General features: G+C 45.5%; 5 protein-coding genes, 2 long non-coding RNA genes, 1 other non-coding gene and 2 pseudogenes across 9 annotated transcripts in view; 3 read left to right on the forward strand and 7 right to left on the reverse strand.

Moving 5' to 3' along the window:
* Positions 1–2,158: 2,158 nt before the first annotated feature.
* F11 (coagulation factor XI) lies at positions 2,159–20,025 on the reverse strand. The gene is made up of 15 exons (XM_028526926.2): positions 20,001–20,025; positions 18,905–18,960; positions 16,407–16,569; positions 15,030–15,136; positions 14,203–14,362; positions 12,727–12,836; positions 11,640–11,799; positions 9,256–9,365; positions 8,985–9,147; positions 8,790–8,896; positions 5,580–5,748; positions 4,011–4,186; positions 3,335–3,430; positions 2,644–2,783; positions 2,159–2,429 (listed from the first exon to the last, which is right to left on the reverse strand). The coding sequence occupies exons 2-15, from the start codon at positions 18,957–18,959 to the stop codon at positions 2,268–2,270; spliced, it is 1,878 nt and encodes a 625-aa protein (XP_028382727.2). The 5' UTR covers position 18,960; positions 20,001–20,025; the 3' UTR covers positions 2,159–2,267.
* A 4,507-nt stretch (positions 20,026–24,532) lies between these two features.
* On the reverse strand, positions 24,533–46,674 carry KLKB1 (kallikrein B1). The gene is made up of 15 exons (XM_028526312.2): positions 46,489–46,674; positions 45,838–45,896; positions 41,786–41,948; positions 40,150–40,256; positions 38,755–38,914; positions 38,211–38,320; positions 33,707–33,866; positions 32,796–32,905; positions 32,476–32,638; positions 32,056–32,168; positions 31,736–31,904; positions 29,116–29,291; positions 28,039–28,134; positions 26,258–26,397; positions 24,533–25,556 (listed from the first exon to the last, which is right to left on the reverse strand). Exons 2-15 carry the CDS (start codon positions 45,893–45,895, stop codon positions 25,383–25,385), a joined length of 1,899 nt encoding a protein of 632 aa, XP_028382113.1. The 5' UTR covers position 45,896; positions 46,489–46,674; the 3' UTR covers positions 24,533–25,382.
* LOC114509046 lies at positions 37,061–37,174 on the reverse strand (annotated as a pseudogene).
* Positions 46,675–49,522: 2,848 nt separating the features above from the next.
* On the reverse strand, positions 49,523–72,890 carry LOC114508725 (cytochrome P450 4V2). The gene is made up of 11 exons (XM_028526759.2): positions 72,189–72,890; positions 67,022–67,134; positions 65,541–65,626; positions 64,386–64,576; positions 63,905–63,974; positions 62,420–62,546; positions 60,288–60,473; positions 57,844–57,946; positions 53,374–53,508; positions 53,100–53,279; positions 49,523–51,661 (listed from the first exon to the last, which is right to left on the reverse strand). The coding sequence occupies exons 1-11, from the start codon at positions 72,406–72,408 to the stop codon at positions 51,489–51,491; spliced, it is 1,584 nt and encodes a 527-aa protein (XP_028382560.1). The 5' UTR covers positions 72,409–72,890; the 3' UTR covers positions 49,523–51,488.
* On the forward strand, positions 54,221–54,878 carry LOC114508782 (annotated as a pseudogene).
* Positions 54,896–56,633, reverse strand: LOC118497453. The gene is made up of 2 exons (XR_004899980.1): positions 55,531–56,633; positions 54,896–55,327 (listed from the first exon to the last, which is right to left on the reverse strand). It is a non-coding gene; the product is annotated as an uncharacterized LOC118497453 (long non-coding RNA).
* Positions 64,526–65,036, forward strand: LOC118497452. The gene is made up of 2 exons (XR_004899979.1): positions 64,526–64,788; positions 64,995–65,036. It is a non-coding gene; the product is annotated as an uncharacterized LOC118497452 (long non-coding RNA).
* Positions 72,891–77,866: 4,976 nt separating the features above from the next.
* FAM149A (family with sequence similarity 149 member A) lies at positions 77,867–117,531 on the reverse strand. 2 transcript variants are annotated; one of them, XM_028527004.2, is made up of 14 exons: positions 116,431–117,531; positions 98,973–99,083; positions 98,442–98,586; positions 95,818–95,960; positions 93,804–93,926; positions 92,966–93,136; positions 92,181–92,371; positions 91,176–91,330; positions 87,577–87,677; positions 86,911–87,120; positions 84,857–84,977; positions 83,548–83,673; positions 82,774–82,852; positions 77,867–80,550 (listed from the first exon to the last, which is right to left on the reverse strand). In XM_028527004.2, the coding sequence occupies exons 1-14, from the start codon at positions 117,054–117,056 to the stop codon at positions 80,477–80,479; spliced, it is 2,376 nt and encodes a 791-aa protein (XP_028382805.1). In that variant the 5' UTR covers positions 117,057–117,531; the 3' UTR covers positions 77,867–80,476. The 2 variants fall into 2 exon arrangements, with proteins under 2 accessions (XP_028382805.1, XP_035867623.1); XM_036011730.1 differs by lacking the exon at positions 116,431–117,531 and adding an exon at positions 103,348–103,773.
* On the forward strand, positions 100,424–100,474 carry LOC114509001. Its single transcript, XR_003685573.1, has one exon. It is a non-coding gene; the product is annotated as a small nucleolar RNA SNORD22 (small nucleolar RNA).
* A 12,882-nt stretch (positions 117,532–130,413) lies between the features above and the next one.
* TLR3 (toll like receptor 3) overlaps positions 130,414–142,518 on the reverse strand; it is a 14,068-nt gene continuing 1,963 nt past the window's right edge. Inside the window, exons 2-5 of the mRNA XM_036011732.1 lie at positions 139,357–139,809; positions 136,865–137,056; positions 132,321–134,167; positions 130,414–132,092 (exon numbers count right to left, since the gene is read on the reverse strand). Coding sequence (XP_035867625.1) covers positions 131,864–132,092; positions 132,321–134,167; positions 136,865–137,056; positions 139,357–139,800 — 2,712 coding nt within the window. The 5' untranslated portion in view covers positions 139,801–139,809 and the 3' untranslated portion in view covers positions 130,414–131,863. The remainder of the gene's footprint in view (positions 132,093–132,320; positions 134,168–136,864; positions 137,057–139,356; positions 139,810–142,518) is intronic.

Raw genomic sequence — 142,518 nt, forward strand, 5'->3', positions numbered from 1 at the left:
GGATGAAGATGGGTAGCATCCGCCCCTTCCTGGTATCCCACCGCACCCGAGTCTGTCTGCCTAGCGGGGCTGAATTGTAATTTTGCCATGGGGAGCTCAAGCTGAGACTGGACTCCAGTAAAATTGGAAAACAGGAGGGCTAAAAGTGGGAGGAAGCATAAGGATTGAGAAGGGAATGACACTTAAAAGGTTCAAGCAGTTTCTGTTTCTCCAAACTCTGCGGAGTCTAGAGTTGGCATTCAGTTCGTGGGACAGCTGCGCCCTCTAGTGGGCGGGCTTGGAAGCTATGACGATTTTGCATCACCCTCTGAAGTCTTGTACCCACATTCGCCTTCCCCAGAGTTTCCCTCCGGCCAGCATCATTTCATTTTTGTCCCCCAGGTCCCTAGCTCGGTGGCCAGCTCATTCAACGCTGTCCACCAGTCAGGACAAACTCGTACCTCAGTCCTTTTCTCTGACCACGTGAAGGGACAAACCAAGTAAACTGATCAAGGTTTTGCCTCTAAGAGGCTTTCTGTGTCGAGGTCACAGAGTAGTACAAGTTTTGGCCCCATCAAACCTGACTTTGCCCCTGTGGAGCCTGTGGTTGGAGAATGCTCTAGCTGGTCCCTGCAAGCCATGGGCCAGGGGGTCACATGGCCAGCGAGGGACCCACTACAGAGGAACTTGATCCTGATGTGTCCCAGTGAGTGTATCCAAATCCACCTATGCATGTGTTTGTGTGTGTGTGTGTGTGTGTGCGCGTGTGTGTGTATAGAGTGGGACTGTATTTTTTTCTGTTATCACAAGCCTTCGGTATTCAACAAACAAGCTTTCAAATATGCCACATGATCTTAACAACATTCTGAAGGATGAAGAGAGAGGGTTCTGTTCACATGCCCAGCTGGGCAGGCGTGGGGCCGGGAAGAGACCAGGGGGGTGGGGGTGGCGAACAGGTGGGGAGGGCTGCAGCAGCTTAGGGGAAACCACAGAGACATGGCAAGGAGTAGCCCTGTGCCACGGGACTCAGCGAGGTGGCAAGTGGCCACAGGGATGGGCCAGTGGCACACAGGTAAGCCCTCCCCCTGCAGTCCTACAGGTGTTTGGGGAGGTCGCCTTGGCACACACCACCCACTGTGCACCCACTCCTGCGGGCTCTCAATGGTTAGTCACCAAAGGGAAGTGACGCCCCAAAGCCGGGCGCTCTGGAGCACAGGGTTTGAAGGAGGAGCAACACGCTTGGGACTAGATACCGACAACAGTCACGCTTGAAAAGTAAAGCAACTTGGAATGGAAGCCGTGGAGTTGATGTCACGTTTACAGATGCTATACACACTCGAATTTGTTTAAACACATGATAAATTAAGTGCATCCCAGCCAGATGCTATAGTATAAAATGTAGCAAAAAGAGGTTAAAAGTGCCATCTTGTGGGGAAATGGAGAACTGAGTTGAAAATATGTACAAACGAATGTTTCTTTCTCCTCTAAAAAATCAGCATTCTGTTGTTATAATGGGGGAGATGGTACCTTATCTTACATGGTGTAACCAGGGGGTGAGAGGCGTAAGAAGGAGCAAAGCGCACAGTAGGGCGGGCAGCAACAGCAGGCCTGCAATAAGGGATCGATGTTGTGACCTTCTTACTTGTGTTCTTTTTCTTCTTCTTGTTAATCAAAATGATGTGACTGCTATTATTAATAATACTAATCACTGATGGCTGGGCTTGCAGAACTTTAGGTCTATAATATCCTTGTAACAAGCTGTTCCCTTGGTTCTGGAATGTCCACGTCAACTCTCATTGCATAGAATTAAATGATAATGACGTAAAACGATTATCTCTAGGGTCACACCCCGCATGGAAATGCTTCAGAAGTGGCTCACGGAACACCTACTTCATTTCAACAGACATGCTGTCCAGACTCTGCATTAGAAGCTGTCATCCTTCGGTGCCGCTACTCGATTCCTTGCGGGTCTATCTGGCTATATTTTTAATCTTCACAACTGCCGCCTTATGCTATTCCTTTGTCTCGGCAGAAGGCTGATCAAACAGGAAGAGGCTGAAAACAGACCGTGATCGCCACGGGGCAGGGGCTTTTGAACAGGACTGTTTGTTTCCTTTTGTGTGTGTGTTCTTACAAGCGCCAAGCCTCTTCCCTTTGTTACTGGCACAGGACGGTCCCCTGTGCAGGAAAATGGGGATCCCGCATCTTCTTGGGGGAAAGCGAAACCGTCTTCCGGGGGAGCGGCCTGGCTTGCCCTCCACGGAGCCAAGCGGCGCCTGGGAACGCGTTCACGCTGCCTGAGTTTTGTCCAAAATCCAGTCCACGTGCTCGACCACGTTGGTGTAGACACCGGGGCGCCCCCTCTGAGCGCAGCCGTCGCCCCAACTCGTGATGCCCACCAGCTGCCAGACCTCGTTGTGTTTGCAGGACAGGGGGCCTCCCGAGTCTCCCTGGGACAAGGGACAGAAAAGGGCAGGCGCGCAGGTCAGTGCAGACACTTGTCATTTCAACCATGGTTCGCTCAGAGTGATCTCACCTCAGATGCTGTCCTGGCCCTCTGATAAGTTTCAGTGTGGGTAAAACGGATACATCGTATCCCCTGCTCTTGCAAACGCTTTGGACGTTCTAACTGGACAGTATTCAGCGGGCGGAGAACAGGGTTACCTTGCAAGCGTCCTTCCCCCCGTCGCGGTGGCCTGCGCAAATCATCTTGTTGGTTATTCTGTGTCCTGCGTAGTGCGCCTGGCATTCTTCGTTGGTCACCAAGGGGATTTTGACTTTCTGGAGAGTATTTTGTATTTTGTCTGTAAAAAAAAAAGTGCTGGTTTATTAGTGGAATAACTGTATATATTTAAATATAAATAAGTGTATTTAAAATTAAAATTCCACCTTTATAAAAATCATGAAAGAAAAAATACGGGGTTTACCACATAGGTCTTTTATAATTACAGAGTGTAAAAAAGACACCATTCTCACTACTGTACCACCTTGTTAAAGCTAATTAAGTTAGAAAATTAATTAAGGCTCTAGCTGAAATCACTGCCAGGAGAAAATAATGGGATAACAGGCTAGAGCCTTTACTGAAAAGTGCTAGGTTTCGCGTTTAAATTTCATCGGAAAGAATTAGTGTCTACAAAGATTGTCATATTTCAAATTTCCAGTCAAACGGGCGGGGCATCTGCTCACTTGGGGGATGCTGCCTTTCCATCGTTATCAGTGTGCTTTCTGTAATAAATAACATTGTTTTATTTGCATTCTAGCTGTATGGTGGCCTGATACAGCGGAAAGGGTTAGGGGTGACTTGTGTTTGTTATTGGTAAAACGGATCACACAGAGAAACGCCATTTTTTTTTACCTCTGAATTTCCTGTAGCCCCATCCGGTCGCCCAGCAGTCAGTGTACATGACGTCCCTGTCTCCTTTGGACGGTAGGCATATGGGTCGTTGAAAATCTAAATTTTAAAAATCATGATCTAGTTATCAGATATGCAATGTATCTTCTTTCCCAGGAGACTTCTATTTCTGTTTGCATTGGTTAGTGTGCTCTCTGTTTATTCGTTTTTGCTTGATCGTCCTACATTTTCATCCCTCCTGTTCACACAGTGCAGGACAAGGAAGGAGGGACAAGCCACAGCCCCTCCCCCCACGACCCCCCCCGCACTGTCCGTCACCCTAACGAGGCCTGTAACGCTGGGCGAGTTGTCTATTGCTCTGACCTGCCATCCTTTGTCCCCACGAGGAAGCTACAGATCATCTGTAACATCCCAACTGACGCATGATTAAAATTGTCACCCCGGGCATCTGAAGAAGCCTAGAGAAAATGCACCCTTCCACCCAAATACGATGCAACAATCAGGAAAGAGTGTCGGTCCTCACAGGCTGACAGGGTAGCTTTGCAGGTCCCTTCCCTGCCGTAACACTAGCCCGTGGGGAGACCCATAGCCAGGGTCGGGCTATGGATCTGGAGGTGCCAACTGTGATTCTCTACCAGGCCATCCTTGCAGACAACTCGCCGTTCAGAGTTCCACATACCCGTGTAGTTCATTGCTGTGTGCAGTCTCAGCAAGCCAATGTCATACCCCCTCTCTGCCGTTTCGTACTGGTCATGAATGATTATTTCTTGAACCCCCAAGAAAGTGGTATCCTCTTTGATTTCCGACTGATTTAAAATGCCACCATAGACACGCAACATTTTAGGCGACTCTATCCTATGGAGCAAATGACAGAGGAGAAAAATTTCCTTTACCAGATAACTCCCAAACCTTTGAGTTATTTTGCTATTTAACTGGCTATTAACTATCTAACTTTAATTTTTTTACCAGTGATGAGCTTCTGAAGAAGTGATGAGCTGTGGGAAGAAGTGATTTCATGCTAAGATTTTTTGGTTATGTATTTATCACGATTTATTTATCAACAATTTATCATGACTTCCCAGTCACCCTATTTAGAAGGCCCTGGGTGAGCAGGTATCTTATATTAAACATGCAAAAGTGAATGAATTTTCTTTCCACCCACCAACACACACACACACACGCTCACCCCACAAAGAGTTTTGGGTTTTGGTCTCAACCCTGCCATTGATTAGCGGGGACCCTGAGAAATTCACTAGGACTTTCTCATACGCCATTTTTCCATACCTAAGAAGTAAAGAAGACCGCAGGCCTAACCGTATCCTGGAGTTAAAAATGTGAGTGTGCTGTGTACTGATACAACAAACAGACACACAAAAGCACACAGCCATGTCTGGAAACCACTCAGGGGATACCAAAGTGCAAAGAAGTTTGGCCAACTAGAATTCCCTGCATACACGGACTCCCCCAAGGGAGACTTTACATTTGGCTAATAGGGAAATGGACCAAAGTAGGGAATGCAAAGCAGGGAATTTGATAAACCCTTCCTTCTGCATCTGGAAATGAGAGAGAGAGAGAGAGAGGGAGGGAGGGAGAGAGAGAGAGGGAGAGGGTGACAGGGAGAGAGAGAGGGAGAAAGAGAGAGGGAGAGGGGGAGAGGGAGAGAGAGAGAGAGAGAGGGAGAGAGAGAGAGGGAGAGGGGGAGAGGGAGAGAGAGAGGGAGGGAGGGAGAGAGAGAGAGGGAGAGGGTGAGAGGGAGAGAGAGAGGGAGAGAGAGAGGGAGAGAGGAGGGGGAGAGAGAGGGAGAGAGGGAGAGGGAGGAGAGAGGGAGGAGAGAGAGAGGGAGAGAGAGAGGGGGAGCGAGAGGGAGAGGGAGAGAGAGGGAGAGAGAGGGAGGGAGAATGTGAATGAGAATGGGAACGAGAAACTGAGTTTAGTCCTGGACCCAATTCCAGAACAATGCACAGAAGGCGGCACGTTCTTCTGGGAAACTGCAAAAACGCCCGGGGGGTGTGTGTACATCCCAACGGGAACGTGGAATAGTCTGCAGCCAAAGAACGACATTCCAACATCTGCTCTCGTGCTGGCAGACCATGAGGGGCTCTTCCTTGTCCTTTTTTTCCCCACTAAAGGGAGAGAATTAATTGAGCAAATAGGATCATTTACATCTTGGAAATGCACTAACATGCCAGGGATCGAGTCAGCGGATGTGTGAGCCTGGCGAACAGGTCAAGCCAGGCCGGGTACTGACCCGCTGAGACAATGAGCCGCTGTCAATATCCACCGGTTTCCGATGATGGAGCCCCCACACAGGTGTCTCTGGACGGGGGAGGTGATGTGCAGCGTGACCTGCCACGGCCACTCGCCGCGGAGAGACGCCGATCCTCCCACAATTCTGGGCTTGATTTTGGTTGTGCACGCTGCAACGGAAGGGTGGAGATGAGGAGCTTCCGACACCTTCGTTTCTCCATCAGGAGTCATATTCGGGCACAAAGGGAAGACACCTTCCCTCCATTCAACAATCTATCATGACTTTGAAGGAACTTGACCATCAAGTTGGCAAAGCAAAACATGAACAGTGAACAAGTCGCCTTGTAATCTCATGGTCCCCAAAGCCTGCGTCATCCGGTGCTACGAGGCCATCTCATCCTCCCTCAAACGACATCCCTGACTGTGCTGTTACATCTGTGGTTGTCAAGTGTGACCCCCAGCTCAAGCACAGCACCTGGGAATTTGTCAGAAAGGCACATTCTTGAGCCCCACCTGAGACCCCGTGAATCAGAGCCACTAATCTGAGTTGTAACCAGCTCCACTGAAGTTTGAGAATCGCTGCTATTTAAAAAAAAAAAAGTTGAGCGCCTTTCACTCTGTTTGACGCCCACGTCCGGTTCCTCCCCGTCCCCTTCCGTCTGGGCCGGCCTTTGGTCCATCTCCCGGGTTCCGCCCGCGTCCAAACCCAGGCTGCTCCGCTGTGCGCCAGCTGCCTCTGCTCTTCGGTCTTGTTGGCAGGAGGGGGTCTTGGATGCAAACTCCGATACCTCCCCGGGGCCCCGACTCACAGTCACCTCCCGTCTTCCTTTCCCGCGTGGCTGCCCTGAGCGGGATAGTGCATTCCCAGTCTGCTTCCTGGGATGGTTCTGAGCCCCAGAACCCGCCCTCCCGGCTCGGGCCTCGGCCAAACCCGCCCCAGCGACCCAGAGGGACAGCGTGCGAGGTGCTCCTAGACAACACCGTTCCAACGCTCAGTGTGCACACAGGTATTGCTCGGTGGCCTTTTCACCGGCAGATTCTGATTCTGTGTCTCGCACTGAACTTTGGGTTAAGAAATATTTCTTTTGATGGCGATTGCTCTGTGTTTTCAGAAAGTTTCGTTGTGTTCTAGACCAATGACATTAAAAGACATAAACGTCTTGATTAGATATTTCCTCTCATGTTAATGGGATACTATTTCATCTAATAGAGTGCAGCGAAACCTAATTATCTCGCTGCGCTTCGCTCAGAAGGCGCATTAAAAAGGCATTTAAGATTTGATCTTCCCTTACCTTATGTTTTCTGTTCTAGCTGTCAATTACACCTGACACCTCCTGTAACCTTGACGGGCCAGAGTCCTTGAGTTCTACAGAGAAGCACGTAAGGAAGGGGGGTGGAGAATGGATTTTAAGGTGTAAGCCCCGGTTGCTATTTTGTAAACTATGTTGAGATCCCTACCAACAAAATTTGCTAAGTGTCTCTTAATATTGAGTGGAACTAAGATAACGAAATTATTATAAATATACTTTCTTGTGTTAGGTAAACTTATTGTGAAGAAAAGAAAGAACGTGGGAGATATAACTTATGTGACTGACTTTGTTAAGAAGTGGGAGGCGAGCCCTGGCTGACGTAGCTCAGTGGATTGAGCGCGGGCTGCGAACCAAAGTGTCGTAGGTTCGATTCCCAGCCAGGGCACATTCCTGGGTTGCAGGCCACGGCCCCCAGCAACCACACATTGATGTTTCTCTCTCTCTCTCTCTCTCTCTCTCCCTCTCTCTTTCTCTCTCTCCCTCCCTTCCCTCTCTAAAAATAAATAATAATAAATAAAATCTAAAAAAAAGACATTGTAATTTAAAGAAAAAAATGGGAAGCATCCAAAGATTTCCATCAGAGCCTCTAGACATTAAGTAATAAAAGTCTGAAAACAGACTTTACTCCGTGAAAACCAATAATCACTAGAGGTGTTGCAGGGGGCTACGGTATTTGAAGGAGGAGTGTGTGGTATGTTTTTTCCTGTTGGGGAGCCTATTGTAATTAGATCAGTAATTTCCAAACATTGTGCTGCAAGAATTTTTAAAACATGCACTACCTGACTGTTTCACCAGGAGCACTGACCCATTTTCCCTTAGACTGTCAAATAAAAAAATGACAACAGCCAACAAACAATAGCCATCTGGTGTGACAGAGTCAAAATTATACCCTTTTTTTTGGTCATATTGGAAAAATATATATTTCTTAGTGTGCTTCAGAACTTTAGTAATTAGTTTATGTGTGCCATGAGATGAAAAGGTTGAAAATCACTGGTTTAGTGGATTGTTTGCTTGCAAACCACACTTTGCTTCTATTCGCAGAATTTGCTACTGGGCTGGACACACTGCTGATCTGGTCTAATTTTCCATGCTGTGGGTCTTGTGTAATCTAGACCATCTTTTTCCTTCTGCTCTACCATACACACTGCACAGATTAATACATTTTTACTGTAATTTTTGCCAGTACTCATAAGCACACAGACCTGGAAGAATGAAGTCCCCCACGAGAGAGCTACTAGGACAAGGGTGTCAAACTCATTTCCACTGGGGCCACATCAGCCTTGCAGTTGCCTGCAAAGAGCCGAAATAACTCTAGGACTGTATAAATGTTAACTGTTAAGGACTTGAAATTATATTTGGCCCTTTGAAGGCAACCACAAGGCTGATGTGGCCCCCAGTGGAAATGAGTTTGACAGCCCTGTACTAGGGGATTTCTTGAATAGATCCATTATTTTTTGAACATGTGATGATTATTTATGTTTCAGTTAAAGATCAAGCAATGGCCAATGGACAGAAAATTAATAATGTGGTTAACCAAGAAGCTGGTTGATACTCTAATTACAAAGGATAATAAGAAATAGAGTTGGCCTCAGTAACAAAGGTCAGGCATGAAAGTGTTGGTTGGCCCTGGATGCCACCACGAAATGCCAGTCACAGAAATATGTCAAATTAAAACATGTAGTCAACAAAGCTGGGCAACCCAGTTCAGTCAGGCCCCTTGCTTACCTTTGAAACATGGTCAGCCTGCGTGATAGAAGTGAAAATAACAAAAAATGGCAAATTTGCCTCTTTTTTTTTTTACTATTTTTTAATCCCTCTGTGGCTATTATTGACTCTTCATCGTGAAGTTAAGTATAAAATGGCTCCTTTAGGTGTACTTTGTCAAGTGGTGTCAAACTCACCATTATCCATCTTACATAACCGCAAGGTATATCCAGAGATGCCTCCTCTCCCGTGCAGTATTCTAGTTGGAGACCCGTTGGAAGAAAGTTTTAAGTAACAGCGCCCCCTGCAGGGTGGAAACAAAATGTTACAAACAGACGCACCTCTCGGAGAGATGGGCCGGGAGGGGACTCGGTACCGTTCTTGCGTCTTACAGGCCTCCGTGGCAAGACTCGTGAGATGGAGAATAGGTAAAGAATTGGCAGCGGATGGTGTTGGTGCACGCGTTCTGGCAGGCCTCGTGCCCTTTCACACCCACAATGTCCAGTTCTTCTCCCAAGAAGTCGGTGTTTTGGTAAAACGAAGTATGGCACAGCACTGCACGGCAAATCGCGCCTCGGTTACAAGACCCTACACCTTGGCGCCCAGCGGTCTCCCCAGCGCGGAGTGGGCGCCCCCGGAGGGAGGGGCCTCCCTGCGTTTTACCTGGGACGCTGTGTCTGCAGGTTTGCAGACTGAAGCCCGACAGAGCGTCGTTCTTTTTAAAGCGAGTACTCGGTATACCGCTTTTCGACGTTTTCAGGAGACACAGGTTTCTAACAGGATAAAAGGCAAAGAGCAACATATCATATAAAGCATAGCAAAGAAAATTAACATTCTTATAGCCCGTAGGTATGTCAGTTCCCGTTGGCGTTTAATAACAAAACTTTCCCACACTGAAAGTACTCTTTCCAAGTCACTGAGTCAGCCCCTGGGGGCCATAGGTTACAGGCAAATTTTCCCAAAGGAACCAGCTGCCTCCATACACGTTTATGGAGCTCGCTCTGTCGTCAGTGTTCCTAACGTCTCCCTTCTTCATTTCCTTCCTCTCAACGCTCCCAGCCTGTCTGAAAGGCTCTGGGATGTTCATGCTTCCTAGAAATCGGCCACCCTGAGCTGCCGCAACTCGGGCGTGGATGGATGAGGGAGACCATCGCAGGCCTCTCAGCCCAGCGGCACCTCCCTGGCAGGGACCGCCTGCCCCAATTAGTGCAAAATCACAGTCCAGCACAGTGCTGTCCGAGAGAATTTTCTTCACTGATGCCATCCGACACAGTGGCCACCAGCCACATGTGGCTCCTGAGCATTGGAAATGTGGCTGGGGCAGCTAAGAAAAGGAATATTTAGTTTTCTTTAATTTGAATTATTTTAAATGCAAGAAAGTCCAGTCTTAGCTGGTAGCACCCAAGTTCCTCTGTCACCCTGTTTTGAGGGTAAACTGTGCTACTTCTCTCATAGGGATTGATTGGGGATTTTATAAAAGGAATGAATAAAGAACAGGGGTCACACAAAATAACACATCACAAAGGCATCTTTTTCTGAAACTAATTATGTCTCAAGGCTTGCGCTCTGAACCTCTCCAACTGCATTCAATCCTGCGACGAGCTCCCAGTTTCACGTTTTAATCGCCAGCTGTATACTGGCGACACCCAAACACAGACCCCTCACGTAAACGTCTCTTCTTAATTCCAGATTTGTCTTTCTGACTGCAAGTCCAACACTTCTCTTTGAACATCTAATGGGAACCTCTCTGCTCTCTGGAAATCAGCAACTCATGACAACCTCCACGTCTCAGCCACTGGCATTTCCGTCCCTCCAATTCCTGGGGCCAGAAATCTTGATGCTATCATGGACTCTCTGTGCCCTTCCCCGAGGCATCTAATCCATCAGCAAGTCTTACTGGCTCTCCGTTGACCAGATACCCCAACGGGACTACGCCTCTATCTTTCCCACACCGGTCGGAGGAGGGCGGGGTTTTTACCTCTTTAGTTCAGTAACAGTTGCCCCAGTATCTAGAATGGTGCCTGGTATCTAGTAGGCACCACATAAATTATATTAAACTTGTTAAGTAAATGAAAGGCACAGACATATTTTCATGTGATAGACCTAGCACTTCTGAAATGACGGCCTCACTCCACGGAAGCCCGGGCTTGCTTGACGGGCAAGGCGCTCAAGGGCTGACCTTGGCTGGACCGCTCTCCCCAGAAAGGAGTGCCCAGTTGAGCGAACATGAAGAGCTCTGAGAAGTCCGACTTTAATTATACACAGAGTCCAGATTTCGAAGCAGACTTGATTGTCTGGTTATTTTTTAGTGACTCTTGTTCATGAGGATCAACTGCCCCAGCAAGCACCCCTTTAATGATCAAAGAAGTTTCTCGTCCCCTGGCTGGCGTAGCTCAGTAGATTGAGCGTGGGCTGCAAACCAAAATGTCGCAGGTTCGATTCCCAGTCAGGGCACATGCCTGGGTTGCAGGCCATGACCCCCAGCAACCACATGCTGATGCTTCTCTCTCTCTCTCTCTTTCTCCCTCCCTTCCCTCTCTAAAAATAGATAAAATTAAATAATAAAAAAAGAAGTTTCTCGTGTTTCATTATGGTTTACCATGGCCATCAGCAGGGGAGAAAGTCTCAAACCTCCCTCCACCCCAGCCCCACTCCCCCTGATATAAGCCATCACTTCCGTCTCTCTTCACTTTGGATTTGACACTTCACTGATGTTTCCAGCTCTTCCTGCTACAGGTTTCATCAGAGAACATTACCCTAGGGGCCATCCCTATCTTCCTCTTTCCACTCAAAACTAGGCTACTCTCCCTCTGCCAGAGGCAGAGCCCCCCGCCAGCTCAAGAAAACCAGGAATGCTTGGTAACCCTGCATGTGTGGGCGGTAGGCAGGCAGTGGGAAGGGAGGGGCGTGAGGGATCCTCCTGTGCAGCTTTTGTCGGCCTTAATGGACCTGTCGATCGAACGGATGCTTACTCAGGACTTTTAATGGTGGATTTTGACCAGCTGTTCTTAAAAGGTCACCCATCCCTTTCACTCGTAACTCCTTACCTTTCGGATTCCTTCGGCCACGCCTGGGAAAGGAAGGTAAAAAACAAACAATTGGGATGGTGAGTGCAAATGTTGCGACAGACAAAGGCGTCGGGAGCCCGGACGCTGTCGACGTTGTCATCAGCAAAGGCGGTGCTGGGGAACACGTCGCGCACGCAGGCTGCACGGCAGGAGAAACTGCGTTCAGGGAAACCAGTCCACCCAGAGCACCTGTAAAACCTCAGCCCTGGCGTTGGTAAATTCCACGTAAAGCAGTTTGTCGGGGAAGGGGGCGGGGAAGAGAAGACTAGGTGAAACATGAAGGGGTTTTAGGGCAATGACACGTTCTGTGTGGTATTGTAATGAGAATGCATGTCCTCACACACCTGTCCAAGCCCAGGGAACGTACAACCCCAAGGGTGAGTCGTAATGTAAACTACGGTGGCTGTAATGCGCAGGGGGCAAACACAAGGCCCGTGGGCTGAATCCAGCCCTCCACCTGGTTTTATCCGGCCCAGCACCTTGTTTCTACCTGGCAGCAGGGCTGAGCTCCTTGCCCCTAGTTGAGGAGTAGTTACATTTATACAGTCCTGAAATTATATTCGGCCCTTTGAAGGCAACCACGAGGCTGATGTGGCCCCCGGTGAAAATGAGTTCAACACCCCTGCTATAATGAGTCAATGGAGGTTGATCAGTTATAACAAATGTGCTGCTCTGGTGGGCGGTGTTGATCATGGGGAGGCCATGGGTATGTGGGGGTAGAGAATCAATGGGAAATCTCTATACCTTCCCCCCGATTTTGCTGTGACCCTAAAATGACTCTAAAGAAATAATGTCTTAATGATAATTTTTAAAAAGTTCATTTAGCTTAAAACCCTTGAAACTGTTCTAATTAGGAAAACTAGAGTGATTCTGCCAAACTTAAATTTCAATATAAACTCTAACCACATGAGACATCGTGAAATTCTTCACACGAAGACGGCAAAATGCCATTGGCCCCGTTTCCTCAGCGAACATAAACGGGATCCTAAGCGAGGCCCATCACACACACATATATCACCATCGTAGTTAAGGGTCAGGCCACCCGGCTACGGAAACGCGAGTTTACCCAGTTTAGAGAGCGCGCAGGGTTTCAGGGAAAATCCAGACACCACGTCCTTGAGCTTCGCTATCCCGGTTGGCGTCCCCGTGTGCGTGTGCTTCAACAGACAAATGTTACTGAATAAAAACAAAAATGGAAAAACGTTTTGTTCTTCCCGATGCAAGTCAGAGAAACCACCGGTGATGAGAAATTCCCGCGTAGAGACCGCCTGAGCTGGGCCGCTGGGGAAGGTCTCTGCAGAGCATGGGTCTGCGGTCCGGGCAGCTGGGCTTGAGCCCCCGCCCCACCGAGTGAGACCCGGCCGTGGCCCCATGAATTTGGCCAACTCTGATTTTCATCGGCACATTGATGAACAAGGAGGAGTGGTGACGAGGACAGGAGAGACGCAGGAATGAATGACTTCTCGGGTCCTTCTCAACCTCAGCATCGTAGCTTTTTAAAAAATGCCTCTAACGCCCAGTATCCTGGCTTATTCACATTGTGTTAAGTCTTGGGGGTAAAATATGTAAAAGTATGTAGTTTGAGGTGAGCTAAAGGCAAAAAGGGCTCAAAAATTAAGCATGAAAGTTTAATGGTAAATTTGGTGGGTTGTTTTGTTTTGTTTTATTGTTGTTGTTGTTGTTGTTGTTGAAATAAATCTTGGGCACTCTACTTGCTTTCTGTTCGTCATCTTTCATGAATGGAGAAAGCAGATTGCTCACATCCAAATGCGAGTCATTTGAACTTATTTCTGTTTTCACTGAATTCCAGGTAACTATACTTTACTATGCACATTGAGAACATCTGAATTATTTCTAAGGATAAGAGTTATGGCCCTCGGCTGTGTGGCTCGGTGGATGGAGTGCTGGCCTGTGAACCAAAAGGTTGCCGGCAGGCACGTGCCTGGGTTGGGGCCAGGTCCCCGGTTGGGGGTTGGAGGCATGCGAGATGCAAACGATCAATGCTTCCCTCATACATCAATGTCTTCTCTCCCTCCCCTCCCCTCTCTCTAAAAATAAATAAATAAAATCTTAAAAAATGTATTTAAAAGTTATGATATTTTCCCCTAAATTTGTTTAAAAGGGAATACAGATGAATCATTAGATATCAGAGCATTTTATATTCCTATACAACAGACTTATCCCTGGAATATTCCGAAATCCAGTATGGGGCAGGTTAAAACATTTCACGTGAGCTTCAGCTATGTTGTCTTAGGTAAGAAACTGCCATTTGGAGAGCTACAAGTAGGTTTTTGCTTTGTGCTGTTTTTGTTATTTTATAGGGTCAGCCTGCAGCATCCTTCAGGCTGGGCATGGACTAGTCAGGCGACCAATTTTAATGGTTTCAAAATCGCCAATTTAAACATGTAGCATTTTCCATGAAGAACTGTCTCTCAGAAGTAAAAAAGTAAAATTTTGGCATTGCGTGGAGGAAAGGGACTTCCGGGAGGCCCCGTGTTGCGTCCCGTGGGTCACGTCACCTGATTTCCCCGGGCCGGCTCACCGATGCTCTGCGCTGGGGAACCGCCACGTGGCGTAGGTGAAAAAGTGACAGTGCACGTCATTCGTGCACCGCTCCTGGCACTCCTGCGCGCCCTGGGCGGCGGAGCTGTTGTAGTTCATGCCCTTCAGGTCCAGGCCCTCGTAAACTTCTTTGTTGCAAGCTGGAAATAAAGCGGAAAAGAGGGTGATCTTCCAGACCCCAGGGGTCCCTGGGAGAGTTTTACCCTTACAACCACCCCTCCAGCGGTCCGCTGTCAACGCGCTCACCCACTTCCCTCGGAGGTCCTTTGTTTTTACTGGAATCTACTTAATGCCAGCTCTCACGTGGAAACAGCAGAAGAATTCCCACGTCCTTCTTATATCCTGACACAGTATTAGGGTTGTAAATTCTTGTTTCTATTTTCTGGTGGGACCTCTCTTGTCTTTCTAGCTCCAGCGGATTGGCTGATCCACTAATAAGCCTATTCAGGTGTCTCTACCAGCATCAAAGCAAGTACCATCTCACCACTCATTCTCTTTGCTTTAAATTAATATGTGGGGTGAGGACTTTCCTATCAAACTTGAAGCTGGGGAGGAGGGAAAAATGGATGATGAATACTGATGGAATAAGATATGTCCTATGAAGTCAGTTTCAGTAAACTATAGCAAGGCTTAGGGACATCCATACATGCATGCTAATTTTTATTCTACACTGAAAAAGTTCATTAGGAGACTTTATTTCTGTGTAGCAGGGTTTTCTTTTACAGCCATAAGGCCAAACCTGATGTAACTACATATATATATATCTCACAATAACTAGTGTTGTTGAATTCTCCTAAGACACCTTACCACTTATGTGGTGTGAGCATTGCTTGAAAGAGTATCCGGAAACCGCTCCCGTCATATTTACTCTTGGCAGTGTTTCTGTAACACTGTCTTTCAGGATGCAAGTAAACCTGTTTTTTAAAAAAGAAATCAATTTAAAAAAATAAGTGGGTGGAAATTTATGTTTTCAAATAAGGGGTCTTAAAGGTCAGAATGTAGAAATTCAAAGAGAAGGAAAGAGGCTACTCTATGTCATGCCAAAATAAGTATTTTCTTAGCAAGACTGCAAGTTTGGTTTTCTCAGTCCAACATCCTCACTTTTAAAAGATCACATCTGATAATGCTCCTTCCCAACAGGAAAAGGGCATGGGTGGACCGTGGCCTGGAGTTCCAGTGCGGCTCTCTGCCTGTTTTGTACCGTCCGTGAGCTAAGAATGGTTTCCATATTACAGTGGTTATATTTTAAATGATGATATGAGCACGTATATAATATCCATGATTTTGTCTCTGGGCAATTTTACTTTATTCTCTCTCTTGTCAAAAACGAAAGATTGTCAGCTCCTCCTGGAGAGTTTAGAACAGTCAATTTTATAACTCCAGGTGCCGTGTAAATACCTATGAATGCGGCAATAATGCACAAAGATGCTGAGAACTGAATTTGGGAGTAAAGCTTTATTTTTAATTGTCAAGTTCAACATGGAAACCAAAGTGGTGAGTGGCATATTCTCAAATTTTGAAATCTATGACTATAGAGACAAAACCATCAAATGCAATTTGTGAATCTTGATAAGATTTTGTTTAATAGCAATTAATTACTGATGGGGGCAATTCAGATAATATAAAAGGATTCTTTTACAACGTTTAATGTATTTTGTATAAGATAATGAATGTTGAAATATTTAAGGGTGAAGTGTTCTGACGTTTTCCAATCATTTCCGAATGTTAAACTCCACACAGTATAGCTAAGTGAGACACAAATGTTAGTCTTGCTGGAGACAAGGGATCATTGTATTCTTTCACTGTCTTATAAAATTTAATTTTTTTCTAATAAAATTGTTGAGGGGAAAATGTCAGTTTACATAATACCAAATATCAATAATCATTCGAAAAGCAAAGGGCAAAATGGCTAAGAAGCAGGAAGGTGAAGGGAAATGAGAAAGTGCACCGCGAATACTGGACCTCAAGGGAGGTTGGAAAACACCCCCCCCCCACCCCAAGAGTTCCGTCTGCTCTTCCCCAATCTGCCTGAGCACCCTATTTTTCGTAATATTTGATATTTCACTCGAAGGACAACATATATTTTGATTAACATAAAATTTCACCAAACAACCGAGGGGACTTTATTAGCGTGTCGTTGCTGCGTACCATCTATTTCCTCGACAGAGAAAGGCACACACTCACCATTTAGCAGGGTCCTGAGATGCCGATTCAGCCACAAAAGTGAAGAGCAAGCACCTCGGGTGATGGGTGCAGACCACCTGGCAGTGCTCGGCGCTGGGCGTGAACACAGCGGCCACGTCGCCTCCCTGGAAGCCGGTGTCTGTGAACAGCTGAGTCACACAGTCTGCGATGCAACGTGTGGGGTTTAGTGGGCACGTACCTACTCAGGTAACCATCTCACAGAGCCAAGCAAAGGGGACTTACTTAGCAGGAAATCTGCCTGAACTCGGGAGTCAGGGCAATCAGACTTATACGTGAGTTTATGGGAAGAGCCGCCTTGGGTGGAGAAATGGAGATGGGAATGGGGGTGGGGGTGGGGGACACGGGCAGCAGCGGTCAGCGGGGAGCAATGGAGAAAAATGTGGGAAAACTGTAACTGAACAAAAATTAAAAATAATAATAAAATAAATATATATTGCTGGGTTAAGTTTGGGAACATTTTACTTATGATATTTGCATCTGGGTTCACAAGTTCAGAAGCCTGTGATTTATCCTGGTGCCCCTGTTGGGTTTTAGTGTTAAGATTACACTGACCCCTGGCTGGCGTAGCTCAGTGGATTGAGCACGGGCTGCAAACCAAAGCATCGCAGATTCAATTCCCAGTTAGGGCACATGCCTGGGTTGCAGGCCATGACCCCCAGCAACCGCACATTGATGTTTCTCTCTATCTCCCTCCCTTCCCTCTCTAAAAATAAATAAATAAAATCTTTAAAAAAAAAGAAATAAAGCAATTTAAAAAAAGATTACACGGACCTTACAAAACGGCTGGAGAGTGTGACCATGTCGACCTCCTCTAATATGTATGTTTAACATTTAACTGGCTCCTGCAAGCGTCTTTATTTTCTCTTCCTCCTGGCTTCTTCGTGCGTAAGTAGCTAACCTCTTACTACCTCCTTGAGCTGGGATCTTACATCATTACGTTTTCCCTTTTCCCTATTCTAACAAATGCCTGTAGGTCCACACATCTGCTCCCAGTGCTGGTTCAGCCGCACCCCCAAACTTTGAGATGCCGTATTTTCATTGCGATTCAATTCGATTCAATTCGATTCAATTCAACCTATGTTCTAATTTCTACTGGGATGTCTTCTTTGACCCATATTTATTTAAAAGCCTACTGCTTAATATTTAAACATTTGGGGATTTTTCTAGTTTTCTTTTATTTTTCAGATCAATTCTGTTGTGACCAGATAACACATTCTGCATAATTTTAACTCTTTCAGGTTTGCTGAGACTTGCCGGAGGGCCTTGAACGTGGTCGGCGTTTGTGGGGGTTCTACATGCGTGTAAAGAACATACGTGCGTTTCGGTGCAGGTGCCGGGGCCGTTGTTCAAAACACGCCCACTTAGTAGTTATCACTGACGTATTCATCAGTGAAATAACAGTACTATTTTACAGTGACTATGATGAAGAACTATAATAACCTGGATAAAAATCTTGTCACACGGAAAAATGATATTACCAACTATAGTAGAATTTATTTTATTTTAAATCTCTTAACTCAGATTTGCCACTTTTCACATAGGCCAAAAAAAGTTTACTCTGCATGAAATGCTAGCAACAGCAGCAGAAATTAACTGTCATATACATTATTCTTATAATAAATGCTTAAGTTTTCATCCTAAATAAAGAATAAACAGCCCTGGCTGGCGTAGCTCAGTGGATTCAGCGTGGGCTGCAAACCAAAGTGTCGCAGGTTTGATTCCCAGTCAGGGCACATGCCTGGGTTGCAGGCCACGGTCCCCAGCAACCACACATTGATGTTTCTCTCCCTCTCTCTTTCTCCCTCCCTTCCCTCTCTAAAAAAAATTAATAAATAAATAAAATCTTTTAAAAATGCTTTAAAAAACAAGAATAAACAGAGGGGCTAAAAATCCCTGTATTGATCTGTCCTCCTGAACATTGGTTAAGTAGTTTGTGAACGAATGTAGTGGATGCTTTGTAAACTGGAGTATTAACAGCAGTCATTAAATTATCAAAATGTATAAATTCTAATTTTATGAATATTAGCAAAATCTCTTTCAGTCCTAAATTGTGCGGATGTGTGTATCTGTATGTGTTGCATTAAACTGACTGCTTTGTGGGAAATGGACTAACCAATGAGGCAAACTGAGACTTCTGTTTTTTAATACTGTTCTTAAATATCACTTAAATATGTGATGTAAATTTGGATGTCAATAGAGGTATAGATGCGGATAGAAATATAGAGGTAGACATTACTTCCTACTCTTATGCACTCCCTCACCTCACTTTCCTCCCTGCTTTGAAAGCCCCTGGAGCCTTTGGAGGGAAATAAGATGATGTTATCCCCTGGAGGGGGTCAAGTGGGATATCTCCCCCCGCCACGGTCTGGGAACCATGCTGTGCTGTCTGTCTCCGGGCTCATGCCCTCTTGTTTTCTAACCTGTAAGTCAGGAAAGACGCTATTTCCAGTCCATACTTAAGGTAAACCTTTACTTACCACCAGAAACCGAGGCAGATAAAACAAAAGGTATCACTTGGTATAACAAAATCATCCTACAAAAAGAAAAATGTGCACAGTTTTAGAACATGAAATGTGCATTTCCAGTGAGTTCGCTGGCGTGGGGGTTTCCGTGGGTAGAGAGGGAAAGGAGCACGTGACCCAACAGTGCGCACAGGGCTCCCACCGGAATTGGGAGTTTTCTCCTCCCCTAATGCTAGAACATTCCTCAGCAGGCCTGTGTGTTCCAGCGTTCGGCACTGTCGTGCTTCTGAAGAACCCAGGCCTGGGGGGGGGGGGGGGGCGGGAGGGTGTTCCCCTGCCCTCCCTCCCCTTCCCTTCTCCCCCACCCACAGCTTGCTAGTCTTCCAATATTTCTCATTGTCATCCCTGGAACCCTCCCCCACCACCACAACTTTTCCATTTTCATCTTCTCTTCCAGTTTATTCCCTTTCTCTCCATCTTTGAAGTCTCTCTGTATATCTAGCTAAGTAGATGATATTCTACTTGTTTTCTATTTTTAAAATTCTGTTGCAAGATTACCACGTTTTCCTGGGCACCTAGGAATGTGCTTATCCCTACGAAGCACTGAACTAGGAAAAACTATCAGTGAGATAAATGAAGACTTCTGATTTTTTAATATTGCCCTTGACTATCTTTTTAATTTGGGACATACGTGTTATTGAGTATTATTACTTTTCTTTCATGTTGCATCTCCTCTCAAATTGGTTCTAGATATTAACTAAAAACCAATAAAATATCCCTGGCCCCACGTAGCTCAGTGGATGCAGCGCGGGCTGCGAACCAAAGTGTTGCAAGTTCTATTCCCAATCAGGGTACATGCCTGGGTTGTGGGCCATGACCCCCAGCAACCGCACATTGATGTTTCCCTCTCTCTTTCTCCCTCTCTTCCCTCTCTGGGGATAAATAAATAAAATCTTTAAAAAACCCCAACAATAAAATGTTAAACCAGACAAATTTTTAAAATCAATCATTTTCCATTGCAAATTTTTTTAAAAATTCCTGTGGTAGAAAGGGGCACTTCAAGGAATAGTTGCTTGATAGACAACATGAGTAATAATTTTTGAAACCATACCTGGGAAACCGTTGTTTGATGAAATTCTTAATAAAACTGGTTTTCTTTTTCCAGAATGGTCTTCATCCTCTGAAGGAACGCGTGTTCAGGCAATGGTCACGTAACTTTAATATTTACTTTTAGTGGTTCCCAAGGTTATGTAATGTTGTCTCTTTGCACAGCATGTCTGTGGAAGCTGTTAGAATCTATGTGTGTCCCAAATGCACCTTGGTAAAGTTGCCTGCTGTTTCAATACCTTCATTTTTTCTCTTATTTTACTGTGGATTCAAACAAGCGGCACACAGAGACAGCCGGGGAGCTGGAGTTCACCTTTTTACCTCCGCAGTCGGGCAAACTCACACTCAGTATGCCTGTACTTGCGCTCACTGCGGAACATCCACGGTTAATCATTAATCCGAGGCTAACTGGAGCCTCCCAGTCTAAAAAGAAAACCAGGGCAGTTCATGGATGAAACTCCGGCTGTTGGGGGTTGAGGCGGGGCGCCCCACTGTCCTGCATGCGGTCTCCCTGGGCAAGCGGTACCTCCTCAGAGGCCTATGTGGATACCGGTAGCTCTGAGGGGGCAGGCTCTTTAACTCACTTGCAAACACTAAAAGTCTAAATTAAATTAAAAAAAAACAACAACACAACACAAAATATGGGATGTTCATAGCTTTCTTTAGATCTCAGTTCACTGAAATACAAATGGAGCTCTCAGGAATGACAGGCTTAGCCTTGCAGGACAAGCTGTCAAAAAAATAAAATAACAGGTCAATCCCCTTTGTCCTGGAGGGCGCCTCCTAGTGGTGGACGCATGGCAGGCCCTGGAGAGGAAAGCTTGCAAAATGCTTATCTGGGTTTCATCTATTAATTCCACTCCTGTTAAGAGCCTCCCTGTTGCCTTTGAAAAAGGGCTAACAGCTCTCTCCACCGCACATGCCAATGCGTGTGCCCTATTGCCAGGATCTGTTCGCTAGTTGGCCGGCCATGCCGGGGAGCAGCAGCCCCTCTACCACTGTGAGTCTGGGGGTCCGTGGCCAAGTGGCTTTATCTGCCTGGGCTTCGGTTTCCCCATTGACAACATTAGACGTGAACTAGCCTGAAGGGTTTGTATGTGGTCCCTGCCACCTAAAAGAAATAATTTTTTTAAATTGTAAATATGTTTGATTTAAATATATTTTAGAGAAAGAAATGTTTATGGTGCAGAGAAGGCCTCTGATTTCCTACAGAAAAACAAAATAAGCTCTGGGGTGTTTATAAATGGAGTCATGAGCTTTAAAAAATATTCTAAAGACGAGGGGGTTCACAAAATGACAAGTCGGCCCTTGTTGGGTTGGAGACCTCACCGAAGTTCCAGGTACCAGGAGACATAGTGAACTGTGTTCACGAACGATACCCTAATATGGGTGCGATCTTCTGAAAATGTCACCAGTGTCCTTTGAGCACTGCAGTATTTGGAAACAGAGAGACACAATCCCATTTTATCCCGATTGTAATGATGCCATTATCTAAATGGCTTCCGAAGGTACACAATCCCCACACTTTGGTGGCCAAATGCCTACATAAAAAAAGATGACCCCAGATTAGGACTGCCTTCAAAACTCTTACCCGAAGGGTGATATGAGGGCTGGGGGAGAGACTTTACTGAAGGGGGTGGGGACAGACCAGTTGGTAAAGGTAAATTGGAAGCCGAGCCCCATATGAACTCATCCGAGACTCTGAGAAGAAGAGAGAAGCCCGTGTTTTGTTCCATAGGGCAGAAAGTTTGGGGGAGTTTGAGCCTCGAAGAGGTCTCTATGGAAAATACCGAGGCACATATTGTGACATTCTATCTGGAAGAGAGTTATTCAGATATTTTTATGTGATCTGTTGCCAAGGCTTTACAGCCTACGTGGGCATAAAGGATCCTTAGTTGCTTTCTTGAGTTTCCCATTTAAAATTAAGTACATTCCATCCACACACACAAAAAAGCACATATTTATGATGCTCTGCTTGTTACAAAGCTCAACATGAACTGGCAAATTTGTGCCAAGATAGGTTTTCAGGGAAAACTGATACGTGAAATTATATCAGGTCCTTATATCCTGGTATTGTTTATCCATGAAACCCCGTATCGACCTTAAACACCCAATAAGAAGACTATAATGGTAACTCTCCAACCCTGGGAGATAAACAGAAAGACTCTCCTGAGAGCAAGACTTCACTGGGGAACCAAATAATATCCTCCTCAATGTGGCTTAGCAAGTTAGTTAAATCTCCAAACCCTTTCAAATAATACAAGGATTCCAAAAATAGTTTTCCCTATTCAGATAAAGGTGAAATAAGAGTCTTAATTGCATAGAAATTCTTTGAGATTAAATAGATCTTCCTTTCAAACTGACAGTTGTTTTTTCAATTGATGCCTTTGCAGTTGAGAATTCTGATGCTGATTACTCTTATCTGAAGGTAAAGGTGTGAAGGGCTCAAAACCAAAGGGGGGCGGGATCAAGGCTGGGAGGTGGGGATGGCTGGGGTGGGGGGGAGTGGTGGGGGGAAATGGAGACAACTGTCCTTGAACAATGATAAAAAATGTGAAAAAATACATGACAACCAAAAAGAATGAAATGAAATAAAGGTCAAGGTTTCCCACCCCTGCCCTGCCCCCTAGTGAAATAAAATGCTCTTGAAGCCTAATGAAAATGGGGAATTACTACACACAGTCTGGGGAAGGACCCAGAACAAAGTCTGCAGGGACCCAAAGGCGAGTCAGCAGTCAGGGTCACTGGTGGCCTCCGGCCCTGTGTCTGGGGCAGGGAGCCATGCCGGCCGCTGCTGCCGGAGACCCCACCTCTGTCCCGGCACGGTCAGCCTGCTGTCGAGCAACTCTCTCTCAAGACCTGCTTTAAAAAAGCTCACAGCCTCCCATGACCTACTACCCCTTCTTGGTGGCCCCCAAGTATCCCCTCTCCATGATAAGAGGGTTTTTTTCATGATAAGGTTTTAATCTTGACCTTAGATCCGAGTCAGTCAACCATAGCATTACTAATATCTGGGCCAATGATGCTTTGTTATGAGGCACTACCTGCGCATTGGAAGATGTTTAGCAACAGGCCTGGCCTTTACTCCACAGACGCTAGTAGCACCCCCTCACCCAGGAGTGCCAACCAAAAGTGCTCTAGACGTCGCCAAATGTCCCCTGGGTGGGGCTAGGGGGCGAAACTGTCTCTGGTTGAGAAGCAAGCGCTGCCTTAGATGATAAGGAAAATGATGGTTAGAAATGCCCCTGCCATCTCTCCTTCTCGTAGTACGAGGCGATGTGACAGGTGCCATCAGCCAGGATAAGAATGCCAACCTTTGTCCTGGGCTCTGTACTTTCTCTGACCTTGAGCTGACCTTTTGATCTCTTGGATGCCTGCACAGCCTCATCTTTAGAACCAAGGCATTCTCCTTCAGTAGGCCTTGACTCAGTGCCCATTGAGGGGCAACCGGAAAGAGCGCCTCCTTCAGAGCTGTTCACGGTTTGGTGAGCCGGGAAACCGTAATTAAAATAAAAGCTTTACAGTCAAATTCGAGGTTTCCCAGCTGCCAGTGAGCAGAGAGACAGAGGTGGGAGCCCCTGGCTAACCTGTAGCAGATGTGACAGTGTGACGTCTGTCCCTCAGGCCTACGTGCTGTGGCCACAGACCAGGAACAGCTGGTGCTGCCTGACGCCTCTGCCTCCTCATCCCTCTTGCCTGTGGGAGTGAGCCATTCCAGTCCCACGCTTTCCTAGCCTCCTACCCACTTCTCAGCCCGAAAGGCTCTTACTGGGTGAAGGGCTCCTCCCTCTTCACGTTCACCCTTGTGCAGGAAGACATTTGAGCAATGACAAGACCAGTTCTGTGCCACTGGCCTTGACCGGCAGCCTTGACACGGTCACGCATCCCCGAGGAGGTCCACATTTCAAAACTCTCCTGGCAGCACTGCCCCAAACAAGGTCATGTCCTGACCAACACAAGCCCAACGGTTGTCCCGCGAGCCCTGTGCAAACACCCTGTAGAATTATCAACCCTGCAGATGAAAGGGTTTTATTGCAAACACTTCGCTTTTTTTTTTTTTCTGTTGGAACACGAAACAACATCCGCACAGAATAAAGACCCACATCTTTATTGCGTGCAACGTACAAGATGAAGTTGTGTTTATTTTTAATCCTTTCATGGAATCTGGCCAGATCTGACGAAATCTGGAGATATGACTTCCGGAGAAAATTGAATTCTTCAGTTTCTTGTTGTACAGTTCATGAAGACCCCAGACCTCATGGGGGATATTTCCATCCCCCTCATTTGTAGCCCTTCCTACCACTGAGAGTATCTTTGAGTATGGAAGAAAAACACCTCTTTTAGAAACTTTTCTGTTTTTCTACTTCGCTGACACAATATTCTGTAAGTGGCCACTTCTGTATACATGTTATGTTTGCTTTTGTGCTCCCTGGTCCCGAGGTGGTTATCACTGGCAGGCTTGATACACGTAAAGTGTTTGTGTTACAAAAGATTGTGTTACGTAAAGATTGATGGCATTCATTCCAGGGCCACCTGGTACTGCCATGAACCTACAAGACTGAGCTTTATGAGAATCTTTATACCTCAGAGTGCTTCTCGAGTTACTGTTACACACACACCAGTCCCCACCGACCCCGCAGCAAAGCCGGTTCCTCGCCCCACACGAGGGCTGTGCAACGAGCCCATTGCAGGAGCTACCTGCAGGCAGCCGCAGCCCCACGGGTCACCCTCGCCAGGCAGCCTGTGGCAGGGCCAGGGCCTCTGCAGTAGCAGGTCAGAACGAAAAGCAGCACCACTATTCTCACCAGTTTGGGGAACTTAAGCCTTTCCTTAGGAAAGTAAATGCTGCACAGGTTTCTTCTCCTCCACTTGGCAATAAAACAAACAAACACACAAACGAATGACTCAAGCTTACTGGCTCTTCACCCCCAGTGAGGCAGGCAGTGGTAGACTTAACGACCGTGTGGGAGAAGCACAGAGAAGAAATGATCTCTGGGATACACTGAGTTCCGGAGAAAGCAGTTAAATCAGAATGGTCTCGGACACTGTGCTAGAATCTAGGGGCATTTTTCTTCAGCTCTGTTTCACAATCAGAAAATAAAAATCACTCTTTATCCCACTCTTTTGCAATTTTATTTCACAACAAGCAATCGAGATGTTTAGATAGCATCTCCTGTTATTAGCATTGTTGCCCCAGGCTAAGAGCATGCCTCTGGGCGACACCACCCTGAGCGACTTTGTAGGCATTGTCCCTTTTTATGTTTGCAAAAAGGACACAGGACGAATGTCGCTGTCCGTGTTTCCGCAGACAAGCACACCAAGGGCTAGGATTTGAATTGCGGGCTCCGCCCGACATCTACGAAGCTTCCTCACGCTGGCGACTTCGTCAAAACTGTCCATCGCCTCCCTGCATTTTTTCGGAAATCCAGTCCACGTACTCAGCAACTTTGGTGTAGACGCCCGGTTGTTCTTTGCGGGCACAGCCTTCGCCCCAGCTGGTGACGCCCACCAGATGCCACATTTCGTTGCGCTGACAAACTAAGGGGCCGCCTGAATCTCCCTGGGTCACAGTGGGCAGAGAAATAAAATGATGGAAGGTTATGACCGACACGGCTTGAAAAGTCCGTAGCCACACCACACACACCACACGCGTGCAACCGCTCACAGCTCTGCAGGTGTCTCCCACGCTTCATTAGCTGTCCAGTGTGGTAGGAATTATCTAATGCAATAACGTATGGTCCAAAGAAGTTTTGACATCATCCCTTCACTGTCAAGTAAGTCTACTAGTCTTACGTTTTAGTACAATTGCTATGTGTACAATTGTCCTCCCACAAATATAGTGTGCCCCTGCATAGATTGGGACGTGTTTTTATATATGTATATCGGTTTTATATACATTCAACTTTTATTTTTTATTTTTTAAAGATTTTATTTATTTATTTATTTTTAGAGAGGGAAGGGAGAGAGAGAGAGAGAAACATCAATGTGCGGTTGGTGGGGGTTGTGGCCTGTAACCCGGGCATGTACCCTGACTGGGAATTGAACCTGGGACACTTTGATTCCCAGCCCACACTCAATCCACTGAGCTACACCAGCCAGGGCTATATACATTCAACTTTTAGAGGTTACATATGAAATTATCAGATCGTTTGACTCAGCTTTTAAAAACAACGGTAATGAAATACACTATCGGAAAATACATTTTGAAATGAATTTTTCTCACGTAAACCATTGCGTTTTTTATAGGACCAAGTGCATTACCTTACAAGCGTCTTTCCCCCCTTCTTTATAGCCAGCACAGATCATCCGTTTGGTTATTTCATAATCTCTGTATCTTTTCTGGCACTCTTCGTTTGTCACCAAAGGAATTTTTACCTTTTGTAGGATACTTTGGATTTCACCTGTGAAATAACCAATATGTGGCTTCGGAAGGAAGAAATACAGTCCGTATGAAAATGAGACGGAAGTCTTAAAGCAAATCGGAACAATGAACTTTGCCTTAAGCCCCCCCCCCCCCCTCGTGGATGTGAGGAGCAACGGTGCGTAGGGCGAGTTAGGGGAGCAGGGGCTCTGCCCTGGCCTTGGCGGCTGGGTCCGGACGACCTCAGAACCCGAGTCTCCCCAGAGACTCTACGCCCAGGGTCTCTGCTCTTCTCTCAGCTCAGTGGGAGCTCCTCAGAACTCCCTTCTCACTGCCAGCAATCCAAAGGACTGAAAGGGTTTGCCTTACAGCTTTTGTTTTATATATCCAAAATGATGATTTTGAAATATTTGGTTTTTTGAAAAAACAAGCCCAATCTCTGGCAATAGAAGAGTATCTTGTTCTTCAAGTAAATGCAAATGAACCTGAAGAACAGTTTATTTACAAATAAATTCTACCAGGAACCAGTTAAGGTTACGTTGAAATCTTTCTGTCTCTTAGTTAAAAAATATTTGAAACATGTGAATGAGTTGAATAAGGACTGAATGAGAATGAAAGAATGATAAAGATTGGCAAGTGATATCTTTTTGTAGAAAATGATGCAAATACTGTATGCTATTATATCTATCAGGAACATAATTTTGGAAAGGAAAAATGATTGGTTTCCCGAAAATTTCAAGAGCAATTGAAATACCCCAAGTACCCATAAGTAGGGGTTCTTCACTTAGGATCCATAGACAGAATTCACATTGTCTATAAACCTGGGTAGGAAAAAATACATCCTTATTTTCACCAGCCTCCCACTGAAGTCTAACACTCCCCTCAACTATGAGTGTGGGCCACAGTCTCAGGAGTATCAGCCATATCTGCGCCTCTCCCATCAATGTAAGTCACAGGTCAGTTCCAATCACATCACAGTCATGGAAGCTAACCAGAATGACCGTTTGTGCTCATCACAATTTCAAAGTCACGGTAGTTACTAGAACAACGTGTTATTTAATATATTAATAAAGAAGCACATACTTTACGACATCATAGCTTCTTAAAGGTGTTTTTTGATAACTGTCTTGTAATTTCATTGGTTGCTTTCATAACCCTATGTATTTTTATGTAAGCATTTAAAAACATCATTCAAAAGGTTGTTCGCAGGCTTTATCAGACTGCAGGAGAGATGCACTGGAAAACAAATGAATAAGAGCCACCACTCGGAGACAGTGCCCACCGTCTCTGTAGATGCCTGCCTGTAGTCCTGGTCACTCACAGCCAGGGAAGGCGGTGCCATCGGGGAGTGGTATCAGTGTTTACTACTGACACCAAGAACAGGGCGGGCTGGAGTGGGTTTGTCAGCCCTCCGTGGGACCAATCCTTCATGGGAAGTCAAACAAATGGGCTTTTTTTTTACAGGGTAATATGCTCAACAGTTTACCTTATTTATCCTTCCAGGCCCAGGCAAAAGTACCTTCTCAAGGGCCACTGAGCAAGTCTTTGAGAATCAATAGATTGGAAAGATCGCCAGTTTGGATGTAACGTTTGACAAAGCGCCGACTGAACGGGCCCAGGCCTCGCACGCCAGCCCCTGAGACCTGCTTTGGGAACAACAACGCCACCCAGCCCGCGGTACCTCTCTCCCTGGTGTAGCCCCAGCCCGTGATCCAGCAGTTGGAGTCCATTACGTTTGCGTCGTCTCTGGAGGGGAGGCATATCGGCTTCTGGAATTCTGAAAGGTGATTTTGAAACCAGAGTTCGGTGAGAGCTTTAGAGACTGATGTGTAAGACACACACTCTCTTCTCCCACATTCCCTTTGCTGCTGCTATTACTGAGTCGCACCAAGGATGATGCTTTGGCCTCCTGCTCGATTCCTAGGGTCACAGATTCAAGAAAATGTATCCCCTCACAGCCATTTCCACATGACATTTTCGGTGTTAAATTTTTTGGACTGAATTAAAAACCTCAGAAGCCACATTTATCACCAGAAGCATTTAGGAGTTCCGTCTCACACTGCGTATGATACTTTTAATGGCAACCGAGTGTCTAGTGCTGTTTCAGGCGCCTTTTTAAGTGCTCTGACTTACTAACTGACTTAGCTGTTTTGACAACCCAATGGGGTCACTATCGTGCCCACTTTAGCGATGAGGAGATTTGCGGCGCTAAGAAATAACAGCAGCTTGCCCAAGGTCACAGAACCGTCAGTGGACACAGTGGGCGGGTGTCTAGGAGCTGCAGGGCTTGTACCTGGAAGGCAGGGCCTCCGGCCGCCACGTGCCTGTCTCCCCAGGGCCTCCCCCTGCATCAGTCTCTCCTCCGCCCACACTGCACCTGCAAGTTAGTATCTGGTCCTGCTCGCCCTCATCCAGCCTGGAGATGTCCAAGCCCAAAGCACAGGTAGCTCCGCCCCACGGGCCGAAGGAAGCCATGCTTCCCGGATGCCGAGGGCACTTCTGTGTCCATCAGTTCGGTAGTGGACAGGCAGTTGTATCCTCGCCTGAAAGAACTAACGGACATTTCTCGCCCCTGCTAGAGGAGGTTTTTATGTCCAGTCTGAAGTCTTACCTTCCTTGGCATTCCTCACCCTTCCCCCAACTCCACCCCCCAGAAAATAAAGACGTTCTCTGCCGATTCCGCCCTCTCCTTCAAGTGGATGTGGACACCTAAACCAGTGTTTCACCTGCACACTTTCTCCTTCAGCGTGCCACGTACCGGTCAAGTTCAAAGGAGCCTCGAGCTTTATTAAGGCAATGTCATGCGTGTTTTCTGCGATACTATAGTTTTCGTGAATAATAATCTCTTTGATCTGGGAGAAAGGTGTTTCTGTTGTGATCGCTGACAAGTTTAAAAGGCCACCATAAATGCGCCACGTGTCCAAATAGGAGAGCCTGGGAAAGAAAAAGAAACGTGTGCTGGGAACCAGAAAGGCTGGTCCTTTGTCCTTTGTCCTTCTGCTTCACCATCATCAACAATCACACACACACACACACATACACACACACACACACAAAGCCTTGGGAAGAGAATGCTGCACACAACATGGTTCTACTGGCCTCACCTCTCCTCCTGCAAATTTGTCATCACCCACAACAGCCATCTCGGATCTCTGAAGATTTGGTTAATAGCTTTGGAAATACACATGGATGGGATGATTTCACATTTGTTGTGAGTAAAAATACAAAAATGTCGCTGTCCCACTCTGGGAGAAACTGGCCGGGAGGGATTCTAGCAGCGTGTCCCGGGAAAGTCATTCTCAGCTCACGGATCCTGGAAGCAACTGCTCGTGAAATTCAGCAGCTTCGGGAAGTCAGACTGACTTTACACATGCCCCCTCAGCAGGGCAGGGCAGGGGGAGGGGCTTGAGTGCCATTCAAAGTCTATCTATGTTTTGGGAAGTGTGAACATTTAAATGAACTCTCTAAAGATGATAAGATCCAAAGTAACCCTCAAGTTATTCTTGAAAGCAGTCCTGGGTAAAGATATGGAAAATGTTTATGATCAAGCGAGTGGGGTGAGACAGGCACAAAACTCCAGCTCTTACAAACACAACGCTGAGCCTTCGGGACTAAAATTTCTTAACGTAAATAGGTATAGCCGCCATGCAAAACAGAATGGAGGTCCCTCAGAAAGTTAAAAATAAAGCCAGGTGACCCAGCAATTCCTCTTCCAGGCACACATCCGAAGGAAGCAGGATCACCATCCCGAAGAGATAACCACAGCCCACATTCACTGCAGCATTGTTTACAACAGCCAAGACATGGAAAAAACCTAGGAGCCCATCACTAGATGGGTGGCTGTAGAAATGTGGCATGTACCGTGAAATATTATGTAGCCACAAAAAGAAGGAAATCCTGCCATTTGCAACAACAAGAGTGACAGACACTTGAGGGCACTTGAGGGCACCCTGAGTGGAATAATCAGACAGAGAAAAAATACTGTGTGACCTCACCTGTGGAATCTCAAAACCCCTGAACTCAGAGAAACAGAGGGCAGGTCCATGGTTGGCTCAGGGGAAAGGTAGGGGTGGAGTAGGTCAAAGGCTACAAACCTCCAGCTACAGGATGAATGCATTCTGGGGAGGCGAGGTGCTGGGTGGAGGTTCTACTGTACTGGTGAACGGTACTGTGTTGCGTACTTGAAAGTTGCTAAGAGAGTAAATCTGGAAAGTTCTCACCATACACATGAAACACCGTAGCTATGTGAGATGATGGATGTGTTAACTAACCTCCCCGTGGTCATCTTTTTACAACACATACGTATATCAATCACATCCCTGTGCTGTACACCTTACATTTACACAGCATTATATATGTCAACCATATCTCAATAAAGCTGGGGGAAAAGGGAGAAAATTCTCGATCCCAAATTGGGACTTATTTGGGGAAAAGGGAAACAACTATTTCCAGTCACAGGATCTTCCTTCCAGGCCAGCAGCCTCGCCCTCAGCAAGGTCACAGGCACAGAGCCAACCCGGAGACTCGTGCTGCTGTAGGCAGCTTGGCCGGAGGCCCGCCCTGTTCAGCTGGGCCCTCAGCAGCAGCACCCTGCATGCTGTTCACAGCACCTTTTAGACAGGAAAGGGGGCATTCCACGGAAACGAAAATACTTCTTGAAAGAGATCAAGTGTCTTTTGCTATGAGTGTCTCTTTTGCTCATTCATATGCTTTTTCCACTTGTACATGTATTTAATCACATCTTATATTTTCTGAGTCACTTTATGTCCCAGGAATAGCGCTGAGCGGTTTAAGTGTGTCACTTCATCCTCCAGTAATCTTAGGAATTAGACACTGTTGTCATTCATATTTTACAGACAGAAAATACAAACGAGAGAGAGTTGCAAACTGTGCCAGGTCAGCCATGGCTCTGACGTGAGGCAGAGCTGCGACTCCAGCCTTGTCCTAACTACCAAGTCTGAGCTTCTGCAACTCGAAAATCCTGTTATGCACACTGTTTGCCTGATAGAGGAGAAATATTATATTAGATCATATTACCTGAAACAGATAGGGTAATAAACTATTGCATTTTTGCTTTCTTATTTATTAGTAATGTTACTTAGTAATGTGTGGATCCATGGGCCTGAAAATGCAGGCTTTGAAGAGGCAGTTGGGACATTTCGTAGTTACTCTGTAGAGCCCACTTTTGCAAACACACCCCACGCTGGTCCCATGGGTCCCACTGGCGGCACTGGAATACCATCTCTGCTTTAAAATGCTTTGTATTCAATAAGCATAAACTTCCATTGTGAGACTGACAGGACGATTGAGAACTCAGTGCAGACTCTTCAAAACGAAAAGCAAGAAAGGACGCTGGATGCAGCGCAGCCAACACTTACCCGTTGAAGCAATGGGCGGCAGTGAGGACCCACCGGTCCGCAATGATGGAGCCTCCACACACGTGCTTCTGGGTTTTCAGCTTCACTTGCAGGCTGACCTGCCAGGGCCACTCTCCCCAGGAAGAGTTGGTTCCTCCGACGATGCGCGTGGCCATTTTCGTGGTGCAGCCTGAAAGGAGAGCGTTGAAGGTAGTGGCTGGATCAGAGGGAAAGCAGCCAGGAAAGGCGAGACCCGTAATTCCTTCACAGAAGACGGCGTGTGCTAAGAAAACAGCGTAGGCGTCCTTATACGATTCTTTGAAAAGGCGAGGTTGACTCACCGGTGTCATCTCCACTTCTACACAGTCTCAAAGAATAGCCGGATCTTCCTTGTGTCCCGTATGTAATCCGGGTGGGGGAACCGTCCTCAGAGAACCGTAAGGAGCACTTGCACCTGCGAGAAATGATCAGGACAAAGATGCAACCTTCACAGACGGGCAGGTTTCATGAAACTGTCTGCCGACCTTTTCTGAAAGATAAATTCTCTTGGGCTGGCATAGCTCAGTGGATTGAGCACTGTCTGTGAACCAAAGTGTCGCAGGTTCGATTCCCAGTCAGGGCACATGTCTGGGTTGCAGGCCATGGCCCCCAGCAACCGCACATTGATGTTTCTCTCTCTCTCTCTCTTTCTCCCTCCCTTCCCTCTCTAAAAATAAACAAATAAAATCTTAAACAAAAAGGAAAGATAAATTCTCACTAACGTGTCTCCCCGACAGTCTTCTGGGCGTAGAGAATACGTGAAAAACTGACAGCGGACCGTCTCCGTGCAGGTCTCTTGGCAATCGCTTGCTCCTTTAACGAAGGTCATGCTCAGTTCTTCCCCTGCAAAATCAACTCCTGCATACAGTCTTGAATGGCAGGGCTCTGTGGCAATTAGAAACACAGGAAGATATAAAGTGAAAACAGCAAGAAGCCATATTCACACAAGTCTCTGGTACATTGAGGATTGTTTCATCACCATGACTGGTTAGAAGAGCATAAAATCGGTCACATTTTATGTAGCATGACTGAGTCACATTACCAGGCAAAGTTCTTTTGCAGGTTAGGAGGCTATATCCAGACACGGCGTTTTCCTGAGGCATGGGGGCGCTTGGGGTTCCGCTTTTGGAAGTCTTAAGTAAACAAACATTTCTATTTTTAAAAAAAAGCAAAAGAAAGGAAACAGCATTAAAGGCAAATAAAAAGCATTTAATATATAAAAAAGAGAATACCCCTGCAAATTTTTACTCTTCTGAGAAATTCTCTTCAAAGCAATTCAGACTGCAGGATTCTAATACATTACAGCAATTAAGTGTCAATCAAGCCACTTCTACCTCTGAAGAAAACTGATAGGCGCAGATAACATAAAACAGGAGAATGGTAAGGTTCCACCTTCTGGTTGGAAAAAAAGAGGAAGAGAAAAGAACAAAGTCTGGGGTTTATGCTGCTGACAATGTTGTGTAACAAGATAACCTTCTCTTAGCTCCATGGGGTGTGTGTGTGTGTGTGTGTGTGTGTGAGTGTGTGTAAAGGGTGGGTTATCTGAGGGTGAGCAGGTCAAACCAGAACCTTAATCAGAATAAACAGGGCTCCGGTTTCTGAAACAGAGGAGTTCGCACAAATGAGTTTAAACGGTATGCCGCTGACAGGTGATTTTTACTTCCAGCTGACACAAAACGTTAAGATCAGTAAGAAAGGGACCTAATCCTTCTTTCTCCACGGCTGTCATTTCCTTGCCTCAATGATGTGTTTAAGTACAAGAAGACAGGAAGAGAAATCCGCTAATCTCTTAAGTAAACTGCACCTGGCAGAAAAGTCTGGTCCCTACTTAAATGGTGGGTATCAAGCATTTAGAGAGAAATGAACAAAGCTATAAAAAAAACCAAAACCTTAAACTGTAAAGTTAAAGCGATGCCAGGACAGCAGCAAATGCTGCTTCGTGTTCCGACTCACCTCTGTGATTCTGTGGGCGAGGCATCTGTATGGAACGTAAAGAAGAGGCAGTTGGGGTGATACGTGCAAATGGTTCGACACACAAGGGCATCCGGGGTGATCACTCGGGCCACATCCTTGTCCGAAAACGCGAGATGTTGGAACATGTTCATGTGGCAACCTGTGAACTCACAGGGGGAAGGTGTTGCTCGGTGAATGACACGTTGCTAAATGTGCACGTCCTGTGTCATCGTCACTACGGAAAGGGTGACTCTTCATAGCACTAAACATCCTCAGTGAAAAGACGTCAACCTTCCCCCAACCTTGTTTGCCATTTGGGAGAAGGGAAAATGTGTTACCTCTCATGAAAGACAGATTGCAAGGCCAGAGGAGTGAAAAAGCTCATCCTCTGCTCCTAGCTCCGTCCTAACCGGTGCAAAACATGTAGGTTACTCAGCGTGGATTTGTATTTTCTATATATTACCTTGACCCTGAATTCCCAGCCTTAGGAACATGAAGCTTTGTGTTCTATTTTCCTGAATATTATGAAAAAAGACTTTAATAAAAAGATATTAAGAAAAATATTAGGTAGCTAACAAAATGCCATGTGCCCATTGAAGTTAGAACAGAAGAAACTGAAGTCTACCTTCATTATTCTTATTTAATCTTATTTTACTTACATTTTTTGTGTACATATTATTGCACTCAGTTTACTCAGTTTAATAACACATAAGTTCCATTAAAATTATAGCAGCTTGGACTTCCGGACAAGATGGAGGCACAGGTAGATACACTGTGCCTCCTCACACAACCGAAAGAAGAAGAACAACAAATTTAAAAACAAAAAACAACTGGAACTGCCAGAAAATCAAACTGTATGGAAATCAGACAGCCAAGGAGTTAAAGAAGAAACATTCATCCAGATCAGTAGGAGGGGCGGAAATGGGCAGCCGGGCAGAGAGGACTCACATCAAGGTGGCTGCTGGAGGACCAGGCAGTTCCACATTTGCTTGTGTTTTGGATAAACTCGGTGGGGCGGGGGGAACAGGGTACGAGACAGACCTAGCAACCTCGGGTTCCAGGGCAGGGAAGTAAAGCCTCGAAAACCTCTGACTGAAAACACCTGTGGGGGTTGAGGTGGCAGGAAAAACTACCTGTCTCACAGGAGAGTTTGTTGGAGTGACCTACAGGGTCTTGGAACATACACAAACCCACCCACCAGGGAATCAGCACCAAGAGGGCCCAATTTGTTTGTGGGTAGCAAGGAAGTGACTGAAAGCCAGTGGAGAGCTGGGCAAGTGGCATTGTTCCCTCTCAGACCCCTCCCCCACATATAGTGCCACAATGCCGTGACGTCAGTTGCCCCGCGCTGATGAACACCCAAGGCTCCACCCCTTACTATGTAACAGGTGCACTGAGACAAAAAAAAAAAATAGCCCAAATGAAAAAACAGATCAAAACTTCAGAAAAATTACAACTGAGTGATGAAGAGATAGCCAACCTATCACATGCACAATTCAAAACACTGGTAATCAGGATGCTCACAGAACTGGCTGAGTATGGTCACAAAATAGAGGAAAGAGTGAAGGCTATGAAAAGTGAAATAAAGAAAAATGTACAGGGAACCAACAGTGACAGGAAGGAAACTGATACTCAAATCAACAGTTTGGAGTAGAAGGAAGAAAGAAACATTCGACCAGAACAGAATGAAGAAAAAAGAATTTAAAAAAATGAGGAAAGGCTTAGAAACCTCAGGGACAACTTTAAATGTTCCAACATCTGAATCATAGGGGTGCCAGAAGGAGAAGAGGGAGAACGAGAAATTGAAAACTTATTTGAAAAAAACAATGAAGGAGAACTTCCCTAATCTGACAAAGGAAATGGACTTCCAGGAAGTCCAGGAAGTCCAGGAAGCTCAGAGAATCCCAAAGAAGTTGGACCCAAGGAGGAACGCACCAAGGATGTTATCATTACATTACCCAAGATTAAAGATAAGGAGAGAATCTTAAAAGCAGCAAGAGAAAAGGAGACAGTTACTTACAAAGGAGTTCCCATAAGACTATCAGCTAATCTCTCAAAAGAAATCCTACAGGCAAGAAGGGGCTGGGAAGAAGTATTCAAAGTCATGAAAGGCAAGGACCTACATCCAAGATTACTCTATCCAGCCAAGCTATCATTTAGAATGGAAGGGCAGATAAAGTGCTTCCCAGATAAGGTCAAATTAAAGGAGTTCCTGATCACCAAGCCCTTATTATATGAAATGTAGAAGGGACTTGTCTAAGAAAAAGAAGGTAAAAAACTACGAACAGTAAAATGACAATAAACTCACAACTGTCAATAACCAAACCTAAAAAACAAAAAACTGAGCAAACAGCTAGAACAGGAACAGAATCACAGAGATGGAGATCACATGGAGGGCTATCAGCAGGGGAGGGGGAGAAAAGGAGAAAAGGTACAGGGAGTGAGAAGCATAAATGGTAGGTACAAAATAGTCAGGGGGAGGTTAAGAATAGTATAGGAAATGGCGAAGCCAAAGAACTCACATGTGCGACCCATGGATGTGAACTAAGGTGGGGGGATGCTGGTAGGAGGGACGGTACAGGACAGAGGGGAATAGAGGGGGGCGGAAAATGGGACAACTGTAATTGCATAATCAATAAAATATATTTAAAAGAAAAAATAAAATAAATAAATAAAATCTTAAAAAAATAAAATTATGGAAGCTTAATAATGATCACAATTATGGGAAAGACAAAAAGAACTTAAATGACCATAGTTAGATTAGGAGAGACTCCCCCACCATAACATAATATCTGCATAGTTGCAGGCTGGGAAATTAGAGCTCAACTATTTAAATCTTCCTTTTTTCAATAAAAACGTATTACGTGTCATCTATGTCAATCTCTCAACAGTATCCTCTCAAGGACGTCCCTGACAAGTTGTTCAAGTCTTGCTTAGATGCTCACACTGATAAGGAGCTCACTGCCTGATGACGAGGCCCGTGTCTTCGGGACCACTCTTGGTGTTAGAAACTTGTCGTGTTTTTTCACAGCAGTCTCTGCTTAGATCTGCCTTACGGAACCACTCACATTCTTCTGGTCTCTCTCCCGATGGCAGGTCTTCAACACACAAAAAACTAAGACCGTCATCCTGACTCTAGTTCTGGTTAAATATCTTTAGCTTCCTCATTTAACCATTTTTTATTTTCCTTTACGTCTAGATATCTTACCATCCTGGTTACGTTCCTTCAAAGCGCTGCATGCAAAATGCGGATCGCAGAACTGGGTGCAACTGTCCAGTCACGCTCTGCATGGAGAGTGACCACTGCTGGACACAGGGTTTCCTCTGGGATGAGGAGAACGTTCTGGAACTGCATGGTGGTCACCCTCGAGAAATTTTCTGAATACACTGAGAACCACTGAATTGTATCTCTTAAACTGATAAGAACAGATAATACGCTTGATCTCAGCCAAAAGGCCTAGAAGCAATGAATTGTATATCTTAAAAGGGTTAATTCATGTTATGTAAATTATATGACAAGTTCTAAAAACTATGAAAAATGTATACTATATTAAAATATCACACTTGAAGACACAGAAAAAAGATATGAATATTGAAAATGAAGTAATCGGTACCATTGGGACCACTACATCTGGTACACATCAGGGAGGGGGTGTGCTGGGGACGAGAAGGAACAAGAAAAGCGAGGTATCGTTCCTCACTTCCCAGTGTTCTGTGGAGGGGCCCTAACTCAGCTCCCGCTGCAGGGCTTGGTGCAGGGCTGGCACTCGATGCCTTGTGGACTTGGCTATCAGTGATCTGGTTTCAAGAACAATTTACGAGTAACACCCTGATATGCTAAATAGAGGGCTATGGTAATTTTCTGGATGATTCCACTGAAATTACGTCTATGTCTAAAATGACAGAGTTTCATTGATTTATTACGCTGGAGCCATTTGACTAGATAATGGACATCACCAAGAAATGACCCTGTAGTTTTCTCTATGTTACCACTGCACTAGCGCCCCGGTGCTGCAGAAACCAACGACCATCAGCTCAGTGGCGTGGAACAGTGCAAGTCTATCCTCTCGCAGGTTCTGGCGGTGAGACGTCTGAGATGGGTCTTACTGAGCTAACGTCAGGACGTTGTCAGGGCTTCGCTCCTTTGGGAAGCTCCAGAGGAGGACCCCCTTCCTTGCCTTTTCCTTCTAGAGGCCACCTGCCTTCCTTGGCTCGTGGACCCTCCTCCATGTCCCAGCCAGCGGTGCCACAGCCTCCAGTCTCTCACTGACTGAGCCTTCTGCCTCCCTCTTTCTCTTTTAAGGACCCTTGTCACTTACTGGGCCCATACGCATAGTCCAGACTAATGCCCAACGTCAAAGTTCTTAATCCCACCTACAAAACCCTTTTTTTGCCACGTCAGGGGACATAATCACGGCTTGCAGAGAACAGAATGTGAACACATTTGGGGAGCTCTTATTCCACCCACGACAGTTACGCAGTGAAACGGTAGCCACGGCATTACCAATTTCTGAGAGTGCGCAGGGCTTCAGGGAGAATCCAGACACCACGTTTTTCAGCGCCTTTATACTGGTCGGTGTTCCCGTTGCACTGTGCTTCAACAGGCACCTGTTCCTGAAGGTGAAGAAAGGGGGTTACTTTGCTTTCTAAAATGCAAAGTGCACGCAGCCGTCCATTGCATGGGCTGTGGGGAATAAAGCAACCTGCACAATGACTTTGATAATGAGTGGACTAGGGGTTTGCGTGTTTAATGAAATAGACCTCTTCATCCTCTGCAGAGGAAGGCTAAAGGTGAGAATGGGGTGGGAGACCTCATTCTACAGGACTTTATTCTACTGGAGCCTCATTCCACAAAGCACAGCGGTCTGGGAACCAAATGGAAAGCACCCTCTCAAGGGAAAACAACACTGAGATTAAATAAATAAGGGAGTGTGTAGGTCTGAAAGCCCTGTTTAGTTTTCAGTTGGAAAATAAAAAAAGATTAAGAAGAATGCAGTTAAATCATGAAACCACTACGGTAAAGAACAAAGACGAGGAATTTTACCCACCGGTGCTCTGCATTGGCAAATGCTCGGGTGGCGTAGGTGAAGAAGTTGCAGTGAATGTTGTTGGTGCACCTCCTTTGGCATTCTTCAACACTCTCCACCTTGGATGCATTAAAGTTGTCTCCTCTCATGTCAATTCCTTCATAAGTGTCTCTGTGGCAAGCTGCACACACAAAACGCATAGAGCCCATTCAGCTTGCCTTCTAGAAACCGGTGGTCAGTTTGGGCAGTGTAGTTTTGAAAGATGATACCCTGTGTGGGCCACTGCTCTACTAGTTAGGGGATTTAGAATTTTTTATTACATCGTCCAGTGAGCAAAGTCTGCTTGAAATCAACACACGGCAATGTTTTGGAGTCCTAGCATGGAAAACAGTTACTTGGCTTCTAAAACCGCAAGGTGTGTGCAGCAACATGGGTAACACTTTATGGCGAAATGAGCAGTGAGCGGTGGAAGACACACAGGGGCCCTGACGCCATGTGCTGGGGGTTTGCCCCAGTAACTAAACCGACAGCCTTCGACCTCTTACATGAGTGAAGGAGCGCCTCACTTATTGGCTTATCTCCCCATTTTCAGCTGCTCCTGTCTGATCGCAGACTGCACCTGCAGGCCCTGTCATTGACACCTGGGTGTGACATCATTGTCACAACATGCACAGAGTTCTTGTGCATGCATGCTGAAACCATTTCCATCTTTTCGCTTTAAAGTTTTCTTAAATTCTGCTTCCCCCCTTCCAATTCAAATGTATCTCATACAAAAAAGGATAGAGAATTCTTTTCACAATGAACAAAATTGAAGAATTAAGCTCTTTTTTTTAAATTAAAGATTCAGATTTGTTCATGAGACTCCCAGGTAGGGAAACCAGGAGTATAAACCATAGTCTATTGTACATCATTTTCTCCTCCTAATATAGTTGAAGGAGTCATAAAACTAGATTTAATGGTGGGGATGACAGAAAATATGTAAAGTATTAAAAAAATGATTTACTGAGTCACCAAGCTGTAACCCTGGACAACACCCCCAAAGAGTGTTAAAGGCCCCCTGGGGAAAGGACAAAATCACCCCTGGTTGAGAGACAGCAAAAACCACAGGGGTGAAATGGGGAGAGAGTACCTCTCTGTTCTGTTTAAGATCCTTATCTGGGATCAAGGGAAGGCCACTGTTTGGATGTCTGTTCTATTCCTCACCTCCTACACCATAGCACAAACCTCATAAATAATAGGGGCTCATGAAGCATGTGTTGACAAGACCAGAGAATATGTCCGAAGTACTGTCCCTCTCTCTGTCGTGCCTCAGAGGGCTCCCTGCCAAACACCCATGGAAATACAGAGGTTGAGCAGAAGCCGTTCTAAGGTTGACTCATCATTCATTCAACCTGAGCTGAGAAATCCACACCTTACCACTTATTCGATGACCGCATTGCTTTAAGGAAGGTCCAGAAATTGCACCTGTCCGGGACATCCTTGGCAGGGTTCCTGTAACACTGTCTTTCAAGAAGCAACCAAACCTGTTTTTAAAAATAGCTTCAATTAGGAAATAGAATAATAAGCACATGTTGAGGAAATGTCTAGCATTTTTAGACACTCATAAATTTAACTGGAAGTAAGGACAATAGGATAGCTTCCCTGGCACTTGCTGGAAAGAGCATTCCTAGAGGCAGTTGCATAATATCTAACAGTCTTTGTAGTACCTAACTTCAGTATATTTTTCCTGTACATTCACGATTTTAAGCACAGAAAGTCAATCATGTTAAAGAGTTAATGATTTTTCCTGTGTCCCCAAATTTGGGGAGAATTATGTTTCTACTTGGTGATTATTTCTGTACATACTTTTATTTACATAAAAAATTAAATCAGCCCTGGCTGGCGTAGCTCAGTGGACTCAGCTCAGGCTGTGAACCAAGGCATCGTGGGTTCAATTCCCAGTCAGCGCATGCCTGGGTTGCAGGCCACAGCCCCCAGCAACCGCACATTGATGTTTCTCTCTCTCTTTCTCCCTCCCTTCCCTCTCTACAAGATAAATAAAATCTTTAAAAAAATACCTTTCCTTACTATTTAAAAAAAAGAAATTAAATCAATCATGAGAGATGGATCTGTGTTCATCTCGCTTATTACCTCCTTCTGTCCTCACTTTCTTTGTCTTTCATGTCAACTTTGATGGTGATTTCATTATTCAGAAGGGTTCTAGAACCTGATTCAACTTATTTAAAATGTTAACACCTGTCATACACAGTCTGGGTTTCCTGTACAAGTTTAGCATGTAGAATCAAGGGATGGTTGTCTAATCCCTAGTTTTTAAATACAAATACAGGGAAGATTTTTAAAAAAGAATGATAAATGTGGGAATGGGAATGATGAAGAAACATTCATTATGGATACTGATCAACATTAAAGAAAATTATAATGAAACTATGGCTGAATTTAGGTAACTTCATGAAGTAACAAGACTTTTAATTATGAACTACTTTTCCAGTGCTTTTACTTTTCCAAATTACCAGTTAATAATATATATTCATCCCTACCTGCACACACCCTAGGTGGCCAAACTGTTCACTACACACACCATTCAGGCCTGCCCTCTCCAAAGGTCACCAGCTCTGGATCTCATTCAATTATATTTGCAACAAAATGCTTGGTCCCTTGTCTGTTTTCTTAGGACTGTGCTATTCATACATGTGATCACAAGTCCTTGTGTAGGTGAAAGATTCACCTCTTGTTAAATCCTTTCCTGAATCAGTCTGTAACCCAATGATCCACAGGCATCTTCCTTGTAAGCCTTTGATAGAAAATGACTAGCATCTGCTACTTTAAGTGAATGCAACAATTATTTAAAATGCAGATTTCTAGGTCCAAGAGACTTTGGTTCGGTAGGTCTGGGCTTCAGCCTAAGACATTGTTTACATGAGAACCACTCTAGGCGACTCCTTGAACCCCACTTGAGAAACATAACCCTGTGATATGCTAAATAATTTTGTACACAACTGATTCCATTCTGAAAAACGATGGGCTTCCCCAGTAATGAAATATTACTCTTTACTTTTTGTCTGTGTCACTGGTCGAACTTTCCGGAAGAAAGCTGAAGAGCAAGCACTTCGGGTGAAACGTGCACACCGCCTGGCAGTGCTTGGCGCTGGGGCTGTACACGGCGCTGACATCACCACCCCTGAAGAAGACGTCCTTGTGGAGCTGAGTGAGGCATCCTGGGGTGTGATCATTAGGGGAGAAACAACATTAATTTGGAATGCATACACACAGTATTCATCAAAATGTATTCGTGTTCTGATCCTTCCTACTCCCTCGATGGAATACCTAAAGATGTGTGCTACCTGGCTTTAATTACAGAGGCAGGGCATAACATATTTGGACAACGTGGGATGTTAAAATCATTCTATGGGTACTTCTGTATAAAAACACGTGGGTGATTTTTATTAAATCATAACAATAATTTGCACATAAATTGTCCTTGAGAAAACTAAAGCCTAGCTTGGCTTCTCCCCGTTGCCTAATGTGCTATGAAAGTATCATGCCTTAAAAATAATGATGTATGATCTCTTTTCCAAAAACAGTTCCACAACAAACATCCTCCCTAGATTCTCACGATCCCTCTGTAAGGGAAGCTAGAGACAGGCTTTATCATGGGCGGCTGACTTTTTTTTTTTTTTTTAAGAAAGCAGGTAGCTGAGTTTCAAGGCAGGACAGATGTATCTGAGCTCCGCAGGGCTAACGAATGCCTTGGGACATAAATGCAGCTCTTCCGCCTTTCAAACTTGTTCCCTTTTATTGGTCCCAGCGTTAAATGTTCCTCATCTCAGTGTAATTCAAGCAAATGAACAGTTACTGGGTACTTACTACTTTAAGAATGAGTGCAGGGCAGGCAGTATTTTCTCAGTCTCTATCAGCTCATTTTTTAGGTAGTTTAAGCAAATGCATGCATATGCCAAGTTGAAAATACATTTCAAGCTGTTTGCTGTTTGGAATTGTCCCCAGCTCTAAATGACCCTGCATCCCACAGATACAGTATCGTTACCTTTACAATTTTACTCTCTCACATATGCAAGTGATACCTTGAACAGGTGAATTGAGGGGCTACCTTGAAAGACCCCCTGCAAAGTCTGCTTAGTAGGCTTTTCCAAATCAGGTAGAACATCTCCCTTAGTTGGCCAACTGCCCATTGACCACAGGACATTCCCACGGCCGCCTTGTCCATTGTTTAGGGCCACAGTCACCCATTCTAACCGCATCTATTTTTGAATTGCCTTTCAGGGAATGGGCAGCTTAGACACGTATACTTTGTTAAACACCGAAGTTTAAAATTTTGTCTGCACTATCCAGCCCCTCTGGGGATCTGGCCCTGAGCTTTGTTATGACAACCGAACCCAGCGAAGTGGCTTCTCTTCCTCTCAGAGGTGTGGCTGAGATGACTTACCTCGGGGAAGGTTTATGTTTAGAAAGAGGGGAGATCTCTTGAGGTGAGGGCTGCTGGGAATGCAAGTGGCCAAGCGCACAGACTAGAGTTCACATGGGCACAAAACCCTGAGTGAGAGCACCAGCCACCAAGTGGCCCAGCGGCCTGTTCTTTTTAGACAACTGGTGTTTTAGACAACTCATCATTATTAAGCCGCCATTTTCCCCATCCCAATGCACAAAAAGGGGTACAGACAGTGACCAGTGCTAGCCTAGGAGCCTCCATTCTGCACCCAAGCCTTTGTCAACTGCCAGGTGACTCAGTGGGTGAAAAGGGTCAACTAGAAATACACTAACTTTGAAGAGGACCAGGAAGAAAGTTCTAGTAAGTGTTCTTGTTTATCCTCTTAAATTGAGACTGATGATGATGATGATGGTGATGATGGTGATGATGGTGGTGGTGATGACAATATGATGATGAGAGGCTTATTTGTATTGTATTTTAGAGTGTATGTAAAACAAGTTATCTCATCACATAAAATGTTATATCACATTAACCCCTGTGTGTATAAGCTTTGGACAGGTTATTTGGTCTTGTTAAACAAAAGAATATGTAATCAATAAGTAGATGAAAAATCTCTAATTTTTAAAAATTAGGTGAAGGATATGAACAGGTAATCTTCAAAAGAAAAACAAATAATATGGAAGTATACAAAAAATTGTAATGATCACAAGTATAGATCAGTTAAAACAACTAGATGCCATTGTACTCACCAGAGTAGAAAAAAATTGAATTATCTAAGTTACCTCTGTTGAGGTACTGATTTTGGCTGCAAAGGATAAGAAGAAAACTTAGGTCAAAGCGACCTGCATGCACATGAACTGTGTTGGCTCAGACGCAAAAGAGCCCGTGGGGGGTCTGGCTTCAGGCAGTGCCCGCCGTGGCGCTCAGCTGACCTCATCCAGACACGCTCTGTCTCCACACGTTTGCTCCGTTCCGGGGTTGCCTTTGCTCCGCGTGGTGCCAACATTGGTGCCAGAAGCCCGGACCTCTGTGTGCTCCCACAGGTCAAGTTCAGTTTGAAATAACATGTGTCAGGGTCTTATTTCTAGAGGTGTACGCAACAATCTTGTCCCCGGGCTGTGTGCCCTCACTGGCTCAGGCCTGCCTGGGTCGCAGCCACAGCCACAGACACCCAAACTGCTCAGAGGCAGCCGTTCCTGGAAGTAAATCAGGAGCGGCTTCCAGAAACGGGGAGCCCTGTCAGGACACAAACCACTGACGGCTGCTCAAGTCCCCAAGTGGGAAAAGTCATCCCTCTCACTTGCTGGCGGAAAAGGTCAATTGAGGAGCAACCTTTCTGGAAGACAATTTCATCATGTGTATTATAAACCCTTCCAAGATACCCACATAAAAATACCAGAATCTGGTATTTTTATTTCAAAATTTATTTTTGCTGAAATAATTGAGCACGTGTGTGAAAACCTGCGTACAAAAATACTGTGGACAGGGGAGAATACGAGGTTCCAAATAATATGGCATGTATTTATTCACTTGAAAAGATAGCTACAAATAGGACACGTAAGTGATAAAAAGTATCTATAATTAATAACATCTTTGTTAAATCCGTAAGTTGTCGTGTGTAGAAAAATATCTGAACGACTAGACAAAAGGCTTTTAAAAACGGCCGTCGCTGGATTATGGGACCTATAAACAATCTGTAGTTTCCCATTTTTCTGCTTACTTGCTCCTCTGACTTTCCTGGCACGATTTGACATACAAAAACAATTTTTTTTTGCCAAAAAGATAAAATCGAAATGGCCGTGGTCCACAGCATCTCTGGCTTCTAATCCTTAATATTCGCTGGATTCGTCTGGGGTGGCGATTATGGCTCAGAGGAGCAATGCAGGGTGAGGGGACAGATGGAGAGGCGTTGTGGTTTGGAAAATAAGAGCTTCTTCCTGAAGGAATTTTATCTGTTTATAAATGTAACCTTTACCCAGCAGCTGCTCCTCTTAGCCACGCCGCTGAGAGGTAAGCAAGCACCACTGCGGTGTGGTCATTCTAAGTCAACAACCACTCCATGTCTGCCCCTAACGGCAGCGCACGCAGAATGGCCCACTACCATGGTTGAGGCAAAACAGTGTCCAGAATCATCCCAATTCTCTGAAAATGTACCAGAATGGCGAGAGAGAGAAATAAGTTCAAAATCGCTGCTGTTGAAACCAGGACTACTCACATGGATGGTTTACTAGAGTACATCTAAGCCAGGTGCTTGCAATTTCGAAATGGTTTCCCCGGGTTGGTTAAGAGTCTAAGTATGTACCGTCACCTACTCAGGTTGGACCCACACACTTTGAAATGGCTAGCACTCTTGAATATAGAGTGTATTTTTTTTGAGTGTTGATAGAGGGCTGATTGTTTGTTTTAAGTTCTGCTTTGTTGAGGGTCCTTTGCAAACAGGAGTTTCTGTTAACACACACCCAGAGACATCCTCACTCCTGGGCTCCTCCCCCTGGGGGTCTAGGGCAAAGGTGAGCATTAAAAGGGCATGTCCTGATTTGTTAGGGCCGGACCCCCTCCCCAAAGCTCCGTGTGCAAGAGTTTTCTGCCGGGGTGCTACGGTTTTCTGAACTACTGTTTCACACACCGTGAACTTTATGTTTTACAGATAATCCACTCACCACCGGAAACTGTGGCAAACAAGCAGATGAAATAAGCCGCTTGCCTGAATAAAATCATCCTGAAAGAGAAAGCAACACAGGCATGACTCCACTGTTCATAGAGGTATGTAATATGAACCTTAATTTAAGGGGACATGGATTTTCCTTTAAATGTCTGGATTGGGAATCGAAACCCACAATGACAAGAACACGGGTTTTCGGTACATTTTTGTGCCCAGGGGCTTGGCACAAGGTGCAATTGGCACCTCGAGACTAATAATTGTGCTTATTGTTCATTGGCCACCTGTGTTGTTGGCAAGTATGGAAAGGGAATTGGTAGAGGGGGATTAAACAGTTATACATTCTGTTGATTTGAGCAGAAAGAAAATTTTTGTAAATAATGGCAATACGATCATTCCAGGTTCCCTAATTAAAGCTCTTAACATATTCAAGCCCATTTTTAAATTTTTAAATCAGTTAATAGGCTTTGGATTTTAAAACATCTTCCATTTAGATATTTCCACGTAAAAAAGCACCACTATCTTGTATACTCTCTAAATACACAGGAAATGAAAACAAACTAGTAGCTTCTTCATGCCATAGAAACCATGCTTAATTTTTTTTAAATATCCACTGTCTTTGCAAGGAATTGGGAGAACAGAAATTTTCTACCTGAAAGGGCAGTTGCGTCTGTGATTCCGGGCTGAGGGTCTCCCGCCACTTACAAACGGATGGTGCTCGAGGGTCCCCCCGTGCAGCACGGCAGGCAGTGTTTTCCTGGCTGCGATGTTGACTTTGGCTTTCTGCCCACGGTTCCAACTCTCTGTCCTGTCAACACAGTCCGTGGAAGTGCCATTCCTGGATCCAGCTATTTAATATATTAACCATTTCACGTTGGGTCAAGGTCTGCCCAGGTTTCCCCTTTTAAAAATGTTTGTAATGTTTCCCATTATTGGCGGTCATGAAGCTTAACACTCCTCTAACGGGACTTCGTCCATTCTAACTGCCCAGGTGCACAATTGAGTAAAGGGTGGTTGGGTATAGGCCGGTGGCCCTGGAAGCATCTTACGGCAAATGGTGCCTTCCTCTGTCACGGGCAGAGCACTTAATACAGTACCACTGAAATGTAAGTACTGGAGGGAGTTGGTGGATGTTTAGGTCCTGCTCCCACCTCATTCAGAGAAGACGATGTAGCAGGGTTGGCAAGCTACAATTCACAGACCAAATCTGGCCCAGCACTTGTCTTTGCAGGTGGAGTCGTATGCATCACAGCCACGCCCACATGGTATTGTGTGTGCCGGCGTCCACCCTCCAACTACAGCTTAGTAAGTAGCGGCGACAGAGATGCCATGGCCCGCAAAGCTGAGATTTGCTATCTGGCCCTTTCCAGGTGAAGCAGGTACAAAACCCAGGCTAGCACACCTGGCGTAGAGTTCAGACTTCTCTGTCAGGACACCTGGACTGCAAAGAGGTGCACTGGCTTTTCCTGGAGCCTGTTTCTGCTCAGGGAGTTTTACCTTATTTCAACTTTTAAGGAAAAGTCTCTTTATACACTGAAATACATCTCCTTGCATCTTCCATTCTTTGGTCCCAGATTTTCCTGCTGGATTCACACACACAAAAATATTATTCTCCTTTTTGTGCTCTTAAAAATATTTAAAGACCAAAACCACTTGCCCAGTAAGTCTCCTTTGTTATCTAACTATGCTTCAAAATCACATTACATCATTCGGGCTGGAAACTTCGGTTTCCAGGGAGCTGCTGCTTAGGTAAATATTTAATGCATATTGCTGCAATGCAGAACTGTGTTTATTGAAAATGTAGCATAACGTTGCCAATGAAATAATTTCTGGCTGTAATGAAGGCGCATATCTGAAACACGCCAGCTGCAACGCTTTTTAGATTCAGGGTGTCTTTCAAACCACCTGCCAGTTCTTTTCATTGCGGTTTACTTTTACCGATTCCTGTCTTTCCTAGTTAGTTAACTCACATTTCACGAGAATAAAGGCTGCCCTAAAAATCACATTTCAGTATGCTAATCATTTCTTCCAAGGGAAAACCGTCATCACACTGAGGCATGATTGTCTTATGTGAAACGTGGTGGTGGAGGAGGGCTGTACGAGTACCCTGGACTACCAGAAAGATGAACAAGCGGGTCCTGGAGCAAATTAAGCCTGAAACACCAGTGGAAGGTGGGAGTGGGGGGGGGGGGCCGAACTGAAACTGCCTTACTTCAGGCACATCAGAAGAAGGCAGAGTTACTTGGAAGGGACAGCAGTGCTGGGAAAGCCAGCAGGAGGCAGGAGAAGAGGCAGCACTCCAACCAGGAGACTCCATCAGAGGAGCTGTAGGTGTGCATCCATGGGAGCTGAGTGGGGCTGCTGAGGACACGAGGACAGGAAGTTGTAGATGTCACTCACTCATAGGGTTGCCAGGAGTGGGGCCAGATTAATGGCTCATAACACATACACACGCACTGCCTATTATCCAGGTGATGCAAAGAAATACATTTTGACCATCTAGATACAGTCCCTGGTAAAAATTGACCTTTTTGAAATCAGAATCTCTTTATTTGTGAGACAGGTAAGAAACAGTTGGTCCAGAAACTGACACTCCACAGTTGTTGGAGCATCAGTCCAATCTCTCATCACCCGGAGAGGTTTCTAGATGGTTAAATCCCTGGGCACCCAGTAGATGATTGTAGGTTTTGCAAACTCCCAGGTAGTCCTGAGAGATTTCACTTTCTTCTATCAGCTGAACAAAATGTTCTGGTGTTTCTACTTCTCCTCTGGCTTAATTTTCAGAGGCAACGAAACTCAAAATCAGTCTATGATGACCACATGAGGATGACATTAACTCCAAAGTGCTATTCCTTTTATGTTGGGAACTGCCCTGCCTGGTATCAGAAGCTGTAACTCCCGCCAAGGCTAAGGCTGAGGGAATGACCTTGGACCATAAGCCAGCAAGGAGACAAAGCTTACCTCCCTGGCAGGAGCACCGCTTCTGTTCCTTTTACTTCACCCTGCCTGGCCCCCAATGCTTGGTTGGTTAGCCAATGATGGGTAAGACTCCCCAAGGGGGGAACAATCTAAGACAGGCACAATCACATGGGAGGCCCCCAAGGAAGGACTTTGGGGGCTATAGCAAGAGAGGGTGATACCCCTGCCCCTGGGCTTTGACACAGCCGGAGTCCTCATTGTCTGTGAGAAAATCTCCTAATCTCTTGGTTGCCTTACTTCCCTTGCTCTACCTAAGGCTGAAACAATGACAGAGGGTGGTGCAAGCCCTGTGCTGGAAAGGGCGGGTTCCCCGGGTGATCAGGCCTAAGAAAGAATATGTAAAATCCTGTGGAACCTGCTTTGTTTAGAATGCTGTCAGTTGAATGATAAGGGTCCAGGGAAGAATTAAGTTTGTTCCTTAAAGTTTTTTACAGCTCTTTGACCCTGACTCAAAATAGGCCCTCAGAATTCCCTGTTATCTATTGTTTAATCCTTACTTCCGGGCAATGAGTAATGAGCTTTACCTGAATTCCTGTGTAAATAACCCAATAAAACCCAATAAAAGCCGTTGAGGAAAAGGCTCTTGGTCCTTCTCCTATGAGAAATTGGCCACCTTTCCTCCCCAAGCAGATCATGTCTTGGTGGACTTATTCTCATCCATGGTGGATGGGGGGGCGGGGCGCTCTGCGGACAAAGCTCCTCCACACTTTTATTTCCTTTATTGATGAATCAGCCACCTACTAATTTACCTTGGAAAGTTATCTGTATTCCAAACTGACATCAGCTCTTAGAATAAAATGTAGCAGCCATGTTTAAAATGTGCTTTATTTTTCTTAAGACACTACTCTCAGGCAGGAGCGTGACAGACAACAGGCACACAAGCAGATACGTGATCATTCTCTTATTTAGAAAAAAGTCAGCACCTTCATTTGGATACTACAGACCATAACACACTCTCTCCATTCCAACCCAGACACAATTTAAGGGAATTTCCAATTAAAATGTGAATAACGCATTATTCTGGGGGCAAATGAAGATTTTAGACCAAAAAGTAACCTGAGGCAATGTCTTACTTTAAATTTAACTCCATGTCTACTCTAGGGTCACTGAAAAGGTTTTTAAAAAGCAAGGTTTAAATGTAAGTGCATAAAATTGAGAAATAATACCGATTTCTATCAATAAAACTTTAATTATCCAAAATCATCTGGGAGCAGATTTTCTACGTAGACCCAGTGTCTAGATAACCAGATTTACCATATCATGGGAATCGTTTTCAACGGTATCATATACTTCCTTGAGTTTTTCTCAGCACCTTGGGGACTGTGCTGGGCTCCTTGGGCCAGTCGAGCGGGCACAGGGGTTGACCCAGCCCGCAACGCCTCAGCCTGTAACGTTTGCCAAATGGTTTTGGTCTGCGAACCTCTTCCTTTGATATCCATTGAAGAATGGATATTCCATTCTCTTAATTTGTTGCTTCTATCTGCTATTCTTTGAGAAAACTAGAGAAACCATCTTATTAGAAATATTTATTAAAAGAAGTTTTTTTTCAGGTCACTGAGTGAGTAGAGATCTGGTCAGTGGAATTAAAATTCAGAGAAGGTGTGTCAGTTACCTGCTTGATAGGTATGTTCTGGAGGATTGAATTTCCTTGACGGTTAACCCTACAGCGAGACAGTGTCGGGCCTCTAAATTGCTTGTGTGGTTTCCTCTTCCTTAATGATGGAAGACTTCTAAAAGATCTGTGCTCTATTGACACGCCCAGTTAGAGATCTGAGCTTCACAAAGCGAGAGCCTATTGCACTAGAAGTGTATCGTTCTGGGAGTGGAGAGACTGAGAGTGTAGACCTCTTTCCATTTCCAGCACCGCCACCCACGCGTGGCGTGACTTTGGGCAGAAACTCACCTCCCATGGATCTTTTCCATTACTTCTAAGAAACAGAGTATAACCAGATAAGATCTAAGGTACTTCTAGCTCCAAAGCCCTTCATCAGCATTATGAGGTACACTGAGGGATTAGAGAGCATGAAGAGGAATCTCTCCTGATAACACATGACGGACAAAGGTAACTGTGACATTATGCAGAATGAAATGAAGCCTATCAGTACACAGTTACAAGGAAGACAAAAACAGAACCTACAGGTCAACTGATAAATGATGTACCTCCCTTGATATAATCTGAAAAGTACCATAAGAATAATTATTCTCATAACTAATGCCACTGATATAATTTTTAAAACTTAAGTTCCTTCATTCAAAGTACTTAATTACTTACCCTTCTCAAATTAAGTTTATATGTGTGCCTGCACATTTATGTTCCTGAGTCAACAAGAGCATCTCAAAAACTTCTGCAACCTCCATGGAATTCTATCCTTCGGGCCTGTCCATTGAAACTCAAGTGGCCTGTGGATCCCTCTGTTGAGAAACGTACACATTTATTTGGGTACGGACATCAGTTAACTCTCCTTTTGGGATCAAGACCAGGGGTGAGAGCTATGGTCATTTTAAACACATACAAACTCTCTGTGGTAGACTTGACCCCAAGGTAAGTGACGACAAGAAAAATTTATGTCTAGGGATTAAGGGAATTGAACTGATGATCTGTAAGCTCTAAGTGACCAAGTTTCCCTTAGAGAATGATCTTACTCTGGAGACATGCACAGCCCCAGAGTAAAGTTAGGGTTCACGGACATTTCTCCTCTTCAACTTGATCCAGATGCCGTTACTTGGACGAAGAATCAGCTCTCCCGCCAGACCGAGTTCTTCTCTTTTCTGGCTGCATTCTACCCAAAAGTGCCTCAGGATGCAGGAAAGAACGGTCTTTTCTTCCATTATGGCGAACCTTTGGCCTTCAAATCAATGTAAATAAGATCATTTTAATTATAGATACATCACCAACGCAAGAAAGAAGAGGTTCTACTAGAGGAAGCAAGCAATGTTGGACTTTCCCGGTAGGCCCTGGGGGCACCAGAATCATTTGGAGTGCTCCCCGGAACTGAAGATTCCCGCGTGCCCTTCCCCTCCCCCACCCAGTGCATCTGGAGAGCCAAGGGGGTAGGGACCTGTATCTCCGCAGCACTCCGTCCGATGAACCCTGGGCCCGCGGGAGCATGGGAACCACAGCCCTAGAATGCCTTCTTACGGGGCCTTTGACGTAATTTACTGTGGGGTTACCTTCCAGGCCTCATTTTATCAATGCCTGCATTTACATAAATAATAAAATGCCAGTGACGCTAAAGCCAAAAGTGTCCATAACGCCTGGTGCTGGGCATTCGTTTTGTCTAAGTGCTTCAGCTGGTCGTAGGGTAAAGCATCCTTTGTGTCGGTTTTGATTTTGACAAAAAGCAATTCTTAAAAAGCAATAAACACAGGAATTGGGTTAAATATAACTACTCATTATAAATAAGCTTTCTATCATTGAAAGTATAGTCTCCTTTAATCCCAAACCTACATTTTAAAATGTAATACTTTTACAATGTAATACCTTTCAGATTATTTGACCATGAAGCCCATTATGCTTTATGTTATGGGATGAACCATGTTCTCCCAAAATTCGTATGCTGAATTCTTAACCCTCAGGACCTTAGGACGTGACTGCATTTGAAGACGGGGCCTTCAAAGAGGTGATTAAATTAAAATGAGGTCATTCGGTGGACCCCAATCCAGTCTGACTGGTGTGTTCATGAAAAGAAGAGATTAAGATGAAAACAGATACACCCAGAGGAAAAACTATGTGGAGACACGGAGAAGACCTCCATCTACACAAAAAGAGATCTCAGAAGGAACCAGCCCCGATAACACCTTGGTCTTGGACTTTTGGCCTTCAGAATTATAAGAAAATAAATTTCTGTTGTGTAAGCCACCCTGTCTGTGGTACTTGGTTACGGCAGCCCTAGAAAACTGATAAACTTAGCCCTGGCTGGCATAGCTCAGTGGATTGAGCACGGGCTGCAAACCAAAGTGTCGCAGGTTCGATTCCCTGGCAGGGCACATGCCTGGGTTGCAGGCCACGGCCCCCAGCAACCGCACATTGATGTTTCTCTCTCTCTCGTTCTCCCTCCCTTCCCTCTCTAAAATAAATAAATAAATAAAATCTTTTAAAAAAAAGAAAACTGATAAACTTGATGAGAGCCCTATTTTAAATCAATCAGGTAACGTGGAGAAAAAATAAAACCACTGGTTTTGTAAAAGACGCGTTTATAGAACACGGCATCTCAAAGACATTACCGAGTGAACCCTCCTTCCACGCGGGCCTGAACGGTGAAACCAGCTCTGGCGGATACGCACCTATACAGTTTCTGGGCCCCGCAGAGAAGGGCACGTAGGCGTAGGGATGGCGCCCCGCGGCGTTCTGGGGGAAGAACCGCTCCGGCTGGAATTCCTCCGGATTCGGGAAGTTCTTGGGGTCTCTGTGCAGCGCGTAGGGGATGATGAGGGCTTGAGAGCCTTTGGCTATGCTGTAGCCCCCTGCAGGAGGCAGGCAGTAAGTACACCGTGAGGACCGAGCAACAGACGCGTACAAGCCCTCTCGCTCCCTGCCGCTGTGATGCTAGAACCTTACCAATTTCACAGTCTTCATTAAGGTGACGGGCAAAAAACGGGACTGAAGGGAAAAGACGAAGGGTCTCCTTGATCACACACTCCAGGTATTTCAGTTTCTTCAGGTCTTCTATGGTGGCAGGGCGATCGGACTGCCCTGATTAAGGGAAAAAATATGCACAAAAATAAATAAAATAAAGAACCATTTGGGCTTGGGGGATGAGACATCAAAAAAGAACACATTAATCAATACGCTGAAATGTTAAATACCAACAGCTAAAGTGGAATATCTCATAGTCAAGATAATCAGAATAAAATAAGACAATAATGCTAACAGGAACCAGGCACACAAGGTCATATATTGTGTGGTTCAATTTATGGGAAGTACTCAGAGTAGATAAATCCATGGGGACAGAGAGTAAGTTAGCTACTGCCAGGGGCTGGAGGAAGAGAAAATGGGGAGTGGCTGGTGAATGCTACAGGGTTTCTTTTCAGGGTGCTGAAATGTTTCGGAATAAGAGGAAACAGTGACCCAGCATTGGGAATGCGTTAAACTGTGTACTTTAAAATGGTTCATTTTGAGTTCTCAGAGCTCCTTCCAGAAGGGCATCTTCTCTTGGGTCCGAGCCTCGGACTTTCCCCATAGGGTGGCCCCCCAAACACCACTCCTACCCCGTTCCCATCTCAGCAAAGAAACCGAAACCTCTTGCTGTTTCCAAGCCGGGGAGGAGACAGCAGCCTCTCTGGACTTGCCCGAGGGGGGAAAGCAGGGCAGGGAGCAGCGGAACACACTGAGAAAGTTTAAAAATGAAATAGACCCACTTCACGAACAAGCCAATGAGAAGACTCTGAAGGACGACCTGTAACAAACTCTGCCAACCATTTTCCTTTTTCAGAAAAGGTTGAAATCAATTGCCCAAACCCCAAATCCGTCAGCTGTCTCTAAGCCTGCCCTGCCCGGGGAGGTAGATGAGACGGCACTGGGTAGTGTGCCTGGCGTTGAAGTGACAGGACAGGACGATGTGAAATCAGGTCACAGACTCGAGCTTCATTCCGATGGAAACCCTTCCTTCGAAAATAAAAAGAATTCTCCCCAAAGAATTTCACCTGAGGAACAGTGGTGATGCATTTTCAAAGTCCACTGAAGTATCTGGAGGAGATTTGACGGACTGTGCAAGCCCGATGCGGAATAAAGCCAGCGGTGAGAGGCAGCCTGAGCCACGGGAGGGCTACCCTCCCCGGGGCGCGCCCACCCCGACGCAGGGGCTGACGACTTGGGAGAGACCATCACAGATGGTATCTGGCCAAACCAATTCATTACTGCTTGGTTCCTGATATGGATGATGAAGAAGGGGAAGGAGAAGAAAGAGAAGACAACGATGAAGGAAAAGAAACAGAGGAGGCTGGAAAGACGCTGATGAAGAAGTTGATGAAGATGAAGGAGAAGAAGACTGGGGAAGACTGATGGATTCCAACCTTCTCCTTAAAATTTTTTTCTCCAGTCACTGGGAGCAGGGCATTCTCCTGTGTCACTCTAGTCCTGGTCTTCTCTCTGCTGGACATTCTGGTCAGCAATTATCTTGGGGAAAATACCTTGAGCAGAACACAGTGGGGGAAGAATCTCTACCGTTTCTGTTCCAAATTCATTTCTCATCCCTTCCCAACTCAACAAACCCCGTGTGGAATCAACGCCACCGTGCTCTGTGGGGAGGAAGACAAACTTTCTGTTCCCGCATCTCGGCTGCAGGCTGGAAGCCCGCCCACGTGGTAGCGCATAGAACTCTAGTTTTCCCCCTCCTTTCTCTGCAGGTTGAGCTCACTGTGTCTCTGAATATGGGCAGTTAGCATTTACCAACATGTATCTGTCTGCTTCCTCTTATAGAAGACATTTTTTAAAAATGCATTTATAGGTCAGCCAAAGGTGGGTTGGAGGTGTTTCAGTGGGTTAAGTGGGCATTTTGAGAACCTGACTTTCCCTTTGGCATGTTTTTTTTTTTTTTAATGATTTTTTAAGATTTTATTTTATTTATTTTTTAGAGAGGGAGAAAGAGAGAGAGGGAGAGAAACATCAATGTGCGGTTGCTGGGGGCTGTGGCCTGCAACCCAGGCATGTGCCCTTGACTGGTAATCGAACCTGCGACACTTGGGTTCGCAGCCCACGCTCAATCCACTGAGCTACACCAGCCAGGGCATGGCATGTTTAATTGTGATGTCTAATGGACTTCCTTGCAGTGTAAGAGAACACTGTTAAAGTAAAATTCCTAGTGATGACTTGAGTGAGCCTGTAGAGTCTTATTGGGAATTGGCGTTCTCTATTATAATATTGTTCTTGTTTATTTTCATTTTCCTTTTTTCTTTTACTGGGAAGAAATGATAATGCTCAGTTTTAAACATTAAAAGTGTACCAGTTGCTTTGTTACAACAAAAAGAAATGTAAAGTCGACCTCAGTTAAAAAAAAATAACAAGGAATTAATATTTACATCTCAACACCAAAGGCCAGTTGCTCGAAAATGTTAGAACTAGTACCGGGGGTAGAAGGAAAAGTGAGGCACAATTAGTAAAAAACATGAGAAGCAGCAGAGTAAAAATTTCAGTAAAAATAGTGCGACTGATTATGGGAGGTCAAGGAGCGTTTGTGAGACCTGCAGTGAGCCGCAAATGCTGGAGAACACGAACACGTGAACGCATTCCAACAGAACCTGTGAGTTTTTAGAATCACAGATTTACCCACGGGAGGAAGCCTGAAATTCACGTTGACATGGAGAAACTAAAATGACGGCAGAAACAGACGAGGACGCTGGGCTGTCTCCATTCTACAAAACAAAGTCTTCCCTCTTGATAGGGAAGTCCTGTCCTCACACACTCTGAACACAGAATTACTTTTCCAGTTTCATCTCTCGATGGAGTCAAATGCATGTTCTGAATTCTACCTGTCCTTTACTATCATAACGCCATATTTATGATTTACTATTATCTTCAAACTTTCCCACTCTGCCATTGTTCATCCAGTTCCCCTCTTTCTAGGATGCCTTCCTTTTATCCTTCAGTTTTTCTCTCCCCACATCTTTTCTGTAGGAAAATTCATCAGATACCACTTTGTTGGTTGGCCAACTTAACCTTTACCTTTCTCCTTCCAGGGATGGGAGGTCATGTGACACGTGATTAAACAAAGGCAACATTGGCGGCGAATGCATCGTCCCTTTGGGGTGGGTCCTAGTACGGGGAGCCTGCAAATGTTACCATATTTGGGAGAAGGTGCTTTTGAAGATTGTATTAAGAATCTTAAAAAAAATCCCCTGGCTGGCGTAGCTCAGTGGATTGAGCGCAGGCAGTGAACCAAAGTGTTGCAGGTTCAATTCCCAGTCAGGGTACATGCCTAGGTTGCAGGCCATAACCCCAGCAACTGCACATTGATGTCTCTCTCTCTCTCTATCTCCCTCCCTTCCCTCTCTAAAAATAAATAAATAAATAAAATCTTAAAAAAAGGGATATTTCTTTAAAAAAATCTTAAAATGGAGAGATGATGGTGGATTATCCAGGTGGGCCCTAAATGCCAGCCCAATGTCACTACAAGAGAGCACAGAGGGAGATGCGACGGACACCCCCAGAAGAGAAGTCGATGTGAAGATGGAGTCAGAGATCTGAGTGATGTAGCCACAAGCCAAGGAGTGCGGGCAGCCACTGAAAGGAATGGGTTCTCCCTTAAGGCTTCCAGAGGAGTGCAGCCTTGCCAGGACACTGATTTAGCTCAGAGACCCTGCTTTGGGACTTCCGCTGTCCAGAACTGTAAGGGAATACATTTCTATTGTTTTAAGCCACCCAGTTTGCAGAATTCGTCACAGCAGCCAAGGGAGGCTTCATTTCCTCCTCCCCTTTCTTCTTGCCGTAAAGATAAACACGAGACCCAAGAACAGCGATCAGGAAAAGAAAACCCATGACGGTGAAGATGGCAGAGAGGAAACAGAGCAATCCCAGGACGCTAGTGACTTCCCTGTTGTAAGTAAGGACTCCTCACTTACAGATTCCTGGCGGTACAAGAGAAACGTATGTCCTGTCGGCTTAACCCACATTTGCTCTCATCTGTGGCCCAAAGCAACCCTACTGCAACAGCTTTCCGTGACCCCTCTAACCAGCTTCTCTTCTCTGCTCTCAGAGAGCGCCTTCTTCCCATCACTCGTGCACACGGCCACAACGGGACGCTTCACGCACAGCATCTGCTGTGTCTGCGAAGCAGTGAGCCCCTTGAGGTCAGCAACACCGGTCGGTGTAGCCCCGGCCTCCAGCCCAGTGCCGTCACATGCCGGAGGTTAGCTAACGCCTGTGAGTGAGCGGATGAGCTCTTGCGCAGGAGACCGGTCCTCGAAGGGGCCCTGCACGGCAGCCTCCCTGCCCATCACAGCATCACTGGAACAGGTCCCATCGCCCATTCTTAAGGAGAAAGGACGACAGTGGCTTCAGTGACTCGGGACCTGGTGAAGGGGCCAGACGTACCAAACACTTCGTCCAGCTCCTCGTCCAGTTTTTTCTGGACTTCTGGATAGGAACCCAATAGATACAAGGACCAGCTCATGGCAGCTGCAGTGGTGTCATGGCCCTACAAACGTAAGAAAAAGAAAATAGTTTAAAAAGGAGAGTGCTACGGAGGAGACTGGGAGGGCTGACGAGTGGGGGTGGTGTCTGGATGCGACAGCTGCAACGAGACCCCAGAATGTGACAGAAGGCTGGACAGCGCTTTACTTTGGTGAGAAACAAGTAAATGAAGCAGTCCCCTCGAAGCGGATGCCTCTGCTTAGAGGGACATTTCTGTGGGGCTGAGTCACACGCTCAGTGGGAAGTGGCGGGGCTAGGCTGATGAGGACCACTCCGCGGAACTACATGCACGAGGCTGCTTCTCGGGCAGTAGAAGTCTGACTCTGATGAACGAACCTGCCAGATCCATACTCCTCTCCTTCCCCCATTTGCGAGGCAGGCTTTGCCTCTCGTTGCCAGACACCAGGGAGTGTGTGCGTGGTTCTGAGTGATAGCGTCCACATCAAGACGTTGATACATAACCTCATTGAAATCTTGCGGAGTTTTAGGCAAAACACAACATAAACACTTTGTAGAAACTGACTCAATTATTCTGCACTAAAACTCTGGAATACTTGATACGCCTATGCACATTTTACGGATGATAAACGGAGACCCCCCACCAAAAAAAAAAGCTAAACGACTTTCCCAGGGCCAGATCGCCTAATAGGCAGTGGAGGCAAGAACAGGACCCTTGGAGCTGCCGATGATGAAGCAGAGCCCAGCTGCTTCCCCTCTGGGAGCGTGGGGACCCGCGATAAGGAGACGTCAGCTCGAGTAAGGGCAGAACCCCCTGGGTGACTCTCTTCCCTACACATTCAGTATTTTAGGCATCAGCGCTTATTCCCTAGCCTCATCCCACCAGGACACTCCATGTGCGAAAACGGTGAGTTCTTCACAAGAGAATGTATTTGGAAAATAAGAAATGATGTCATAGCCCTATGACTAAGACTTTCAGGGGAAAATGAGAGGAAGAAAACAAATGATGTCTCCTCTGTGGGAGATCTGACTCTTGGGTTTACCCTAGGCCACACGGGCGATCACTGTAATAATCATCCTCTGGGCGGAAACCTCCAAAGCACTTTTCTCAGCTCCTAGGTTGCACTGTTGAGGATCATTCTGCAATTTTAAAAAATACACAGTTCACAAGTCTCCGGTATGGGCATCACGGCACTTTCTTACGTTTGCAGTTCCTCTACAGAAATGACTTGGAACTCCAGACAAAATCTGGCCCATTTCACTCAGTTGTTTACCAAAGTCACAGAAGGAAGTGCTCTTGCTAAATAATGTTTAAGAGCTTTTTTTGAATTTCAGTGGAAGCCTGACTGGCATGTGTGACAGATGCCAAACTTCCTGTTTCACTTCGCCTGCTCCCCAAACACAGCAAAACACCCGGCACTCAACACACAGAAGGGCTTCGGCGGGACTGGGCAGGGGCAGGACCCCAATGTCTGGAATCCGAATATCTAACGGCCAGAACCACGCACAGATGGCACGGCGGCCACAGCCCGCGCGCCCACCTCACGGGGGAAGACACAGTATCACAGTTATTCATGCTTTGCCTTCTATTTCATGCAAAGAAAAAAAAAAAACCCAGAATGTCAAAGAATGGCTGGCATTCAAACAAGAGGGAAATCTTACCTTTTACAACAGCCTGGAGGAACCTACAGGGTATCACGCTAAGTGAACTCGCACAGGAAAATACAGAATGTAAAGTGCAATTCAACAATCTTAAAAAACAGAGGGAGTAAAGAAACAGATGCGTGGTGTTTGGAGGTTCAGAGGAAGTGGGAAGTGACGCAGAGATCGGAGAGCAATTTCTGGCTGCTCTTCTGCTGGGAAGCGTCTGATGAGCCTTCGGTTTCCCGGAGGAAACCGTGTGCCTACCACGAGGCAAGTGTTTTCTGAGGAAGACAGTTGATCTGGCACTTAATCAGGGTCTTACATCCTGTGCTTTCTAATTATAATACAACGACTCTTCCTCAGTTGTAGTCAACTATTTGAAAATGTGATTAACTTTAAAAAAATACCAAAAACTTTATAAAGGATTCCCATAAGTTGTTTTGTTAAGTAAAAAAAAAAAAAAAAAAAAAAAAAAAAAAAAAAAAAAAGAGAAAAGATCATCTCTTATACCAAGAATCCCAACATATTTTCAAAGGCTGCTGCAACTAATTCTTGTACTTCACGTTATTTCCAATGTTACTGTGAAAGACTTAAGCATGTCTAAGCATCAGTGTTTGCTATTTCTTCGTCCTTAGCAGTTTACACTCCCAAGATGTAAAAAGCCATGAACAGCCCCCGGTTTTATGGGACAGGAACTGTAATTTGTAAATGATATCCGACACTGACACGACAATGCAAAATACCTCGAACATGAATGTGTCCACTTCTTCCCGAACATCGTCGTGACTTAGCTTTCGTCCTTCATCATCCACCACGTTTAAGAGCAGGTCAAGAAAAGCCCTGCGTTTCTTCCTGGAGCAGGTAGCATCGCTCTCATCGCTCTGACATTCTTCAGCTCTCTTTATTTCTTTGGCCCGTTCGTTGATGACCTGGGTGATTTAAACAATCACATGCTTTTGTGTGGAATTTGATAGGGCCTAATCATGCAATTTCCTACAAAAATATGGGAGCTTCTTGAACTGATTTTTTTTTTTAACTAAACCTTTCCTGTTCTTTCTAACTCAACAATAACATAGGCTTTTGTAAAAATATAGTAAAGATTTCTGTTCACATTTTTAGGGCATTCTTTGATGAGACCCTTAAAAACAAACTTAATATCAGACAAACATATCATTTCCAAGAGCTATTTTTGCAACCTTTCCAGCTGGACAATAGAGTAATAGTCTACTAATTTGGGGCCTAGGGAGCTGACTGAGCTAATGAGAAAAAAGGCTGGGTGGTGGAGAGAACGCAATCATTGTATATTTAATAGGCTAATTATACATTACCGTCTAATTACATGTTGTGTCGGAGAAAAGAATCACCTTGTGCGCTTGCTGTGCCTCCTACATAGAATGCTCTCCCCTCGGATGCTGGCACGGCTGGCTCCCTCCCTCCTGTCAGGTCTCTGCTGTCACACTGTCAGACAAACGTCCCCTGATCACCGCGACCCCAGTCCCTCGCTCTCACTGTTTTCCTAAGCCTACTTCATCTGTTTCCCTTGCACTCAACTTGACATTGTACGTGCTAGTGAGTGTCATTCTCCTCCAACATCAGTGGGGCAGCGCATTGGTCTTCATTCACTGACATGTTTCCAACCTTTAGAACGTGGCTTGGCATTTTAAGAATGTTCATTAGTTTGTTGAGTGAATAAAAGAATGAAAGCTCATAGACTTAATTTGGTTATGCATTTCAACTCTCTTCTCCTTTTCGGCAGTTGTCCAGATCTGCTACCGTGTCATTTGTGTGAACAGATGCCCAGGTCTCTGAGGGTAAGCACCGTGTCTTGGTGGAACCCCTAGTGCCTGGAGCTCAGTATGCAATTTTCAACAGTATTAAGTGAATAATGTTGTCCATACAACATGGACTGCACCCACTATTGGTGCTGATGTTAATGCATGACATTCGAAGGAAAGTACAATTCCACGCATCAAGTACAAAGTGTTTAGTGGCCACTTAGTGCCAGGTGGCCATGCAGACTCCACTGCAGACGGCTCCCTCCTGCACCCCATCCGTCTAACAGCTCGTGACTTGGCACCCACGTACCCCGCTGGCGGTAGGCAGTGCCTCGCCGTAAGGAGGCAATGACAACATGTCGTAACCCGAAATGTACGGCAAAGGGTAACTACGATTACTTAAACACCTTTATCAGTACATTTAAATTATACTTTGATGTATGTTTTCAATCAAATTTTACTTTTTCATAAACACATTTTAGCACAAAGACTAACATCCCATTTCCAAAACATTATAATCACCTTGTCCTTAAACATTAAATAGTAGCATACAGTCATCTTCTCCAAGGTAAGAGGCTGCTATAAATGCCCTTTGCCTTTGAAGGCCACTGCCACCTAATCCAAACATTTTTCCAGAAGACTCTTATAACACAGACCCTTGGGTCTTTATTCTTTTAACGTAGCACCCTGTTTGTTAATAAATGATCACAGAGCATATCCCACTTTATAATTATGTATTTATAGATAACCCCCCAGTGGAGAACGTTAATAACTATATTTCTAAACCTTAGTACAGTATTGGACACTTAGCAAGTGACTAGTCTTTGGTGAATACTTAGTTTAAAGGTATGCCACCTACCTTTTTTTTTTCATTTTCATTCAGCTTCTTCTTTATGAGACACGGGCTCTGTAGTCTTATACTGGGCATGTTAACAAAACACAGACATCACAGACTTACGAAAGTTCTAGCAAGCGATAGTGGTAGGGTGGCACAGCATTGCTACTCCGCCTCATGTCACGGAATGGTCCACGGCAAAGGACTACAGTGGTACATTTTATGTGATGTGTGTTTTACGGCAATAAAAAAATCGAGGACTTACATCGTTGGTAAAATTATGCACGATCTGTAGGGTCCTTTTGTGTTCCCATCCCTCGTTAAACATAAGGTACAGAAAATCAAGCCAGAGCCAGGGAGCCTTCATCCTTCGGTGGATCATATCACTCATCCTGGAACAGGACACACACATACATCATCAGCTCCCGCGCCCACCACGCGTGTTGCTCGGACACCTGTTTCTGGCGCCTGGTCTCATGAGGGTAATGTGTGGCAATGACAAGGATTCGCCTCAGAGGCTGCTACAAGGTCCATCCTGTGTTATGCTTGGCAAGGACGGTGTGGGTTTTCACACATCCAAAGAGGCTTAAAAAGCAAATGGGTTCTTGGGAGAAACGAAGAACGCATCACAAAACTTCCTCACTAGATGGCCATCCGGCCTCTGCTTCTGTTTCTCCAGCGAGAGCTCTGGACCTCCCCAGTCTGTCTGTGGCTCTGGTGCCACAGGGTGGGATGGAACCTGCCTGTTTAATGCCCACCCCTCTGCTCGGTCGCTTCTCCGGAGTGACAGAGAACAACTGGTTGTCCTTGTCTACAGAGACGTGCTCGCTAAATACCCGTCGGTCACACACCTGTCCCCAGTTCCTCCCTCAACACTTCCAGCCACAGAGCAGAGACACCCAGGCACAGGGCCCTCCTCCGAGACCAGCTTCAAGCCAGTCCTGCAGACAGGCCTTTCCTGGTCACTCAGTCTGTGGGAGGTATCGCTGTTTTCTTCTCAAAGATCAAATATTTAGCCCTTTTCTTTCTGAACAATTATTATAATTTATAAGTGTATATTGATTGGTTTCGATGCTTGTCTCCCCTGTTATTCTGTGTTGTGGGCCAGTACAAAACCAGTCAGTGCCGTGTGCAATGAACGGCAGCTTGTATATGCTAAACAGGTATGTGTTAACATGAAGTAAAATGAGCAGTGGACTTAATGGTAGAATACATCGAATCAAACCCTGCCTGGGCCTTTTAATAGCTGCGCAACCTCAAGCAATTTTTTAAAGTAAAAATGATCATATTTCAATAAAAAAGTAATACACAGTGCAGAAACTATAGGAAAAGAAAATGAGTAACAAAAACAGTAAGAAAGAGGAGCACATACCACAAAACAATAATCAAAGCTAACATTCTGGTGTAGTATCTTAAAGTATTTTTTTCAGTGAGTAATTCTTTTCTACTTTGTGGTCATCATGCTTAAAATACTTTTATCTCTGTTTTGTCACTAAATATCATGATGTAATCTCTCAATATATTATAAAAGAATCATACGAAGTTACTGCATAATCTGCGTGTGCCATAATGCAGCCAACCATTCCTCTACTGTTAAAATACATGCTTACACGATTCAGTTGCTTTTTAGTAGAATGTTTCCTTTTGAAACAATGAGAGAGATACATCACAGACATAAAATTACCAGCAATAGCTTTTTAAAGCCCTGATCCACAACAACATTAAAAATAGCAAGAAGGTCTCCATTTACCTATAAACCGCACGGACATACTTGGAATCATCATCGCTCTGGGCACCGATGTTCTTGCCCATCGCCGTTTCTGTAAGACAGGGGTGGGAAGCCACCATTCAGTTCACGCACACACCGTGGATTTCTTTCCCAGGGGCCAACACTTGAAAAGAGACGTACATTCTTATATATCTTACAGCCGTTCCCTCCTCCCTTCTCACTATGGCACCATGTGTGTCTCCCACTCCCTGGTCCTGCGCTTTCTCCCCTCTGGCCTTTCCGGCCTGGTGGCCCTTTAACCTCTCAGCTCAGCCCCAAGCCCGGGCAGTAGCTGCTGCCTCTTTGTGGGGGTGGGGGGGCTCACTGAGCAGGGAGACCACCCAGAAAGAAGCCAAGATCCTCTCCAATCCTTTTTCATTTGCCTTCCTGGTGGAAGGAGCTTTTCTATTTGGGCCATTTTGTCTTTACGCCACAGATCTCAAAACAAATCAGTGGGACTTACCACAGATTATATCTAAGGCACAAAGAGCGATGTCAAAAAAGCAGTTAAAGGCTTCTCCGTCGATGTGTTTTTTAAACTTGTTAACTAGTATATTTGCTTGTTCGTTCATGACATCCAAGAAATCTTCCAGAATTGTAAAATGGAAAGTGGGTGTTAACATTTTTCTCCTGGAGCGCCATTTGTACCCAGTACTAGAAATACAACATGGGGTCATGAATAAAACAGTATCCACACCAAACACAGTCAAGACGACAAAGTTCCTCTGGAACAGCTGAATCTACAGATGCCCAACTGCTTTGGCCAGAATGACAAGGAAAAATTCACATACGGTTACACAATGGACATAGCTTAGATACCCCTCCATATCGCTAATATTTAAGAAAGCATTCCTAAAAATTGAAAAGTTCAACCCTGGCTGGCGTAGCTCAGTGGATTGAGTGGGGGCTGCAAACCAAAGTGTCGCAGGTTCGATTCCCAGCCAGGGCACATGCCTGGGTTGCAGGCCACGGCCCCCAGCAACCACACATTGATGTTTCTCTCTCTCTCTCTTTCTCCCTCCCTTCCCTCTCTAAAAATAAATAAAAATAAATACAATCTTTTTAAAAAAAGAAAAGTTTAATAATTTTTTTAAAAATCTAAGCTCGGAGTTTCTAAAAATTAGATTCCCACCACCTCTATCAAACCTTAATCTTCCGAACAGCAATGAGCTCTAGGAGTCCACTCTGTCATCTTCAGATTCTCCGGCATCCCCACCAAGGCCCCGCTTTCTCCTTTGCAGTCGGTGGAGCCCTATTTCTGGAGGTCAGCTCAGGGACTGGGGTCACTGGGCTCCCCATTCTTCCCCGAGGAGGACTGCCTTTTTCATGGAAGTTTCAGGATTTCCCTGCTGAAAGCTCCCTTGTGTTCCACTCCATTTATACTCCAGGACTTTCTAACTCTTCTTGGAAAACTGGCGACCAGCATCACGGACTATTGCGGCTAGAGATGACTACACAGCCTGGATCCCTGTGCATCCAAAGCCTGTTTCCACCCGCCCTTGTCTTCCAGCTTCTCCCCACCGCCAGACAGCATGTTTTTGCTGTAGGAAAGCTACCTTGTGTCAACGCTGGACATAAGTTACGCATGAGACAGCTTTACAGGTTTACACGGACATACCTTGTCAGGAGCCCTAGGCCAAGCCATGGCTGTAGAAACTTGTACATATAGGATTTGTCGATATGCTTTGAATTTGTTAAAATCATCTTAGAAAGAGAGGAAAAAAAATAATCGAGAGATATAGATATCCACACAATCTCAATTATAAGAACACCTGGCTAGAACACTACTACTTTCCAAAGCAACATTTCATACCTGTTATTTTTTCTGTGATTCGTTTCATTCACGTGACTCGAAGCAATTCAGTTCGAGTTTTGAACATGTAACTGCCCCTCTATGTGGAGACTAATGGAGTTGACCAAAGGGAAAAGGGCCAAGATGATCCCCTGGTTCCCAGGTTCCTGCCATGAACGAGGAACCAGGGTGGAGTCACTGACCGAGGTGGGGCAGCGTGAGGGTGGATCTACGGATGCCCACATCTAGGGAAATGGACATGGCAAGCTCATTGCCCGCTATGTTGACTGGGAGGCATTCAAGCTGCCACACTCTGAAAGCTGGTGTGAAGCTCAGGATAGTCTCGCACTAGAGATGCTCACATTTGCGTGTCTCCAGAATGTAAGTCACATTCTGGAAGCCATGGGTGGCATTGGGTCATTGGGAGTCAAAGTCGAGCATGTGAGACCAAGCATGAACTGCTTCTCAGTCCTCTTGCTCAAGGGCCCTGCTCTGGGCAGACCTCTGACAACCAGCACCTAGCACACTGAGTCAGCAGAGGCTGAAACCCTTTGTGTGGCCCTCTGGCTCTCTCGTCTGGACCAGCAGATTCTGCTGTGCGGTGTGAGAGAAACTCGAACAGTTTTACCACAATAACTAAGCAAAAACGATCCTAGCCCAATTTCCTAGGAAACTTCTTTTAATTCTGTTCTAGGAAGAAAGTTGTTCATTGCACTTTCAGCCCCCTGACCCAAATCCTTGGTCATCAAACCACAAGGCAGTTCCCCCAACATCACAATGAGTGAAATGCAAAGCAATTTGTTAAGCAGTGATTTCGACAGCACAGATTAGCAATATCTGACTTGTCAACATGAGATTAGTATCCTCTTTTGGGAAATTTTACTGAAAAAATAAAAGTATTATGGCTATAAATATGAGACTTTGAGCATTTTGAAGGAAACACTAAAATTTTACCAGTCTTATGTTGTTGGAATCTTAAAACAGTGCCTGGAAGATAATATAAGCTCACCTTCTGGAACCATCTATTTATGATTCTGTAAAACTATATTCTTCTGCAGACTTTAAAAAAGGGGTGGGGAGGAATATATTGACACCCAATAACAAAAGTATACAGGCATCTTGAGGCTGCTATTCTCCCCTAACTCTATCTGAAAGGCATTAAATGGTCCCTACACAGCCCAAGATATTTAATGAATGTTCAGTGTCTAAAATTCAATGACATATATGGAGATATTTGCTATATTCCAATGCAATTTTCACACCATCAACTGTTCAGTGGAATATTGATCCCATTCATGAAGACTCACCTCCACAACTTCTGTGTTGTACATGACCACCAGCGGCACAGGGCCAAGCCAGAGTTTGAAAACTGGCAGATGTCTGTATTTTTCAGAGTACTCTATTAGCTGCTGGAAAAAATCTAGGAGAAAATATTTCATTTTAAAGAAGTCTCTTACTGTGTCTTTTGGGATTTTTTTACTTTTGCCTTTTGGGTAAGTCACTTGATATCTCCCCGCTCTTTCCCATCTTAAAGGTAAACCACACGCAGTCCCTAGGAAATGATTTCATGAATGAAATATGAGAGCACTTTAATTTAATTATAAGTGAGATAACATGTATGCAACAGCCTGGTGAACTACGAAATGCCAAACCCTGGGGATGTTTGTGGAGCATTATCGTGTCCCTTTCTCAGGCACACCGAGGCTGGTAACTTCTCCCGGCCCGGCTTCAGGTGGCCCTTTCCGAGGGAGGAGAACCTGCCCTGCCTCTCCAGCCCTGGTGCAGGGATGCCTCCCTTCCACTCTCTCTGAAACAGCCCTGAGGTTCCTCAAAAAACTGAGAATAGAGCTACCATATGATACACCAATTATTCCTCTGGGCATTTATCTGGAGACCAGGAAAACACCCATTCAAGAAGATATGCGTGCCTCCGTGTGCACTGCAGCATTACTAACGATAGCCAGGATGTGGAGGGAAGCTTAGGTGCCCATCAACGCATGAATGGATACAGAAGATGACTGGATGAAGAAGATTCTGCACAATGGAATCCTATTCAGCCATGAAAAAGGATAATTTTGTGTTTTTCAAGATTTTATTTATTGATTTAGAGAGAGGGGAAGGGAGGGAGAAAGAGGGGGAGAGAAACATCAACGTGTGGTTGTCTCTCACACATCCCCAACCGGGGATCTGGCCCGCAACCCAGGCAAGTGCCCTGACCAGGAATCGAACCGGTGACCCTTTGGTTTGCAGGCTGGTATTCAATCCGTTGAGCCATACCAGCCAGGGCAGAAGTTCAATTTTCTTTTATAGGCTCCAGGCAATAACTGAAAGCTTCTAATGAGCACTAGCATGACTGGTGTTGGGAACTGCCCTGATTGGTTTCAGAAGCTGTAACCCCCACCAAGGCTAAGGCTGGGGGAACGACCTTGGACTGTAAGCCAGCAAGTAGACAAAAGCTTATCTCCCTGGCAGGAGCATCGCTTCTGCTCCTTTTACTTCACCCTGCCTGGCCCCCAATGCTTGGTCGGTTAGCCAATGAGACAGGCACAATCATGTGGGAGGCCCCCAAGGAAGGACTTTGGGGGCTAGGGCAAAGGGGGTGATGGACGCTCGCCCCTCGGCTTTGACATAGCCTAAGTCCTCATTGTCTGTGAGAAAATCTCCTAATCTCTTGGCTGCCTTACTTCCCTTGCTCCACCTAAGCCTAAAACAATGACAGAGGGTGGTGCAGCCCTGTGCTGGAAAGGGCGGGTTCCCCGTGTGATCAGGCCTAAGAAAGAATACGTAAAATCCTGTGAAACCTGCTTTTTTAGAATGCTGTCAGTTGAATGATAAGGGTCCAGGGAAGAAGTAAGTTTGTTCTTGAAAGTTCTTTACAGCTCTTTGACTCTGACTCAAAATAAGCCCTAAGACTTCCTTGTTATCTACCGTTTGATCCTTACTTTCTGGCAATGAGTAATGAGCTTTACCTGAATTCTTATGCAAACAAACCTAATAAAAGCCTGCTCGGGTGGGAGAACGAGGCGCTCCCCACTAGAGAGAGTGGCCATTTCGTCCCTATTTCTCCACAGGACTCGTTTGTCCGTGTGTATGTTTCTCTCGTGTTTTGGCAAGCCATCTGCAGCATTCCAAGGTCACTGCAGGCCGGTGGCCGGGTCAGACTAGAGCTGTATTTTGTGTGAGATCTGTGAATACCTTGTGTATTCTGGGACCACAGGAAGTTTTCTGGGGAGAGGTGGAGAGGAGACTAAGATTCGGAGCATCCAGAGCTAGAGGCCCCGGCACTGCTCTCTGGCTGGCCCTTGTGTTGGGGGTGGGGCAATGCTGACCATTGATCCCAGCAACACTGGCGTCGTGAGGAAAAACGGGGCATCAACACTTTCCAAGTTGAAATGCTGGAGGCCCCGGTCTGGGGAAGGCAGCCCAGCACTCAGAGAGGCCAAACAGTGGCGGAACTCTCAGTCAGGAACACCATTCTGATGAGGGCCCCCTGGGGGGAAACAAAGAGACGAAAGAACTGGTGGCCAGGGGGCCAACCGCAGAGAAAAGACACTGCAATGGTTAGACCGAGCCCAAGTCAAACAGCACGAGGCCAAGAGAGGACCGGAGCTCTGGCTGGGGAGTCGACTGCAGGTCAGGAAGGTCTCGTTAGACTGCTCGCAAACTCCAGGCAGGGGAGGATGAGGAGGGCAGACTAGCTGGGAGGCCCATGGGTCTCCCAGCTTCTTCCAGGCAAACGGAACCCCGGCTGCCCAGAAACAGGACTAATGCCAACCGCGCTGTGAGGCCACCGCTGTGGCACTTGAGACTTTGACAGGGCTGTTTCAACACGGGGATTTGGGCACCACAGACAAGCTGACACGGCATGAAAAAAACAAAATATCCAACTCTTCTGCTCCTTTTCAATGCCAGTGAATGCTCACATACACAGCTCATCCCCGCCCTTTGTCCACCCCGGGCTTCAGGGCAAGCTGCTCAAAGTGCAGCGGGAGGGAGGCCATGGCTCAGGAGTGTCCATTGCAGGTGACAGTGAAGAGCCAGTGATAATTTTTTAAAGCATCTGCACATTTTGGCACGTCGAAACCTAATAATGCTTATTCTAAAATAGCTAACATTCATCATGTCACATTTACCTGCTGCGGCAGGTAATTACACACCAGACCAGGGCTAAGGGTTTTGGATGCCTTACGTCTTTTACACCTCACCACAGTCAGATGAGAAACAGTTAAGTAATTTGCACAATATCACAGTGCTCGTAAATGTTGGAAGCTGGCTTCGAACCAGAAGCAACCAGACCGAGAATGTGCCATCTTCACCATTACACCATACTGCTTCAAAATGTCTTGCAGTCAAAAACAAAAACAAAAACAAAAAACAGGTGGCTAAATTGTTATGGAAGGAGCCAGGTCATAGCAACAGTGTCAGAATATATTTAGCAGGCCAATAAACTGACTGCTTTGCTCTGGCCTGATAGACGAAATAGGGAAATTGAAATCTGTGGTTTGAAGGTAGTGGGTTGGTTCAATAGCAGGGAGCAGCTGGGGAAGAAAGGTGTTAGGGGGTTAAAAAAAGGGATAGGAAAAGCAAGAGATCAGGGCTCAAGAGTCTAGTTGGAAGCCAACTACAATTCACTCTGAGATTACTGAGGCCAGAATTTGGACAGTGGTCATACAACGAAAGGCACAGCCTCTGGCATGAGAAACAAGGTTATTAAGAACAAGGACTATATCTCAAAATGTTCTGATATTCCCAATTTTGCTGAGCTCAGTACTGGGCACAAAGGAAGGCCTCATATAAACGGATGATTGACTATTAAAAATTTACTCTAACCAAGTTCTGGACAGTGATCCAGAAGATGCATGCCTTCAATGTAATCCGTAGGGAGCAGACTCGAACCTGCAGTGTCTTAAACAACTTGTCGATGTCAAATACCTTGGTTGCACAGCTGGAAACTGAGAAAAAGTCTGTTTCATGCCCAAATCCAGTAGTTGTTGATGGCTTAAAACGTCACCTTGTAAAAGACAATTTATTGTCCTTCTCTTCACTCAAGAAGTAACTGTAAGGAGAATTACTTTAAATAATCCATCAAATCACTCTTTTGAATGGATCTTATGCACCAGAAATTTCAATGCTGAAAAAAAATTCCCCCAAAATATGATGAGATTTCATATGTATATTGTTTCTTGTTGCAGAGGATTGTCTACATTTCTACACAGTTGTTTTTTAAATACTCTAAAGCCTTAGGGTAGAAGGGAAGTTTTAGCACTAGCCATGATGATTTTTACAAATGTGGCTTTCATGTATCTAAATGTGTTGCATCACTTGTAATAGTAATCACATTGATTGAATAGTTTACTTGGATTTCTTCTGCTAGAAACATTCTCCATATTTTGGTAACACTCTCCCATGAGGCCCCATCATACATACTCCTGCATCGTTGACATGACAGCCTTATTTTCCTTTGGAGAAAGAAGAGTGGAAAATAAATCATCCTTCAAGCTTTGGGGTTCGGTCTGTAAAACTTCTGTAACAATGAATCTGAGGGGATTAGGTTCTGGGTCTGGGCTCATTTTAAAATACGCCATTTGGGCAAATCTTTTCAGTTCTGGGTGGTTTCTCTTGTGCACCCAGGAAGTTGAAGCGCTCAGATCTAATTCATCCGCCCTCATAGGTGATTGCAAATATCAGGCGTTTTTAAGAGCTTTCTAACTTACAGTGATTTTTCCCCCTGTCCCCAAAACATAATATAAAACTATCTCTTCAAAAGATGATTTCAATGTTTAAAAATCACTCTTTAGTAAATAAGGCTTTTAAAACTCGCTACATAGGGTGGGTGGGCTGGAATGGGAGTAAGTGGGAGAAAACTGTACTTGAACAATGATTAAAATAAAATTAAAAAAAAAACTCGCTACATGAGTTTTTGGGAAAGCCCCACCAACATAATTTTATTTTTATGTAACTCCTTAGAAGGGCTGAAGTATCAAGGCCAAGAAGAAACGGAACTTGTGGTGAAGTTTTGTGGGAGAGGCGTCGTCCCAAAGAAATCTCTAGTCCCTTCTTTTATGAGAAAGAAACACAAAGTTTCGAGGTGTTTCTGCCTTCGGGGCTTTAAGAGTACAGACAAAAGGAAAGACAGGCGGTGTTCAGAGACAGCAGCAGCCGGGAGTTGGGAAAGGGAGTAAACTGTATGGAACGGAGGGCACCACCAACTGTTCGGAGCGTCATAGGAAAAACTGGATAGACTCGGGAACCCACTATATGATCCGGGGGGTGATAGAGTCCTCCCTCACCCAGCAGCCCCCCGCCCCCGCTAGTCGCGGTGTTCCCAGGCTGATGGGCTGGGATGCGCCCGGGGCTCCGGCTCCAGGAGATACTGCTGCGCCCGGGTCACCGCGCTAGGCGGGGCGCGCGCGGGCAGCGAGCCCTCCGGCCCTCGGGTGGGGATGCTACGGGCCTGGACACGCAGTCCCTTACCTCTCGCGTCTGGCTTCAGCATCAGTAAGTGTCCCAAAAAGGGGTAGGCTCTCCCCTCGGTGATGGTCGGGAGTGACTTCATGTGCAGCCATTTCCGCACGTAGCTCGCCAGCAGCTGCAGGAGTTTCAGGATCACGGTTACTCCAGCCAGGGAGACGGCGCTCAAGGCGCCCCAGAGCAGCAGCTTTTGGCCGAGGTGCACGAGCCACTGCGCCATCATCACACCGGCTGTCAGCTTCGCGCGGGGACTGAGACGTAGGACATCCAGGCCGGGGCGTGATCCAGGCCCCGCCGCTCAGCGTGGGGGCCCTGGGAGGAGTCCCGAAACTCCGGGAGGCGGGCTCGGAGGGCAGGCGGGGTGCTGGAGCTTCCGGGAGCGCACACAGGTGGCGCGGGCTAGATCGCGTCTTCCTCCCGCGGCAGCGAGTTTGCACAGGGCCCGACGCCCCGGAGCGGGGACTTTCGGTTGCGGGGCTGCCCCGCCGCTGGGGACTGGGGCGGAGCCTCCTAGGCTCCGGGGGGAGCTCCGCGGCGGAGTTATAATTGTGCAGGACAAAGCTTGCGCCTGGCGCGCAGCTCTGTGTGTGGTTCAAGCAGAAAACGAAAGCCCGAAAGAAAGGCCGTTTCCGAAGACAGAGTGCGCCGAAAGTTAACGAAGGCTCTTGAGTGGCGTGGGGAGGGGAATGGAAGTGACGTTTAGGGCCACTTCGCGTTGGAGAGGCGCGCTGGGGCCAGGGAGGGCTTATCTTCGGGTCCCAGGACCCCGCTGCCGGACCCTTCTGTTTTAACATGGAAGTAAAGAGGTTTCGGATTTGAAGTTCGGCCTTTCGAAGTTGTTTTGGCTTGTTTTGTTTTTCCACTTAGGTACTTTAGCCTCACGTGCTTCCTTGCGCAACCCCAGTGCCTCCCACTGGCTGGCCGCGGGAGGTGGGTTGCATCCCGGCTTTGCCTCCGGGTTATTCAAGGGCAGCTTCCTAGTTTGAGCGAGAATCGCTGTAGGGACACCAGCCTTGGGAGTACTAGTTCAAGTTTGCCATCAGGTCACGAGAGGGCTGAGTAATGTTGTTGTGATCGAAATATTTTCCAAACTATCCTTGGGATCCCCCCCGCCCCCCCAAAAAAAGCCAGCCCGTAAGAAAACACGGGGCGGGGGCGGGGAGAGGCGGTGGGAGAGAATGAGCGTCGCAGTCTCTGGAAGGAGGGTGAGAAGGACACCGCAGTTCTGCCCAAGGGCTGCGTTCCCTGACTGCCGATTTCCCCCTTCAGACAGAGGGGCTCTGACTCTGTCTCAAGAGTCAGTCCTGACCCTGGTTCCCGTTTCTACACGTGACCCTTCTTCTTGCAAAGGGGCCAGCCTGGGAGTGCCCCTCTCCGAGGAGCAGCTTCCTAACTTACAGAACAAGCGTCAAGCGAGACCACTTTGAGAAATGCCCCGGCTCCCTCCTTGGCTCAGAGTGGTTTCTACTCGCAGCTGTCGCCCGGGGTGTCCCCCGCCACCCGCGGAGCCTCCTCGCTGCGGAGAAAGACATGCCTAAGACGTTCTTCCAGCTGCGTTTAAGTCACCTATATGTATTGACATGAAAAAAAAAAAGTTCACGAAATAGTGAAAAGAAAAAGTCGCAGGACAGCGTGTATAATGTGATGCCGTCTTTGGGTACATGAAGTTTCTCTACAGCTGGACTGCCGTCTGGGAGGAGAAACACTGATCACCTTTAGGGATTGGCCATGGAGAAGAATTTACAATCTTTATTATATTTCACTTAATCCGCTTAAGGTTTTTTTTTTTTTTTTTTTTTTTTTTTTTTTTTTTTTTTTACAGGGGTTTGATGTTTTTAAGTCTGTCTCCTGGGCTTTCGTTTCCTTCTCTCTAAAGGTCTGTTACAGCTACGATGCAATGGGATTTGTCTGTATCTGACGCTCTTCTAATCTCTGTGGACGAAACAAGGAATACACCAGGGCTGCCCCTAAGGAGTGGAGGAGGGGGTTGGGGGAGTGCTTCAGGCAGCAGCAAACAGGAGCAAGAAGTGCTCCAAAGCAGGGAAGGGTATGATGCCTTGGAGAAACTGTGTGCGTGTGGAGGGGGGTGGGGGCTTCTGCTTGGAGCATAAGGTGGCTCCCATAGCCTGGAGCCGGCTGAAATAGAACTTCACCACCAGGCTTAGAAACGTTATCTTTGCTTTGAAGGCAATTTGGGGATGAGGACGAGATTGCTGAGGATCTTTGAAAAGGGACCATGGAACAAAAGCCTTGTCCCTTTGTTTCCCTCCGTCCCCTTTCCCGTCCTATTTGTTATTGGATAGGACCCTCCTCACACTTGCCAGGGAAGCTCAGACTAAACCAGTCAGATGGCAAAGCATCAGGGAAACCCATGGCGACACCCTATGCTCCTGGCAACGACGGTCCCAGTGTTGCACCCGAGGATGGCTGCCCTGAGACGTAAGGACGCTCTGTGTGGGGAACGTGACACAGATAGTCCACCTACACTTGTGACCACTGTGCCAGCTTCGTGGAGCTCAGCCGGCTGAGCAGGAAGTTGCCTCCTAACTTGCTCTCTTGAAGATTCATGCTGCATCCAAGGGCCAACCCCTCCCCACTTGGAAGATCTTCGTTCCTCTGCCTTGCTTGGAATACCTGCTTTGGAAAGTTAAAGTCGTGGCCAGAACATGTTATAAGCCACAGAAAGGCTTTGTAAATGTTAGCACTTCAATCTCCTTACATTTTCCATCACTTGGAATGACTTCTCAATATGAAAAAAGATTTAATTTGGATTGCAAAAATAAATTCTGGCTGAATATCGAACTGTCTTATTTACATACTTATACATAGAAATTATCAGGATAACAGGAAGTTTTGTCACGAGTTGTTGAAGGGCCAAGATCAGATACGCACTTAAAAGTACAGCTTTATGGACCTTCTGTGTAGCTGACCCAGGTCACACACTAGAACACAGAATCATACTGTATGTACCCTTTGCATCATCTGCCTTCCGGAACTCAACATTATTCCCAGGAGGTGACCCTATATTACTATGTGTACTATTTTCCCTTATTTTTCACAGTTGTGTTTTATTCCAATGTTTGACTATACCTCAACTTATTATCTACTTTATGACCAATGGTTGCTTCAGATGGCTCATTCTCACATATATATTTCATTTCATATAAATACATATATATCCTATTAATTCTGTTTCTATGGAGAATCCTAATATAACCATTTTATTACATTGATTCCTGTTATTTGATGTTTTGAGGCTATTATGAATCATATTTTTATATTTCACTACCTAATTGTGGTTAGTATGTAGAAATGCAAATAAATTTTTATGCTGACCTTCTAGTCGGTGAGTTTGCTACAGTCACATACTGATTTTTAAGTATATCTGTAGATTATTTTAGATTTTCTACCTACACAATGAATTTTTTTGTGAAGAACAAATGTTTGCTTTCTTCCCAATATTTAAGACCCCCTCTATATTTTAATCTTGCCTTATTGGGCTGCCCAGGATGCCCTGTAAAATGATGAAAAACTTCGGTGGCTAGCAGAAACTTTTTGCATTGCTTCTGATCTCAGTGGGTATAGCTGAACATTTTACCTTTAAGTGTGAAGTTTGCTGGAGGGTGTTTTTCCTCTAAGTACCCATAATCAAATGGTAATTGTTCCCTCTTTTTCTAGAAAATTTTTATTATGAGCAAACTCTTTCAAAGAGCTTTCCTTCATCTGTTGAGAAAATCATATGGCTGTTTCTCTTGACATCATTTGTTCATTGATTAATTATTTCTCACATGGCAGGCCAAACTTACATTCCTGCCATGGATCTAATTTGGGTGACATACTACCCATTTCCTACCTGACGCATTTGATTTGCTAGTCTCTTGCTTAGTGTTCAGAGATGAGGTTGGCCTATAATTTGCCTTTTTTTTGGTAATACTTTTATCAGGCTTTGTATCAAGGTTATGCTAACCTTTCAAAATGACACCCTATTCTCGTAGAAAAAACTTATTTTGCTGTTATCGATGCCATGTGTTCCTCAAATATTTGGAAGAATTAGCCATGGGAGTCATTGGGGTTTGGAGTTCTCTTTGAGAAAAGGACTTTCATAATAAATTTAAGTCTATAATAGCTATAAACCTCTCCAGATTTTCTATTTCTTCTTTGGTGATGTCCTATTTTTCAAGGAATTTAAACATTTCCCCTAAATTATGAAATCGAGTCATAGTATACTGGTTAAACTTTACCATCTGTAAAATCAGTAGTGATACGCCCACTTTTATTCCTTGAACCCCCACCCCCCTTTGATTTCAAGGATTCCACATTCTCTTAATTTTTATTCTCCCTCACCAGCCATTTTTTTCTCAGGCTGCTTTGCTGGTTTCTGGTCGCAGCCCACACCTCTAGATGTTAGGCGTCCCAGGGCCCAGAACTCTTTTTTTTTCCCCTGCTGCTTTATACTCACTCTCTTGGTTCTCATCCATTTCAGTACTTAAATACCATCTGTATGTTCAAAAATCTGTACTTCCAGTCTATACCTCTCCTCTAAACCCCAGGTGCAGAGACACTCAGTTTGAGGGGTATACTCAAGTACCTTCCCGTCTCTCCCAGCATCCTTCTAAATGTGCTCCTCTTGAATTCTCCCCGATTTCAGTGAACGGCTGCCCCGTCTCTCCAAGTGTGAAGCCAAAGCCTTGGAGTCAGTATTGATTCTTTCTTTAGTTACACTTCACACCTAGTCCCACAGTAGCTCCTGCTGACTTGGCTTTCAAAACACAATCCAAAGTCCCATGACATCTCGGCAGCAGCAGGACTGTCACTTGACTGAAACAGCATCTCGTGGCAGGTTGCATCACTCTGTGCTCAGAACTTTTCAGTCGCTTCCTAGTTCAGATAATGTTCTATTCCCAAGGCCAAAAAGGATCTTAATAACTCAGCCCTGATTGTTTCACTGGGCATCTCCTGCTACTCTCCCCCTTGCCAATTCCCTTCTATGTCCCAATGGTCTCTTTGCTGTTCTTCAGATCTCCAGGGACGCTCCTGTTTTAGGCCTGTGTGTTTTTCTCCTGCGTTCAGAGTTCCCTTTTTCACATCTGCGTGGCCTCTTAGCTCGCCTTCTTTGCATCTTTGCTCAAGCATTACCTGCATATGAAAGTCTTCCCTAACTATTCGAGCTAAAGTTGCAGCCCTGTTTTAGGTTTCTTTATAGCCTTTGTTGCTATCTGACCTTATATTATGTTTTTATTGATTTGTTTATTGAAAACAATGACAATAAAAATACAGTACCCAAGTGATTTATGATACTAAAATGTCGATTGTCTGTTCCACTAGAATCTAAGTCCTGTTAGGGCAAAGATTTTATGTTCTTCGGTCCAATGCTTAGAACAGAATCTTAACACAAAGAAGGTGCTTGAGGAATATTCAATGAAATAATAAATCCAAGACGATCACCACACAGGAATGTAATCTTCTGAAACAAAGAGAAAACTGGGGAATTCATAAAGCAGTTAAAACTTTCACAAAGATACATAGATACATATACTTTGAATTCATGGGGGAAATTTTGCTCTGTGGTTAGAAATAAATTAGTGAAACCTGAGTATTAAAAACTGCAAAGTAGAAAGATATTTACACAAATTATATAAAACCTGGGAACCTGAACAAGCTTTAAGAAATGTAATAAATTGTTTAAAACTCTTTCAACACTTTATTAAAAATTAAAGAATTAAAAATCCTGAACAATGATCTGTAGTCATAAAACAATAACAGTAAAATTATGATACACAAATGATTTATATTACAAAATGTACCTCCTAATTGGTATGTTAATTGTTCTAGTTCAGAATAACAACACACTTCCTCTTCTGTTAAATTTATAAAATCTAGCAGTTTTATGATATTTTACATGTCTTTATATTACTTTTAAATCCCTTCATTCCTTCTTTGCTTTTGGATAAATTAACAGGCATTTTATTAATGTAGTCATTAATCTTGGTTTAAAAATTGATCTCAGGAGTAATTTAGTTTGCCTTTTACAATTTTCCACAGAGAAATTTTAAGATGACTAATTTATCAATGATTAGCATGAAACACTGCCCTAATTTTTTTACCTAATCTGTTCAAAAGGCACCATCCCAGGTATAACGATTGCTGACTAACCCCTAACCCCCAGCTGACCCGTGAGTAGAGCACCATCTTTCTCACAGGGTAGAAACACACGCTACGAGCAGGAATCTTCAAACTCAGGGGCGGAGCCCTGTCTTCTCCTTACGTCCGAAGTGGTACTTTACCTTCCAGTTGAAAACATCCAGAAGATAATGCATCGGGGTCACTGTACTTGGTTCTAGTTTTTAAAGTATTTTTTATCAATATAAGTAAATAGTAGTTCTTTTTGTTGGTGTTGCAAAACTCCAAAGCCAAATAAAATAAAGCTACCATAAAATCTACTCAGTGCTTCTCTACATGAAAAAAATAATTCATTTTGGATACTCTACTGTTAGTAGAGGATGCATACCAATCCTCTTCTCTTCTAAGAAGTCTGGGCTGATTAGGGAAGGACTTGGATGGTCCTCAGAAATTGGCATAAAATAACCTGACCGGTTTTGCAGGAGCCAGGGAGATGGAAATGGCACATTTAGCGGTAATTCTGGACCAGAGAGCACTTAACCAGAGCCCCTGAGGATCAGGGGCTCCGGACCGCATACATGTCTAGAAATTCCTCGTGTTTGACAACTGCAAAATGGAGACTGGTATTTTCTAGCTGATATTTAGGGACAGTTAGAAAACTCTCTGTGCATGTTACTAAGCATCAGGAACATTGCCCGGAGTTACAGGGCTGTGGCCATCCAAAAGAGCTACAGCGACTGTTCTCTAACACTGCCCACTCCCTAACATTCGCCATCACTATAGGAGTTCAAGCAGAGGGTGCCAAGGAAAACGTGGCGATCAAAGGCGGGCCTCTGAGGCCACTGTTGTTTTGTCGCTCCGTGATAAAGGACACCACGAATTTCAGTCCCAACACACTTCTTCGTTTCCGGACATCCATAAATGGGCAACGATCCTCTCTTCTTCCAACCAGAAATAATTTATTAGACGTTTGTAGGAATATATATACCGATATATGTAAAGTTTCCTTTTGGATTAATAAAAGTTAAATTGACAAAATATAATTCTCTGATAGAAAAGAAGACATTATGGCAAGTTACGATCCGAGAAGATCAAAATGGGCCTGCGGGTTTAAATTGCTACAAAGAGAAACCACCGGGGAGAGAAGGGAAGGAGAAATGGCCCGAGAGGGAGCCTGGCCTCCGAAGGATCATCTATCTCCTCTCCGCAGCCTCTGTTCCACCACCTGTGTCCGTGTCAGCAGAGACCCAGGCTCTGGAGGAGCAGAAAGCAGGGCGCGAGCACAGAGAGAGGAGGGCACTGCTGCTTTAGACGGAGGGATGGGGGAAGGTTTTACGTCCACAGGGGACACCCGGGGAAAGGTCAGGTTGCGACGAGATGAGGAAGGTGCTGCTGCGGAGCCTTCTCTCCGATGGATGGACTCTTCCATTGTAAACAATAAAGATGAAACCACATGCAACACCCTTTAATTATGTTTATAGTCATCATAATCAAAATCAGTCGATTGGCTTTAAAACACAATAAACAGGGGATACTTCTAAACCGAGCGCCTGAATTTGAACGGGAAAACCAGCTCAACAAAATCGGCTTGGGAGGCTGCTGTCCCTCCTCAAAGAGGTTCGGGACTAAACTACAGACAACGACTAGGGCAGCCTGGACCTCAGTCCCACAGGCACGCTGCACCGCAGATGACCGGGCTATTTTCTAAAGAAGGAAATCATATCTGTTAGTGACTAGGATTCTGATGGAATTAGTCATGGAACAAGACATACCTAAAAACAGGTCAAGACACAAAGCTATAAAATGGCATACTACTAGAAAATATACTTCCATATATTAAGCAGTGGGTGAACATGTACGTTAATTATGTGTATGTTTGTGTATAACTGGTAAAAGGATGAATCATAAATATATATAGGATTCTTCTGAGCAAAGCCTAAAGAATCCATATTGGAATGCTTCCGATAAGATTTGTGAGTTTGACTTGCATTCTGTTGATGACGCAAAGTGTTCAAAATGAAGTTGTTTGTCTGCATTTCTTTCAGATAGTTTAATGTCTCAGACCAGCAGGCCAACAGATACACAATATAACACTTGCTCTTCCATTGTTCCATGGTGAGTGGGAGGCTCTGAACTCTCCCACAGGGCGCTGCAGCTCCGGCGGAGTAGTATCACGACGCCACCTGGAATCTCTTTCTTACGGTCCAAGTTGTCCTCTGAAAAGATTTGGATGGATACTGTGAGCCTGAAACACCAACCAAAAGAGTAAATCTCATTACGGTGTTCAAAATCCCAGCTCACCAAAGGATTGTTTTGTATATCCCATGCAGATGATAACTTTTAAAAAGAAAAAAAATATGTTAATGTCACCTTTACGGAAACCAGAAATCAGTCATATGCAAACAACTGCCATTTGGGATTTGGGGTCCCGAGAAGGGAAGGTGCTCTTCCTCCACAAAGCCACGTGTCCTCCCAGTGCCACTGGGTTTACAGGAGCCGCCTCCCCGGAGGCGGATCCCTAGGGTCCAGGAGGTGGCTCCCTAGGGTCCAGGAGGTGGAGTGCGGGGCTCTGGCAGCTCCGCTGCTTCACGAGGCGGAGGCAAAGTCAGCTGCCTTCCTGCTGTTGGGGACACCCCATCAGCTCCTCCTTTCTTTTTTTTAGCCACAAAAACAATATGTGGATAAGTTAATAGCTCCAGATGCTTTTAGACGTGGAAGCAAAGGTGGGGAAGAGACTACATGCTTGCTTGTCAGAGGAAAATGAAAATGAATCCTTAGAAACAGAGGAACATCCCTTTTAATGTACCCTCACTCCCTTCTCTAGAAATAAAAAAGGCCTCTGACCATCAGGAATAATAGTTGTCACAAGTGTTGGAAAAGAGACGACACTGACTGAATATTGAGTGACAAATTAAGAATGCAGAGTTAAAACAAATTCAGAGCCCAGTCCAATCCCCTAGCCTCCGCTCCCGAGCACACAACAAACTAGCTGGCATCTCCACGTGGCATGCTGCCGCCAGCACCTCTGAGACGGAATGGATCAGAAGTCCTCATTGAGGTCTGTCCCTCTTTCAGTCCCGTCCACAGAATCACACTGATCTGCCTTCACTCCTTCCTCCCTCGCATTCCACAGGATGTGCCCCCTGACCCAGTGGCCCCTGCCTCCCCAGGAAGGCTCTGTGCCCCTTTGCCCACCTGCGTGTCCAGGTGGGTGGCTCTGCTCACCACTCCCATAACCTTTCTCCATCATCCCCACTACACTGAACCTTCGTCCCTTCGGGCCCAGACCAAAACATTGGTGGTGTTCGGATCTCTGCCTTTAGCCCAGAATCTGGCACAGAGCAAGCAGTTAGTACATTGTGATTCATTAATAAACAACCTCGGGCATCTACTTTCCCCTTGACCATCGACAATTACGTTAAGAGCAATACCTGGTAGAGCCGCATGCCGCCCTTTAGAGGAAGGACTGTTATCGCTGAGCACGACAGCTAACAGTGCTAGGGAATGTGTGAGGGGAAAAAAACAAAATGTACGGCAGCCCAGAGCTATGAAACATTGGGGGGAAATCTCACAGAGCTGAAGAACCTTTGATATCACTCTGGTACAGAAGGGCTGATGTACACAGCGACAAGCCTGTGTTCCTCCAATGCTTACATTTTGCCAAATTTATTTTAAAATTATAATATATGAAATATTTCCCTGAAAACAACAAATTATTTTTTATGTTCAGGTTATAACACAAATGTTCATAATTATTGAGCAAAGAATGTCTGTCTGGTATCTAGCATGGTCCTCCCCATCCATTCTTCCAATGATTATAACAGGAGAAACTGAGGCCCAGAGAGGTGGCGGCTCCCCAAAGATGGCTCAGCTCGCAGGTGGCAGACCCGGGCTGGAAACCGAGCGCTGATCCCAGAGTGACTCGCCTCATGGCGATGCCATGCTGCCTCCCTGGACAAAAGTGTCGGCCATAGTTTGAAAATGAAGACATCGTTGGCTTCAATTCAGACTACATACTTTCTCTTCAAAGAGCATACTTCTCTGTAAAACTCTACATTTAAAATCATTAGAATACATGTGTTAATGATATTAACCATTTTTATAATTAGATCTTCAGAAAATTGAAGATTTGGGCTTCGCCTAGAAGCAAAGCATGAAACTCTATAGCTGAAAGAGACACGAATTTCTCGTAAGACTCAAAAGGCAGCACTTTCCTTCCTCCCGGGGGTGAGGTCCTAAGTTAATTAAGGGCATGCAGGCATTCTCCCCTTGACAGCCAACAACAGCATGTCTTTGGGGTTTTGCTCTTCATGGAGATTTCTGAGGTCCGGCCGTGGACCACAAACGCCCAGGATTTCTCTGACGTGGTCAAAAGTCTGCTATCAAAGTAGACAATCTTCTATTTCTCTTTCCAAAACGTGCAACTTCACAAATTGCGTCACTTTATTTGCACATCGAGAACACTGACCTGCCAGGAAACCTTGACCTGTCCAGGTGTGGCCAGCCAACTCCACCAGTGTCAACGAGCCTTTCCGAGGCGTGTCTGACTATTGGGAGAAAAATAAAATCAGGGTTGAGTTTTACTGTTTCAGATATGTTTCTCCTTGTGTGACACTTCATCCAAAGGTTTTTTTTTTTTACATTCAATATTGTTTTGTATTAGTTTCAGGTGTTCAACATAGTGTTTAGACAATCGTATACTTTACAAAACACTGCCGCAACATTTCTAGTGCCCACCTGGCACCCCCCATGGACACAATATCGTAACATTATCGACTGCGTTCCTTGTGCTGTACCTTACATCCCCACGACTGTTCCGTAACCGCCCACCCGTGCTCCTCAACCCCTTCACCCTGCTCAACCAAGCCTCCCAGCCTGCTCCTCGGTGGTAACCCTTCACCCTGCTCAACCGAGCCTCCCAGCCCGCTCCTCGGTGGTAACCATCAATCAGTCTGTTCTCTGTATCCATGAGTCTGCTTCTGTTTTATTTCATTTCATTTTAGATTCTACATCTAAGTGAAATTATACAGTATTTGCTTTTCTCTGACCAACTTACTTCACTTAGCATGGTACCCTCTAGGTCTATCCATGCTGTCACAAATGGTAAGATTTCCTTCTTTTTTATGACTGAGTAATATTCCATTGTACATATGTACCATGACTTCTTTATCCACTCATCTAATGATGGGCGCGTGGGTTGGATATTTTTAGAAAACCAAAGAATGGTTAACAGAAAACCTACCCGAAACGTATGGGTTGTGCTGGGCCTTGAAAGCTGTTCGGTGGCCAAGGGTCTTTCGTGACGAGGTGATCGGACCATATTATCAGGTACTGCGCTTAACACTCGGTGTGTGTGCCTTCCTCTGTACTGCATGAAAGATAATTTGTTCTCGTTTAAATGAAATGCAACCCTCCGAAAACAAAAGAAAATCTGTATCTGTTTCCTTCACTCATTTAGTCATTCATTCACTCACTTATTTGACAACTTGTTCATATATGGCAAAGTATTAGGTCTACTGAGCATAAATATCAAGATATATTTTAATTATGTAATGGTATTATGTAGACTGATAAAACGGTAGAGTCCAATAGGTAAATATGTTTTAAAAACCTTAACCACATCAAATTCTTAATATTAAACTATCAAAAATGTTAACTGTGCATTTGTGGAGGAGCATCAGACTTTTTTTAAAGGTGATCTCTGTCTTCTTGCGTGGCTTCACGCTACGCCTCCATATTCTAGGATCAAACATGAACTCTCCGCCACTCCGGCCTCCTGGGAACGGCGCCACCGCTGGGCTCCAGGAGACGCAAGGAATGCGAGCGAAAACATTGCCTCGGGGGTTTGTCCCACCTCCCAGCCTTCATGTTTCCACAGCTGGGTCCTTCCGTGTCTGGCGAAGTAGACACGAGCTCCCAGAGCAAAGGGTGTGGTCACTGCAGAATCTGGCTATGCAGACGACCAGTAGCACGGCTTCCCCTGACCTTTTGCAACCGCACAGCTGAGCTGACCTTCGCTGAGGAAGATATTGAGTCGCCATGGTCAAGTGAGCTGCAAGAATGACCTCTGATACAAATGGCAGGGGGATTTTTAGGCTGAGCTCTTAATTTATGCCAGTCATTATTCAACATCGAAGCATTCATTTAGTCCTTGTGATAATTCTTTGAGGGAGAAATCACTGTCGCCCTTTCATAGAAGACAGAATTGAGGCTCAAGAGATTCACGGGGACCAAATCCCACAGTTTGTGTAGCAAGAGTCACACACACATCTGCTTGTCCCCGACCTCCCCTTCGTGCGACTTTCCTCACCACACCATCCTGCCACCACACCCAAACTTTCTGATTTAGTTTAGGCCACATTTTTATTTTGCAAAATGGTGCATTAATCCTCCCATCCTCTATAAATCCTCACAAAGCCATTAAGCAGATGATGGAGACATTTTTTCTTCAACATTTCACTTCAAAGTGCCAAGATTATATTTTGTTTGTTCGTTTGTTTTTCAATAGACCATCAAAACCGTGCACTTAAATATAATGAAATCTGTCTTACGGAAGCAGGGCGAGACCCGGGAAGTGCCACGTTCCGTTCGGCAGCCTCGGAGCCTATTGGGGGCAGCCTGGTCCGCGGAGCTGGGGCCAGCGGGGAGGACAGGTGCTCTAGGCCAGTGTGTCTGAAAACACAACAACAGGTGACTGAGCACCCAGGTGCCGAGACTGAGGGCAGACCTTGCCGCTAGCTCCTCATCGGAGCTCTTCCTCGCTGAGGTCTGCTTCCGAAAGAAATGAGCTGAAGTTCAGGAAGACACAAGTGGGGAGGGGACTGACCACCCTCTCCAGTCCCCTTCTCCTCGCTCTGCCATGACTGTCGACCTGTATTTACTGGGTGCCCAGCTCTGCCAGCCACCGTGGGGCACGGAGAGCTCGTTCCAACCCCGACGGAGTTCTCAGACTACTGCAAACACACCAGGTAATCAGAGTACACTGCAATGCAGTTTCGACAATACAGTGCTATGGTATACGGTTTTAAATGTAAGCACTGTAGAAATTTAGGGACTAGAGTGATCTATGAAAGAAAAGTTATTTACAAATGTGCAGGGCCTGGATTTGGAGAACCACTAAACTTTATGCATGGTCATACAAGGGAGAGGCAAAATACGCTCTTTAATGGAAAACTACATGTTGTGAAAATGTCGGTTATTTCCTACATTTTCAATAAATTTAATTCTAGGCAGTCCAATGTGACACTTTTTAAAAAAGCTTGTCAACCCGACTGTATAGTTTAGTTGTCATGATAGCCAAGTAAATTTGAATTAAAAAAAAAAAAGAGTAATAATGATGATAGGGAACTTACCCTTCCAGATGTTTACATTGAAAAATTTGTGGACTATTATATTCCACACACTGGGGAGGAGTTAGGAAAGAGTGCAACAGCACCCTGAGAACGGCAATAATGAAAAACACGCTGGAAAACACGTGGCTACAGACAGGGACAGGCCGGCAGCAAAGGCGAATGCGCAGCCAGAGGCGGCCGAGCGTATTTCCGCGGGAAACAGACAGGGTTTGGGTGGTGGAGCCCGGGTGGTTGGGAGGAAGAGGCCAGAACGAGTGAAGAGCTACTGAGGTGGCCGTGGGTGAGGAATGGGTCCCTGGAAGCCACAGTGATGACGCAGGAGGGAGTAGGACCTTCAGAGAATTAATAGGGTGGACCCAAATAAAGCTGGAAATTTCAGATCCAGACAGTGGAACAGACAAACACTGGCCTATCCAAACACTGAAAGTGGTGCTATGTAACTCATTTTGAAAACATCCCGATGGAATTCTATGCAGCAGAAAGAAAGAAGGAGCTCCTACCCTTTGCAACAGTTTGGATGGAGCTGGAGAGCATTATGCTAAGTGAAACAAGCCAGGCAGTGAAAGACAGATACCATATGATCTCACCTTTAACAGGAACCTAATCAACAAAACAAACAAACAAACAAGCAAAATATAACCAAAGACACTGAAATAGAGGACAGGCTGACAGTGACCGGAGGGGAAGAGAAGAGGGAATTTCAGGGGAGAATGGGAAAGGTTTACAGGAACAAATTTAAAGGACACATGGACAAAAACTAGGAGGAGGGTGATAATGGGAGGGAAGTGGGGAGGGTTGGGTGGGTGGGCTGGACTGGGAGTAAAAGGGAGAAAACTGTACTTGAACAATGATTAAAATAAAATAAAAAAAATAAAAAATTTAAAAAAAGAGAGAAAAAGTCCAATTACTGGTTAGGCGTTAGCAGTTGCTTCTGCCTCCCGCCCCTGTGGGGGGACCTTTGGTAGCTCCCTCCCTTGCTGTAGGAAGCCTGTGGCAGGTGGCCCAGGCAGTGTCTCCAGGGCGAGACAACACAGCGGGGGTGCCGACAAGCTCCCTATACAGCTAAGTGTACTGCTGAAACACAGTTCATGTTATACTCACAGAGTCCAATGTTAAATGTCCAAATACACGAACTACTTAAAAAAGTGTCCACGTAAATTCGATAAAGGATGCTTTGTCTGGAATAACCCACAAGCCCTGAGTGATAGGGGTCTCTACTCTCTGTGGCCTGTGGTGTGCCGTGAGCGACTTACGGTTTCGTTCCCCTGTGCAGCTCATCGCTGTCCACAGTGGGGGTTCTCAGCCTCTGTGGGTCTGCAGGAAGAGAAGGCAGCCTCCTGTGGACCGGTGTTTTCTTGGCAGGAGTCTGTAGCCCACGCGTGTCTGAGGTTCGTCCCAGGTGGCGGCGCGCCGAGGACAGAGCACTGGCCCCGACACCCACTGATCTGTCCTCTGGGTCATTCCTGGGGGAGGGGAATCAAGTTAACGTCCCAGATGTCAGCTCTGCAAGAACAGGGGACATGTGCCCGTTTACAGACACGGTCTAGAGCCTGGCATGCTACAGAGCCTGGCTCGTGGGAGATGCTCCTACCTGTTGAAAATAAATGGAGTATCATTTTCAACTTCAATGAAGAATCATCGACAGGAAAAAAGATCTAAGTTTCTTACTGTTTATGACCAAAGAGTATTGCCCGTCAGATTAAGAATTCACAGCTACATTCTGTTTTTCTTCTTATCTACCCCAAACGACCAGCCATCCCTCTGCGGTCGATATTAGAAGAGTGTGTTTTTAGCCTCACACGGGGGCTGTGTCCTGCCCTGAGTGTGAGTGTGAGTCTCACTCTCACGCTGGCTGTAGTGCCGGCGCTCGAGTGTGCCCAGCACGGGGAGACGGCTGGGAGACCATTTCTTACACTTACTGTGTCCTATCGGCCAAGTAGGTGGGTCTCTGTTGAAGTGGTTTTGCTTGAATTGTCATCACACCATTCAGATCACTGTAAAAATGGTTGGAGCGATGAATCTGAGAAAAGGAAAAACAGCAAAAATCAGAAAGCATCCCGTGGCACGGCAATCACAAATGCCGTTGGGAAACCACACGCAAAGTGACTCATTTGAGGAACATGTAATAAAGGGACTGGATTTTATAAAGATGTGGGGCGTGAAATGAACAAGAGATAGCTTAATGCCCTGAGACTCATAACAGTGGGGCCACACGCCCGCACCCGGGGCCCAGAGCCACAGGGGCGGCTGCCTGGAGAAATGCCACCAACACACCGTGACCTGGCAGCCAGGAGGAAAGCACAGCCAGGCCTCGTTCTGGTCTCATCTCTCGGCTCCCAACAGCTGCTGGGCCAGGGAGCCAGCTCACGCAGCCTCCAGGCACACCAGGGTGTGGAAGGGACAGGGAGGAGCTGGAGAAGCAGAGCGGAGGTGCCCCAGCCCCTCCCTGGCTGGTTTGCCTTGGAGACCTTCTCCTGCCCTGTCCTTCTCGGCTGTCCCTCAGGTTCCCGGGAGCGGCACCACAGCACCAGATCCCAAAGGCCTAGACTGGAACCCCAGCGCTGACCGCTTCCTGGTCGGTGATCTTGGGAAGACAACTTTGGAGTTTCAATTTCCTTACGTTTCAGTTGGGAATAATGACACCTGCTTCACAGAATGAGGACGGGAATCATGTTAGACAACATGGGTGAGACCATGGAGTAAGGGCTCAACAATGGATTCTTGATTCAAGCCCTTAACATGTCCGACTGGGGCTCAAAACAATATTTAGATCTAGACAGACAGGATACCTGAAACTGGAATTCCCTTCTAGTTCAAGAACAGACGTAGCAACCATAGCCACATTGTCCTCATGTTGCACGCATTCAAAAAGAAGTGTCAGCCCTGGCTGGTGTGGCTCAGTGGATTGAACACGGCCTGCGAGCCAAAGGGTCACTGGTTCGATTCCCAGTCAGGGCACATGCCTGGGTTTCGGGCCAGGTCCCCAAGTAGGGGGCACACGAGAGGTAACCACACATGATGTTTCCCTCCCTCTCTTTCTCCTTCCCTTCCCCTCTGTCTAAAAATAAATAAATAAAATCTTTTTTAAAAAAAAGAAGTGTCAGAGGACTAAATAAAGACCTACTGTAATTACCACTGGAATGCTTCGACTATTTCAAAATAGGTTTTATTAGTATTTACTTATACTTTCAACTGTGTTGTCCATTCATTTTCTTGGAGCAATTATCCAAAAGAAAACCTCAAAAATAGATACAGAAAACATTTTTAGACCATAAAAAGTTACAAAAACACAAAATATCTGTGAAAAATGGCTTTGATTTAAAAACGTCCCGGTACACATGGACAAAAACTAGGGGGAGGGTGGTAATGGGAGGGAAGTGGGGAGGGAAGGGTGGGTGGGCTGGAATGGGAGTAAAAGGGAAAAAACTGTACTTGAACAATGATTAAAATAAAAAAATAGGAAAAAAACAAAAAAATAAAAACATCCCTGTTTCTCGGGTTTATGTACTTTGCCGATATTTAAAGGCTCTTCCCCACGCTGCGCTCAATGGCTCATTGTCATGCAGCTCACACCGCACGCTGGATTATGCCAAGGGGAAGTGCTGCTCAACTGTCGGAGCAGTTCCAAAAGACCAAAAACTGAAACAAGTGGGTAGCAATTCCGAAACTTCTTTTGAGCAGCAAAGCAAAGAGGACATGGGAAAGCCTTTCCCCTGGAGAGTGAGGCCATCTCATTAGGTATTTCTCCTTCCAACCACTGCCCGCTGAACTGCGCGCCCTACCCGGGCCCGGGTCCTTGCAGTCTTCCAAAGACGCTCCGTGGGTTTGCTCCTGTGTGAGGTGCCTTATTTGTGCCTCTGCCTTGGGTGTCCCCCTTTTCTTCTCAGCTCACCGAATCCTGCCTGTTGTTTAGGATTTAGTTAAGTCTCACTCTACTCTGTGAAGGGTATGCTGTTTTTCCTGTGAACCCTACATCCTTTATGAGCAATAATTATTATCTGATTATAATGTGTCATATAATAATATGCTATAATACATAGCATCTACCTACAATAGTAAAACTAACATTTACGGAGTGGCTACTCTAATGCCACACAATGTTTTGTCTCTTTTAATTCTTACAGCTTCCTGCCTCATAGATGCCATCCATCAGGGGTGCCAAGCTCATTTTCACTGGGGGGCTACATCAGCCTCGTGGTTGCCTTCAAAAAGCTGAATGTAACTTTAGGACGGTATGAATATAACTACCCCTTAACAGTTAAGCGAGAGCTCAGTGCTGCCGCTGGCTAGAAACAAGGTGTCGGGGTGGATAAAACCAGGTGGAGGGTGGGATTCGGCCTGCGGCAGGCCTTGGGTTTGCCACCTGCATCATAGATAAGGAAGCTGAGGTTTGGAGAGAAAGGGACTAACTGATGATCACGAAGTTCATGAATCGCGATGTCAGGGTCCAGGCTATACCCAAAGCTCAGTCTTTCATTCACTCCACTATCCACGGTTGCCTCGTCTTGTGTGCGGGCATGTGAGTGCAGAGCTGCTCGGCACGGCTGGACCCCTCCAGCTAAATCAGATGGACCTTGAGACCAGGAAGCCTCTCTCAGCCCTTCTCTCTGCTCCCCTGCACAAGACGGGCTGTGGACACATGACGTCCCAAAGCCTTAGCACAACCGGAGGTCCCCCAGGGACAAGCTTCACTTTCCACTGGGAGTCTGAGTAAGAGCACATTTCAGCAAACTTTTCTGCGTTAGTAGCTCTCGCATATGGACGCGATTTTATCCTCACCATAGTCCCTCGGATAACATGGTATTTTCTTTATTCTATAGACAAGGACACTGAAGTTTAGAAAAGTTAAACAGTACATCCAAAAGCTCTGGCCTTGCCACAATGCCTCTGCCGGTCCCAGTACCCCGTCCTCCAATGCGAAGTCCGATCACTACTCCCCAGACACACCCTGTCTCTCACTTCTCCGTGCCTTTGCCCGAAATGTCCCCTGCAGACTGCCTGCTCCTCCATTCTTCAGTGACACCTTTTTGCAGCTTGCTCACGGAACGAATGTACTAAATCTGACTTGTTTCAATCTTGTCGTTCTACTAGGCCGGGGACTATAATTTCTTTATCTACAAATCTCTTCAAAACACCTACTATACTTCACATAATGCAAATTCAGTAATGCTGAATGAACCCAGCATATACTCACTGACTGATTCTTTTGTCACTTTGGTGGGAAGAGAGGAGAACATTTGTAAACAAGAAATAGTGAGGGAATCATTTTTTGTCTCCAAACATCTGTCAACTCAAAGCTGATGAAAAGTTTCAAATCTGAGTGTCCCCACTGTATTAAGGAATGTGGTGGTTCTATTAAAATGCATGAAATAAGTATTTTTAAAGGTTGGTCTTGATGACAAATGAACCCAAATATCTTGATAATAAAATGTAACAGAAGAGCAGTCTTGACAACTGAAGCCAAAGATATAAAAGCTGAAGGAAGCAGAGAGAGAGAGACTAATGGAAGAGCGTTTACCGGAGGCGGGTTAGGGTGAGAAGCCAGGGACACGCTTCGAGTTTCTGAACTTCTGGACGGAGGAGCACTTGAGACATCGGAGGTCATACGGGAAACAAGGGCCTGTGGAGATCTCGTCTCAGCTGCTTTCAATTTTTCCTTCTGGGTTTTTCCCCCTGTGCCGACAGAAAATACAATATTGTAAAGAAACCTGTTACATCTAATCTATGCACTTAAAATTCACTGTTCAAAGAAAACATATGTTCTTGAGTCTGCCAACAAGTCTGCCACAGCCACTGAACCTTGCTACAGAGGGCAGAGATGCCACCGAGCAATTGGCTGGCGTGACACTTTTTCATGCACACATAATGAAATGCCTATCACTTCTGTGTTAGGCAGAAAAATAGAGATTATATTCTGAAGCAAGAAAGATTCTTGGTCTTTTATGATAGCCTAACCAACCCCTCTAATTGGAAAAGAAATAATATTTAAATTATCATGAATATATATACCCCTTTATACAAAAGTGATTACATAATACCAGTCCACCAGTTAACATTTCTGTTTTGCTTCTGCTCGATTGCAAGTAGTTTACTTAGAAAACATTTTATAAGGTTAAATGAAGTGATTATTAAATTATCCGTGTTTACATGTTACTTTCCAAATAATCTTAAAAATAATTAAAAACCAGTATCCCACTATTAGAGATTAGTTAGGTAAGGTTTTTTACTTTTTATTTTTTATTATAATGCATTTTTTATAATGTGACCTCTAGCCTCTTTCTTGTGTATTTCTGTGGGGGGTTTTCCCAGAGTATATATATATTATCTTTACAACTCAAAAACAATAACGTCCTTTTTGAAGTGATTAAAGATCACTTGTGAATGAACCCTGAACACACACTCCCTCTCACCTCGAGCCGGTCCTAGGTATGGCATGGCCGGGCCGGGCATGGGGCCGGCCCAGCGCCGGGAAACAAGGGACTTTTTTCTTTTCATTGGGTGAAGCGCTACTACAAATAAGTACCTGTGAACGTAACTTCCCAGTTTTTTCTCACCAGCTCCTCCAATATTTCTACCACGTTTGTCCAGACACGATCGAACACTTCTGCGGCCACAGCATCTTTGATACAGGCGTGTGGGGACACGGGCGGAAGTCCGTGCCTATGCCACGTCCGGTAACGGCGAGCTGATGTTCGCCCGGGGCGTTCATCGTCTCTGAGGACGAAACCCATTCTGGTTACCGAGAGAATCCACCGTCGAAGGTAAATAATGCCAGCTAGCCATCTAACGTGCATGCATAGATGTACATTGTACATATATATAATGACATTCTTTTTGAAACACATTGTTCATTTTAATGTACCAATTTTCAACCACAAGGCGGATTTTTTACTTTATAATATTTATAGCTTTTTGTATAAGAACCAAATAGGCATTTAGAGCAGAGACTGGCAGAGACCGGCCTGTCTCCTTTGCCCTTCTGGGCAGCCAGCTACAGGGCACCCGGAGCTCCTGGGCACCAGGTCCATTGAGAGCTTGTCCAACAGTCACCAGCATGCTAACCACAATTCCTGTTCTCTACCTGTGCCACATTGTCAACAGGAAAGGGAGGCCCCACCCACTCCAGCATGAGCATTGCCTGCTGGGGACATAAAACCTTCTGAGAGCATGTTCCTCTCCAAACAATGGGACATCTTCTGGATCAGTGAAATAGACACAAAGCACTACCTGAGCATGCCATCTATATAAACACCAAATAAATGAATATTGTGAAACTATTAAGTTAAGGTCAAATAAAATTCTATTCACTCCTCTTTCCAGTCGAAAGCGAAATACTCTTCGATCTTCCCTTCCACGTCATAGACCTCCTCTTGCAGGGATGGACATGCCAAGCGGTCGGCCGCCCCTGTGCAGTCGGGGCCTGGCTCGGCTGGGGCTGCAAGTGCTGCTGGGAGTATCTGAGAGCCGGAGATGCACAACCTGCGGGAGCAGCAGATTGTCCATGAGAGCTTGCAGAAGGTCAAAAATACAGTGCTTGTGAGGTCATGGTCGGCCTTTAAACGACTCATAAAGCCCAGAGTCCCGTATTTGAAAATCAGTCAATATTACATTTAACAAAAGTCACATCCTTAAAAGCAACACTTTTAACGCAGGCTTTCTTAAACATTTTAAGGGCTTTTTGAAAGCCTAAATTGTTCTTCGAGTTTGTATCCTCTTTGCTGTCACGGCAGGATGTCATGGCTCCATCCCAAATATGTGTGACTGGCACATGGGGGCTTAACGAAATCAGTGCTGAGCGAAGGAAAACGGACGGGGCTTTATTTTTTCTGCTGCTACTGCCTTGGGGCCCATCCGTTCTGATTTCACCTCTAGCTCGCCTTTCAGAGATTCTTCAGAACAAAACTTGAAAAGTCAACCCCCTGGGTGTCTATACTACACGCCCCCTCCCACATAGACACACAAGTCGTCGTCATCATCATCAATTTAGAACAGAAGCACCTGGTGAAACTAATGCTCGGTACCTGCCCTTCAATGCAATCGAAACTTCCAAAGTGGTGGAGCCGAGGCTCACAGCGGAGAGAGACGTGGAAAAGGGCATCTAACTGCAGTTAAAAATACTTTTCAAAAGCAGCTGGTGGGAACGTACTGTCTGATGCTGCCGTTGCGTTCACGGGTGTCCGAGGGTCCGTGGGCTGTGGAGCGAGGCTCGCTGCCCTGGAAGTGGCGCACCCCTTCATCAGTGGGCAGGACGATCTGTCTTCCCAATACTCTGCAGGGTTTGAAAAAAGAGAGAGAGAAAACTATATGCTCATATTTTAAATTAGAAGAGGAGAAAAGGTTTTGCAGTTTTAAAAGTCAAATAAAATGCAGACCCTGGCTCACATAGCTCAGTGGATTGAGTGCAGGCTGTGAACCAAAGCATCACAGGTTCAATTCCCAGTCAGAGCACGTGCCTGGGTTGCAGGCCACGGCCCCCAGCAACCACACATTGATGTTTCTCTCTATCTCCCTCCTTTCCCTCTCTAAAAATAAATAAAATCTTTAAAAAATGCTTTGTTGAGGGACTGTGTAAAGGAAGCAATAAGGCACCTACGGGTCTGAGAAACGCCGCATGGCATTACAGAAGAACCACAGACTTCCAGGGAGAGGCCAGACTGTTCCTGCTGCTGCTGAAAAGACCTGAGGCCACGTTCTCTGGTTCTCCAAGCCACTGACGGCATTTGTTTGGTTGGGTGGGCAAGACAAAATGCTAACAGTCACCTTGTAGGAACAGCGGGGGGCTCGGAGATAACAGCTACCAGAGCCTGACCTTCAGAGCAGCAGTGACTCTCAACCTTTGTCACCTCCTGGCACACATGAACTAGTTACCAAGTGTCTGCAACACACCAAAAGTATACTATATTTGGGCCAATCCGACAAAAACATAAGTATAATTTTTAATCATTCACAGCGACAGACCACTGCTGTTGTGTGGGCCGCTGTCATTTTTTTAAATTTGACAGCCTAAAGGAAAAGAGGCCAGGGCCCCTGACGACATAGTCAGGTAGTGCATGTTTTAAAAAATTCTTGAGGGTAACAGGTCAGTGCCCCTGATGAAATAGCCAGGTAATGTGTGTTTTAAAAATTCTTGTGGCAATACCTGCCTATGTCGTCACTGGAAGACGACACTGGAAGAGGGCACTGACCTCTTCCATTTAGAGTAATGCCTGGCACACAGAAGTCCTCTACAAATGTTAAGTAATACCTACATAATGAATAAAAATATACAAATATGTAGAGCTGGCTAATGTGCCTTACAATCTTTCCTTTTCCATCCTCCTGCCTTCCTCTTTTATCTTAGCTACGTGAGTTAACGGTGACAGGAGGCAGGTCTGAGCTCCTGGGGTTTCGGCAGGTTTGCCTAGGAAAGGACGCACCCTCTGTTCATGCCTCGTGGACATACTGAACTTAATTTTAAGGCAGGAGGGTTATGAAAGGCTGAAAAGATAAAATCTACTTAGTCAAGATTTGTTTAAAAGGTACATAGCTGAGGTCACCAGAAGACCCACTGACATTTGGACGAGTATCCTCATTTATCTGCCCATTCTCTATATATATTATAGAGGAACTTCCGATAACCTGTACGGATTTCCCCCCCTAAGTAATTAATTTGGCTGAGTAATTGAAGGAAGAAAAGCTTCCCTTCATATCCAGTCTATATTCTCCATCTTTGATATAAAAAAACAACCACAAATGATCCTTCCTACAGAGGGAATCTTGGTGCAATGGTCAAGTTCATCTGCCCAATCAGTGGGCAGGTGCTGACTCTGCCCCTCCCCCAGCCCCACCCTGCGCATTGCTCTCGGCACTGAGGACTCACACCTGCGGCTCTCGTATCAGTGCGCGTGAAGGTAGAGGATGACTCCTATCACGCTCACATCGGCTATGCAGGCCATGCCTTTCTGAGGATGAGCCACACGTGCCTCTCACAGATTAAAATGCACTCGAGTACCGGGATGTCTCCGTATGTCCTACGACGCCATTTCAAAGGATGCGCGTTCTCAGTCAAGGGCATGTGTTTTGGGTACGTGTTTCAGGCAAAATGTACTCCCTGCGTGAAGTGCGTCGGGAGGGGGCAGCTCCCAGCCCACTGGGGTGAACTCCTGTGAGCGGCCTCCTACCTCAGGTGCACGGACCGCCTCGCCCACTCGGTGCATTCGGCCACCAGGTTCTGGGTGGGAGGGCTCACTTTCCCTTCAAACAACATTTCCTCCACCTCCCGGAACAGCTGCTGTACCTTCTGCGCACTGCTTTTGTCAAACTCCTGAAACAGAAATGCATGTTTGGTTACAAGACGAGAAGTGGTAGAAGTACCGGCTTCATAATCAATGATGCTTACATGTTTGAAGCACCCATTACATGGAGGGAGTGTGACATGATTAAAAAAAGGGGACTCTGGGGTTAGACACAGTGCTGCAGCTCTTACCCTTCTGGTAAATTACGCCCCTCTCTGAACCCCAGTTTCTGTAACTGTTAAGCGGAGGTCATTTCCACCACATCAGTTATAAGACCTATTCGATTTGACATAGACACACGTATGTGTACTGGCACGGGCCTTGGTATACACGCTTGGGCACACACACACACCTACATATCTGTACACACAAGTACGTGTATATATGTGACAGGACATAGCTGAGCAGTAGCCACTCTTAGGTAGGAGCTGACCAGCAGCCGTTCCCAGACAGCAGCCATTCCCAGATAAGCAGTTGTCTCAGGGTCGTACCCTAACCCCCGTTTTAACAGCTGCACTCCTTCCCCTCCTCCTTCTGCCTGGGTAACAGGCATATAAAGAAGCCTCCAGCTTGAGCTCATTGCCCAGAATTTGGAATTTTTTTTATCTCCTCTGGGTCCACACGCATGAATAAACCCCACTTCACAAACTCCGAGGCCGTCTGAGTCGTCTTTTCCGTAACACATACACACACAGACACACATAGGTCCCTCCTACAGTGGGGGTGTGACACATCTAAAAACATCGGCAAAATACAAACTACTTTTTTATCTGCTTATACCACTGGAAAGGAAAGTTACTTTTATAGAAGGGCCATTCACATTCTTTTAATCAATGGAAAAACAAAATCCCGAGGCGTGGTTCTCAGGGCAAGGCCAGAGTGTTGACCTTTCCTGCCTGACCTGAAGAGGCTCTCGCACCCTGACTGCAGGGCGATGAGACAACCTTTCGGCCTTCCTCACGCTCTCCACAGCCGGGAGGCAACAGGCTACAGGGCTCGGAGCCCTGAGGACAACACACACGCTATGCAACTGGGAGAAGCAACATCGAACCGGCAGCCTCCAGGGCTAAAGACTGGTTGTATTTTCTTCCAGGGATGCGTGAATCTGAAATCCAGTCCACAGTGCAGAGCAACAAAGTGTGTATTCAGTCTGACCCACCTGATCCAAATGTCACATTCAGGTTGATTTTCACAGAATGCTATTCAACATTTCCTGTGTTACGTCTTCCTTCCCACTGATGATAAACTAGATTGCCAGGTGGCAGGGAGCTGAATTCTCTTTTAAAAATGCAAATACAGAGAAAAGCAATAATAATCTTCGGGGGGAGGGGGGACTGGGTGGCTGAGTCCTGGAAAAAGGCTTTCTTTCAGTTTTCTCTTTTGCTTTTGTTTGCTTTTGCAAATGTTACCAACCAAAAAGTAAATAAAAGTGTTTAAAAGCAACAGTAGCTTCTGGAGTAATGTAAATTCTATATATGAAAGTCATAGGAATCTCTCTGAGTAACGACACGAAAATGTGTACTTGGGGAAACTTAGAATTTGGACAGTATGAAGCAATGATTCTCAGCCTCCTTCCCCTCTTGGGAGCAAAGAGTGGGGCTGGGGGAGATAGGGGGGGTGGGAGGGGGCCGTGGCAGGGAGTGGGGGTGAGCTGGAGGCTGTTTTTGAGACGCAAGAGCTGCATCCCATTTAAAGAAGCTCTGCTCCATTCAGAGCTGACTGGGTGCCCGAGTCCCCTCCCACGCCGTGAGCATCTCCGCTGTGAGTGGTAACCTTCCAGGAGGAAGAGGATCCAGCGGAGAACCGCTTTTAAAGAGTGAGGGAAAACAGAACACCGGCAGAGAGCAGGATTTAGGACATCCCGGTGCTCCAGCGGAGGGAGGCTCCTCCCGCCCACAGGGGCTTCATGCAAGTCTGGGCCCCAGGAGCCCCAGGGCACTTCGGGGTCTAGAGAGAGAGTCCGGAGACCAGCCAGGCTGTCCGCACAGCGCCCCGCTGCGGACTCGAAGCTTGCCCGGCCAAGACTCCCACTGCCGAAAAGAACGAAAACAGGGTTCCAGTGAATAGCTTCCACAAGCATTAGAGAGAAGGTGAAAGTACAACATCTGACCTAGAAATCCTCTGATCACGGTGATTTTTTTAGTTTTTACTTCTCTCCGGTTTTTCTCTTGAGTTCCTGTTGCCAGCGTCTGTCCTGAATTCCCACCATGGACCTCATGCAAGAAATGTATATAGTACCCCAGGAGCGAGGGAGAAGAAGTAGGACAAATAAAGCTATCAGTGGGTCAGACTCTGAGTTATACTGTGAGTGATTCTTATTTTTCCTTGCAGTTTTCCGTATTTTTAAGTTTTGACGTGTGACGTGTAAATGTTTTATATGTATGGCTGTGTGTGTGTGTATAATGGGTAATACTTTTAAATCGGTAAAAAGGTTTTTTAAAAACAAAAAAAAAGCGATTCTTCTTTGTACACTACAATCATGTGATTGTCGGAAGTATTCAGAGACTCACATCATCTCTCCAAGAGCAGATGGAGCTCCTTTCGGTGGACACGCCGGTGGGGGGGCTCCGCGTCCCGGACCCGGACCCGGACCAAGAGCTGTGGCCTTCCGTGGGGGCGGGGCTTCCATTGGAGGAAAATGACGAGGAGGATTCACTGCAGGAACAGACGTTAGTGACATAAGTAACATTTCCTGGGAAGACCTTGGTCTGAAAGTGGCTGTCCTTCTCTGAACCACTTCCTCTCTCTTTACATACATGTGTGAATTTCACAGCACCCTGAACTTTGAAATTTTATGCAATATTAACATTTCTGCATAATATTTATTATGCAAAAGTAGTCCACTACTACTTTTATGCAAAATATGTTTGCATAATATGTATTATGCAAAAGTAGTCGTTCACTACTTTTAGTGTTCTCTGACAATAAAACTACTTTTCCACTTTCAGAAATTCATGGCCAATCACCACTTCTGTTTCCCAGAGTCATGACAGCCGTGTTTTGGTTTTGCGATCCAAAGCATTTCACAGGTGAATTCTTACCAGGTATATTTACCGATGGCTTTCTGCACATTTCTTGTAAAACGTGTAGGTAGAGGATCTTCGTTTTTCCCAGAAATACTGTGTTTTCCAGATCCTTTGGACAGTCCTCTTCTGAAAAATAAATACAATAAAATATTAAAAGTGTCTCTAATGTAGTAACATCTTAAAGCCTTTAAAAGCTCCCTTTGTATAAAGTTGTTCCTTCGCTCCTGCCACTTCTCCCTAAAATCACGTGTGTGCCACGTGTGCACACACACACCACAAATGTTGGAGCCACGGAGGCCCAAACCCTTACTGGTCCTGTTTTCTTAAAACAAAGTTTGCCTTTAACCTGCAGGCAACTTAAGTTAAACGGGATAAAACCAACGACTTTTTGTGGGGTCACCAGGCCGGTAAAGGTTTCCCAAAACTCTGGACAGACGAACACAGCCTCACGCCCATGCAGGGCTGGGCAAGGAAACACCTGCTGGGCTTCAGGTCCCAGCTGTTCGAAGGGCAGGTGGCCTGTGTTTGCAAAAGCCAACCAGCATTCCAGGAGGAAGAAAAATCGGTGATTCCACGAATTTGTGCAATACGTCAACTATTCCTGAGTCACCAAGCCCACACACTGGAAACCTGCACAACAAGAAACCTCTCCGTGGCAGACGAGGTCTTCACGCTGGCCGGGGCAGTCCGGGTTGACCATTAACTTTCAAGGAGCCTCTGGGAACGCTTACTGCGTTCCTGTCCAAACACCTTCCTCGTGTTTGATAGTTAACAACGTCCATTTTTATGGGCGTCCTTTCTCGAACAAAGAAGTTATATTAACTTAAGGTATGAGTGCTTTGGGGGGAAAGCCAGCTTTTACTCTTTCGTACAGGGGTTAGCACTCGAGCATTCATGAAAACAAGACTTCGCTTTCGCTTTCAACTATAATGGTTCTTCATTTTCAACATCTGTTATTTCTGAATGTAAATGGAGTTTTAAGAAATATTAATATAGGAACAAATTGTGCCTTAGTTGTTTACCTGTAGGTACTTTTCAACGAAGGGGATTTCAGAAACAAATCGATTGCTATGCACAGAGGTTAGAACCTAGCAAGAACCTCTGACTTTAAACATGTCTTACAGAAAAGAGAATAGAATTATATGACTTTTTCTTCTCCTTATTGCTGCCTTCAGTACAGCCAAGCAACTCCGAGGATAACGGTGTTAAGGAACGGGTACCAGAGAAAAGGACGCAGGCGAAGCTTTCATGCTAATAAGCTGCATCACCTGGAGTCCTGTTCAATTGTTTCAAAACCATCAATTATTGACTGTTTGCACATGACACAGTAACATCAGATAAACATAAAAATATGCATGACATTAAAGGGGCCATCCATTAAAACTATATCAGACAGACCTGCTCGGAACATTAAGAAGTATATACGGCTATGTGAGTTAACTGGCTATTATTGAAAAATAATTTTAGGGGCTGGCTGGGGGAGAAGAGGAAAGTTTGTCCCAGAAGGAACTGTCTGAGGGGTCATAAGGATTTCAAAACATGGGAAAAAGCAGAATAAATCACTTATTGGAAATTTGTGCTCTTTATTTTTCCAGGTCTAAAAGAAAGAACAAATGTATATAACGGACGCCAACTCCTCCAAAACATCAAAAAAGGAATTTTCAAGCAATTTCTTGTACGCTTTGGCTGTTCAAATTTGTGCATAATCATTCCAGTCTTTATAAATAAAAGATTTAACCTTCAAAAAAAAGAAAAGAAAAATAATTTTAAACCTCAGGGTGGTGGATCAAGTAAAACATTGTTCCTTTACAGTATCTGTGTAACAACAACGACAACAACAACGATGGATCCGAATCTTGCTCCGCCACTGATAGGACTGTGCACCTAGGACAAGCAGCCTCTCCTCCCCGGACTCAGCCTCTGTCACATCCGTGAAACAGCGACGGCACTGTGAACTGTCCTGTGCAGTCGCTGTGACAGTGAAATGGGATGAAGCGGGTGAAGTGTCTGCCCAGTTGGTGCTAGACCCTGGGGCTGCTCCTCCCCACGGCCACTGTTGTAGCCAAGGCTGTCCTAGGAGAACCCTGCCCTCGCCAGCCTGCACCTCCCCCAGCACTGCTGACTGCACACCTCAGCTTGTCTGGTTTTGCTTTATTTCTTTAAATGTATTTTTAATTTTTCAGTTACAGTTGGCGTTCGATGTTACGTTTCAGGAGTGCAGCCTAGCGGTTGGACATTTCTGTATCTTACGAAGTGATCCCAAAGTGATGCCCCTGGGAAGTCCAGAACCTACCCAGCACCATACATAATCGTTACAACACTATGGGCCACATTCCTTGTGCTGCACTTCGCATCCCGTGGCTATTCGTTACTTCTTAATCTCTCCATCTTTTTCCCGACCCACCTCCCCTCTGGCAACCCTCAGTGGGTTCTCTGCATCTGTGAGTCTGTTTCTGTTTTGTTTATGCATTTTGCTCTTTAGATTCCACACATAAGTGGAATCATATGGTATTTGTCTTTCTCCGTCTGACTTATTTCACTTAGCACAATACCCTCTGGGGCTGACCATGTTGCCACAAGTGGTAAGAGTTCCCTCTTTTGATGGCTGAGTAGTATTCCATCGTGTATCTGTACCACAGCCTCTTTCCCCACTCATCTACCGATGGGCACTTAGGTTGCTTACGGCGCCCTTTCAAAACATAGCTTTTTATTGTGGTGACCTTGACGCTTCATTAAGTAGTTTTCCTTATCTGTAGCAGCTAAATCAATGTCTGTCACATAGAGATGTTCTGTTTGTTCAAAGGACCAACGGGCAGAGACTAAATTAGTAACTCTAAAGAACATGTTTTTGCTCCATAATTACTCTGAATGTTCATGCTTAATTCAAAAGATCACCTCGTGACTAGACCTAAAAATATTCTCCAAACTGGAGGCATTTCTGGGGAACCCTTTCTCCTTTATAAAGAAAACCCACAGCTCTCACAATAGCTGGTATCTCCGAACAACTAGTCTCTCCCTTCACATTCCACCATATCCTACCGAGACGAGTGCTCCTGCTCACTGCGGGCGGAGGGAGTGGGGACAGGGGTCTCCGAGAGGCAGGGGTGCTGGGGTGGGGTGGGGGTGGGGGGGTCCTTATGAAATGGATGCCTTGAAGCTATATCTACTCCCACAGCATTTCTCCAAGTCTTTCTCCTCTGCTCTTCCCGGCTTCTTCGAAGTCTCTGGACCTCTGTGCAACTTCCTGAGCTTCCGAGTTCGGTGCAGTGACGTGCACATCTGACCAGAGAACTCAGAAGGGTTCTGAGGAGGAGCTCCTGCCTGCCCGAGGTCGTGAGGCCCGCAGGGATGGAGCAGGTCCCAGGCCCCAGGCCAGCTAACTTGCATGTCTTTCCAGGAGTCAGAAGCCACTGACAATGTCGATGAAAAACAGGATCTGTAAAAACGTACCTTTCCTTTTCACTTTTACGTCTTGTTTTGATTCTTTGGCTTCTCTGTCTTCCAACCATGCACTGCACTGTACTGTTATTTCATGCAAAAGAGTGAATATCTTGAATTCCCTGTAAACTATTGACTCCTACGTAAGCCATGCGCTCTACACAACTGGAAAGTGTACACAACTTACACGATGTGTCCGAAAAAAAAAATCGTGAAAGTGGTGGAATGTTCAAGCTCTCATTACATAATACATAGACATATAAGGGTTGTATCTTAGAGATGGTACAACTCAGCTTAGTGGGTACATTTAAAGCTGTTCGTTTGGAGGCAGGGCCTAGTTTTTAGTGTAGACTTAAGTGCAACAACCGAACCATGCTGTATTAACTTGTTGGTGCATCCAAGTTAAGGCTGAGTCCCCATCTCCGAGACTCGCTCCATTCTAGCTGTCAAGGCAATGACTCGACCATGTACTTTTACTTTGAAAAGGCTGCCTCTTGGTAGCCCCCAAACCTCTGCCTGTACAAATAGTCACAATTTTCAATTTCGTATTTCTGTTTAAAAGGGTTGTCTGAAACGAGCGCTGTATTCTGAATGAGCGGAAATATGCAGGATGATTTTCCCGGTGAATGGGCCATCACGAAGCTGCCTCTCCTAGAAACCACTCACGCTGCCCTGATTTAACTCAACAACATCCTAGAAGTAACCTCAGCTCTCTGGACTGATGCAGAAGCCATCTCGGATGTCACAGATGCTCCTCGGAGCCAAGTGAGCGACTCCACTTGGGAGGGCCGGATGAGGTCAGCACCAGAGATTTCATGAATGGATGCAAGAGAACGGGCCAGATGGATCCCAGCTTTGCAGGCGGGGCGGGGGGACGGGGAGCACATGGCGCATAAACAAGGCACGGCAGAGGACAGGGGTAATTCAGTTCTCTTCTCTGATCAGCACTTACCCAATCACGATCAGCCCCAGGCCTGCGCTGGCGTCCCCAGGGCCGGGTGGCGCCTCTCCCGGCCAGCGCGCTCCAGGGCGCGGACACACCGCGCTGGCACCCCGCGGGCGGCGGGCAGCGGTGCGCTCCCGCGCCCCCGGGGCCTCGGTTCCCCGGCCTCCCAGCGCTGCGCCCCTGGCCGAGCTAAGGCCGCGCAGGCCGCTGAGTCGCGTCTGGGAACCGCGAGCTTCCGGGCCGGGTCTACGCAGCCCATGGGCGAAGCTGCTCTCGGGGTGTGCAGGGCTGCCTCCCCCTCCAGATCCAGAGGCCCCGCATGGGCCAGATTCCTGTGCGGCGAGGCAACGCCTCCGTCCCCTCCGCGCCCGCCCTTCCCTCCTCCTCCTCCCCGGGTCACGGGGACCTCCGCGGAGATCCGGCTGGGCCAGGCGGCGGGCCCTCAGCGGCGGGTCTCCCACAGCTTTGCGGGGCTCCCAGCCCCCACCTGCCGACTTCCTGCCCTCCGCCCACCCCCCACTCTCCCAGGCCCTAGATCTCCGGAAAAGCTCACTGTTCTCCCTTCCCGCTGCCGGAGGCCAGATTCCATAACCCAGTGATTTCAGCCTTGCCCAGAGGCGCCCGCCTGCCCCACCACCCTCTCCAGGCCTCCAGTGAGCTCGGGTCTGGCCTTCCCACTCCTTCCCCAGGGCCTGTGTGGGTGGGAGTCTGTCCAGATGGGCTTTTGCTGTTCTCAGTTCTTTTAAATAGGATTGCTGAGACCTGGTACGTGCAAGATGCAGTTCTGATTACCAAGAACCCCAGGTCTAATTATGCATGAGATTTGTTTTCTTTTCTATCTCGTCTCTCCATCTTCAGATAGTTTACAAACATTCAGTAAGCGATTTTAAATTGTAAAATTAATAAGATTTTAAAGCCTGATACATACAGATGCGTATACATGTAGGGTGTGCGTGTATGTTTATCAGGAAAACGGACAGGGTCTGAAGTAAACAGGTATCTGCTAATACTAGTGGTCTGTAAGGGGCTATGTGACGAGGAGACAAAGAAAAGAACAATATGATCCAGATGTGTGGCAGCTGCTGTATGCATCTGCTATTTTAGTTCGTTCAATTGTTTAACGCCCATACCTGATAGGCATTATTATGCAATTTTACTGATAAAAATACTGAAGGCAAAGACCTTAAATAACATGTTCAAAGTCATTCAACTGGGATGTGTCCTGTGTGTATGTATGTGTGTGCGTGTGTGTGTGCGTACCCATGCGCGTCCATCCTGGGCATCCATTACTGCATAACAAACCACCCCAAATTTCGTGGGTTGAAATAAGGGTCATTTTGTCATGCACACAATCGATAGAATTAAGTAAGGCTTGGCTGGGTGGTTCTTCTGCTCCATGTGGCATTGACTGGCATTACTCAGTGACATTCATCTGGCCCCTGGGCTGGCCCAGAGGGTCCAGTAAGGCTTCACTCACCACCTAACTAGCACTTTGGGGTGGGGGGATGGCTGGGAGGCTGGTCCCTTCTCTCATGTAGTCTCAAGACTTCCTCAAGTAGTGTCCCCAGCAGGGCAGTCACACTTCTGACACAGAAGCTCAGGGCTCCAAGAGACCAAAGCAGAAGCCATGAACTCTGTTAAAGGCAGGGTGTCACTTCTATTGTACTCCATTATCAAAAGTCACAGATTCAAAGAGTTGGAAAATAGAATCCAGCTCTCAATAGTTAGGCTGTCAAAGAATCTGCAGACATCTGTACTCTGCCGTAACCCACCTAAAATTTCCTCATGTCAATCATGTTTGTGTGAGAGCACAGAGGCCCCTCTCCTTGGGGCATTTCCTCCGGCCCTTTAGACCCGCGAGCCAAACGGACAAGCCAGCAGCTTCCCACAAGCCAAACAATGATGTGACAGAGACTGGGTAACCACAGTGGACACTTGGGGACACAGCAGTCACCGTCCGTGGCTATTTGGAATCCAGACAGGCTCTAGTTGTCTTGGTCAGGATCCCCTTCTGCTCTTTGGCTTCTTCCGAGCTTTTGGCTCTGCCTTCAGGCTCTTGCTTCCACCTCCTGAGCCAAACTCAGGAGTCTGACATGGCCCAGGTTTGCGGCTGAGGGTGCTGTCAGCCTGCCGCTTTCCAGAGCAGGTCGGGAGGGGAGGACCGGCAGTCTGGGGCCTCCCGGTGCACACGGACAGAGAGTGCCCCCCCCCGACTCCACCTGCACCGTTCTCCTCCACGCGGCTCGTGCGTTCCCCTGACCGTTATCGGAGTTCACTCCGTTCGTCATAAGCCACACTGATCTTTCTTCAGAAATATATTTTATTTAACCCGATGTTTCTAAAATACCATCATTTCAACATGTAATCAATATAAAAACTTATTGAGATATTTTAGATTATTGCAGATTTTAGAATTACCAAGCCCGCGATCATGCAAGCTAATTTCTTAAAACAAACTTGTCTTTATCTATCTGTCTATCTACAAATATCTCTCTCTGTATGAACCTGTAAGTAGGGGTAAAGACGTTGGTGTAGACGTAGGTACAGACATACATATACCCTATTGGCTCTAGTCCTCTGGAGAAGGCTAATACACAGGAATGAATTAATACATTTAGTTCATAGTAAAGGAAGCAACTCTCTTGTAAATTTAAAGCTTCTAAAATGCAAAATCTATTCAAAATTGCATTGAATTCCCTGACACATTTCAATATATTTTACAAGTTAGTAACTGCTTTCCAAGAAGACCAATAAAACATTATCACATGCAGTTATTTTAATGTGATTAGTATAATAATCTTAGAAATTTCTAGGCAAAGTAGGAAGTTCACAGCTTATATAAAATTATAAAAAATATAGAATTAATATATTATTTAACATAAAAATTAGAAAATATTTCTTAGGGGGTAAAATTTATAAGGATGTTATTGTTGAATTATTATAAGAAATTTTAATAGTTATATATTATGAATAATAACAGAAACTTGCTTTACATAATATTTTTTCTGAGAACATCTTATGTAAAGCAAAACACAACTATATACTTGTCTCGCTTTGGATTAACACATTTCAGTGCATTACTGCCAGAGAGCCACTAGATGTCACTCTTTCACATCTTCTGCCACCTTGCCAGAGGAATTTTAATGCACAGATTTTTTTTGCAAAATTTAAGATGTAGTAAATGTTCACTCCAGTGCAGATGCGCAATCCTGTTTAGATCAGAAACCACTTCTGCAGCGAGCACTGCCCAGCGTGCAGAGCCAGCAGAACGGGTCCTGATGCTCACGTGACGTGGGACGAGCACTTGCACCGCGGCAGGCAGATCGGTCCCCGCCTACCGCCCTCACTTCTCAACCTCACAGCCTGAAAGGTGCCATTTTTTTTTTTTTTTTTTGGTGTGGAAAAGCGATATTAAGTGAATTCCCAAGAGTACACGGTTTCCTCTAGATCTGTCCAGTCTGACTTTAAAAGCGTCCCCTTTTGAAGATTCATCTCAGACCTAACTGGCAGACCTCTGTTTAAGCTCCTGTTTCATGAGACGTTCGATGAGCATCTGCTGTAGACGGAGTACGTATGGTCTCTCACGATAGTCACCAGGACTTCTTTAACACTCGCCACGCCCCAGGCTGCGTTAAACACTTGATCTATGTGTTAGTGTATGTAAGCTTCACGATAGTCCTTTGAACGGGGAATACTGTTAGTTCCATTCTGCAGATTCGTAAACTGAGGCCCAGTTAAGTTGTTGGTGTGGCAGAGCCACATTCCAGCCCAGGTCGCTCGTGACAAAGTTGACTCCACACCCCTGCGCAGGGCAACCCCTTCAAAAGCCCCCTGTGCATAATACCAAGAAGCTAAAGCTCACTCCATTCAGCAAAGAATAAAAAATCTAGATTTTAAAATCTAGAGGAAAGCTGTATCCAAAAGGAAATAGCAGAAGGAAAAAAATATTAGACCTATAGTCCTAAGTAATCTTCAAAATGAATTGCGAAATCTACCAAGGACAATAATTATTGACATCTTGTAGTAAAGAATTGAAGTTAGTGATTAATTTAAAAATTGTCTGTTTAATAAATCTTTAAAACAACTATCTCATTAGATTTTCTTAGATCATCAAAACCATAGCACTTATGTTGGAAACCCACAAGCAAGAAAGATACAAATTGTTAAGTGTTATATGAAAAATATATAGTCATCGGGTGAATAGAAATATATGGGTCTGGCAAGGATTACAGTGGTCCATATTTAATTATAAGGCATCTCTAAAAGAGAAGTGAAACATCTAATTAAATGAAACGTCTAATTAAGAAAATACTGATGTGTCGGTGTATTCGTTCCCCTTGCAAGGGCCAGATCTACTTCCTTCTGCTCCATCTTTTTCTAGTAAGACATATTCACTCATTACTGCCTTACTAGAGTGAATAAAATATTTGACTTTCTATTAAATATACACAAAATAATTTATAATTCATGTATACAATGAACTAAAGTTGGCAAAACTAATGCTTTATTTTAAAGAAGCTGTATGCCAAAAGGCATTTGTTAGCTGTACTTCAAAATGGATAAAGCAAAGCTTTAAATTTGGTCTTATCAGTATTAATAGGAATAGTATTCTAAGGAGGTTACTTTTAGGTTATTTGTTAACATGATTTTTATTTTTCAAAGTTTATTTTTACTGGAAAGAGTGTAATTTCTTTTTTTAAGATTTTATTTATTTATTTTTAGAGAGGGAAGGGAGGGAGAAAGAGAGAAACATCAATGTGCGGTTGCTGGGAGTCATGGCCTGCAACCCAGGCATGTACCCTGACTGGGAATCGAGCCTGCGACACTTTGGTTCACAGCCCACGCTCAATCCACTAAGCTATGCCAGCCAGGGCTTAATTTCTTAGAGTAGACTTGTTACAGGAAAAATAACTCCAGCTACCTCAGAAGTAGATTTTAATTTTCATTACCGTCTTAAATACTTTGTTTAAAAAGAAACAACAAACATTCAGTTACACATATCATGGATAATAGCCATTGACTGCCTGGATTTGATTCTTACACTTTCCACACACCCGCCATGTGAAATTTGGCAAATTATTTCCTTTCTGAGCCTCAACCTTTTCATCGGTGGAATGACAATAGCATTCTTCCCTGGTATGTTTGTTTTGGGATTCATGATAATGTCTCTAGATGCACACAGCCTGGTGACTAGTAGACATGGAAATACTAGCTCTTATTTAAGTGCTAAGAACCTGGGATCTGTGCGACAACGCATGTTTGAGCAATGCTCTGGTCAGTCAGTGAAACACAATGACAAGAACGTTAAATCTAGGAAATAGGACCAAAGTCTGGCTGAGGTAGGCCTTTTCTTGAAACTGCATCATCTGCTTCTTTAAAACGTACTTCACATCCTAAAGTTAAAGGTCCCTAGGAATTATTTTTATGCATTGATTTGGCAATGAGCTTACTGATTTTCAGGAGAAGGGCTCATCTTATTCAGTGTAGACCCTTATTTCCACTGGATTATGGAGAGTCTTGCATGCACATAAATGGCTTCTAATACTTCACTGTTTACTCTCAGGAATTTGCATTAAATGTTCAGTTTTAAAACAAATCCCTGATTTAATCTTACATGCATCTAGTGACATTTTCTGAAATACTATTATTAGTATCAAAAGTCTGATGTAAATTGTGAGCTCCTAGGATGGGATTCTGCCTTATCCTCATTACCAGCATTGTAATAAGCTTAAGGTGACAATGACCCTAAGAAGAATATATATGTATATGTGCATAGGAGGGGAACATCTTAGTTCAGCTTAGCTATAATATTCTGTTTATTAAATGACAGTCAGAAAAGTCTTGTTTGACTGTTTTTCTTGTCATCGCCAAAGACCATCAATTTTTTTTACCAAGTTCATAACTAGATATTTAATCAGCTCAAAGGTTTTACTTAATTTTTATGCTTTCTTAAATACAGTGTCCTCACTGACCATTTCCACCTCTCAGAACTAAAAAGACAACTTTGAACTTTTCCATACATACTTAATGAATAGTATTTATTCATTTATTTAATGAAAAACACGTAGCATTTAATGAATTGTGTCCTATTTAATATATGTCTGTGTTATATTGATGCCCACTATTCCTAGGACCATAAAATGTTCAGAAAACTTTTTGGTACAAAGCAAAATTGTTGCCTTTGGACTGTAAGATTATTCACACCAGAGACTGGGCGGTTGGTCAATGAAACAACTATCTACACGGCCCTGGTGAGGGAAAAAGAGTGCTCTCAGCACGCGGAGGATGCGCGGTAGACTCTTTCTAAACGTTAACTGCCACCTTTCCCCCAGTGCTTTCATCCTCCTTTGTCCCTTCCCATACTGAGTAATCCAAGGCTTTTCCCCCTGCACATTGCTTCAGAAAACAGAGAATGCAATAGGTTTTCCCCCCTTGATTATGTTTTTTTAAGCCTAAACTTACAAGATTGGTGTGAATTTTTAACGAAGAAAAAGATTTAGGAGGAAACAGATCATAGGGGGTTCTTCCCAACCTTCCAAAGGGACCCAGATGCCCTGGAGGGGGAAATGCTGTGGGCTGGGATCTGTCTCTGAGAGGTGGAACGTCATCAACGTCAGGGGTACGTGTAACTTGGTGTGGTGGCACACTACAAACCAAAAATAGTCCTTCGGGGACACTGTGCCCTGTGGGACGGCACCCGGCCTGGAGGTTGCTTGATTTGACCCCTCGCGCAGTAACGGGCCTCTTGCGGGAAGGAGAGTCTTGTCTCAGTCCCCTGGGCATTCAGCTCTGGGCAGCTCCCACAGCACGTCCTCTAGGACCCTGTGGGCCAGAGGCGCAAATCTCGGACCTCGGGTGAGCCGGAGACTGAGGTTGACGCTGACGCTGACGCTGACCCTTCGGCAGAGCTTGGGTGAGGTGATAGGACCCCCAAGGGAAAAGGAAGACGGAGCGGTGTGGATTGCAAACTGCCAGAAGTCCTGTGATGGACAGCATTGTTAGGAGAGCCGCGGGCTGATCCCAGGGCTCCTGCCAGAACCGCAGACTGCAGGGGGCGAGACCCCTGGTTGCAGGGCCTGTGGATGGTGCATGAGACCAGGGTTATACAGGAGGACGAGAGGAGCTTGTGGACATTTCGGTGGATCCAGTCCAGCAAAGACAGAGGTTACCAGGGAACAAGCAAGCTCTTCCCCACTCCTGAACATCCTGGTTCCAGGTTGATGGCAGCCCCTAAGATAAAGATGGGAAAATCCCCACTAGTGGAGTTCGAGTTTCTACAGCTGTGGCAGAAGCTGATCTCATGGATGCACGGCCAAGCTCTGCAATATTTACCGTCCCAATACCATTATTTTCATCAGCTTCATCCGCAGGCCCCAGCACCTACCACCTCTCTGTGTTTTCACTCTCTCATGTGTTAGTTGAATCCTTCTAAAGCTCAGCCCTCTTCCTGCCATTCTCTGCCTTAAAACAGTGGCATTTTTGGAGTTTGCTAGATAGAGTCTGGTACTGATACCCAAGGCTCTCCCCAGCTTTCTCTTAATTCCTTATCATGTGCCATGCTCCTAACTAATTGAATTCCTTGCAGACGCATAGTGTCACACACCTGCATGCTTTTGCTCACACAGGTGTGGCCTCCTGTAATGCGCTCCCAAACCAAAGTACCGGTTTAACCCCAACTGACACATTCTTTATGACTTCCAGCCTACCCCCTTCTTTCTCTATTCCGCGGACTTCTCTCTTAACTCTGCGCTCCTGGCAGTCGGTCTGAAGCCCTCCTGGCTCATGCATCTTATGTCCCTGTTCTTGGATGATAAGATCCTTTTCCAGCTCTTTAGATCTCTCAAAAAGTCCAGTGCCCCCCTGGGTTTCAGATGGAATAGATATTTTATAAATACAGGTTGACAATGAATGTTTAGAAAATAATATGCTTATCTTTCTGGAGGTTCTAGCACTAAACTGTACTTTGTACAAAGGATTCTGACTGTGGATGGTAAATAAAAATGTATTTAGAATAATGAGAATTATAAACTAATAGTAGTAGCTATTTATTGTGGGGCTTATATACCAGGCACTGTAGAGAGACATTCCTATATAGTATCTCTTTTAATGTTTACCATATCTCTTTGAATAGGTATTATTATTAATTTTCATTTTATGGGTGAGAAAATAAGGCTTAAAGAGGTTAAGTGAATTTTTAACTGGTATTTTATTCTTAGTATTTTCAGAAAGATTCGAAGTGAAATTTGAATCAAAGTCAATCTGACTTCACACCTATGCTCTAAAAACTGTACTAATTTAAATTAGCTAATACAATTTTCGGACTATAAAAGGCTCAAATCCCATATCATAAAATTGTAGCTATGAACCTGTCACACATCAAATATTATACATGTTAGCTATTACATTAGAGAAAATTCAAAATGTGTTCTTTAAACACACAGCAGAACAGAGATAACTGTTACCTCAAATATAATTTGTGCCATCTTAACCATAATGATAAAGTAAAGAAGATAGTTTAAAGTTGAAAACACTGCTGCAGAAGACAGGAAGAACAGACTTGTTTCCCTGGGCTTGAGCTAACGCTAGACATAGGCAACCAAGTCGAGTTTATTACTGTGTTTAATGGAAGTCATGGTCACCGCAACGGAAGTCATGATGACTGCAATAGAAGCTGATAGTCCCGGACAATGGTCTCCTGAGCCCGCCCACCATTCGCCCCTGTGCAAACACAAAGTCCCAGCAGAAGGCATTAACTAAATTTGGGAAAACTCCAAGATGATGGAACCACAAGGCCCCAGACAACAGTTAGTCTCCAAGAACGAGATTTAAATTGCCTCTACATTTTCAAGAGATTAGGGACCCATGAAACTGGCTTATATGAAGAAGAAAAGATTTTCCTTCACTCAGTTCATCAATGTTATTAAATGCCTTTTCTGGGCACGTGTTGCCGTGACTGTCACGAGACTGACAAAGAGTTTATAGTCTCAAATGGATAGGAAGTATGACACAAATCACAGGATCACCAGGTAGAAATGGGCAAGAGCTACATGGAGGGGGAGTTGTGTGTGATTGGTGACTATTCTGTGCTACTGATGATCCTGCATCGTCTCTGAAAATTAAAAGTTCGCTCCCAGGGGGCCAAGCACATTTCTTCCATGTGTTACGCCCCCCTCAGTGGCAATGCTAACGAAAGCAAACTTATCTACTTCAGCTGTGCGGGGAACATGATGGCAGATTGCAGTGGCCTATGATTTGTTCTCCCCAGTAACTGAACCCAAAGATGCCACGTGTCACAGTCACATGACAAATGTGAATAATTATCTCTGTCACTCGTTTCTTCACCTGGAATGCATGCATTTTTTAAAAATGAAACACCCTCTCGAATTTCATTTCTGTGCCAAGAAGCATATAATAATCACAGAAAACATTTTATCAGCATTTCTCTATGTGTTAGGCACTGAAAATATTATTGCAATTAATTTTTGGAATATCCCTGTGAGGGAAGCAGTATTATCATCTCCGTTTTATCATGGGGGAAATTCTACACTGTGGAAAACTCAGTACCTTGTCCAGAACTATAATCCAGCACATGGTCTGAGACTGGAATTCAACTCCTGCGATTCCTGGGGCCATAGGCATTGCTCCAAATTTAGGCTGCCCTGGTAACGAATGAATGGAGGGACAAGACTTTGCCTCTCCATTCATTCACTTTATCGCCAGCCAAGTAAACGAGCCCTGCAGGCTGTTACTGCAGTATGTCCACACCTACGTGACTTGAACAATGGAACTCACTCAAAACAGCAATAGTTATATGCTCCTAGCAACAACTTACAAAAGATATAAGTAATACTTTCTGACCACATGAAGTTTACCATTTACCAACATTTTTACAGAGCAATTTCTATCTACCAACCAACCTTATCTACAGTTAGAAATTCTTCGATTTCCAGAACACACAGAGAATAAAACCTTCTACGAGATGCTAATTGTCTAGTTCAAACCAGAAGTGCAAGCAGAGGTAGCACACAGGGACGGACGAGATGGGGAAAACAATGTCGACAAGGAGGTATAAAGTGTAACTGCAGAGCACAGGCAGGTGAAGGCGAAGGCGAAAGCCCTGGATCACGTGTCAGGGCGCGGGGGAGGGAGATAAAGAAGGGAACCAGTATCCTGCACCTCTGGTTCAGGTGCGGCAGCCAGTGGGCCCTGTGCAGAGATGGGACAAACCCTTTGCCAGGGCCATTCCTGTATCGAACCCGTGGGTCAGAGATCAAAACCCACGCTGCTACAGACATCTTCGAGACAAAGGAAAAAGAAAAGACTAAACTGAACCTTTGCATACTTCCCCCAAGTTAATTTCACTATTTTTAGTTTTTAAAAAGGCCAAGTACATCATAATCAGGTCAAATGTAAAACACATGGTTTTTATTAAAAAATGCACGAAATAGGAATGAGGGTTTTCTTCTGCAGCTGAGCATGAGTGATGTTTCCCAGGGGTTTGTTTACGATTGTTTACTTGCATCCACATCCTCTTAACCTACTCTTTTTTTCCTCCTATTCCTACTGCAGTTTTAATTTAAATATAGTTGGTATACTGCGTTAGTTATATTAGTTTCAGGTGTACAATAGAGTGATTTGACATTTTAAACTGGGGGTGTCCAACCCTCGGCCCAGGGTGGCTATGAATGCATCCCAACACAAAATCACAGGTTTACTTAAAACATTATAAGATATTTTTTTGTGATTACTTGTCGCAATGTATTTAATGTGTGGCCCAAAACAACTCTTCTTCTTCCCACGTGGCCCAGAGATACCAAAAGTTTGGAGACCCCTGTTAAACCTTACAATATGGATCTCCCCTCTAAATTCTAGTAATCACCTGTCACTGTGCAAACTTATTGCAATATTATTGACTATATTCCCTTTCCCTTTTTGCACCCATCCCCCACCTCTCCCCCTGGCAACCATGTGTTCTCTGTTTCTATGAGTCTGTTTTTGTTTTGTTTTGTCTGTTCACTTTTTTTTTAGATGCCACGCATAAGTAAAACCACACATTTGTCTTTCTCTGACTTACTTCACTTAGCATGATACCCTCTAGGTTCATCCATCACCCTCAAGTTTGTAGGGAACCACAGAAGACCACAAATAGCCAAAGCAACCCTGAGACAAAAGAATAAAGCGGGAGGTGTCATGCCCCTACCCCTGCTTTAACTACCTCCCCTGTCCATGCCTCTGGGTTTTATCCTGGCAGATGAGGTGGTAGTTGTATAATTTAAACCTGTTGTTGAATGATGTTTGTGTAGTCCATGTTATAAATAGCCACCCCAGAAACCCAAGAGGGAAAAAAATACACTTCAAGATGCAAAAGGCTTGTATCACTAAAGGAAAAACTCACCTTAATATTTTCTTCCTTTCCCATTATAAACTTAATCACTAAAGAAGGAATGAGGCTATTTGTTTATGTAAATTTAAAAAAAACTGCTGGGGTACCCAACGGGCTGCCTGATGCCCTACAGCGAGTACAAATTCATTACCAGCAAGACCTCTGAACACACGTATCTGAGCATTATTCATTGTCATAGCGACTATCTAGAATTCAACATCCGCACTTCTAGCTACATCGGTTTATTGGCCAATGCAAAATAGTCACTTCTGCCAGCGACGCCAGATACAGTGGTATGCAAAAAGTGTCCATGAAACATGTGCAGACAGTGAAACACGGGCTAAGATGCCCCAGAGAGAAAGCCGACACCAGTTGTTGCCCCGGCCACGCCGACGTGTATCGGGGCCTGTTTATAAAAAGCAAAAGTCTAGCGTTTAAGGTCGCTGTGTGGATCTGTTTGCTCATAAAACATTAATTGTCTAAATGTTAAGGAGCAGTGGCCGGCAACAAAGGTCTAATTCCTTACGCCTACATATCCTAGCCACTTACCCGAATGCCACTGATTTTCCTTAAGAACACACCGCCAGTTGATCTATGTATTTCATGCTGCAATACTTGAAATGAAAACAAACAACTTATTCCACTGCTTATTGTAGCCCTGGGATGAATGTCAGGCAGCTTTGTAAAAATGTAATTATTTAAATTGCGAACAGGTTAGAATTTTTCTTAATGCAGAAGTTCTCCCACTAATTTATGTTTGGTGGGACGGAGTGGGGGTGAGGAGTAGCTTCCGCACTAGCAGGCTGGGGCCTGACTGTTCTTCCTCACCGGGTTATAAGGCAGAAACGTGCCTTCAGGAGATCTGCATTCTGGTCTGCCTCTAACCACTGTTCTCTTGTAGGATTCAGAAGGCTGAACGTGTTTGTACCCACTTAACTGCTCATTAAAAAAAATAATAAAATTCACCTCCATTCTAAAATGCACACTTGATAAGAAGGTTTTCAACACTGTTCGTGGTGGTGAAAGGCTGTGTGTGTGAGGCTGGGTTGAGGGAAATGTCCTCTAATTCTTATTTTTAAAAACAAATTGTCAGCGTGTCCAGAGCGCCTCTGGGCACTTTGCAAGAACTCTAGGGTGTTATCAGAAGTGTCCGGAGCATCACAAAGGCCATTGGTGTCCCACGAGGTTATACAGATGTAAATTAACTAGACGTCGCACAGAGAAAACCCGCCCCACTTAGGGTAAGAATTGGGGCCGATCCTTGAAAAGGAAGGAGGGACCACGTCTTACAATCGCACCCCAGCGTGCGCACTCAGTTGCCCCGCACCTCTGCCCTACTCCGCATCCCAGAAAAGGACCCGAAGGCTCCCTTCCAAGTCCTGGAGAAAACCGGACTGCCAAACAGCCTGCCGACGAGGCTCAGCCGCCCTCCTCGCCTTCCAGCCCTGCTCCGTCTCCACTCCCGCTCCGCTGGTGAACAGCAGAGGACTGTGTCGGAGGAGAGTCGAGTAAAAGCCTGCCACAGCGCGTTTGGAAAGAACAGAAAGGCACAACGTGAGGAGCCAGGAAATGGGCCGGGAGGGGCCCCCAGGACGCGCAAAGAGCGCGCTGTTCTCTAGGGCGCCCGGCGAGGTGGGCGCTGCAGGCGGAGGGCAGAGACCCCCAGGAAAGACAGGCGGGCGGGCCTGGGCCCCGCCGCTACTCACGCGTCTCCACCCTCCTCCGGGTCGCTGTCCGAGGCCCACTCCTCGCCGATGTCCGGCAGGGTGAAGAAGAGGGTCTTGGGGCCAGGTGCAGGGGGCATCCCAGCGCTGGGCTCTCGGCCTCCGGGGCCAGGCTGGCGGGAGTTCCGGGGGCTCGAGGCTGAACCGCTGCTGCCCGTGGAGCCCCCGATAGACGGCAGCGCGGCCCACACCCCGCCAGGAGGGCCGGGGGGCGGCCGCGCCAGCGCCGCCAGGTGAGCCGGGGAGCTCGCGGTGCTGCAGCCCCCGCCGGAGGGGGCCGGGGGCAGGGCCTGGACTTTGGCTGCTCTCGGGCTACTGGGCAGTGAGAAGGGGGTCCCTAGTGCTTCCGTCCCGCGGCTCGCGACTGAGACCCTGGGGTAGGAGGCGGTGAGCCGAGGATGGAGCGCGGCCGGCGCCACCCGCGAGGTGGAGGGTGAGTCGGGCGCCAGGGCGGGGAGGAGGGTCAGGGTGGGGGCTGCCAGCCCGGAGCTGGCAGCGCCTTCTGCGTGGCTGGAGGAGGCGACAGGTGAGGGAACTCCCGGGGGCGCCATAGAAGTCTTGAAGATTTTGGCAAAGAGGGACCCGAGGTCCAGCACTGCGACCTTCATGTCCCAGCCTCGGAGATGCCGTCCCCGCTGCTGCTGCTGCAACCTCAAGGCCTCGGGGAGCCGGGCTTCGGGGCTCCATCCACTGCCGCTCGCAGGGATCCGGGGAGGGTGGTGCCGAGCGGTGGTGGGGGTCCTGGGGACCCCGTGCTCCGCGGAGCCCCCGGGGACCTCTGGTTCTCGCCCCTCGCAGAGGGACACCTGGGGGCGCTCAGCCCCGCACCACTGGAGACCGATTCCAGGGGGTCCGCAGGACGCTGAGGCTGGAGACAGGGGCTGCCACCTCCGCGCGGAGCAGACCCTCTGCCCTGGTGCTGCGAGACCCCGGAGACCCACGGTGCTGCCAGCGCCACCGGGCTGAGGGTAGGGACTGGGGACTGGGGCCTCCGCCCGTAGAGACACCCCGACGGGGCCTCCGGGACGCCCCAGCGGTTGCTAAGCTAAACATAAACCCTGCTTAGCTCACTGCTAATTGGGCCCCGGCCTGCAGCCTGGGGCTGTGTCCACCGTAGATACCCTGGCTCCCCGCCTTGATTCCTTCCTGCCTTAAAGGAACACTGTCCAATTTCTCCACCATCCTTAAAGCTCTGGGCTGAAGGTGAGGAATTTGAACAGAGCCCTGGGAGAGATAACCTTGCTTCCAAAAGATCTGGAACTTAACTAGTCTGACGAGACCACATGTGCCAGGGCTGGCCGGATGGCTAGCTCTCTGACAGGAGGGAAGGTTGGTTAAAATGCACTGACACATCGTGTATTCGGGTGAGGGGACTTAAAACTGGCAGTGCCCTCTCCTCCCACTCCAGGGCCAAGTTCAACATGGTCACTAAAGATGACATAGGGGTACAACATCAGGTGCCTCGCACACGAACTAGGAAATGGTGTTGGGCTCTGACAGCTAACTAGTAAAAACTATACAACGCATGTGTTTAAACACCGACCGGAGTGGACCAAGAGATGCAATAACAAAAATATCTGAGAACTCAAACTACAATGAAACGGAGGAGGTGTAAACTAAAAAGGCAGATATGAAAGGTAAGAGTTCCTTATTACGGAATACTTTCCATATATTCCATGTGGAATACATTTTATTTTGCTAAATCTGAAGAATTGCAGTAAAAGACGGAGTGCGTGAGGGCGACGATCCACGGGAGTGTGGGGTCCCTCGTGAGCAAGATTAAAGAAGAAGGTATCGGCGGGCTTATCCCTTACTGTTTAGGAGATGTGTTTTCTGACTTGGGGCAGGGGAAGGAAATGAATGGGCCAGGTAGCAAATAAATTACCTGCCATCCACGAGGATGTGCACTAGTATTTCGGCAAGTTCTCCAGCTGGATTCTGATTTCTGTTGGTAATGCCAAGTTTTGTATTTCCTTACAGAGCGCTCACCAGTCTTCTAGCTATGACAGCCACATGCGGTCAGGATCCTTTTTCTGAATCCAAGTGCCACGGACAAACAGGGTCTGGGCAGCTTTCTCCCTTGAGACAGCGCTGAGCGCTGAGCACTGAGATGTAGTAGAAGGGATGTGCTCCTCCCACAGCCAGAAATACTCAGCGTCCTGTCACAGCTCACCATCAGGTGAGTGCTGCAGCAAACGAGCACTGTGGGTGGCAGCCAGCGCCGTTGGCATTGCCTCGTGGAAAGAACAGTCGTGTGCTTAAGAGAGATGAGAGGCAAGGCTGACGAGGGTCACCATCCAGGGCCTGGGGTGTAGGAAGAGGGCAGGGCATACAGCCGTCAGCACGTAAAGCGCCAGTGAAGAAGCACACAGTCAAGAGTCGAAATGAGGGAGGAAGGGGAGGAAGAAACCGACACCGGAGAGCAACAATGGGAACCAGAGGTGGAGGTCTCGGGTCTGATCAGGGAAGCTGTGTCAACTTCGTCATGATGCAGGGGCACCAGAACCGTCCACACTTCTCATGTTCTCATCCTTCCTCTTCTGTAACCACTCACCAGGTGGCTGTGGGGGCGTGTGCGGTCCTCCGGGACACTGAGCTGTTCTCCTCCAGCACTCACTCAGGACTGCAGGGCTGCATCCCGAAGCCTGTGTATTTCCGGGGGACCTTGCTTCTGGCTCACAGAATAATGAAATCCTCAGCATGTGAGGTTGCTCTCAATGCAGGTAGAACCATTTCTAAAATAGGCTCTCCCAGCGTTTAAACTACTAATTGTCTGATTGACTCTGGGCCCTTAGAGCTGACCAGCCTCTCGGGATGGAGCCGCACTAACCTGACTCATAAAATACAGAAGCATGAACCTCCCAACTCTGATGTGTTAACTGATAATGACACAATCCAGAATTGTCCTCCGCTCTTTCCCTAGGAGAGGCATTCCTGCCGAGACCAAGTTAAGTTGGAAGGCTGTTGGGTGAGCATAGAATCGAGCGAAGGCAGTGTGTCACACGATTCATACACAGGGGACATTCACAACAACACCGCCTTGCATGGACTGCGGGGCACCACCTACCTGCCTTCTGCTCTTTAGCTCTAGATATTTCTGTGCTCCCACTACCAGCCACTTCTGTGCACGTGCTGTTCTTTACGTGGAGACTGCTAATAAAGCCTCAGAGAATCTGCAAACTCTTCCGGGTCCTGAAAACATTCTCTGTCTAAGGTGTGCTCGCACGTCCCCTACCTGTTATGGACTGAGTTGTGTCCCTCCAAAATGCATGTTGAAGCCTTGACCCCCAGTTCTTGAGAAGGTGACCTTATTTGGAAATAACTTGTCATCAAGTTAAGACAAGGTCATTAAGAGGAGCCCTGACCCAATAGGACTGCCACACTCTTAAGAAGAGAGAAAGTTGCACGCCACCACACGGGGAAAGCTCCAGGTGATGGCAGAGGCAGAGACCGGAGTGATGCAGCTGCAGGACAAGGGACAGCAAGGCTGAGGGCCACCACCAGAAGCAAGGAGGAGGTCAAGAAGATGCTCACTGAGGTTTTAGAGACAGCAGGATCCTGCGGCCACGTGACGTCAGACTTCTAGTTTCCAGCACTGTGACACAATGACTTTCTGTTGTTTTAGGCCGCCGGATCTGCAGCGCTTTGTTACGGCACTGTAGGAAACTCAAAACACGAGTGGGGTATTTGTTCACTGCTGGGGTGCTTCATAATTATGGTCTCTTGCTGGTACATTTATGAAATCTTCAGTGGGTGCATTTTCTGTAAAAAGCTGGCTATAAATTAAAATGATAATCCTAGTTGTTTCAAGTCCACAGGAAAAATGGCAGGAACCTTAAAAAAGAAAGAGGAAGAAGTAACGTTGTCAATTCAGGGGGTGAATGTAGCATTCTGGCTGGCCAGCCTGGTGAGGCTGGCACAGTGAATGGACAATTGATCCTTTTGTGCGAAGGTCCTTTGGAAATGGCCTATAATTGCAAACGTGATAAACAATTCTCAGCAAGAGGCTAGGTCTTTTAGACCCATTGTTCATCCATCAACAGTCTTTCTCAGAGAGACATCAGATGCTACTGGGCTTCTCTGTTAATTACATGTATCATGGCGTTCTTGCAACAAGAGCCTCAGGTGATGCACTCAACCGTTCTGGCTCCAGCAGAATAAGGAAATGAAAGTAAATGCAGTAAATCGTTGTCACTAACTGTGACGGTGTGAATTTCAGATACACTTTTTTAGAAATGTCAAAGCAGTGTTTTGTGAGATAAAATTCTCCAGCTTAGATCAGTTAATCAACAATTCAAAGAGTTGATTTTCTGATGTGTGCAATGATGCTGGCTGCATCACTGAGAAAGTATTAGGAAGGTGCTGTGAAGAAATGGCATGTTTTGGAAACCTGGAAGTTAAAATACATCATCTGAGTAATTAACCTGTTTAAGAATTGAAATGGCCTCTCTTAACATGAACGCCAAGGCGAGAACCTCTAAAGAAAAATGCTGTCAAATTTGATTATGGACATTTTAAACTTCTGAACAGTGAAAGGCGTGTGTTGATGGAACAAATATTTACTAAGCACCACAGTGGAGAGAGCACAGTCTGGTGGACTGGGGGGCTAGACTCTTGAGGTTCATGTTGTTGCTGCCACTGACCCCCACCCAGGCCTCTCTCTGTCCCTTCATGGCCCCTGCCTCCGGTCATGGAACGTGGGGAGAGTCGCAGGAGTTAACACCTGCTCAGTACCGGGCACAGAGCCTCCCTTAGGATAAATAAATGTCTCAGTAGACATTCATTTTTATTACATGTGGAACTAGGTTACACTGAAAAACCAAAAAAAAACCAGATCTTGAAGGAAATTATAGTCACTTTTATGTCCAAGGTTATTTGTTTTTGTACAGTTTGGATCTTTTCAATAAGTGTGTCCTATTCATTTTCAATGATAAATGCACAGGAGAAAACAAAGCAGACCAAAACCTCAAAAGCCCCAAGCAAGTTTCTTGATGTGTGATCGAGGGCTGTGGATTCTTCCGTGGGAAAAACACAAGAACAAGAAGGCCTTTACACTGATCAGAGCGCTGCTCCAGAGGACAGAGATTGTTAACGGACCCTGACCGGATCCGCCGGGTGTGGCGCAACGGCAGAGACCAGACCCAGGAGGCTTTGCAGGTGCTCTCAGCGGCGGCCAGGAGCCCAGAGAGTCTCACTGCACTCGAAGTCCTGGAGCCTTGAGATGCTGAAACCGCTCACAGCGGGGAGCCCTCGCTCAGCTGTTTCTGGGACCCAACGCCATCAGAGACGCAAGGTCTTCCTCTTGTGTGTTTGCTCACTGGGAGGGGGCTATGCCTTGCTTCCTGGTGGTCCCAAAATGGTACCCTGGGCACCAACCGTCTTCCCCTCATTCAAACAACTACGTGCGAGGCAAGAAGAAGGTAAAGCTCACTCTCTCACTTTCCCCCTCATTAAGGAACAATATCCTTTCCAGAAGTTTCCCATTGGTTAGAACTAAGTGAAAAGTCCTTCCCTAAACTAATGATCAGTAAAGGGGAAATAAGAGTTATCAGGCTTTTTAATCATAGTGCCTCACTTAGTGGTCGAGAAAAAGTCTACTTTCCCTGAGCGTGTTACCATCTGCACAAAACCAGGACTCTATCGATCAAGACAGAAGAGGAGATGGGCATGTTTGTTGGGTGTCGTAATAGCTACAATGAATAGTTTGAGTAGTTTGACTATTGGTTATCATCAGATTAAAAGGGCAGCTACCAAGTGACTGTTCGCATTCTGTGCAGTGGATATAAACTCACTCACTGAGCCTTTGGCACCATGTTGAGTGCTATCACTGAAGAGGTGGTAATAGGCCTTCTCACACTGGACCCCTTTATGCTTCCAAATATCACAGTCAATGTCAGTGTCACGTCACATAGATCACTGCACAGCTTGGTGGTTTCAAGGTAGACTCTGGAGTCAGACTACACGGTTCCGAATCATGCCCCGATAAGAGGCAGAGATGCGACACTGGGGGAGTTAAGTACCCGTGTGCTTCAGTTCCCTCATCTGTGGAATGAAGACAATGATAGTACCCTATGTGGTTGTGAGTGCTTAAATAATTAACACATGAAAAAGACCTAAAGACTTACCTGACACAAAATAAATGCTCTATTAGGTGATGATTATAATAAAAACCATGGCTGAAAATTTGGCAAATGTTCATAGAGACTCTTCTCCATGCTTTTTCAGTGTTTGGTTAGAAAGTGTGCTGTTCATTTAATGGGGTAGCTTCCCACAGCTAGGGAAACTGTGTCAGAGTGGAGACATCCAAGGCTCTGTAGCCAAGCCAGCTTGGACTTGAACTTTGCACGTATTTGCTGTTTGACCTCACACAAGTCCCTTGGTTCCGGTGGGGCTCAGTTCTCCCAACTGTAATATCTTTTTCCATAAAACTGTTATGAATTTTAAATGATGTAATGCATAAAGTAGGTAGTAGGTTATAAATGGTTGCTGAAACAGTTCACTAGCAAATTTGTCAAAGAAACAGAGTCATGTTGGCAAAAAGATTATGGCCAATTCAAAAGTCCACTGAATGTGAGTCTAGTTAAATGTTTCTCAGAGTGACATCTACAGATTCCCCTCTAGTAGAGTCATCTGGGACGATTGTCACGGCGCAGAACTCTGAGCCAAACTATGTGACGCCGAGTTTGGGAAGGTCCTTCCCAGGATCTGCATTTTTTAGCAAGTTACCCAGGTGAGCAAGTGTTCAGCTTGCAAAGGTTTTATACCTGTTTGTCTGCTTCTTAATATACATGGACCTGTGTCAGCCCAGCATCTGCTCATTTGCCCAGCCTTTATCCTAGACAAGACTGCTTTGCACCAAAGCAACTCAAGCAGAACAGCCCTTTAAACCCTTGCACTGAAGGGTTGCCTGCCACCAGAAAGTAGAGTGGACAGAGAAAGGCCCTGGCCTTAAAGCACCCTCCAAAGTCACATGGCCGAGGCTCAGGCCTTTCTCCTACCGGGGTTTGTACAGATTCTTGCACCAGCAACAGTGGATCCTAAGGCTGCACCCTCTTTAGACTCTTCGGACACTCACACTGTCCAGGAGATGGAGCCTTTCTCTCCCAGGAGGACTGGGCACAGGGTAAACAGCCAGTGAACCCATCCTAAGGAGGAAGTGTATTTGGGAAGGCTGTGCCTGGGTCAGGTTGGGTGAGGGATTAAGTTTTTTTGTGAGAGAAATTGATACCTGACCCAACCCTTGAAACTGCAGAGTATAGCCAAGAAACAAGGATGTAGGAGAGCAGTGAAAGCGGAACTACGTTTCTACGTGGGTGGAGAGTTACATGGGCAAGGCGTGCTGGGGCATCTGTACAAGGTCTCGACAGCTCGAGTTTAAGAAGCATCCACTCACTCAGCCGTCCCATTGCTGTGTGGCAGCGACCACACCAATGAGAGGGAATGCCTGGAAACGAAGCAAGAGAAGGAAGGGCAAGATCACAAAGAAACTTCCAATGTGCACTAAGGCTTTAAGTGGGGACCTGGAACTCATCGGGCCTTTGTTTCCCAGAGTCCTGGCATGCTTTTGGGATCAGCATTGCAGAGCTGAAGGAGGTTGGGGCAACATTTGGAGCATCCTGATTCTCTTTTATGTATTTTCTCTCCCAGAAAACAGATGAAATTTCTGGGTGGTAAGAATGTATTTTCACAAAATAGAATATGTTCATTTTCCTTCTGTGCCCACTGCTGCAATGTCGATGCAATGTTTTGTATTCAACTGTCCATAATTTGAAAAATTACTATATTCCAGTTATTCTTTTAGGTGTCAAGGATACTACGATGAATACGATGGAACTCCTTGTATTCAAGGTGCTCCTACCCTGGGGTCTCAGGATGGAGTCAGATATAAACCATGTCCAAAACATAACATGCAGTTAGACGGAGGGTTGAATCAAGTACCATGGATGCTAAGTCATAAATGGATCCACTCTGCAGGCTGTGTGTAGGTGTGGGGGTGGCGGGTGGGGAGCTGGTGTAGCATAGAAGGATTCCACAGGAGTTGCTTGGACTGGAGTATCAATCAAAGTAAATATGAAATTCTAGTTGTTTCTTATAGTCACACTGTTAGCATTCTGGAAACATAATAAGGTGGGACAATGCTGTTCCCCTTTGCTACTGTCCACTGTTGGTGCCACAGCTTGAGTTGGTTCACCTTTTTTTGACTCTCCATCATCCACACATCGGGTACATTTTGATGCATTGAGGACCATGACCATTATCCGGTCCATGAAATGTCATGAAATAAAGCTTAACAGCTTGACTGAAGGCCACCGTAATAAAGGATTATTTGTCACAATCATATCCTATGAAGGTCATGTCTTTTCATAAATGGAGGGGACAGGAAGGGACCCTGTGTGCAGAGAAAGAGCACAGCCGGTACACAAAGCGGTGGGCCACAGAGGGGCTCAGGGGCTGGTACCAAGCCTGGGAGAAGTGGTGAAAAACAAAATAAAATCAAGCCGAGGAGATAAACAGATGTGAAGAGCCTTGCAAGTCATGCCAAGTGATTTGAACTGTGTGTCTGATGGACACGGGGGCATGTCCAGAACTGTCCATTTGTCCCACACAGTCCCACTATCTGACCCTTCCTGGAGCCCCTATTCACTTCCAGATTAACTTCCCTAGTCCAACAAGCGAGATTTCCACCCTTGAGCGCCCGCCCATCCCAAAGTCAAGGGTGTCTGCCTGTGGGGATGGCGAGACAAACAGTGCTACCAAAAGGCTGGCTAAAGCAATTTGCTAGCAGGGAGCATGTTCGGCTGAAATTTTAAAGCATGGCTGCAAAGGGGAAGGGGAAGGTGATGAAGGTAACCTGTGAAGTCCAAGATGGGCAAAGGTGTGGAGACAAATTTCTCAGATGGCATCAGAGCTAGAATAGTTTAGGTTGCCTGGAGTGTTTCCGAAAGTGTACAATGCAGAACGTGCAGGCAGCATGATGTGAAAAAGAGCCACGTGATAAGAAGGGTTCGATCATCACATTAGTCCAGAAGATGCCTCAGCAAGAAAAGGCTGCATACCTTTCTTTAAAGCAGGACCTCTGAGCTTTGCAATACCCTGCAATGCCTGGCGTATTTCTGAGGGGAGGAGATGGTAAGCGGTGCTTCTGACGTTTATTTGGCAGGGACACCTTTATAGAATGTTACCTTGCAAGAGGAGTGTTGCAAGACTATTGAAAGACAGTAATCAACACAATCTAGAGCAATACTGGAAGATAGGTTCAGAAGACCGGGTGGAGTCCTGGTAATGGAAGCCTTTGAATTCATTTGAATAGATGCTAGGCATCCACTGGGAGACTTTGTGCAGGGTGGGGCGGGGATAGGTGGCTGACCAGAGCTGTGCCCAGCCTCCGAGTTGGGCTGCAAGGGAAGATTCTGGGTCTCTGAAGAAGCACCCAAGGCATCCCACGACAGAAAGTGGCGGCAACTGAGCAGCATGCCGCCGCCGACCTGGAGGCCTGGCGGTACCTATGCCAAGTGAGTGCGGGCTCCTCTCTCCTTGTCTCCCTTCCTGTTCTGTGCTCTGAACTCTTGACATTCCAGAGCTTCTCGGGCCATCAGATAGCAAGTGGAAGGGCAGGAGGAGTCCGGAGAGAGACAAGGAGCCAACACCTCCCGTCATCGCTGGGGGCTTCCAGCACAGCAGGCTGGCCCAGGCCCCGCTGGTGACGTGGAGAACCACACTGCATGTAGGTGGGAGTCTGGGCCTCATCATTGCCCCTGCACTGGCATTTTGTGACTATGAGGCTGCGCCGTCTTTTGTTCTATCCGGTGAGCCTGAGTTTTCATCCAAATGGCAGGACCTTTTTCCCCCACAGAGCTTTGAGAGGAGGAAAGGCTAACATGCATTCCTACTTGCACCGTACTGAGCCCATCCTGTTCCATAAAGCAGGCCCCGCGTCTCATGTGGTGATATAAACGGCTGGACTTGCCTAGCTCCCTTCCCTGGGAAACAGTGACCTACCCACGTGGTTCTAGTGGTCACTGCCATGGTCACAGGCATGGACACACACTTAGCACTAGACCAGGAACAGGCCCTTCCTGAGGCTTTAAAAATTGAGACTAGGAAAGAGGGACAGTCCCTTGCTGATGTGGAATTGGAACCTAAGAGATCCTAGGCTCCCAGAGGACACACCCAGGACATCAGCACCCAGACAGGAGCAGACATGAGGTGTGGGGGTGTTTGAGCCCCTGGTTTTCTTTCACCTGGGGGCAGCTTATTATATCCCTGCCCACTTTCCAGTTTGGTTATAGAGCATAGACAGTCTCCCCTTGTGCCTGAACAGCTCTGAGTTGCTGGCACTTGCATCCAAGTACTCACTACCATGAAGACTCTCTCCACAAGGAGCCCCAGAAAACCTGTGTGAAGGCTGCTGAGAAGGAGAGAGGAGCAGGTCCTGACACCCAGGAGCCAGCCCAACACTCACGGTGGACGCTGCTACTCTCTTTCTGGGCACAAACAGTCTCACAGGACACCAGCCTCAGCCAGGGTTCTCTGTCACTCTAAAACGAGATGCAGCATGACTGCTTCATGATTTCGTCTGAGGACAGACAAAAGCCACATTCAAAATACCATCGGCCCCCTCTCTTGACCAAGTGGCTGCTTTTTCTAGCAAGTCCAGCTTTATTCTTGTTCCAGCTTCCCCTCCTTATAGATAAGATCTACTGAGATAATCATAGTTTTCTCTTTTCTGGCAGCATCAGACCTAGAGGGAACCTCTGCTTCCTTAGGCTGCCCCCCAAGTCACCCACAAAACATCCAAACCTATGCAACAGGCTCTTTCAAGCACCTTCTTACTGAGACACCCCACTGTGCGTGTCCTCTTTCACCGCAATGAGTGATAAACCCAACTGGGTCAACTGCAGGGGAAGACATCGATGCTGTTCAGGCATCCTTGTTTTCTTTAAAAAAAGAAAACATGCTGGTTTTTTTATGAAGCCATTTGTTTCCAGAATTTCTGAAAGAGGCTTTATTTAAAAAAAAGAAAGTACATGGAAGCTAAGTAAAATAATCAGATTTATTTTAAACTCAGCATTGTTGATTCAGCTGGGTTTGGATTTGAAAGTGAAAAAAAAAGAACAGGAAGAAGGAGTTGCAGTGAACAGATTATAGGCTGGCAACCGAACACGTGAATTCACTGGTGGAAATTAAATAGGCCAGACAAATAGCCTTTTCTGCACCTGTACGCCTTCCGTCTGGAACCCAAGGGAGGAGGACTTCTCCTGAGGACAATTACAAAGGACAGCCTGCAGAAGTTGCTTCCCGTGTAGGTCAAACACAAGTCAAAGCTTACACCTTTGATTAGTTTCTCCTATAGTCAGCTCAACAGGTCAGCCCCTGTGTTTTCTGGCCTCTTAAATATTAAGCAACTTTTAAAAGATTACATCTGGATCCAATGACAGACTTCCGGCCAAGATGGAGGCGTAGGTAGACACGCTGTGTCTCTTCGCACAACCAAAAGGACAACAACAAATTTAAAGACAAAGAACAACCAGAACTGCCAGAAAATTGAACTGTATGGAAGTCTCACAACCAAGGTGTTAACGAAGAAACATTCATATGGACCAGTAGGAGGGGCGGAGATGGGCAACCAGGTGGAAAGAACTCAGAGCAAGGCAGCAGCTGGTAGAGTGAATGGTCCCACATTTGTGTGTGGATAGACCAGGAGGAAAAACTGGGGAGCGAGACGGACCATGCAACCCAGGGTCCCAGTGCCAGGAAATAAAGCCTCAAACCCTCTGACTGAAAACACCTGTGGGGGTTGTAGCAGCAGCAGCAGGAGAAACTCCAGCCTCACAGGAGAGTTCATTGGAGACCCACAGGGTCCTAGAACATACATAAACCCACCCACCTGGGAATCAGCATCAGAAGGGCCCAATTTGATTGTGGGTAGTGGGGGAAGTCACTGAAAGCTGGCGGAGAGCTGAACAAGTGGCGCTATTCCCTCTCAGACCCTCCCCTACAGACAGCACCATTATGCAGAGATGTGGGTTGCCCCACCCTGGCCAATACCTAAGGCTCCGCCCCTTACTACATAACAGCATTCTCAGGCCACACACAAAAAATGGCCCAAATGAAAGAACAGATCAAAGCTCCAGAAAAAATACAACTAAGCGATGAAGAGATAGCTAACCTATCAGATGCACAGTTCAAAACACTGGTAATCTGGATGCTCACAGAAATGGTTGAGTATAGTAACAAAATAGAGGAAAGAGTGAAGGCTATGAAAAGTGAAATAAAGGGAAATGTATAGGGAACCAATAGTGATGGGAAGAAAACCAGGACTCAAATCAATGGTTTGGACTAGGAAGAAGAAATAAACATTCAACCAGAACAGAGTGAAGAAACAAGAATGCAAAAAGGTGAGGAGAGGCTTAGGAACCTCTGGGAAAACTCTAAAATTCCAACATCTGAATCATAGGGGTGCCAGAAGGAGAAGAGGGAGAACAAGAAATTGAAAACTAATTTGAAAACATAATAAAGAACTTCCCAATCTGTCAAAGGAAATGAACTTCCAGGAAGTCCAGGAAGCTCAAAGTCTCAAAGAAGTTATACCCAAGGAAACACATGCCCAGGCACATCATCATTACATCACCCAAGATTAAAGAGGAGAGAATCTTAAAAGCAGTGAGAGAAAAGGAGGCAGTTACCTAACAAGGAGCTCCAAAAAGACTGTCAGCTGATTTCTCAAAAGAAACCTTACAGGCAAGAAGGGGCTGGAAAGAAGTATTTCAAGTCATGCAAGGCAAGGATCTACAACCAAGATTACTCTACCTAGCAAAGCCATCACTTAGAATGGAAGGGCAGATAAAGTACTTCCCAGATAAGGTCAAGTTAAAGGAGTTCCTCATCACCAAGCCCTTATTATAGGAAATGTTAAAGGGACTTATCTAAGAAAAAGAAGATGATCAAAAAATATGAATAGTAGAATGTCAACAAACTCACAACTATCAAAAGTGAGCCTAAAAAACAAAAAAGCAAAAAAACCCCACAAAAATAAAACAACAAACAAACAAACAAAGCAGACAACTAGAACAGGAACAGAATCACAGAAACAGAGATCACATGGAGGGTTATCAGTGGGGAAGGGGAGGGGGAAATGAGGGAAAAGGTGCAGGGAATAAGTAGCATAAATAGTAGGTACAAAATAGACAGGGGGAGGTTAAGAATAGTATAGGAAATGGAGAGGCCAAAGAACTTATATGTACCACACATGGACATTCCCCCACTAAAGGGGGGAATGTGGGTGGGAGGGGATGTGCAGGGTGGAGGCGAATAAAGGGGGGAAATGGGACAGCTGTAATAGCATAATCAATAAAATATATTTTACAAAAAGGACATCCAATGAGAAGTGTTCTTATAAAAGACAGAGCAGCAGACAGACGGACAGACAGAAGGGAAGGCAATGTGAGACAGAGGCAGAGAAGGGAACATTGTGGCCACGAACCAAGGGAGGCTGCCGGAAGCTGGAACAGGCAAGGAAGAATCCTCTGCTGGAGTCTCCCGGGGAGACGCAAAACCTCACCAAACTTCTTGTTTCAAACTTCAGGCCTCTAGAACTGTGAGACGATAAATTTTGTGGTTTTAAGTCAAAAAATAAAAGATTACATTTGAACTCAATGTAAATTGCAGCCATTCTATCACCAGCCATCAGAGAGATGCAAAATAAAACCACAATGAGATACCACTTCACACCAGTCAGAATGGCCATCATAAACAAAGCAACAAACAACAAGTGCTGGAGAGGTTGTGGAGAAAAGGGGACCCTAGTGCACTGTTGGTGGGACTGCAGACTGGTAAATTGCAGCCATGCAATTAATTGATCATCTCATAAGCAAGAACAGAAGAGAATAAAAGCAAAGTTACTTTCTGCCCTTCTTTTCACAAATTGGTGACACATTGATTAATTCATAACAATAATTTGTTCATAACATTTTAATGAGGTTGAGAACATTGATATATCACAGTGTGCATCAATAAAAAAAGTAGTTGCAACTTTTATTTTATCATGTCAAGATAAAGCAGGATTATTTCACAGTTGGAAGACAAATCTTAGTGGAAAGGTTCTATCGCACGTGTCTCACGTGTAAGCATCCTGCCTAATGAGAGAGTGGAAAGGAGTCCTCCACTGGTTCCCAGGGAACTGCAGGGAGATGGCAGACTCGTTCAGGGTCAGCAGCTCAGCGGGGCTACCTCTGCCAGGACCGTGCGCAGTTAGCCCCGAGAACACTGAACGTCTGAGGTCACAGCTCCAAAACGGCGACAGCTCCACTGCTCACCAAGTTCAACAGATGAGAACCCTAAGTATGGAAATCAACTCAAGGTTGTAATTTCAACTCTCTCTTCATTTGAATACCAGAACTATACAGATTTTAAAAGGCTATGCATGTCTATTTTCAATAATGACACTCCTTTCCTTTTAACACACAATAATGGCAAGGATTAACTTACACATAGCATGTTATTTTTTTGGAACAATAATATGTTCTAAGTGAAGGTATTATACGATGGACGTCATTACTGATTATACGGGAATGTTTAAGATTTTGTTCATCATCATAACTTTCAAGATGAGGAGTCCGAGAATCCCAGTGGGACCAAGGGATTTGGCCGGGGCCACCTCCTGCGTCTGGGAGCAGGGCAGACAATACTTTGTTTCCGCAATGCCAATCTGCTGCTCAACCCCCAGAACTCAAGTTTTTCTGAGGGTTACCTCTGGATAGTGGAATTGTTTCTTCTAACACCTCGTATAGCAGAAATCCAAATAGTAGCAAAATATAAGTATTTATTAAGCTATTTTATTAAGTAATCACGGTGATTTGCAAATGTTTTCTACCCTTGAGTCTGTACATTAAAATGGTGTTTAAATTTTAATGAAATCAGCCCTGGAATTGGCACCACTAAAATACAAGCTTTTCAATTGGAAAAACACTGTAATGAAACTTTTAAAAATATGAGTATATTTTTTACTCTTTTACAATTGAAATAGCATTGTGCCAATTAAAACAATTATTTTTTATTCTATTATGAGTACATCCAAAAATCCAAATGTAACTATTATAAATGCTCACATAACTCTTTACTTTACTTACATGAGAAATGTTTTTAAACTTTCTTAAGATTTCATTGGCCTCAATAACCAATTATGTCCGTTCATTAGTAGAGAATATTCCTACATGTTTCTTTTTGGGTCAAATTAAGTCCTTTGGTGATAAAAGGAGATACATTTTCATAGAAGTGAGATCATAGTGATCTAATGCTCTCACTTATAAAATATAAATGAACAGATTTATGCTACCTGCAGATAAAACTTAAATTTATCGTGGACCTTTTTAAAGGACAAAATTTACTCCTTTGTTCATTTGGTCCGTAAATGAATTTAATGGACTGAATTTCTGGATCCAAGTGCTACTTGCAGCTTATGGTGAAAGGCATTTACTCGTTCCACCTGGACTGGCCAGGTCAAGATGCAGTGGGATTTAAACATTCCTCTTCGCAAACAGAGTGCGTGGTTCAGTTTATAATCTGGAATCTCTTCAAGAAAGATCAAGATGATGGAGTCCAGATTTTGTTCGATAGCTTTCTGAACTGCTTGGTGCACCTTGAATCTAAGCAAAAAAATGTAAATTATGTATTAATATACAGCCTTTAATAGCCAGAAGCTCTGAAATGTAAACTGCCCCTTAGAATTTACTTTAATCGGTCACTAAAAATCAGGTTCTATTTTTTTTCTTAATTTTACTTTTAAAATTCTTTGAGTTGTGAGTAATAATGCTGGTAATATTTAAGAGCTCAATTTAAAACCAAATACTTAAAGTGGGATAATATTCACCTACCTTTTGCATAATGGGTCTTTCAATAGATTCTGTGTTATAACAAAAATAGTTTTTCGGCTCCTTTTGATGCTGTTGACAATTGCTTCAAGTTCAAGAACGCCTGCCTGAAAGTCCCTCTCTTCCAGACAAAATCTGAGCGTTTGGTCCTTTTCCTCCATGGGGGAGAAGTGTTCCCATACCCAGTCCCTGTCTTCATAGGCATGAATTATGTACGCTGCGTAGTCAAACTGCTCTGGCTGTCTATCCACTTCTTTGAAACCAAGAGCTCGATGCACCAAAACATTCCAATAAAAAGACAGCCTCCAGCCCTCCAAATGGATGAGCAGTACCGCAGAGATAAAGATCAATAGGATGCTGGTACTTATCATGAAAAAGAGTTCAAAGGGCGCACTGTCTTTGCAGGGTGATACATCGAAAAGCATCACGGGAAAACCGTGGTACTGGGGTGGAGTGTTGCAGAGGTAATGGCTCGGTAGCTCAGAGATGTTGGTGTGGGTGCTATTGATCCAAGTGACGAACCAGGCGATGCTCTCACATGTGCAGTCGAACGGATTAAAGCTCATGTCTAAACTACTCAGGTTCTTGAAAGCTGGCCCAAAAACACTCTTCTCGATGGACGTGATGAGATTCTTCTGGAGGCTCAGGGACCTTAGCGATACCTGATCATCAAAGACGGAGGGCGGAAGTATGTTTAAATTATTCAGTCCTAAACTGATGCTCTTTAACTGAAATAAGTCCTTGAAGACATCTACCGGGATCTCATCGAAGCCATTCGACTCTAAGTTAAGGATATGGAGGTGAGAAAGACCCTTTAGGAAATACACGGGACCGCCCGGGTTTGCATGTTTCCAGAGCCTAGCTAAGTTGTTGTGCTGCAAATCCAGAATCTCCAGTTTCTCCAGGCCCTCCAAAAGGTCATCGTTGATGTTGGCTATATTGTTGTTGCTCAGGTCGAGAATGGTCAAGTTACGCAGGGGGCGAAAAGGCGAAGTGGCCGCAAATCGCAGGGCCACCCTTCGGAGCATCAGCCGTTGAAGGCTTGGCACCAGGGCAAACGAGCTGCTGGTCAGTTGTAGGTATTTGTTGTAGGAGAGGTAGATTTCGACAATACTGTCTAGGCCTCTCCATTCCTCGCCTGTGAGTTCCTGCCCAATTTCATTAAGGCCCAGGTCGAGCACCCTTAGGTGGCCCAACCAAGAAAAAGCACCACCCTCCATTTTTGAGATTTTATTTCTGCTTAGGTTGAGCATAAGCAAAGGAGAATGCGCAAGCGACACGAATGTTTCATTTGCTAAAGTTTGAAAACTCGTGAAGGAGTTGGATAGACTTAAATATTTCAGCTTTATGAGTCCCGTGAACATATTGCTTTTCATGCCCGGAAAGTTGTTATCGTCCATGTTAAGATACTCCAAACCTGTTAGCCACCGGAAGGAAAAATCATCGATCTTGGGAAGCAAGGCAAGGGAATTGCTTTGTTTAGTGAAAGAGTGTCTCAAGGTCAGGTATCTCACACTGGAAAGCCCGTAAAGGGAGCGAGAAGACAAGTGGCCTATGTTGTTATATTCCAGGAAGAGATATCCTAGACGAGGAAGCCAAGCAAAGGAATCGTTGCCGATCGTACTTAAGCCGTTATGGGAGAGATCGAGCGTGGTGAGATTCGTCTGCTTCAGTCCAGCGAAGGTCGCGTTGCTTGTTTTGAACAGCTGGGTGTCGCTCAGGTACAGATTGCGAACGCTTGTGCTCGCTAGTTCCAGACACAGCTTCTCTATGACACTGGGACCCAGCGGGACGTTGTTCAGAGAGAGACCAAATAGTGTTCCAATTGCATGAAAACAGCCTGGAGAGAACTACAGGGGGAGGGGGAAAGAATGAGGTTAGTAAGCAAAACACAGTAGAGTTGGTATGACCCTTGCCAAGTTTAATTAAACACAGTCTGCTACTCACCCCCTCTTCCCGCTCACCACCCCGTCTGGGGTTCTCTGCATCCTGGATGCACAGCCCCTTACTCGGTACCTGTCACCCGTGCACTGTCCAGCCCTCACCCACCCTGGCCACAGGCGAATATCTACTCAGCATTCATTCCTGCCTCAACTTAGACATCACTCCTCCTGGGGCTCTCCCTGACCTCTCAGTCTAGGTGATGTCTCTTGGTACTTTTCCTTCGTCGTACTGACTGTAGCTGTCCTCGATAAACTATTTGTCAAGTCGCCCTTGGGGCAGAGCCTCTTTCTGTCTTGGGGACCACTGGTCTCAGGGAACATCATGGAAGGAATGGCTGGATTTTACTTTGGAAACAGAAATGCCCACATTTCCTTCTGTGACTCTGACGTCCAGCCACCCTCTTTGTCTTTGCACCACAGTGTTCTCCTGACTCATCTCATGACAGGGTTCCCAGCTTCCTTCCGCTCTGCACCATGTCCTCACCAGAAGCTTCGGTTGCTTTGGGACACGGCGAAGGCATGAGAGCAGGAGGCAAGGGACAAGGAGTCCAGAGAGGACACTAGCTGTCCCCAGCAGCTACACACCAGGACAACAAAGAGGCTCTGATTCCTACTGTGTCATTCGTGAGTTTGGGGCTAGTGGGAGGAAAGACAGAAATGTGGAAGAAAGCGTGCTTTCCTGCACGTAGAGGGAGTTGAACTGCAAAGCAGGAAATTAGTACACTAAGTATGATAAACTTATATGGTAGGATTGCAGTAAGTAAAATTAAGTTTTTGAATACTTCTGAGTGGCACAGAGGATGTTTGAGATATGCTTCTCTTACATGTCAGGGCACTCGGTCATCCTCAAACACAGGACATAGCACGACCAATACAATACAGTCTCCGGTCGCACACTGCCAGGAGCCAGCTCTATCACCAGCTGGTCACCTGGGAGACCTGGTCACCTGGGGGTCACCTGGGAGTCACCTGGGAGTCACCTGGGAGACCCCTTAATCTTCTCCTGAGTGAAATGATGACAGGGAAGAGTTGTTTACAGGACAGTATAAAAATATAAATAAATAACTTGTCATAGGGCCTGATACACAGTTAATTACTCTATGAATTTAAGCTGCTGGACTTTGTTGTTGTTGTTGTTATTAGGAAAGTTGGAGATAAACATACTCAAATGCCAACATTGGTGGTCTCTGGATTGTGGGGTTTGCATGGCTTTTATTCTCTCCCTCATTATTTATATATTTTATAAGATTTCTACACAAATGTTCTAAACAGAAAAAAAATGCTGTTCAACAATTAACATGAGTAGCTTACATAAAATATTTAATTATTATCAGAATAATTTTGTACAATATTTTTATGTCTGAAAATTAATACAGCTTTATAAGGTCTAACTTAATTTAAGATTTATTTTCAAAGTCTTTTCTGTTTTTTTAATTTTATTTTTAAAGATTTTATTTACTTATTTTGAGAGAGAGGGGAAGGAGGGGAGAAAGAGAGGGAGAGAAATATCAATGTGAGGTTGCCTCTTACATGGCCCCTACTGGGGACCTGGCCTGCAACCCAGACCAGGGAATGTGCCCTGACTGGGAATCACACCAGTGACCCTTTGCTTCACAGGTCGGCGCTCAAGCCCCTGAGACACACCAGCCAGGGCAATTTAAGATTTCTAATATTCAGCCCTGGCTGGCGTAGCTCAGTGGATTGAGCGCAGGCTGGGAACCAAAGTGTCTCAGGTTCGATTCCCAGTCAGGGTACATGGCTGGGTTGCAGGCCATGACCCCCAGCAACCGCACATTGATGTTGCTCTCTCTCTCTCTCTCCCTCCCTTCCCTCTCTAAAAATAAATTTAAAAAATAAAATAAAATCTTTAAAAAAAGATTTCTAATATTCTTATTCTCAGCCTGGAGAGAACAAAATACGGACATATCTGCACATGTAAATAGTTAACAAATCGGAGACCACGGGTCCCAAAGAGACGGTTAGTGAAGGTAGGCTCTGTCATAGGAAGGCTTTGTAATCATACATCGGTGCCAGTTATTCACTGAACACTTCCATGCCAGACCCTGTGATACATTTTTTTAAACCACACAGCCCTGTATTGTTGATTGTTACACCAACTTTAACACTGGGGAACTAGAGAAGAGAGAACCTGAATGATTTGCTTGATTGCACATTGAATAAAAGATAAACCCCAGATGGGGAGGCAGCTGACTCGACTCTCGGGCCTGTGTATTCAAACATCACGCTACGTTCACTCTTTCGAGGACTTTGTATGACAGATGGTATTACTTCTACTTTCCGTGTGAGGAAACTAAGACCCAGAGAGGTTACGTTCCCCGAGGTCAAGGTGCAGGTCCGCCATGGAGTGAGGATTCTAACCCCCTCCTGCCCGACAGCCGGGCCCCAGCTCCTGAATGGCTACAAACTCCCTTTCTTGTGGGGTGACATCGCGGCCAAGCAGTACGTGCGGAGGATTTTGGAAACAGGACAAAGGGCACCTCCGCTTGCTGTAGCGTTTTTTTTTTAGATTCCGGCCCACGTGACACAGCTCGGGACTGCCCACGCTGGAAGGTACAACACGGAACAGCTTTACCCACTGCTTACCTCTTTAATTGGGTTTGATGACAAGTCTAGTTTTTTTAAAGAAGAATTGCCGAGGAAACCAAGTTCTTCGCGGGTTAGGACATTAATTTTATTACTGGATAGTAGAAGCTCTTGGAGATTTTGCAGCTGGAGCTCAGTTCCTAGTTTCGTAGATGGCATGCCATTATGAGACAGATCTAACTTGATTAAATTCTGGGAGAGAAAAAATATGTGCATAAATCAGAGTCTTGCCACCGAAAACAGTTCCTCTGAGTGCATGTGACTCTTTCAAACTAACTCAAAAGCAAAATGTCCCCTCACGGCTATTCTAGAGAAAACTGACAGTAGGAGTAATAAAAATCTTAGCTGTGACTGAACATACTATCATTGTAAGGATTTAGCTTCTTAATCAAGAATCACTTTAGCTCTCTTACCAAAATAAAAGGACTTAGGCTTATTTATTCATAAGAAGTAGTCAAAATAAGCATGCTTTTCCTTATTTGTTTATAGTAAACATTTACTTATGATGTAAGGAATATTCACGTGGCTCACCAAACATACATATAGTGTCATTTATCAGCCTTGAAACTAAACAACAGGGAAAAGACATGTTTTCTTTTTTTTAAAGATTTTATTTATTTTTAGAGAGGGAAGGGAGGGAGATAGAGAGAGAGAGAAAAACATCAATGTGTGGTTGCTGGGGGTCATGGCCTGCAACCCAGGCATGTACCCTGACTGGGAATCGAACCTGCAACACTTTGGTTCACAGCCTGCGCTCAATCCACTGAGCTACGCCAGCCAGGGCAAGACATGTTTTCTTTAAAAGAGATGTGGAAATAAAGAACAAGCTGACAGTGACCAGAGGGGAGGGGGAGGGGGTAACAGGGCAAAGAAAGGGAAGGGAAGGGTGGTCAAGGAACATGTATGAAGGGCAAGTACAGTGGGGTGGGGTGGGGGAGGGTTGAATGGGGGGTAGGCAGGGCAGGGGAGAGTAATGGGGGGAAAGGGGGATCAACTGTAATTGAACAATAATTTTTAATAAAAGAGTCATGTAAAAAAAAGAGTGTGGGGAGACCTTTATCATCCAGGAAATCCTAAGAAGTTTATATTGAGAGGGATCAATACCTATGTACACTACCGTCATGGCCAGCAGAGAATATTAATTTTTTTTTCAGTGTTGTGGGATGTTTTTCACCCAAAGTTGTTTTTTGAATGTGTAAGCTTTCAACTCAAGTAAAAGGTAAGGAAAAGTTTATATCTGTTAAGGCAAAATCTTACATCTTTTAAAGAGAACAAGACATTGATTTATGCTTTAAAAATAAAAACAACATTTTCCCAATGATTACTTCAACCAGATTTTGAGGTCTTTGTGTCCAAAGACATTTTGTCCCCATCAGAATCTAAGAAGACACAGGAAGGAATTTCAAATGGCTCCTAAGCAAATCATTTCTAACCATAATTAAATAAGTATGTTCTTCTTGGCATCTGATGTCAATTTAATGGCCAGTTTGTTATAGGTCCATAAAACAAAACAAAACAAAAAAAGAGTGTTGAAAAGGGCTTTGGCTCGGGAAACACATTATGGTCTCAAATTTAGAGGCAATAATGCAGAGTGGGCAAAAGTTGGTTTGCAGTTCTGAGCATGCAAATCACAGTCTCTTCTTGCATCATTATTGATTAATTATTGTATCATTGTCCATAAGAACAACTATAAAACTGCTTCTACCCGACACTGTACATTTTTCACAGATCTGAAATTCTAGCAAAGTACTGAAAAACAATTGTAAGTGGTTGTTGGAAAAGCAACATTGTGAGGAGATTTTTAAAGTCAAGAGAATGAAACCTTTAGTTGAACACCTTATCTTGTATCAAAGTGTTAACCTTATTTAAGTCAGAATTTGGACTCGACTTTTTTTCGTTATTTCAGGCACTACATCAGCAGTTTGCAGAGTTTATTTTGCTGTGTTCCTTGTGGTATGTTCCACTTTGTCTCTGATCTCTATCTCTTGTATCTAAAGAAGTTCTATTTCCAAGGGGAGGAAGCCAGAGAGGCTGAGTTCTTTTTCTTTTTAAAGATTTTATTTATTTATTTTTAAAGAGGGAAGAGAGGGAGAAAGAGAGAGAGAGAGAAACATCAATGTGCGGTCACTGGGGGCTGTGGCCTGCAACCCAGGCATGTGCCCTGACTGGGAATCGAACCTGCAATGCCTGGTTCGCAGCCCACGCTCAATCCACTGAGCTACGCCAGCCAGGGCGAGGCTGAGTTCTTTGAAATTAAGATCGAACCTGATTTAAGATGACATTTTCTCTTTTTACAGCATTTCCAATCATAACAGCAACATTTGTGTGTGGCTCCCCTCACTGCCTCCCCCCTCCACAATTTGGGTAGACCAGATTTCTCATTATTTATCTAGATACTAGATATTAAATCTAAAGATAAATATGTGACTTGATAACTTAGTGTTAAATAGCATAGATTTCATTTCTTACATGAAAATGCATTTTTATCTTACCTTCAGGTTTTTAAAGGGATTATTTTGAATTTTCTGGATTGAGTTGGACCTAAGAAGGAGCTCAGTCAAATTCAGGCAGAAGAGAAAGGTTTTGTCAGAAACTTGAGACAGCTCATTGTGTTGGATGTTCAAAATTTCCAACAAGGGGAGTTTTTGGCACAAATCTGGCTCCAGTTTGGAGATGGTGTTAAATCCTGCATCCAAGACAGTAAGTCGGCTGTATCTTGTAAAATTGGCAGGTGGCAATTTTTTGAGCTGATTGTGGGTTAGATTCAACACCGTTATGTTTGCCGGCAGGTCGTCGGGTATCTCAGTCAGCTTCAGATGGCTGCAGTCGGCCACCTGGTGCCGAACAGTGCATCTGTGGGCAGAAGATGCACTCAGTATCCAGAAGAGCAACAGTCCCAGGAAGCAGGGGACAGGATGCAGCAGACCCCGGCTCATGGTTTTGTCCTGTAGAAGAACCATTAAAACACAATAAGCAACATTAATAATACAATAATACACGTTTCCACATGCATTGGTACATTCCTTATAAAATACACAACCAAGTGTGACTAGGCATGATTCGTCTACTACAACTCCTAACTACAGGCAAGTGGAGCGCCATATGGAGATAACTCAAAGGGCATAGAAAGTTCAAAACGAAACACACAAAGTCCCCCTTCACGCTCCCTCTCTGCCCAGGGGCAGTGGCTTAAGGTGGCCTCTTGACGATTTCTATCTTTAATCCTCCTGGTCACCTTCACAGACCTAAATAATACGCCTGTGCTACTATTTCTTCGTTTACCGACTTCAAGTATTTCCTTCCCACCATAAAGATAAGGAACTTAACTATACTATTCCATCAATGTCTTCACAATTTTTCTTTAGTTATTTTTAATTTCATTCAATCTTTTGTTACAGTTATACTTTTAAAGACTATACTTAATAGCCTGGCTGACGTAGCTCAGTGGATTGAGTGTGGGCTGCGAACCAAAGTGTCGCAGGTTCGATTCCCAGTCAGGGCACATGCCTGGGTTGCAGGCCACGGCCCCCAGCAACCGCACATTGATGTTTCTCTCTCTCTCTCTCTTCCTCCCTCCCTTCCCTCTCTAAAAATAAATAAAATAAAATCTAGAAAAGACTATACTTAAAACTTTATTTATTGATAAATCAACTTGAGAAAAAAATCTCTTGAGCCCTACCTTGTGATACAGGAAATGTGCACCCCCGTGTTCTCCACACACTTCTCCCTCCCTTGCATTTCCTCAAAGTCTCAGCCACCACATGGCGTGACATTGTCGAGATACAAAACCTTAGCGTTTATCCTAAGATATGACAAGTCAGATATACTTGGTCTGGATCCATTCATAAAATCTGAAGTCAACAAATACCATTCGCTACTTTACGATGATATAAATGAACATTCGCACAGAATCAGTAAGACTTAGAGAACCACGGTCCTTAAGAGAACGAACCCGGGAATGCCACCCTCTGCGTTCTGATCCTGGGTCCGGCACGCTGTAGCCTCCAGCAGGTTAATTCACTTCTCAGGGCTCCGTGTCCTCATCTTGTAAGCAGATCATCAGAGTAGCCCCTCCCCGGGCTGTTGTGAAGATCAAAAGAGATAAGTCTTGATGTACCTGGAATAAAGTGGTATTTAACTGCATTACTATTATTATTATTATTATTAATCCGTATAATAATCCACGATTGATAAAATGGTCATTACAACTATTTCTTACTTTGCAAATTTTTTACTTTACAAAGAAAAATATATGCAAACCAGTTCTCTCACGTGAACAAGAAGGAAATCGTAGAGGGAGCCAAGCGTGTGAAATGACTGAAATTCGGGGGAACTCGTGGACGGTGAGAGAGGGCCAAGAAGCTCCTTGCGAACTCGGCCTTGGTTAAGCGGAGCTGCAGCACGGACCTGGGCTGTCCTCGTGGGCTGGGAAACAGCCAGCCTCCTCGCTGAACAGCTACAGCTGAGATCCGTGGAAGGAGCCTCGATTCCTCCAAAAGTGCTCTGTTTCCCAATTTTATTCTAAAGACTGAGAAGGAAGGGTTATGAGGCGTCCATGGGTCATTTCACCGGGCTACTTGGTCTACAAGAGCGAAGTTAATACATGTAAGCACTTGCTGACATACCGTGCACAAAACCCAAGGCCTTTAAATGTTTGAATAAGAATCTTTTACACACTGCATAAAAAATCGCTTAGGAAACATTATAGATGCTGCTTTGATTTTTATGGAATATTCTTGTAACTGTCACTAGTTAAACGTCATCATGACTGATATTTAAATGGATGATTTGAGGGGCCCTTTCCTGTAGAGAGTGTACGTTGCTGCCTTCAGTTCAATATTTCTTGACAGAGCTTTTCTTTTGATGTAAAATTTGCATACAATGAAATGCACTAGTATGACCATATGTTACCTGAGTTCCGACAGGGGCATACACCTGTGTAACCCGAACCCTAAAGAGTTTCCCACCCTTTGCCAGTTAACTCCAATCCCCACCCCCCCACCCCGAGACAGCCACTGCCCCGATTTTTCTTACAATAGGTTACTTTAAAACCTCATATCACTGGGATCATGTTCACCCTATGAAGTAAGGCTTCTAAGCATTTCTAAAGCCACACACAATTTCATAGACACAGACTACGAGAAACATCGCAGCACAAGCCCGTTAGGATGCCTCCTACCGAAGTGCTCGGATCTGCAGAGAACACGGGGCTGGGCATGATGCGCTGTGGAACTAGGGACCAGCTCCCTGCCCCTGCTCTCTGAGATTCTCCCAGACCTCTCCTCCCAGGTCTGTCTGGGTCCTACCTCTATTTACAAACTCTAGGTAGGTACAATTCCTGCAATATGCTCTTCTCTTCGTCTAGGTGGCTGTTACCTTTTCTGGAAGGCTTATAGATAGAGACAGAACCACAGTTGTCCCTCAATATTCACAGGAGGTCCCGGGACCCTCACAACACCCAAACCCAGGGATGCTCAAGTCTCTCATCTAAAGTGGTGTGGTATTTGCATATGTCCTGAGCAATCCTCCCGTGTACTCTAAACCATCTCTAGGTTGCTGACAATACCTAAAACAATGTAAACAGCTGTGATACTATATCGTTTGGGAAATAATGGCAAGACGAGAAAGTCTGTCCATGTGCAGTACAGACGCAG

Source organism: Phyllostomus discolor, chromosome 11 (genome assembly GCF_004126475.2).
Source record: "Phyllostomus discolor isolate MPI-MPIP mPhyDis1 chromosome 11, mPhyDis1.pri.v3, whole genome shotgun sequence".
NCBI classification, from domain to species: domain Eukaryota; kingdom Metazoa; phylum Chordata; class Mammalia; order Chiroptera; family Phyllostomidae; genus Phyllostomus; species Phyllostomus discolor.

Bases quoted from the DNA above. Each gene is read 5' to 3' on its own strand.
- LOC114508725 (XM_028526759.2), bottom strand. From the start codon at position 72,408: ATGATGGCGCAGTGGCTCGTGCACCTCGGCCAAAAGCTGCTGCTCTGG. The intron at 60,474-62,419 runs GTAAGTCCTCGA...TAAATCACCCAG, and splicing joins TGCATAATTTTACCAACGAT to GTCATCAACGAACGGGCCAA. The intron at 57,947-60,287 runs GTATTTTGCATT...TTACGTTTGTAG, and splicing joins TGGACACATTCATGTTCGAG to GGCCATGACACCACTGCAGC.
- KLKB1 (XM_028526312.2), bottom strand. From the start codon at position 45,895: ATGATTTTATTCAGGCAAGCGGCTTATTTCATCTGCTTGTTTGCCACA. The intron at 40,257-41,785 runs GTAAAGAGTAAT...TTTTAAAAACAG, and splicing joins ACCAGTGACACAGACAAAAA to GTTTGGTTGCTTCTTGAAAG. The intron at 28,135-29,115 runs GTACGTGGCACG...ATCACCTTTCAG, and splicing joins GGCTCCTTTGAACTTGACCG to AATTCCAGAAGCCGATATGC.
- FAM149A (XM_028527004.2), bottom strand. From the start codon at position 117,056: ATGAAGGTCGCAGTGCTGGACCTCGGGTCCCTCTTTGCCAAAATCTTC. The intron at 95,961-98,441 runs GTGAGTCTCTGA...TTTCTGTTTCAG, and splicing joins TCTGCTCTTGGAGAGATGAT to GAGTTTGACAAAAGCAGTGC. The intron at 93,927-95,817 runs GTAGGAGGCCGC...CAAACCCTGCAG, and splicing joins AGGCGGTCCGTGCACCTGAG to AGTATTGGGAAGACAGATCG.
- F11 (XM_028526926.2), bottom strand. From the start codon at position 18,959: ATGATTTTGTTATACCAAGTGATACCTTTTGTTTTATCTGCCTCGGTT. The intron at 16,570-18,904 runs GTAAGTAAAGGT...GTTGCATCGCAG, and splicing joins ATCTGCCTCGGTTTCTGGTG to ACTGTGTGACTCAGCTGTTC. The intron at 14,363-15,029 runs GTAAGGTGTCTT...CTTTATTTCCAG, and splicing joins ATGCTCACACCACATAAGTG to CTTGCAACAAAGAAGTTTAC.